The sequence below is a fragment of the Perna viridis genome, chromosome 14 (assembly GCF_037379345.1).
Source record: "Perna viridis isolate PV_CMFRI_1.1 ecotype Kerala chromosome 14, ASM3737934v1, whole genome shotgun sequence".
In the NCBI taxonomy this organism is placed as follows: Eukaryota; Metazoa; Mollusca; class Bivalvia; order Mytilida; family Mytilidae; genus Perna; species Perna viridis.
The window spans coordinates 22,954,958-23,069,030 of record NC_142458.1 but is presented as its reverse complement, the minus strand read 5'-3'; the positions used below and the strand labels follow the sequence as shown (position 1 = coordinate 23,069,030).

General features: G+C 32.8%; 1 protein-coding gene, 1 long non-coding RNA gene and 1 pseudogene across 6 annotated transcripts; 1 reads left to right on the top strand and 2 right to left on the bottom strand.

The window, feature by feature from the left end:
* Nucleotides 1–8,521: 8,521 nt before the first annotated feature.
* LOC148598675 (baculoviral IAP repeat-containing protein 7-A-like) lies at nt 8,522–26,601 on the top strand. Of its 5 annotated transcripts, XM_088562351.1 has the most exons (6): nt 8,522–9,821; nt 10,976–11,067; nt 14,889–16,343; nt 16,649–16,862; nt 17,303–17,587; nt 18,650–26,601. In XM_088562351.1, the coding sequence occupies exons 3-6, from the start codon at nt 14,940–14,942 to the stop codon at nt 18,844–18,846; spliced, it is 2,100 nt and encodes a 699-aa protein (XP_088418477.1). In that variant the 5' UTR covers nt 8,522–9,821; nt 10,976–11,067; nt 14,889–14,939; the 3' UTR covers nt 18,847–26,601. The 5 variants fall into 5 exon arrangements, with proteins under 5 accessions (XP_088418477.1, XP_088418481.1, XP_088418480.1 ...); XM_088562355.1 differs by lacking the exon at nt 10,976–11,067; XM_088562354.1 differs by lacking the exons at nt 8,522–9,821; nt 10,976–11,067 and adding an exon at nt 13,509–13,590.
* A 6,207-nt stretch (nt 26,602–32,808) lies between these two features.
* On the bottom strand, nt 32,809–37,083 carry LOC148598674 (uncharacterized). Its single transcript, XR_015918741.1, has 3 exons — nt 36,266–37,083; nt 34,516–35,339; nt 32,809–34,063 (listed from the first exon to the last, which is right to left on the bottom strand). It is a non-coding gene; the product is annotated as an uncharacterized LOC148598674 (long non-coding RNA).
* A 6,624-nt stretch (nt 37,084–43,707) lies between these two features.
* LOC148598673 (kinesin-like protein KIF2A) lies at nt 43,708–113,165 on the bottom strand (annotated as a pseudogene).
* Nucleotides 113,166–114,073: the final 908 nt, after the last annotated feature.

Genomic DNA, 114,073 nt, shown 5'->3' with positions numbered 1-114,073 from the left:
CAAGCATATCTTTTTTGTTCTTTCATGTATCTTTTTGTAATTTCTACAGCAAAGCTTATCCTTACAAGGGCATTTTCTCTTTCCAATTAAAGAACTTGTTTGTTCTTTTCTCTTGTCTTTTTTTGGTCAAATTATATTTGCACACTTATCATTCAAACAGTAATAATAATAAATTTTGCTTAAAAGTCTGGCTTTTTTTTTTATAAAACCTATGGTAATATCATTTGGTAAGTAACGCCATACCCGATTCAAGATTTTTTAACATATATGTCTTTAGTAAATTAAGTTGTTTTACAGAAAACCATTGCATCATAATTTTTTTTCAAATGCTTATATACATATATGTTCCAGACAAATATGAAAAAAGAAACATATGGTAGGACTAAAGAATTTATTCAGAACAATGAATTAACTCTGTTTATTTATTGAAAATCAGTCACGCTCCTGTTTTTTTTTTCGTGCAAAGACCCACAACTGATTCATATTTTTGTTAATGCATTTCCATCAGCCTATAGAGAAGAATAAGACAATCCCTAACAAGGTCAACATCGAGTAAAGCGCTGTAGAAGTCTGAAGAGTTAAAGCTTTAAAAATAGCCTCCGAATACGGAAAAAAGAAACATCAAACAGCAGTTTGCACAGAATCATAGAGGGAAATACGAATAAAAACAAATAAAACTACCCGTAGATCACCAAAATGAGGATTACCCAACAAGTCCAATTAATGAATTTTTAGCGGATACCACTCTGTGTTAAACGTAATTTTAAATTCTCCATTTAAATATGGTCCTTCTGGTCACGTCGTTACGAGAGATTTAAGAATCATCGAAAACGAATCTCTGCGTAATATCCTTTCTAAAGGTCCTAAGTACCGTGAACCACGCTCCATAAATTAGAATTATAACTTTAAAGTTCTTATTGAGGCCGTGGAGGACTATGCAAGAAAATGGATAAACGAGAACAAGAAACATTGATTCTCTGTCAGAGTGGTTTGAAAAGAATGAGTTTTAATGAGTACCAAGAGTACATATGTTTTCAAAGACCTCGATGTAGCGAAAACATTGTCTACTATACATGACAAATATGTTGCCGTACCAGCAGGCAAAGCCCAAAACAACATAGTTTTTGTCTGCAAACGTTTTACACCCAATGTTTATTATCAGAGGTAGACGTAGAAAATAATAGCAATGATAAGACCTATACTGCTACCACACTCTCCAAAGAAGAGATTATGGTAAACCATAAATCTGTGCTATCCCCAGAGCAACTGGGATGTGTGCCTAAGGTGGTGGAATGGGGTACCCCTGGCGTGTTACTTGCTGGGGTTGTCTGGCTATAACACGGAAACCCTGACCGCACACCATTGTAGTGTACCGTGTTGGGAAAGATGCCACGTTCCTCGCACGTTAAAAAAACCCTGCTGTGGTATTCGATAGGAGTAGAAACCTTTGCACTCCGCCACAGGAGGCTAAATTGCCCGACCCTACCCATCCCCCTTTTTCTAGTGGCAATCACAATTCGTCGACCCTATTATGTGTCCCATCCTCTTTTTTCATTTCATGTTCATTTAATCATCCATTTCATGTTCATCGTCTGAATATCGCTGAAATATTGCTGCTCGGACGTTAAACCCCAACAATCATCAATCATTTTCAACACTGTATACTTCTATTCTCCATACTCATATGAGGCTGATTTTATAGCTGAGCTGATCCGAAAGAAGGAATATCGTTTGGCTAGATCCTTTAATCTCAGTTTCCGCTTTATAGATGACGTATTATCTTTAAACAATCCTAATTTCGGAAATTTGATACATCGCATCTACCACAAAGAACTTGAGATAAAGGATACTACAGACACCGTGAAGTCAGCCTCATACCTAGACCTACACTTAGAGATCGATGGTAAAGGAAAACTATTGACCAAGCTTAACGACAAACGTGATGATTTTTCATTCCGAATTGTCAACTTTCCTTTCATCTGTTGCAACATCCCTTCAGCCCCTGCGTATGGAGTGTTCATATCACAACTCATACGATATGCCAGAGCTTTTCGAAACTACGCAGACCTTTTGTATCACGCTAAAACAAATAAGCTACTGGAACAGGGTTATGTTGCTACAAGATTGAAGTCATCACTACAGAAGTTTTATGGTCGTCATCATGAACTCGTGGATCAATATGGTGTATCCATCTCCATCATGAAAACTGATTTATTCAACAGGTCACAGTTTTCCTTTCATCATTTCTCTTCTCCGGACTTTTTATGAGCAACTCGGCAGGTGTTTCTAGAAAAGCAGAGGACGCTTTCCCTACCGCTCCTGGTCCATGCTCCGAGTTTTAGTGGAGTCCGAGTTGCTCATTTGCTTTTGTTACTTTGTATGTATTAATTAAGTTACTTTATGTTCTTTGTTGTATATGTCTGTTTTCCATGTCTGGTCTTTGTCCCTGGATTACATTCTTTTAATTACTTCTGTAACCTTGGTTCCCTTGATTACTCTTTTATATCAATGAACACATTAAAAACTAATTTCCCAACCATTTAAAATATCCATGCCCTCATACATTCTCCACCCCATTTCCATTCAATTACTGTAACAGAATCTCTTACCAAAATGATTTTTCGGAGGCATGATATTTTAGTCATCGAAAACAAAAACAAACAACAGTTACTGTAATAAAACTAAATAACAAACCAAACAATCGTTAGCATGTTAGTAAATTAGTAATCATTAATGCATATCAAAGGGTTATTTAAACGAAATAAAACAAATACAAATGTAAACTATATAAACGTTATGACATGAATTTGTAGTAAACTTACTTGACCGTCAGATTATGTCTATGCGTGTGTCATTCAAGTAATGAGTTCAAATTAGTTAATGTTTCAACCGTCAGTAAAATGATAAAAACAAGGAAATTGAAAACCAAATTCGTCAACAACAAAGAGTAATGACATCCCTATCTAGTTCCTAAAATCTTAATTCATTATCTCTGTTCCCTGTATTGGCAATGGTAAAACTTCTCGGTGCCAGATTTTGTTTACTATTTCGATAATATTGGTTTGAGAACTAATGTTTCCAGTGTTTTTTTTTAGATCTGCCTATGCATTTTGTTATAATGCCGCTACTAAGATGCTACTCTTTGAGACGCGTGTACAGCATACTTAAATTTGCAATTTTTATATAATAGGTATTTTTCTTTTACAAAAGAGGATAAAAAGAGCTCACTGGAAAACAATATACAGAAGTGAGCGTAGCGGGTCTATGAATATATACAAGTGAAAATACGTGTTAAATTTATGTAGACACTTTTATATAAAAGGCAATCCGTAGGAAAAATCTAAATAAATCTGCAATTCCTCTCTAGATCTCTACAAACTACTGAAACAATGTTAAACTGGTTGTAAAAAGTATACGACATGCCAGTAGTATTTATTGCTTTTGATAACAAGATAATGGAAAAACGCAGAAACTCAATGACTATTTGTCCATTAATCTAATTGTAATAAATAAATATCTTTAACTGATTTTCCCATCCTCCCCATTCAAAATTTTCATCCCCACAAACACTATCCCAACCCCATTCCTCGACCACCATCCCCCATTTACCATAAAATGGGAAGGTTAACGTTCTCCCGAACAAGTACTTTAACATTCCATCGACACGTACGCAACCAAAACACATATTCAACTTACATCTGTTCATTAAAATCCTCCCCTGGAGTTCTATCGTTAACGTTAAAAACTTTAAAAAAGTTGTCAGATGCGCACTTGAGACAACAGCAGTAGCAATGTCCTCCTCTGAGAGCAACGACATAGTGCACACAGCCCACTATTGTAACATCTTTACATACATGAGCCAATACAACTAGCATTGACCTGGTTTACTGAAGAAGAAAAAAAGAAAACTTAAGTTTCAAATGTTGGGGATTCAGTGGATAGAAACACAAAAAAAACCTCAGTTGATTGAATAACAAGTTATATAAAACATCCTGGAACAAAAATACACATAGAAATGAAAATCGCGGGTGTACTTGGGTACTACTAAGTTTGGGCAGTTTCCGTTTAACATCACTGCCGTACTCAAATGAATTATCTGTGACAAATGGAGACCTTTTGACATGTTGGAAATTGAATCTATACCGATCATTCAGAATATACTTTTCAAAAGATTATATCATTTTTCTGAAACAAGTTGTCCTTTTTTTCTCCTAATTAATTATGATATAATTCAATTTGTTATTGAAATGATGGTTCAAAACTATGATTTGAGTAATTGGTCCTTAACAATTTTGGGCAACTCCGTCATTTGGCGGCCCAAAATCACAAAGAAAAATCTTAAATGTCAGCTGAAAGAATGTTTAGCGTAATAGCAATAAAAAAAATACGGAGGAGTATATACAGCCGCAATATCTATCGGTCGATAACTTGCATCCATGAATGAAAAAGAAACGGATTGCAGAAAGTGCAACAACCTTCATCGCGCTTTGTAAAAATTTGAAATTCATTTGAGACATCAAGTAAGAAGTTAATATGGCACTCCAGATAAGAATCGTGCAAAATCTGATCCATGATTGAAAAGCCTAGATATTTTTATTTTTAATATTTTTGCTTAAAATGTTATATTAAACTAAAATTACAACTTAATATATAGCCTTTATGTAAAATTCATAATTAAGGGAGATAACTCTGTAAATGACACTATAATACAGTAGAAAGTGTTGGATTTTCAATGTGGATAAGAGCAGGAAGATTAGAATGAATAATTATACATTTCACCAAAAAGACATATAAAGCAAATAAATAACAAAAATAAAAAAAATGCATGGTTCTTACAAAGACTACTACTTAATAAAAAAATTCTAGCGTGAGGTAAAACGTATAAAAAACAGATAAGGCACCTCTATCCTTCATCGTAGAGCAATTCTGATACAGTAGCGGTAAGCTTAAATCCGTTAGCCTTACAAGATCAAATTAAATTATATAAATCAACCAGTTCTTTAAAAAAATGTCAAAATTAATAAAACCAAATATCAAGAAAACAAGTTCATGCAAGTGGCATGAAAGAGACATTTAAGCAAGAGATAACCTTGATGAAATCCAATTTAAGTAGTTCCTTTGAACATAATGTTTGAATACAATTATTCTCCATGCTACAGAACCAAAATGGGATTAACTCTCCATTAAATGGGGTGTAGTGCAAAGGAAAATTCGAAATGGAAATTAGACATGGGCATTGGACATAAGGAGCAGGGCTCCTGAATGAAGAATTGAAATTTATTGACGCACATAAAGACTTGCATGTATAAAATAAAATTTTAAAAAGTTAAGGAACAAGTATATATAAATAACATACAAATAAGATACAATACTTATTCATATGATCATAATTTGGTAAAAAAATAGAAAATTAATTAACTACCATAAATTACACTTTCTGCTTTAACTTTACACTGACATCAAATGATTTGTGTGACGGTTTAAGTTGTCTTCGATATTTTATACATATGCACGAATAGTAAAAAAGAGACAATGATTTTTTCTTAAAGAAAACATAATTATATAGATAAGTAAGATACATAGACAACTGGAAGAATTTTGATTTGTAAACTTTGATTTACTGAATTAATTTGAACAAAATAATGAAGATACTAGTAATTAAGGAGAGCTCTTATGTTTCTATGACAACATAAAATAAATGGTATCATTGTTACGGTTTTTTTTTGGATTGAATTTCACTAGCCAAACTTGAGACCATTTATAAATCGGGTGTCGTCTCGGTCGAATGTTACACGCATGCGCATGAACTCAAGTTCTCTAGATTCCCATTTATTTGTAAGGAATTTAACAGATTCACCGAACTGTCGCTGCGGTTCGCTTGAAACGTATAGTCATTTCTTACTAACTTGTCCCTTACACAGAAATCAACGAAGAGATTTGCTGGATCCTTTAACACAATTATCTGTTACTGTTGACGAAAAGCTCCTATTATACGGTTTAAATGAATTAATCGACAAACAAAATAGTGATACATTTCTGTTGGTACAAAATTTCATAATTAAGACAAAACGTTTCACATCCTAATAATCTGCAAGTGTATCATGCTATATCTTATAATTATTTACACTTTACTACTTATTGTTTAATCATAATAATTAAAAATTATGACATTTGATACTTTATATTTGTTCTACGAAACAATCTGAGCATGCTGTCCTACTTGTGTTTAATATGTATATGTTTATCTTAATAGGAAACAGATTTATAAAAGCTTTCAGTTTGTTTCTGAATCCTAATTGTTAATTTATGTAAATTAATAGTATATTTTGTATGTTTTCATGAATAAATATTGATTACATTAAATGGTATCAAATAAAAAACAAACATGATTACAAAAGAGTTAAACAAATAAAGTATAAATAACTACAAACACAATTGACGGAAGCCTATGAACATGTACGCAATGGATCCAGCAACATTTATAATGGAGAATAATACATGGACCTATTTTTTTTTGCAAATACTACACAGATTATTTTTGTCAAGTACAATGAGTAATAAAGGGAACAAAGATTCTAACGGAAATCAAAGGAATGTAATCCAGGGACAATGACCAGACATGGAAAAAATACTAAGTAACAAAAGTAAATGAGCAACTCGGACTCCACGAAAAACTGGGAGCATGGATCAGTTGCACGGGTAGGGTAAGCGTCCTCTGCTTTTCTAGAAACACCCACCGAGTTGCTAAAAAAAGTCAAGTCCGGGGTAGACGAAAGAGGAAAGGAAAACTATGGCACTTGAACACTGCAACGATCCACGAGTTCATGATGACGACCATAATACTTCTGTAGTGGTTACTTTAATCTTGTAGCAACATAACCCTGTTCAATGACCCCAATTGTAAGAAGTCTAGCGCGATACAAAAAGTCTGCATAGTTACGACAAGGACTGGCGTGATGTATGAGTTCTGATAAGAAAAACTCCATACGCAGATGCTGAAGGGATATTGCCACAGAAGAAAAGAATGTTTTGAATGAAAATTCATCACGTTTGTCGTATAGTTTGATTAATAGTTTTCCTTTACCATCGATCTCTTAGTGTGGGACTGACTTCGCAGGTAGATGTGATGTATCAACGACCAAAAATTTGCTTTATATATATAAACGTCTCAGAAAGTGACGACTCTATTCATTATACTGCTCCATCGGATCAAATTGACACAGGAAAGACATGTAAACGTATAGAAAGGTCTGAAAAATTCCCAACGATGTTAGAACTGTCAAATTTGTGATGGATGCAAATTTTTGGTCGTTCCCTCCGCGGGACACGAACTCGTACTGCTATGACATCTATGGCAACACTGCCTGCATAAAGTCCAGCTGTCACAGCGTGACAGTTTTATTTACTTATGCTACACTATTTCTAGTTAATATATATTTTTAAAGTAGTTCATATACAATTACGGCAGCTCAGTACATGTGATATCATGTTCAATAAAATATGATATTGTATGCACCATGCTGATATAATTGTTTTGTTAAATTTCTCTTCGGATATAATAGAATCTTCCACTGACCTTTTAACATTGGACCACTAATATTTAATTCAGTTTAGTCAAGTATTATCACTTTTTGTATATATTTGTTTACGTATTTGAAAAAAAATATATCAAAGGCTGTAGTTTGTCAATTAAATTTTATATAATGGGAAAAAATTGTCTGGCACTGTCTTTGTCTTCGTAACTTGAATACTAGTGGTTTGATTTTCAAAATTAGAAGGTTTCAAACCCCAAAGAAAGTTTGGTATTGATTTTGTTGGCTTATGCCTTAACAATTATGGAATTGAGAGTATGAAACTAGGTCCAATACCACAAAAAGAAAGTTTTATCTAATTTTAATTTTGTGTTGTGTCGTTCGCCATGTTTTGTTTTGAACATTTCCCCTTTTTTTCTTTATAGAAATAAATTACTTTAAAAAAAGAGGATTCAAATTTATGAATATATCACTTAAAAGTAGGTTTACATCGGAGATACAATACTATAAGGAAGGCGTTGGCATTCAGTGCGAGCAAAGTCCGAACCATAAAGTACTATAGGTTCTCTTTCTGTTTCAATAACTGTAATGGTAATGCCATTTATCATTTATGCCGAGTTTAATTACGATAATTTCATCGGTGGGAACTGGCATAAGACTTTCCAAGTATTTGTAAAATTACCGTTAGACCAATTCCAGGTTTGAGATAGAATGCAGGGTTTTGAAGTTATGATATTGACACATTTTTTTAGTTATGATATTGACACATTTCTTGAAAAAAAAAATAGATAAATTATTAAGACTTATTGTTTCTATTAAATATTTTTACTTTATTCTGTTTGATATAAAAAAAAAACAAAAGAAAATTACATGGTAGAAAAGTACAAGATCTTTTTCAAAGCTACATGTAACATTACATGTAATAAAAAGATTCTATACTTATTGTTTAGTGTACATAAAATATTAAGGTGTTGATATTTATCTTTAAATGTAAACATTCTTAATTTTTGTTAAAGTACATGTAAACTAAACATGATTTTTTTTATATCATCTATATACAAATACTCTGGAAATGGAGGTACATATGTAAATGTAAGTCCTTTATAAGACCCGTTTCTCTGTAGGTGAGACAAAGCTGGGCGCATAAATTTATATAATATACATGTATCTACAACTGGCAACAACAAAAATACGCTTAACGGTGAGAAAGCTTTTTTAAGCCACCGCATACACTTGATACAATTAATTATCATGGGTAATTCTGTTTATAACGGTAATATATTGCCATACACAACATGAAGGCTATTTGAAAAATATAAATAACAAAATATGAAGCATGAAATTAAAGTGTGATTGATTTGTATTATCGTCAAAACTACTAATTTTGAAGCTTATAGTTCAATTTTTATGGTTTTTATACAATCTAAATAATTGAGGTCGTATGGTTTGCGCTGTCGCCTTCCTTAGAAGCTTTGATCTTTAAAAAAGATTACAACAAGTATAAAAAATAAACGAACAAAAAAGTTGGTATTGATTTTTGGGTTATGGTCCCAACCGTTTTAGAATTAGGCACCAAAACAAACATCAAGGAACAAAGGCCAGAAAGGCAAGAAGTTTCCAGCTGATCGGACAATAACTTTCTACTATAAATGCATGGAGATTGTGCCAACAATGTGTGATGCAACCAAAAGAAAATTTATTTTTGAGGTTGTGACTTGGCCCAATAAATAATAATAGGCTTAAATCGACCAGAATATGCCTTTTCCTTGTATCTGTAATTTAGCGTGATTTAAATGTATAAAATATTTAAATCTATAAAATCGATCCACAATGTGCCATATCTCCAAAGGAAGTTGGGGGTTGATTATTGGGGTTTGCGTCTGGAGTCATTTACAAGGAATAGATGGTGAAAAAAATAAGATTAACAACAAATCAGAAACTTTTCAATACGGTTTCCGTATCAAAAGTCCCTTTCGTGGGTCATATATCAATAACATTGTCATACCAAATACTTGTAATGAGGAAGTAGTCTATATGTAGAGACATTCATATAAATTTTAGACTTGTCCAATTATTATTTTACGCGGATGCAAGTGAATTAAAAAAAGTATAATGTTTGAGTGGATGAAATTTAGAGGGTACTTCACCTATTAAAAATAGTTATAAAATCGTCCATAAACTTGACTTTTTTAAACTTTTATATCGAAGTACATTGTATTTTATTATTGTGAATCCATCGCTTGCGTTGGTTTAACTTTTGGAACTTGTATATTATAGGCTCTACAATAGGTGAGTTTATATTAAAATGCAGCAAAAACTTTTTGTGATTTTTTTCTTCTTAGTTGAATACATACAATGGCATTCTCATCCTGGTTGGGTTGTTCTCTCTTTGAAATATTCACCGATTATCTTTATATTGTTCTTCTGATGGTTTACACTTTCTCAAGGTTTTAGTAGTTTGTAAAATAACGAATGTCAGAACCATATATAAAAGGCACTAAAAAGGTAGGGTGTTTCGCTACGATTCACCATATAAAACAAATTTCAAGTTTTTGTTGATAAGAATAAAAGTATAGTATTTCGAATAGCTCTGCAAGTTTACGAATACGAGTACTTTGTTCTTTATTTAGATTTGGCACAAATAATACCAGACAACATATACTCTGCCATGGTAAAACATTTTGTGGATGTCTTATCAGCTGTTAATGGATAATTATGTACTAGATGAAAACATATTTTTATATCATTAATATGCTCATATATGACTCAATATATTTCCTTCCATAGTTCGTGGTGTTCCTTTATACAGGAGAAAACATATCAATTAGATATAATCACAACCGGTTAAATTATGTAAAAATAATTGGTTAATTCCTGATGTCTCTGTAAATGACTTGGCAATTTTCCAGAATTATATTGCAATTGATACAGTTTCATGATTTTTTCTAGTTACCGAACTGTATTTCATCTACACACGGAAGCGCATTAGGATCATTCCTTTTATTTTTTTCTTCAAATAGTCAACTTTTATCTTGAATTTCCAATTTAAATCTTGGCATTACCTGAATTAACTTTAATCTTGAAATTATTAACTTCAATCATGGAATTATCAACATTAATCTTGGAATTTCCATTGAGTGTCAGGCCAATGAGTGTCGGACTTATAAGTGTCGGACTATCGATGTTATCCATTACATCATCAAACCGGAAAAAAAAATCAAACTCGTCATGATAAAACTGTATATCACTTCAATATCTCTTTACAAAAACAAGCGCGGAAAAGTCAAGAACAACCCTTTTTTATCGTATGACAATTACAACGAATCACTTACATATTTAATACGCCATCTCTGAGAAATTCCCATATATTTTCTTAAAAAGCTTTTAAAATGCATCATGCATTATGAAAATGTATTGAATAATATGTAAATGCATTGAAGCAGATGTAGCAGAGCTCATGTATTAGGGATAGGGAGTCCACCTGGCAACTTCACACCCAAACAGGTCTTATACATGTACAATTCGCCTGATTAACGTAAGTACATAGCTTCAGTGTGTAACTATCTCGGTTTCATTTTTAAAATTTAACGCGAATGGATATGGTTGATATTTCAACCCAGCCAGGATGAAAACGTCAGCTCAATGCAACATGCCACCTTCCTGAAATGTTTTAGTTTGTTTCACAGATTACCCACTGGTTAATACACCACGACTTATTATTATATCAATAACAAATGAAATTGTATACTAATTTTGTGTAATTTTCTTAATCGAACCTCGCCTTTTACAAATATCTGGAATCTACAAGACTTATAAAAAATGTATCCTACATATCAATACCTGAACAATCTCATCCGGGCCATTCTGATGTATTTCTGCCTTGTTTTTTTTTCAATTGTACTTACTGCTGAATTGTTCTATTTGATCTCAGACTACTGTCGTGATAGTGAAAAATATCGGTAATTTCTATAGGTATCCTTACGTAAATTTAACTGTAATATCGACGATAAGAACACTCAGAACAACACACAACGCTCCAATCACCAAACGGCGGTACAGTCACGAAGTCAGTAAGTCTTTGGAAGGAAGACGGATCGCTGTACTGTAGTTTGATATCGCCTCGCTGTGGTATTTTCTGTTTTTATTTCAAAACTTCAGTTATTCGGTATATATATGTATCCATATATATGTGTCAGGTGCGCATCCAGGGACAGGCGTGACAGGCGTACAAGTCCCGAAAATTTAAAAAAACAATTGCATAAACACAAATTTTACATGTACTTCCAAACTCCTTTTACGCCCAATCTAACTTTCCAGCCTCGACCGCCCCAGCAACTCATATGGTTGACGCATATGTATACTATACCCATGTAGCCCACAGTGAGCCCTTAATTAGCAAAAAAATATGTTCTATGCTCTATACGAACATCGATATGCATAAAATTACTATTCGCCAATAGTTGAAATGAGTAGTCAAAAAAAACAAATGTCAGTATCAACGCCAAAAATGGGAATGCTAAAAACAACCACAATGGTCTTCTGATTAGGGAAATCCAACAGAATAATGAATTGTCTTTTCGTAAAGCTAAAAATTCAGGAAATAAAAGGATAAAGAGATGGGATGATAACAAGGAACAAACTTTTATTGAAGAAATAGATTTGAATATTTTGGCAACCTTAGAAAATGACCTAGATAGAGTAGACCCTAATACTATCTCTAAAGACGACATTAATAATATTGTCGAAAAAGTTAACAAAATTATTTTGGAATCGGCAGAAAATGTGATGGGCACTTATACACCAAATACAAGCAACAGAGGTAAAGTGACAAAAGAAAATAAACCATGGTTCGATAAATACTGTTGGGAAAAACGTAAGTGCTTCAGGATCGCTAAAAGAAGATATAAAACTTGTAAGACTGATGCTAAACTCCAAAACATGCGCAAAGCAGAAAAAAATTATAAGCATCAGATGAATATTTCATTTAAAGCTTACAGATAAGAATTTAGAAAAAAATGATGAAGAATATGAAGAATAGCGATCCTAAAACATTTTGGAATATCTTGAATGATAAAAACGGAAAATGTGAACAACTTTCTGGTATATCTGCAGAATCCCTTTTCGATTTTTTCTCAGATTTAAATTCTGCACCAGCAGACGTAGATAATATCCCTATGGCAACCAGAGGCAGAAGAATTAAATGAGCAGTTAAATTCTAGAATAAGCGAGAGCGAAATTTTAAAATGAATTATTGCGCAAAAGAGTCGCCTTTTTGGCGCAGAAAGATACACCCTAAATTTTACACCTCGTAACCGGTTGGTATAATCAAAATAAAATCTCTGTTCTCGGGATTTGATTGGCTAAGATATTTTTCATGGACGCCATCACGAATTACAATGATGATCTGGGATATTTTAAATCTTTAATACAAAATTCAGTCTTACATGTACCTTGAATACGCTTTTTAATTATACATACATGCGCCCTAAAGAAAAGTTTAAAATTGGCTTGATTTATACCGTCAAGCGGACTGTGTGCAAATCTGAGACTCAAAAGCCAATTTACTTCTTTTTGTTTTGAAAAAATAGGAGAAAAAGAAACAAAGTGATGAGATTTCTCACATCACGAGAAAGGGTCATAATATTTTGTTGTTGTTATTCATTACAATAACAAGAGAGACAACTCTGATCGACAACTTCGTTTTCTTTTGTTTCGTTTTTCTTCTTCAAAGAATACATACATGTACATGATGTACATCATTTTAATAATGCGAAAATTGATTTCTGAAAAATATAAACTTACAGATATAACTTAAAAGTAAACCGACGACCGGTCCTTCCTATTCCACCAATATATTGTGTAGGACTATGAAAATCCCCCATGGATGAATAATCACTTTCGAAACATATGAAATTTGCACACTACAATACTTTAATCTATAGTTTTTATCAGCGAGGATTTTCACAGTGTCTAATAAACATGTATAAAATACGAATATCGTGCACATTTTTACAACTGGAATTTCAGAATATGTAGTAATTAGCATTTACTGTTACAGGTACATTCATTAATTTTTTGTAGTTGGAAGAAAACATTGCAGACGCATGTACTTAGACCGGTTGCAAAGTTAAGATTGTCGCTTAGGTACAGCAAACTCTTGTCTATGACAGAATTCCTAGATAAATATAGAATAATTTAAAACAAAATATAGAATTGATATTCTTAAATCGATCACGTCGAAGGAAATCTAATTAATAATCAACCTGTTGATAATATAAATGAATAAAAAAAATGAATGTATTTTAGAAATTTGAGGAACATTAAACATTGCGACGGTTACCTAGTAGTGGGTGGGTATAAACATTTACGTGTACATTTCCATGACGTGTTGGTGACATTCAGTAATGTTATGGTGTGTAAACAAATGCCTCTTACGATAAATAAAATGTACGTCACTGTGTGGTATATAATTATGATGCACCTTTCATAATCAACATTTCGTCATTCATGTTCTTACGTATAATATATTAACTATTCGGACTTACCTGTGAGTATAAATTATACTTTTTAAACAATTACTTCGAATAAATTGGTAAATCATGACTTTTAATAATTAAAAGTACCATTCTGTATAAGAATCAGGCAATGGGTGGCACATATTTATTATCAAATTGGTCTTTTTCTCTCATATTGTTACGTGTAAACAAATACCTTTACCTCGAACTAGTATATTTAAAATTCACGTCACACTGTTTAGTATATAAATAAACTATGACGCACTTTAAATAACAAACATTTCATCATTCGTATTTTTACGTGTACATAATACTAAAATAACTTTGAATAAATTGAGAAATCCTGACTATAATAACTAAGTACCATTCTGTGGAAGAATCAGTCGAAGAATTGGCAATAATAAAAAATGTGTCTATTGAAAAATAACATAAATTTTCCATGTGCATATTGTTTATTGCGCGAAGTTGAATACACAAAATATACGCATGGAAAATTTATGTTATTTTTTAGAAGACATAAAGTTTAAAAAATTCAAGATAATAAGTTATAAGTTGAATATGCGCGACAATAAGTTGAAAATTCAATTAGTAAAGATAAAAAACTTGTCTATTCATGATATCTACTTGAAAATTCAAGATTATCATAACAACTTGAAAATTCAAGATAGTATGTTAAGGGCTACGTCGTGCGCAGCATAATACGACTAAAGTTATAAGAATTTCGGACAGAATTCTCCAATAGAGCCTTGAATGCTAAACTGTACAATGAAATGCGAACTTGATTCCGACAGCGTATGAAAATAATTAATGAACAATTGGTTCTTTTTTTATCTTTTAACAGTAAGAAGAGACCACATAGAACACATGAATACAACGACTTTATAAGTGAAAGATGTGTCCATTTGAAAAAAGCAAAAATGTCACAGATTGTCACCATTATAATCGGAAAAGACTCATGACCTGGCCTTCGAATACCGCTGATTGTAAAAAAATAGCTTTGTCACAGGAAATAGAAAGTTTAAGATATGCTGCTAAGAAACTGAAGCAAAAAGTTGCAAGTCTAACACCAACAGAAAAAAACAAAAACACTAGTATTCCACAAGACAATATTAAGGGAAATGCCAAAAGTACGATGAGCTGTAAAATGCATGTTTTTATTTCGGAACTACGAGAAATCAAGTCAATACTCGAAGAAAGTAATGAAATAGTAGATAAAAACATCAAACGAGGAAAAGTGATAACTTCGATTGTTAGGGATTACTTTGAAAAACCAAGTGCGTCTTTAAATGCAAACGAAAACGCTAAAACCAAGATTGGAACTATGACTAAAAGCAAGTTCGGTTCAATATTCCTTGATTATATGTTTGTATTGCAAACTTTACCAAACATTGCTTTTAATGTTATGCCTGTTTCCCTAACATCATACTTTGAAAGTCTTTCTTCCGGGAGCACCATTGGGATAAGTGAATCGATGTCAAATAACTTGTTACGTCTTTCGTCATTTAGCACGTTTCCGCGTCGTGTAAATATATTTTTTACTCGTTTTACATCAGCAGGTTTTTATTTTACTGGACAATCTGATACTGTTAAGTGTTATGCGTGTGGAGTTAGTCGTAGTAATTGGACCTCAGGCGATGATCCCCTCAAAATTCATAAGCAATTAAGCCCAAACTGTCCCTATTTACAAAAGGTTCCTCCTCAAAATATTACTCAAAATACAGCGTCAACTGTCGAAAGAAACGGGGCCTATTGGTGTTCTTCTGAACAAAATTCTATAGAAAATTGTACTCAACTTGAGAAAGCAAGGAATGAGACAAGTAATTCAACTGCATTAGCCAGAAATAATGGATACCACGAGTACAACAAAAGAAGTGAATTTCACCGTACTTCAAATATCAGTGGGAATGAACTACATGTAACGCAGACAAATCAATCTATGGCTGCTTCAAATATCTGCAAGCCCGAAGATCTAGAAGACGTACACAATTTAGGTGTCAATTTAGAGAAACCAAAATATCCAAACTATGCTCCAATTCAGGTGCGAATCAGTTCCTACCAAAACTGGCCTGGTTATTTAGACCAGACTCCGAAAATGATGGCTACAGCTGGTTTCCTTTACGCTGGATATAATGATTACACCAGATGTTTCTTTTGTGGTGGAGGTCTTCGGAACTGGGAGGCTGGAGATGATCCATGGGTAGAACACGCCCGATGGTTTCCGAAATGTGCATATCTACTTCAAAATAAGGGTTCAAAATTTATCAGAGTTGTGCAAGAAAAACACCAACAAGTAATGGTAGGTATTATCGATGAAAGTACATACATGTACATGTTTATCTTATACATGCATATACATGTACGAATATTATAATCCGTAAAACTTAATTTCCTGTAATTGTCGGTAGGAAACACGAAAATCCTTATACTATAGTTTTCATTTTGAACCACACTCCCATGAGGCTTTATAGTAAATACCATCATTTGCCATTTCCTTTTTTTTTGCCAAAATTTTATTTCAGTTCATTTTTAAACACTTAAAGGTATTTTCAGATCACAAGTATTGCTTTAATTCCTGACTTATTGGTTTCCTTTTTCTTTCAGGCTAAACATCAGAATACAGAAAACACAGAATACAATTTATCAACGCAAAACTCGATTAAAACCAACCAGAAGCAAAATATGACAAACGGTGCGAGCAGCCATCCTAGCGGTCAGAATCCATTGGAAACAGTTGCTGCTAGATCCGTACTTGAGATGGGATACACTAACGATCTAGTTCTACAGGCCATGGCAAAACTCAAAACTACCAAAAAAGGTAAGTTCCATTGCAGCAATATATCTGTTACATGTTAACTGATAAATGGAAAATATGCCATTCCTCTATTATCAACTTTCTTAAAATGAGTCTAGGTAAAATTTGTAGATACTATACAGATACAGTTAGATGGTGCTGGTAATATGAGTCAAAATCCAATCCCCACAAATCAAAAATACCAAACTTTATATGTGTTATAATATATAACATGTAGATATTGTATGTACATGTATACATGGATAAGTATCTGTTAGCCCGTTTGTTCCTTTAATATTGTACGAATGATTGTTTAAACTTATCACAATTTTCTTTTTTATCTTTTTTTTTCAAATACATTCAATCTAATTTCTAAATGCATCGTGCATGTACCTTAAAGTTTTATACGTCACTGTACTCTTACATGTGCATTTACATAAAACTGGACTTTTGGTATTTGATAGATACGACGATATCGGCAACCGATATTATGGCGGTTTTATTAGAAGAGAATCTTGAAGGGAGCAATTTATCAACTTACTCCAGCTTTACCACACTAGGACTAGCTTTAGAGAGAAACTCTGCTACCCAATCTACCTCAGACAAAAATACACTAGAATCAACAAATGCGATAAAAAGTGAAATTTCAGCTAGGGAAAACCAGAAAAGATCTTCATTACAACTGCCTTCAAGTCAGGGAGCTTTCGGTGAAACTTCACATAGTAATGAATTGTCGTCTGCTTTGGATGGTAAGCTACATATATGATTTTACTGTTTTTATTGTACCGATCATTCATATTCGCCTCATTCGATTGTTTGTATTGACTCTCAATGTAAGTCATGACACAAGTTAGCAAAATTAAGGGAATACATGTATCTTGCTTGCTTAATTGGTCACATAGAGTAAAGATTGTACATGTAAGCCTAAACATAGTCCCTTGACAAACGGTACATGTATTGAATTTAAAATGAAGACGTGTGCATACATATTTCGGTTCATTCCTCAACAATTACAGTTACTCTTTTCATTAACATGTAAACACTTGTTTTCTTAAATCATTTCATAAATATACGTTTTTGTACATGTGTGCTTGTTCATTATCGACCTTTGCTACAGCGCTAAAAAAAAATGAATCTTTTTCGAAATGATCATAATCAGACGACGCGGACCGAAGGGTGCAATCTCCTTCGCAGACCTGTAACCGTTTTTTGCCTAACTAAATGTATTTTTCACTCCGCTAGCTTATAGGCTTTGCTACACAGGATGTGGAAAAAACCTTTACAGGGCATGAGCACTACTCATTTCAAATCTGCAAAGCTGTTTCTGGTGTACAAATGTACTATACTAATTTGCATAAAGGCGTTGGTATTAACACTGAGTGTGACAGAGGTGTAAAGCTTTGAACTAATGAGCCCCGTGCAGGTCCGGGTGTCAAAAGAGCAGGCCTGCAGCAGCGCTTAGCTTGTCGTAAAAGGCGACTAAATAGTGCTGAGGAACTTAGCCGGGCGCTAGGCGCTCTGCCCACATAGCAACTGGGATGTGTGCTCCAGTTGGTGGAATGGGGTACCCCTGGCGTGTTACATGCTGGGGTTGTCAGGCTATAATACGGAAAACCTGACCGCAAACCATAGTGGTATACCGTGTTGAAATCGCGTTAAACCCCAACAATCAATCAATCAATCAATTGAACTAACGAATTTACAGCACCTATAAGCAGGGTATTATGAGATGTGATGAATTATTGGCTGTTTCTAATCAATGCTATTATAGGTACATGTATATTGACGCTCATTTTCTTTTTATCTTGCAGACACTGAACAGCTATTAGAAGAAAACCGACAGCTTCGTGATCAACGTTTATGTAAGGTATGTCTTGATTTAGAAGCAAGCATAGCCTTTCTTCCGTGCGGACATCTTGTATGTTGCACAGATTGTGCTCCGGCCATGCGCAAATGTCCGATTTGTCGTGCACGGGTGACAGGTACCGTAAAAACGTTTCTAATCTAAAGTATTTGCAGAACGACGGTTGATAGACCCGTGTATCGCCATCATGAACTCAGCCTCATTTTTGTTATCGACTCAGAGCTCAAGCAACATATTTTTCATGCACATGTGTTGGGAAATACCGAACTGCCCTTTTCCCCATTGCCTGTAAAGATGGATGTCCCACAGACAGGCGTACATAATCATCAATCAGCACAATAAAAAGGTTATATCCAAAGTGTAATGGAGCATACCAGTTAAAGTTACAACGGTTAATAATATGCGATCAAACTGATAGATGAACATCATGATTAGTGAAGGTTTAAACTACACGCTATTGACAAATGGACAAGTAGTGTTTAGTAGCGTTCTACTTCAACCGGAAATGTTGAAAGTATGCAGTTGAAAGATACGCGAAACTATATGTATATTGTGCATGAAGGAGCCTCAAATTTGTTGATCTTGAATATATACCCCTTTTTTAGATTCTTGATCCGCCCTGCTTTTACTTATTGGAGATAAACGGGTTTTCATATGTAAAACTACATCATTTCGTAATCTGTTTTATTTAGGAAAAAAACTTCTAATTTCGGTTAAACGGGTTTTCTTGCTGTTTATTAAGAAGTTTACATTTTACAGATACTATTTTGTATCTGTTTATTTAGAAGTTTATATTTTACTTGTTATTTACATGTATACATGTGTATATTGCAGATTTTAGGGCTTTTGAATATATAAAACACGTTGAGTTTTATATCGTACATGTACAGTACGGGGCCGGTGATTTGTGCTGCTGTGAGGGTTGATGAAATGGATATATAGTATCTATATAAGCCCTATGCAATGAACTTTACTTCAAACTTCTCTTTTGAACTGTCATAATTTGTCTCAAAGACAATCTTTGACAGCGGTTCAAATTGTTTCCAAACTTGAAATCAATGATCCACTTGAAGAAAATCAAACTTTAAAATCCCCCAATATAGTGTCAGTAAGAAAGATTGAAAGTCCGGGACCCAAGTATATGAAATGTCAAAGATCCACATTTTAAATCCCCGTTAGAAGTTTGATAACTGTTATAGCATCATACGATTCTATGTCAGAATGATTTAAGACAATTTCAGAATAATTCTGACCACTGACAATGACTGACAGAAGAGTAAAGAGGTTAGGACTGATCCACACGGTTCATCCTTGTTTAATTTTCACAAACACATTGATAAAACATGTTTACCTTAATTTACACAGAGATGTAAAGCTTTCACATGGTGAACATATGGTCATGCTCCATTATACATGTAATGAAACAATATTCTTTTTTTGGAGGGGAGTTTTCCGTTCCATTCACGTTCTACATGCATGCTTGAATTTTCTTTTATATATATACATGTACAATGTACATTTTTCGCCACAAGATGCGCATGTACGTATATGCCTTGACCATGTTGCCTGACTTCTGTTTATATTTTGACCATTTCTTGTCCTTTAATAATGTAAACAAATGTAGAAAATAAAAAAAAAGAATGTACTATAATACATGTAGCTAACAAAGATAGTACGATGATACATGTATCCACTCGTTTATGAAAATGATGTGAAATAAATCATTGTTATAGAAAGGTGGTAATTTTAAGGATTCGTTTTTAGTAACCAAATTTCAGAATTTCAAGGTTTATGAATTGTTACTTATGCAATTATAAATAATGGTTTGTTTGCATATTTTTGTTCTTGTTGGTATTCAGTTTTTATTGTTACATTTTCAGGACATATATTATATTCTATTATGTAAGGATCAGTCGTTTGTGTTTATATATATAAGTCTGGTTGTTACTTTGATTTTACACTTGTTAAAGTTATCTGTTGTTAATCCAAACGCAATACGTGAAACAGTGCCAATTGATATCAATTGTTGTTTTCAATTTCGTTTGATTATATTTCTTGAATATACATATTGCATAAATAAAAAAAAATATAGTAAAAAACTAAACTGATTTTGTTTTGTTATCATTAAATGAGCTTTTCAAATTACTGGCTTAAGCACTACTATAACTATGGTATTCATTTGCCCAGAGTGCAATACATGTACCACAGGATAATACCAGGGACATAACACACGTACCACATGATAATACCACAGTTGTTACACATGTACCACAGGTAAAACCAGGTACATTAAACACGTACCACATGGTAATACCAGGGACATTACGCACGTATCACATGGTAATACCAGGGACACTACGCACGTACCACATAATAATAACAGGGACATTACGCACGTACCGCATGATAATACCAGAGACATTACGCATGTACCACATACTAATAACACGGACATTACGCACGTACCACATGATAATACCAGGGACATTTCGCATGTACCACATGATAATACCAGAGACATTACATACGTAACACGTGATAATACCCGGCAGATGGCAAGATTGGTAAATTGGTTGACTTTGGGAAACGATACAGGTATAAGTATTGCCTTCACAGTTGGCAATGCCATGGCCTGTGGCTCGATGTATTACAAGCGTTTCATGCAATATAACTGAAGACAAAGCATATTGGTCCTGGGTGGATCCAGAGGTTTAAAAAAAGACTTCGAGAAAAAAGTGGGCGCGAAGTTTATTATTTGCAAATTTTGTTTAAATTACCCCAAATTAACACAAAGAGGTTTCAACGCCCGGACTTCCCGTTTCTCTGTGATCCGAAATTGGGTCCACCAGAACTGAAATCTTACAACACAATTAACTCATCTACAAAGGCAACTTAATCATCGTTACAAACAGATAAAGAAAGTTGAATTTCAAGATTACTAATATTTCAGAAATAAATCACGGAAACTCCATTTTATCATTGTCTTACTGGCTGGCCAATTATGTTACATTGTTTTACCCCCGAGCGATGGCGAGGGATTAAAACAAAAACGAAATAAATGGCCAGCTCGTTCGAAACAATGATAAAATGAAGTTTCCTTGATTTATTTGAATTATGATAAGACAAGTTTCTTTATATTGTTTATGCAGCCCATGTGTTGCAAGAAATGTTGGTAATGTGTTTATCACTTTTTTAACATGGCTGTGGTCTAAAGAGCTTTCAAGCACGTCTTATTAAAATTATTGAGTGTGTTACATGACTATAATTCATTAGTATGTAAATATAATATAGCTAAGAGAGTGTTAGAGCAGTTTGTTATCCCGAAAAAATCGTTGTCATCCCGAGGCTAGTCGAGGGGGTCAATGTATTTTCAAGGGGTAACAAACTCTCTATCTCCCTCTAAGTTATATATTATTCATTTTATTATCCTGAATGTTCCATTGTCATTCTTTTTCAAAGTAATGAAAACCAGTTTCGTATGCTTGTATATATATATATTCATTTTCGTCCAGTCCGGGTGTCAAAAGAATAGGCCTGTAGCAGCGCTAAACTTGTCGTAAAAGGCGACTAAATATTGCTCAGAAACCTAGCCGGGACAAGGCGCTCTGCCCACAGAGCAACTGGGTTGTGTCCCCAAGGTGGTGGAATGGGGTACCCCTGGCGTGTTACATGCTGGGTTGTCAGGCTATAATAAGGAAAACCTGACGGCAAACCATAGTGGTGCACCGTGTTAGGAAAGATGCCACGTGGCTCGCACGTTAAAAAACCCTGCGTTGGTATTCGAAATGAGTAGGAATCTTTGCGCTTCGCCACAGGAGGCTTAAATTGCTCGACCCTACCCATCCCTCCCTTTTATCTTGCGTTAATCAAAATTTTTCGACCCCATTATCCTTTTGTTCCATCCTTTTTTTCCATTTCATCATCATCATTTCATGTTCATTGCCTGAATATAGCTGAAATATTGTTGCTCGGGAGTTAAACCCCAATAATCAATCAATCATTCATTTTAATTGTTTTATTTCATTCAAGTTTGCATTCATTGGAAACAGTAAACGTCAACTGTGGATCACACCCCCTTCTGTGACCTTAATTCAATGTATCGGCAATGGATCGACCTTTTCCCTGCTCTCGAACAGAAGATGATTTTGTGTGGTGTTTTTTGTTTGTTTGTTTGTTTGTTTGTTTGTTTGTTTTGTTTGTTTGTTTGTTTGTTGTTTTTTGTGTTTTTGTTTTTTTTTTATCTGTAATACAGTTATTTAATCAAACTGTTACTGTAAGTCTTTGCGAGGCAGAATTAACAACAACAACAAAAACAAAAACAAAAAAGGTCAAGAATGCCATGTATATACATTTTTCAATACAATTAGAAATGTTTGGTTAAAAAATCGTAGTAAATTTGGCATTATAACTTTAAAAAAATCTTTGAACGTCTACTGAATTACGTTTATTAATCGACATTACATCAGGTAGCGATTGAACTTGTACCTAATTTTTACCGGAACCTGTTTAGTTTTTCGCAAGAGAGTAAATTAGACAAAAAAAACTATCGCCTTCTGAGACACGTGATAGAGCAGAATATTAACCTCGTATTGTACATGTATCAATCAGAATTCAGTAAATTGACATGAAGTATAATAAATGAATGCAATCATGTATCTTATACTTATTTCAGTTTCGATTTGTAGCTACGTATTTAGCTTCAATTACGTTTTTTTTAAGCGGATCGTTGTATACGTACGGGCTTAATATTGTATCGTTACAGGTACAATAAAGAATCATGTATACATGTATGTATTACTCGGTTTGATTCCTTACAACAAAAATTCTCCACCTTTCACATTGAGCATATGAACTTTATTCTCACTACCGTACATTTGAAGGACTTTTGGTATAGTTTTTCAATATAGTCCACGCATACGAAGTTTGTCCGATATGTAAGTTTTATCCTGTTTGTCCGTCCGAATTATTTTCTAAGCTATTCATCATTGTCATGAAACTTTGTGAGACGTAAATAAATATAACCACATCGTGATGTCTGTACTGTCAGTAGTTTATGTTTGGACATCAATTGTAGAAATTGCAGTTGTTGAATTTACTAATATGCATTTTTCAGTAGTCTTGTGTCTTGTCCGCAACTCCCCCTTAACGACTTGCGGGATTGTTATGGAACTTCATCGGGTATTTTTACCTTATTTGGATGTGCATATTGTAAGAATTTATGTTTGAACAAAAATTGTAGAAACGATTACCGTTGGAACTTACGTGTATAGGAATTTATCAGTAAAACTTGGACTGATGCGTTATCCAAAGCTCCTCCTGAACGAACTGCAGGATTATTAAGAAACTCAATGGAGTGTTAGATTACCATTTGGAGATATTATGCATATTCGGCAGGAATTAAAGTCAACAGGCTGCTGCAGAGATCCCGTTAGGGGCAGTTTCTAGTTTTTTTTATCAATCTTATTTTGCAAGTATCACCATTCTTTGAATAATGAACAACTCACGACCTCTTTCCAAACGTAGACTGTTCGCACATACGTAGATGAACCACAGATAGTTGCAGTTTTAAAGCACTATATTCCCTAGAACGTGAAACCATACAACTCATATGACGAAAGTATGCACATGCAGCATACTCTTCATTCGATATCAATACAGGAATACAAGTCGTTCAACTTTAAGAAATGCGCGGTTGCAAAGATATATGTCTTTCTCAGGAATATAAATTTAAGATTTAAAATTTAAACAAAATTAGTACGCATAGACATTTAATAAAGAAATCTTTATTTCAATACTAACTTTGTCGCAACATCTAATTGATCCCATGCATATATATTTTGTTTTTATGGCGATCATTTGCAGGTGTGTTTTTTAATTGTTCTGGCTAAACGATACGACCTTTAAAAATTGTCCTATTTGAACAGTATTTATACTGAATTACTAACGAAACGCATTGCCTTCTTCTCCTTTAGTTTCTCCCTCCTCCATGAATTAACACTACATATTTGTTCGAATTGTCGTAGTTTGAAATAATACAGTGTATTAGCCGATCGGCGAATGTTGCTAGAAAAGCAAAGGCACCATTCTATCCTCCCAAGTTTTTTGTTTGTATTCTTTTAGTTAGTTTTTGTTATGTATGACATTTTTTCTTTGTTTGTTTTTGTCCCTGGATTATGAATGCACGTTTCGTTTTAATGATCGTGTCCTTATATTTACTAAATTAAAAAAATATATGTTATTGAAAGAGATATATGGTACATGTATGGTTGTAAGGCAACTATTTTCCTCTTTTTTTTTGTTATTAAACAAAGGCAGATTTTACAGTTTTGTAAAGAACGTAGCATTGAAGTTCTTCCCTGTATTCATGGTATGATTGACTGAGGCCGTCATTTACTACCCTACCGAACGGACGGTCCAATTTTGGCAGGATTTACATTAATATTAATTTTATATTTATATTATTTAAGTAGATGTCTTTGTGAGAATCATGCAAAATCTGAAAAATGTGATACACCCCCAAAAAGGGTACATATTTTATTTTTGTAATTAAGTTGTTTTATGGGTCTGTATTGTGAATTGTGTAATAATTTATTCATATCTGCCTGCTTTTTATCAACATTAAAAATCCAATTGATTCTATTGTATTTGAGTGTCATTTACAGAGTTATTACCCTTAATTTTGAAATCTACAGTGCATTCTATATAATTTTTATCTCCTATGAAAAATCACATGTTACTTTCTGTTTACTATGAAATTTTAAACAAAATATCAAAAAAAAATATGTAGGCTTTCCAACCATGAATCATATTTTGCATGCTTCTTAGCTGGAGTGCCACTTAAAAACAATAAAAAAATAAATGAAGAAAATGAATAGAAAAAGAAAAGAATTAAATATGAGTAATGAGACAACGGTAATTGAAAACTGTAATTTAGAGAGAAATATGGAAAAGGAAAAAAAATATATAAAAACAGATAAGAGAAAAGATAATTAATAATGACATGCCTAATTGTGAATGTATATTTTGCATCAATATACATACATGCAGTGTAATGTTCTCAATTATAATTTTGATATTTTTCCCTTGTCCCAATAGGTATTGTTTAGTTATATTTTCATTGGTTATATCTAACATTTGATATATTTAGATGTTCTAATAATTAACCTATTCCTATGTCCTATTTCATGACCCTAGGGTACGCTTGATTTCTATTTTGGATATTGTACTTTTACTTTCATTTTTGAGTCATTTCCTGTTTCCGGGTTTGAGATTACATGTGAACCACATAAGTCAGAGCATTGAACCAATGCGTTTTCCATCGAGATTTTTTGAGTCAATCTTTTCATGACAGACCACTATGTAAGTCTTATTATTATCTTTAATGCTTACATTTTATAGTTGCATACATATTTTTGATGGGAAAAGAGAAATTAATGATATTTTTTACACAATTGGCACACATGTTGTTTTCTTACATTTTGCCTAGATAAGCCATGCCTTTATAGTTTATGATAGGTATTTTGAGTTGTTTTCATTCCACTTGCAGTATTAATGATATTGTGACGTATGATATATCATAATTATTTATGCATCCCACATTCCCTTCACCAGTTTTGAGATATTTTGAGATACTTTGAGGGGGAGACTTTCCTGTTTGAAAAATTGATCTTACCCCTGCATCATAAAGGGAGATAATTCAAGTTTATTTCATAACACTTTTCTTTAAAATATTGTGTGATGTATTATTTGTTATCTGTATTTTGATTCTGATAAATATCTTTGATATTTTGAATGTATGATAATTTTGATTGGACAATTATTTAGGAAAATCCTTTTTTGTATATTTTCAGCTTTTTACCACACACTATGTGCATTCATCAAATAAAAGTGAACTTCAAATGTTTTTTGTTGAGGCCCATAGATGGTTATCTATCTGTCTGTACCTGTCTGGCTACGAGGCGGAATACAGTATGAACATATGTACAAAAACAGTAACTGATGAGCGAACTTGTTCGCTGAGTGTTAAACTACAGCGTATACGCTAATGTATTATGTTGTTTGATTAAACTAATTACCTTTAACCTTCTGAATATGTCTTGAAATTTTTAATTAGTCATGTCATACAGGGTAAAAAACGTTAATTTATTCAAGCCATTCTAAGAAGTTTCCTACCATTATATTTTTATCAAAGTAAATGTGTTATCCCAGTTAGAATTACTTTTGCTGTACAAATTTAATTTTATTGGCCGAGTACTTGAAGACAGCTGTATTTTGGGCTGAGGACAATAGTATAAAAGGTTTAATTGAATTTCGAAGAGTGTTGTTTGTCCTGTAGAGATTTTATTATTTAAGAGGATTTTTGTATCATTTGAATCGTATTGTGTACATGTATGTCTAATCTAGTGAAAGTAACGTATACATGAAACCTTCCTCCGATATAACATGTACATGTGTTTGTAATGCCTTGCATTAGATGTGGGGAAGAAATACCTAAATCTGTTAAGCTCTACTATATACTCTTTTTTTCTTTTTGTTGGGTTTCGGGAATTTTAGGTGAATGTGCGGAAGTGAAAATGTGTTATTTGCCGAATAACTACATGTACATGTATATACACATGATACATGTACATGTAAAATTATTTTCGTCTTTTTCAGAATAAACACAGAATGCAACGTGACAACCAAAAGAAAATAATTGTATTTCGTTTATCAGTTGCTGCCGTCATATTTATGGTAGCCAGTTGTCTCCCTAATGAAGTAGTAGAGAAAGCAGCTAAAGGATCAATCAAACGAGACGGAGGCAAGATATGTTTGTAACAGAGGGTAAAGCACGATACGACCGTTATATTTTACAACGGGTTTAAGTTTATAATCAATAAACTATAAAAATCGGCATTATTAAACGATGAAATTGATGAATTAAACTAAGCTTTTAATTTACACAGATGTGAACTTGCATTTCTGATGTTCTAGTTACTTGTTCTTGATTTCTTATTTGTGTGGTTATTTTACAATTAAGTCATCCCCTTTTAACCTTATGATTATATTATAGTCTTTAATTCTGCAGGATGTGATTCCGATGAGTCTTTTATCTCAGATGTATCTTTATAGTACGATTTTCATTTGCGGTGATTTCAATGGACGAGTTTGAAATCTCCAAGATTTTAATGATTCATTAGACTATTTGCCAAAACCTATTCCTATTGACGAAACAAGAAACGCATTTGGTGACTATTTGCTAGACTTTTTGAAGGACTCTAACTGCTGTATGCTAAACGGACGTGGGGATTACTCGAAAGACAATTTTATGTTTGTTTCACCCATCGGGAAATCAGTAGTTGACTATATGATTGTCCCATATACAGTACTTCCGAATGTTTGTAACTTTGAAGTAAAACTGATTTCGTCTCTGATAATTGAAAATGGTGTTCAACTTTCGACGAATGCACGATTACCGGATCACTCTATACGTACCTGTTCATTTAGAATCTCAGAATATGACCAACTCAAAAAGAACATATTAGATACAACCGAAACCGTCACTGGTACTACGAATATAAAATATCAATCAACACGTAAATATAATGTTTCAAACATACCGCAAGACTAATTTACCAGAGAACGATGCATGCGATGTCTCGAAAATGTTATCGACTCTTTACTCGATATCCGCAATATTGACGATAGAATTAACACTATATGCGAATCATTCATTGAAGCTATTCATCATGAAATGGACAACAAGGTTGACTAGGAAGACTATACAACAAGTTCGGACAAACGTAAACGACGAAATGCTAAACCATACTGGAACAATGATTTACGAGATTTATTAATAGAAACAAACAAAGCTGAGAAAAAATACCTACAATTAAAAGAAGACAGACGGATTAAAAATGAACTGAAAAAAACGTTTAAAATAAAGAGAAGACAATTTGATAAACGTCTACGACAAGAATGTGGCTCAAATACTTGATAATATTAAAACGTTTAACCAGAAGAACCCGAAAGAATTTTGGCGGGAAGTAATAACCCAAACGATATTCTGTCTAGATGGAAACAGGAATACGCGAAACTTTTTTCTGGTGATATTCAGAATGTGGTCAATGATTTCATTGAACAATTAGAACAATTAAACACACAGTTAGAACAAGAATTTGAAAGTTTGAACCATACAAATGAAACGATTGATACTGAACAACAAAGTATAAACGATCCTATATCGATTGAAGAGGTTAAACGTGCGGTACATGGTCTAAAGAATAGTAAAGCAGTCGGAGTCGACAATGTTCCAAATGAAATTTTGAAAAGTGACAAACTAACCAACATTCTTCATGAACTATATAATGTTTGTTTTTCACATGGAATAGTACCTGATATGTGGTGCCAAAGTATCATCTGTCCGATTTTAAAGAATGAAAAGGACTACCGTGATCCATTAGGATACAGAGGAAATAGTCTTATGTCAAATAATGAATGAAAGACTTGTTAGATATCTTGAGAACAATAATCTATTGAGTGAAGATCAAAACGGATTTAGGTGTCTCAGATCATGTCTGGATCATATTTATTCCTTATGTACAATTTTGCGTAATAGAAAACTAATGAACTGTGATACTTTCTTGTGTTTCGTAGACTTTAGCAAAGCTTTCGACTCGGTCAACCATACTATTTTATGGAATAATCTTTTAAGTTCAGGTATACATGGAAATATGTTCAATACTATTAGATGTCTTTATTCGAAACTGAAAACTGCTGTCCGCTTGTCTGCCGGGATACTCACCGATTGGTGCTCAGTTGATACAACGCTCTTTGCGTTATTCATTGACTGTTTAGTACCACAAATTAACAATTTATCATGCGGCGTTCAAGTTGGAAAGGATATGATAAGCTGCTTACTTTATGCGGATGATATTGTGTTTATCTCTGATAGTCCATACGGTCTGCAACGCCAACTTGACGTCATACATGAGTGGACAAAATTAAACTGTTTACATGTGAATATTGATAAAACAAAGATTATGCATGTCCGTAAAACAACAACTGACAGATGTGATTTCTCGTTTATGCTTGGTAATACAGCAATTGACTTCGTTGATAGATATCGCTATCTTGGTTTAACAGTCTCTGAAAATATAGACTACAACATATCTGTAAAAGAACTCTCGGTTGCGGCTAGCAGGGCACTTGGATCGTTAACCTCCAAATATCTTCATATGGGTAACATGGACTATGCTACATTCGCAAAGATATACGAAAATACTGTCATCCCCGTAATGGACTATGCGTCAGGCGTTTGGGGTTTGAAACGATTTGATGTATTAGAGAGACTTCAATATCGGGCTATTCGTACTTTCTTAGGTGTTGGGAAAACCTCACCGATTCCAGCAATAACGGGTGATATTGGATAGACTCCAGTACATATAAACAATCAGTGTAACGCAATTAGATTGTGGTGTAGACTTATGAACTTACCGGAATCCAGAATTAGTCGAAAAGTGTTTAGTTGGGATGTTGAGATTTCGGCACGATACAAAAATACATGGTTTAATAGTGTTAAAACAATTTTGAACAATAGTGGTCTGGCAAATTTACTTGATCATACAGACAATCAAGACTTGATATCGACAAAGTACATTATTGACTCAATAAAGACTACACTTATAGACAATTTCAAAATCGAGTGGAATACAAAAGTTCAAGACATGCCAAAACTTAGAACATTTAATTATTTAAGACCGATTTTAGTACTGAAGCGTATGTGAAAAACTGTTTATCGAGGAAACAGCGATCAGTTATTGGCAGAATACGATGCGGGACACTACCATTAGAAGTGGAACAAGGCCGCTATCGCAATATTCCGTTAGACCGTAGATTCTGCAAAGTGTGTAACTCTAACCTCATTGAAGACGAAAACCACTTCCTACTTTTGTGCTCTGGTTACGCAGTTAGGCGAAATGAACTTATACAACATCCTTTAAATGCGCTAAAAGAACTGCTGACGAATAATTCCAAAATTGTTGCAAACTATATCATAGACTGTTTAGATATACGACGTGGTGTTATATAAAAACTTGCTTATTCAAACTTATTTCACCTATAACAAATGACGTTAAATTTATAGAACCCTCATTTTCTACTTAATGTGTACATATGACTGTGCTTCGTAAGCCTATCTGGCTGACTGAAATATATCTGTAATCTATGTATTTGAACATGAAAAATTCAGGTTGCACTTCAATAAATTATTTATTCATTCATTCATTCATATTGTAACGACGGAACCTGCTACAATGCAGAATACCGATGCGACGCTTGGCCGGATTTTTTGTCCTTGTCTGTAAAAATCATGTATGGATTTCATTCAATAAATGGCCTTTTAATTATATTATATGTGTTCGCGTCAAAAATTACCATTTGTCAGAGAAATTGGCAACAGTTAAATTTATCTAAACTAAACCTCCCTTCTTTGGACTTTAAAGATCCCATATTTTTGACGATCATAAACAATTTTATTAATTTGTCCTGTTATAAAAATCTCTCAAGCAGCCAAAAGGCAGCGAACCCATGGGTCCATGTGAAATCACAGTCCTCATCACCATGGATAATAATTCGATACAACCAAAAACACAATTTTTACATGCATACATGCATTACATTAAGATTCTAATATGATATAAAGAGGCTACTAAGTGTCTGATTTAGACAAGTGTTTGGATTTTTCAGAGCTTGATTTAGACAGGTTTCACTAACATCAAGTATACAGGCAAATATTTGTCACGTGAAATTCATGTCAATCGAGCTTCACATGAAATTAACGTGCATTTCACGTGAAATTCACATGACACAAATTCATACAAAAATATACGAAATAATATCAATAGCAGTTTCCATTATTGGGAAGCATTTGAAAAAAAAAACATTCTTATGATTATCAACCTAAAAGTCATCAATAGGTCAAAAGGGTATTTGTCTTTTCTTGTTATATACCACATGGAAGAAACGTCACTGTATCATTGTTTTTTTTTATTTGTTTTATACAGCCTGTAGTTCAAATCAATTTAAATGCATAAATGGAAATTGTGTGTACAAGGGATACATATGTAATGGTGACGACTACTGTGGAGATAATACTGACGAACGTTGTGGTGGAAATTATGATAGTTATAAGTAATAGTATTCTAAGTTAAAGCAAGATCATTATTAAAAATCGATGAACATGATACAGTGACAAAGACTAGGGACAAAACGAACAATTAAATGCAAAACCTGTAACATAAAAAAGTGCATCATTGTTTTCTTACAGTATGTTGAAAAATATTCAGATACATTATGAAATATAATAAAATATATTATGATATAATGGCAGATCCACGGGGATGGTTCCGAGACTTTGAAACCTTTTCTGTAGGAAAATGTTGTTAATTCTTTGCCAAATTTAGGCCGAATGATCAATTGATAGCCTGAAACCAAACCATTTTATCATCATCTGGATAAGATTCCAATTTAAAAATGTTTCATCCTGCGCTTAAACATTTATGAAGTTCATTATTCGTGATAGCGATGACGAATGCCGATGGCTAGACAATGAATGCGTTTCCAGTAGCTAGGCTTGTGACGCATGGCCAGATTGCAGTTTGGGGAAGAGGATCTTGGTTGTGGACGTGAGTTTTAAACAAATTGTTTTTGTCAATATAAGATACTCTGTTTGCCAACGCTTTGTTTTCCTTTCTCTCTTATTAGAAAGTCTGACGAAGCATTGCTCTTTAAGCTACTGGGTTTTAAAAAAATTGCTTAAAATTAATATTCACATCCAGCTGAAGCCATATGATTAGTTATATTTTTCTACCGGTTCCATAAGAAAATGATCATTTGTATTTAAATAAACAAGGGTTATACATGTACTGATATTTTGCTGGAATAATGATATTTGTCTTTCTTAATTGCCGAAAAAAGTGGGTTGTACCCTTTTCATGTTTATACATTGTATATCTACTATCAAATATTAAATTTAAGACTGTAATTGGAACTATTTCTGGTGCGGTAATGGAAACTGTGTTCACTATAGTTGGATATGTGATGGCGATAATGATTGTAGAGATGGTACAGATGAAAAAGGATGTTCAAGTAAGATGTTACTACTACATATACTTAATACAGATCATCTATCAATATTTTAAATGAACGGTGATTCCCTATCTTTTCAATATTGGATCATTATACGTTTCTCCTTTAACATATATAATCCAGATTTGAAGAAATCTCTGTATAAAAATACTGAATAATATATATTTTAGACACACAGGCCTTCTTAAGTGCTTATCCACGTGAATTACAGTAATCTGGCATGTCTGGTCTTAATCCCTGGAATCCGCTAGAATGTGGGTTCCCTTGATTACTCTTTGATGAATTTTTGCGTGAATACGTTTAAAAGATAAGTGACCTGCTAGGGGATCATTATGTAAGCACTCTAAAACTTGGTTCATATGAACATGTGGGAAAACATACTGCATACTTTCACTTCCTTCTTCCACTTACGATAAGGTGTACCAACAGCAAGAACTAGTCTGTCCCACTGATTCCAGTATGCTTTGTGGAAATTACCAGATGTGAAATATCATGCCATTTTGGTTTACATACAGTACTCTACCATTCAATTGCATTGCTTATAATAAAATCATTAATTATTACATTTAGAAGCCTCTCTCTCAAACTGGCATTTAGGGTTTTAAAGTTTTACAGCTAGGTAAGTAGTACGCCGTGATCTTTTCGATTGGTGAATGAGCACCATATATACAATAGTTAAAATGTTTGACTGCCTGTATAATGTCTAATAGTTCTCGGCGAGTTAATCCATTCTGTCTCTCTCGTTTATTTGATGATTTCCTATAGTTTTTTTGAACTGAATGTTCTTTGCCATCATCGCCAATTTGTGTCAGTACTTCACTAGTAACAGTACCACTGGCATCAGTTGCCAAGATAAATTCCTTTTCAAGAGAATGAGCACTAGACTTGAGGTAAGTGCTTATCTGGGAGAATTTATTACAATGATATAATCTTAGTCCCATTCGAAGACAACATTTTTCTCTTGGGGCCTCTGCAGTAACTTTACTAACTTAGCAAAGTCTTTTATGAAGCGCTTATAATATGAGCAAGTTTCTTGTTAGTTTTTTTTATATCATTCGAACTGGCTGGGGTAGGCCGTTTCTATCGCGGAAAACATTTTTTGTGGAACCTTTTCATTCGAGTATACCATTTCAATAACTGCTTGTGCAGCTGCTATCTGCAGAGCATTTTGGATATTTCTCAGACCTTTTTGATAATTTTCTTCCTTTAGAGTGACGTAGTCATTTTGCTCGACCTAAGGAAAATAACGACAGAAAATGTCATTTATACCAACAACACATGTTGAAACAAATAAATGTTGTTCAATCTTCCTCATAATTGATTAAGCTCAATGTCAACCCATATTACATAAGATGTTACGCTGATGCAAAGTCTGTACCAAAGTATGTTTAAAATGTCAAAATCTGTCTCTTGTTTTAGTTGTACCTACTCAAGGAATCCGAGTTGTTTTACCCCGAATCATGTGTGCCATCTCGGTTGTTTTACCCCCGTTTCCGTTAGTTTCGGGTCGTTTCGCCTCTACTTTCACCCTTTGGTTTTATTATATGAAAACAGAAGCTGATAAATTCTTCCACCTTTAATTTGTCAGTTATGTTACCTTGTTAAATGAAAAACAAATCAGTTTTATATGTTGTAAATTACTCGTTTTAAATCAATCTTGTGTAAACAAATATCATTATGCCTTACCGTGAATACCCGATGCCAGGTCAATACTGTTTGACGTATCACCAGGTGATCTTTGACTTGAACGTATTTCCATAGCAGGCACGAAACCACAATTAATTTTCCCACTGTCTTCTTTATAGCCTTTCTGTAATTTAAAAAAATTCCACCGGCGCAATTCAATTCAGATTTTCAGGGATGTTAATTTGAACCTTCCAACAACTTATATAAAAAATATAAAAAAATTTACCATTATTTTTTCAAATTTTATGCATAAACACAGAGATACCCTAAAAAATGACCCAAAATGGCTTCTGGATGTCACAAACTTGACCTTTTTTGACCTCACCAAATCACAACCTAAATGTCAAATTTCTCATTTCAACACATCTACTAAAATAATTTCATTATTCCTCTTCCATTTGAGCACAAAAAGTATGAGAAATTTTGAAAGGAAGTGTTTCTAAAAATTTTTTGAAAAATGCCCTATTATTATAGAAACTATAAAAGCTAACGGCAGATAATTGTGGTCTCGTACCAGCAGAACCTCTCTTGCTTCCCTTCGACGACTTTTCCAGTTAGTTTCTTTTGTTAAGACCAGTGTAACTCTACACGACGTATATTTGGAAGTTTCCCAATAAGCTGGTTCTTGTGTTGTATGTTTAGACTTACTAGTAGTTGATAAACCGCGTCTTTGAGACTATCTGCTAATAACACGGTCCTAATATCTGTAGCTGATATTGTTTTATCTGTGTATTACATAAAACGTGTAATTTCGAAGTTATTGCAACGACCAAGGCCGATAATTTTACATGGATAATCTCCAATGCACAGCATATGCGTTATTTCTATAATAAAAAAACCAAACAAATGACTTAATACATAACCTACAGTCATTTAATAAGTATCTACAAACAATACATATTTTTTTCTTTTATTTTGTTTTCAAATCGAGTCATTGAAAACGAAAAATACGTTGATGTATACTCATTTGCAAAGTTTCGTTTCTGGCACGTGAAAAAATTTACCGGTTTACAAAGTGACATTTTATCAAAGCTGATTTTTAGGAAGTAGTGGTATTGTAAAATGGTCGGAAAAACTGAATATAAGATATCTTTTAGGATATTTACGGCGTTATTCGAGGAATAAGAATGTGCATTTATGTAAATTTTACAAAAACCTTTAACTTTTAACATTTTTTTTTCAATTTCAAGATGGTTTTAAGATGTTTTTGTTTGAAACGGAAGTGGCCACACATCTCCTGACACCAGATATTTTTTTTACGCGAGGTGTATCTGACAATTATACACAAAATATTTGAAACACGAGAGTCAACACGCATGTGACCATTGTTTAAAGAGTGAAAAAACTGCACAAACTTTGGTGTTTTCAAGCCTTTTTAACATATTTCCCAATCTCAGCCGCCAAGTTTGAAGGGAATACATGACCAAATTATTACTATAAATCAATCAAATCAGCTATAAACACATTAAAAGAGCCGAAGAAACAACATAAAATTTTTTTCAAGTAGACTTTGTTTTTGAGGCTAAGTTATGCCCCTACCAAACAAACTTCTTTAAAGACAGAAAAGGCACTAAGAACATGCAAGTACATAACTGAAGATATGACTTGTACAAATGTATCCAGACAATATTTGTGAACTGGAAATTGTATGTGTAGTATTTAAACTACACAAATATGTGTGCCTTAAATGAAGATGGTATAAATACATCTCTTTTGAATACGAACGTTGTATTGCAAATGATATTCTTACCATTACATGTAGGTGTTTTTCTTGTACACATCTGATAAACTCAGAACCCTTTTTCTAAGTACATATGCACATGTTTCAGAAACCATCGGACATCTTCTACCTATGGATCATCACCTTCATCCCAGTATCTTAGACCTCCAGCTCAATCTAAGCATTTCTTGCAGCATAAAAAAAACAGTCTTGGACATCATTTTTGGGGTCTTGTCTAAATAAACAATCTATAATGATGGTAGGAACTGATATGCACCTGCACTAGGGCATAATGTGGATACTTTACGATTTTCTTAACTGATACCTAAATATTGTATGTCGTCAACTGTGTCCATATTTGAAGCACTTCTAAATTTTCAATTGTCAAATTATTTGCATTATTTGTTATTTTCGCGAAAATCTAGCGCTTAGGTGATTTTGACTAGAATGAGTATTTTAGGCAAATGCGTATACGTAAGGTGATAGAAACGGTCTCATTCCTTGCATCTTTTCACGTTTCATGTCAAAACAGTTATTCCATTAGATATACATTGACTAGTGTGCGAGTTATATGTATCTATGTCTTCAGAAACCGTTGCACTAGATATGTTCTTTGCAGTCTCTAGTAACTTTGTTTTTTTAGTCTTTTGACCTGTCATTTGTAAGTATATCGAGACGAACAATTTATCTCAACAAATGGCGCTGAAATCCGAACACTATTAATTTCTGAATGTAAACAATTTAAATTTGGGTTTATTCGTTCATGGATCGTCATTCGAAGTCAAATTAATATGGCTAGCCTTACGCCTCATATTATCTGAGTTTCCCATAAAATAAAAACCTGCGTTTGTGACACGATTTGCAAAAAGCTTACACCCAGTTTTTTTTTATTCACCAACGTTTTTTTCAACTTTCGGAATTTTCCAGATGCACTTTTGCAGACTTTAATTTTTATAAGCAAATCGGAGGTTGTTTTTAGAAAGTCAGAGGACGCTTACCCAACCACTGCATCTTGTCCATGCTCCAAGTTTATAGTGTTTACTTACTTTTGTGTCTTTATACGTATTATTTTCCTTATTTTACTTTCTTTGTTGTATGTGTCTGTGTTCCTTTTCTGGTCTTGGTGCCTGGATTGCATTCTACTGATTTCCACAACAATATTGATTCCCTTGATTACTCCTTCATAATTTTCTATATCTCAAAGGATATGTACAGTGCGTGACTGCCTTTGTTCACTCTTACAATTCTAATTGATTGAGATTTTATCTTATATATCAAGGATTCTTAAGTTAAAATTTCGTTCTTTTGAGGGATCCACTAACTATTCTTCCTGAACTAATAGTTATTTTCATTGTCTGCCCTTTATCATGTGAATTCCCCTGCTGTCGCTTGATTGGAAAATGTATAGACATGTCTTTCTGTGATTAAGAGCAAAGTTCAACTTAACAATTAAAACAGTCAAAAGATGATATTTTGAAAGCCTTAAGATAAACGAATTATACTATTAATATATAATTGTGCTTTATTTGTTACAAATATACTTCATTACAAAAATAAATTTATTTTAATCACACCGAAAAGTATTAAGTAAGTATGTATTGATACATCTACCCGTTTAGTATCAATTATATTGACGTGCTTGATCATAAACATAGATATATATTGGAATGTAAAAGAATGCTACATTTTTGTGTATAAATTCTTTAAAAGAAGAAATATCACAAGGCAAACTAGTTTTCATTTAAATCCAAGCAACCGATACCCGCAGTGACCGGTGCACCTGGTCCATGCTCCCAGTTTTTAGTGGAGTCCGAGTTGCTCATTTGCTTTTGTTACCTTGTATGTATGATTTTAGTTACTTTTTGTTCTTTGTTCTGTATGTCAGTTTTCCATGTCTGGTCTTTGTCCCGGGATTACATTTTTTTAATTACCCTATAACCTTCGTTCTCTTGATTACTCTTTTAAATATGTTATTTGAAATCGGGGTACGCCAATCAATGTTTTATACATACATGATGTCAGGATGTTATTTAATCAAGGGTAACTATCATGACATCTTAACAATAACAATCCATAGATATTGTTTATAACTAATTCAACTCAAAGAAGAAAATCAGCAGTGTAGCATTTTAAATACGCAGGAACATATTCAAAAATAAGCAAGGAAAACAAGATTGAAGCAAAAATATGAAGTACACATTCCAAGGACAAAGACTAGACAGGAAAACAGACACACACAAGAAAAAAAAAGAACAAACATTATAATGCCACATAGTTATGATAATCATATCATTGTAATATCTTTATTTTGGAATAGATACATATGAAAATCATAAAATAATCATTTGTAAACTAAGATATACGATTACCATATCATGCAATCCATACGTTACACATATGTGGCTCATTTGACTTAGAACGTAATTATTGCCATATGAAACAAAAGAATGTTGTTAATAATGTAGAATAATGTGAACACATTTTAATGCTTAAATACATATATCAACCTTGTAAATAAAATAATAACAAAAACAAAATAAAATAAATGCACACCGTCCCGGTAAATCGATATTACTACAAGACAGTCATAATTTCTACATTAAACTACATTGCAAGAAATGGTCGAGTATTTCACCTTGATGATTATTGTATCATATTCTTACTAATTACAATATCCTTGTAAATATAATGCTTGTTATTTAATATTTCAAATATCGTTTGGCCTATTCTGATATTTATACATACGTGGACATGAATAACAAACAAACATTGCATGCGTTACATTTCATCTTTTCTGAAACATGCCTTCAAGCATTCAAGAAACTTTAACTTGGTTTGTCTATTACTTCAAAGCCTAGTCATTGAAGATGATGGTCCAACATTCTTGAACTTAACAAAACTATTTGAATTGAGGTGTTTGATTTTTCTAACCTTCAATATAACTCGCATTGTTATATTTTTAACGATAATAGGTATGGTGAATATGAAAGAGAGACTACAACACCACTGGGATGAAAATATCAGCAAATGGCCATCCATCGATCTTAAATGAACAACGAAGAAACCTTCACACCACAGGGCAGCCTTATTTAACATATAAGAGAACTGCGTACAGAAAGATTTTAAAATTTTTAAACTGTCCTATCGAATGAAATACAACTCTGCCCTTGGTAATACGTTACTGACTTAACTTCACATTTTAATAGCATATGGAGTTCGAGAATGCGGAAGGGGGTCGAGTTCGATGTGTACAACTGGTTCTTTGATCTTAAATATCACAAGAATGCTTACGAACAATAGTTTTAATGTTAAAGTAAATTCATAGAATTTATGTTGATAAGGTAATATTGAACACGCACTTTTTGATTACCCATAGCCCCATTGCTCATCTTTATGTCTGAAGATATATATCAAAATTTAAAATGAACATTCCATGGAAACAGATTATTTATATTTACAAAGTTAAAGCGGTAATCAAAAGAATGTAATGCAGGGACAAAGGCCCGACATGAAAAACAGACATACACAACAAAGAACATAAAGTTACTAAAATCATACCTAAAAAGTAACAAAAGCAAATGAACAACTCGGACTCCACTAAAAGCTGGGAGCATTGACCACGTGCACTGGTAAGGCAAGCGTCCTCTGCTTTTCTAGAAACACCTGCCGAGTTTCTCATAAAAAGTCAAGTCCGGGGTAGACAAACGAGAAAAGGAAAACTATGACCCGTTGAATAAATCAGTTTTCATGGTGCAGATGGATACACCATAACGATCAACGAGTTCATGATAAAACTTCTGTAGTGATGACTTCAATCTTGTAGCACTAAAACCCTGTTCCAGAAGCCTATTTGTTAGAGTTCTAGTGCGATACAAAAAGTCTGCGTAGTTTCGGCAAGCTCTTGCATAACGTATGAGTTGTGATATGAACACTCCATACGCAGGCGCTGAAGGGATGTTGCCACAGATGAAAGGAAAGTTGACAATTTTGAATGAAAAATCATCACGTTTGTCGTAAAGCTTGGTCAATAGTTTCCTTTACCATCGATTTCTAAGTGTAAGACTTCACAATGTCTGTAGTATCCTTTATCTCAAATTCTTTGGGATAGATGCGATGTATCAAATCCCCGAAATTAGGATTGTTTAAAGATAATACGTCATCTATAAAGCGGAAACTGAGTTTAAAGGATCAAGCTAAACGATATTCTTTCTTTCGGATTAGATCAGGTACAAAGTCAGCCTCATAAGAGAGAAGGAAAGGTCAGCAAGTAAAGAAGCACAATTTGTTCCAATTGGAATGCCGACCGTCTGTTGAAAAACACGTCAACAACACTGGACAAATATGTTGTCAATTCCAACATTTTGTAAACATCTTCCTCTGTATATTTGGAAGATGATTTGGAATTATTTCTTAAAAAGAATGAGGGATCTCTACCAAGATATATATATATTTGTATCTAGGTGTACCATCTTTTTTTGGAAAAACAACGATGTATATTTTTTTAACTGAGTATGTGGAATAGAAGTATACAGTGTTGAAAAATCATAGGTTTTAATGGTATTAGATTCAGATAATAGTCTTGAACTGATAGTCTCCAAAAGATCTTTCGAATTTTTCAGAATCCACATTGAATTGATAATGAGTGACAAGTATTGTAGTAGGACTGTAGACCCTCTTTGACATTTGTGAGTATAGAGGTTAAAAGTACTAAAAAAGGAATTTCGAATGGCTAATTGTAAAATTGGAATTTTATATAATTCAATAAATGTATAAACAAATAAAGTAGGTTCAAACGTGTCATTAAAAACATTCTAAAAATCTTCTTCGATTGCAGCTTTAGGAAAAAAACATAAGCAATAAAATGATTTTTTTGTTCTGTATTTGCACTAAAAAATGTATTTGGCTCCTATATAAGATTGCAAGCTATAAAATAGAACAATACATTGAGATTTTAATTTTTTGAATGTATTCTTTAAAGGAAGAATTTGAGTACGCCATAAACAATTTGTAAAGATGTGCCTTAATTCAACAGTATCTCAGTAAATAAAACAACCAACTTGCATGTGAAATGTTAAAAGCTACAGTATGCTACGTAATATCCACAATGATAACATTCTTGTTAAGAAACGTTTCATGTGCATTTTCTTATTAGAGGAAATTGAAATTGAATTGAATAAGCAATTGCACTTAATAAAATACTTTATCGTTATGTTATACGGAAAAGACACACACAACAAAAAATATAAAATAACTAAAATAATACTTAAAGTCAACAAAAACTAATAAAACTAAAGTCACACAATTAAAAAGCAGCCACGATTCCACTAAAAACCAGAAGCATGAATCAAATGCACTAGTATGACAAATGCTGTCTGCTTTTCTAGAAACACCCCCGAGGTGCTCATAAAAAGTCAAGCCCTGAGTAGACGAAAGAGAAAATGAAAACGATGGCATGTTGAGCCAATCATGGTGCAGATAGATGCACCGTAACGATAAAAGAAATCATGATGACAAGCATAAAACTTCTGTAATGACGACATCAATATTGTAGCAACAAAGCCCTGCTCCTGAAGCCTAATTGTCATAAGTCTTGGGCGATACAAAAAGTATGGGTAGTTACAGCAAGTTTTGGCATAACATATGATTTGTAATATGAAACTCCATACGCAGGTAGTGAAGGGATGTTGCCACATATGAACCGAAAGTTTACAATACGCGATTGTCATATACTTATATGCTCCACCTTGTAATAACTGCTCACAGCACGACTAGACCATCTAAAGCATTATTGTTCTGATAAAGGATTACATTAAAAAAAATGATGAAGAAATACATCATTCAAATTCTTGGTGTCCATGAAAGCAAATGGGTAGAAAATGGAATAGTAACAACTAATTCTCACAATACCAACATATATTAAGGACGAAAGGATAACAAGCACAGAGAAGGTGTTACCATCATCATGACACAAACAACAAAGAAAAGCCTGATAGCATGGGAGCCAATCAATGATAGACAAATGGCAGCAAAATTCAGTTGAAGATATGCGAAGACATCAATAATAGTCTTTTAGGCACCAACAAATGATGCAGAGGAAGAACAGAACGAAACCCTCTACCAACAACTGCAGAAGGCAATAGATAAAGTACAAATGCATGATGTGCGCCTGATAATTCTAAGAACTGAATGCAAAATTTGGATGCTTAAATGAAGGATGAGAGGAGTCAATGGCGAAACATGGATGCGTGACTATTAACTACAACGGAGAAAGACTGGTTGACATCTGTGAAATGAACAACTATGTGATAGGTGGCACAATATTTCCACACAATGACATACACAAAAAACATGGATATCACCAAATGGTAGAGACAGCAATCAAATAGACCATATCATCATAAACGGGAAACGGAGACAATCCTGGATCCGCCCCTGGGAAGACCTTTGGTGGAATAGGCCAACTACGTTTAGGACCCATATACCTAGAGCAGAATACAAAAAAACAAAAAAACAAAAAACAAAAAACAAAAAAAAACAAAAAAAAAAAAAACAAAAAACAAAAAACAAAAAACAAAACAAAGCAAAACAAAAAACCGAAAAACTACATCTGGAACAGTTAAGTACGTTCATTGGGTACAAACTTAATTGACAACTTAAACTGAAGATCCACGTCTAGTATATATATTATAGTATATCAAATAGCTTAGTGAAAAAACTCCCATAGCAAAAACCGACGGTCTTACAATATCAAATAGGCTCTTACTAGAACCATTAACTCTCTCCTATAAGTAAATGTCATTGTTCGACGAGGTGATGACGTAGGTAGTGACCATGTCCTACTACAAGTAAAATTTAGAATCAACCTAAGAAAAGTTATGAAAAGATCAGAACCAACAAGAATGAAGTACTTAACAGCAAGACTGAAACATCCAGGTGCTCAGACAAAGTTCACCTTGATAATAAAAAAATAGGTTCCAGACACTAGAAGATATACTAGAAAGTTGGAAAATAACTGGAGAGCATATCGAGACCACAACATACAAACCAGTGCAGATGTGCTTGGTACAATGACAAAGTCAAACAAAAACTCAATACAACTGGATGCATGGAAGATAATTAACCAGAAAAGACTTTTAAAACAGAAAAACGCAAGATTAGAAAGAGTAATAGCCAAATACAGTAAAAAATACTCCGAACGCTGAAACATTCGAAACAATTTAAAAACATAAACCATAAATGAAATCTTGAAGCAATAAAAAGTTTAAAGAGCAACAAGGCTCCAGGTATAGTGTGAAATATCAGTGCAGAAATGTTAAAATCAGATCTCAAGATAATTGCAGATAAACTGTACGAAATTTTGCAATAAGATATGAGCCAATGAAGAACTGCCTTCCGACTGGTTAAATGGTCTTCCACAGAAAGGAGATAAAACAGAATGTACAAACCTATGTGGTATTACCCTGTTGTCTGTGTCAAGCAAAGTCTTCTGCAAATTCATATGTATGAGACCTCAGTAATGCTATAAATGACGTCATCAGTAATGAGCAGGCCGGATGTGTATCTGGTGTAGGCTGTATTGATCATATATTCACCTTAAGAAGCATTATAGAACAGTACATTTAGTGGATTAGCAGAGTCCATATAAATTATGTCGACTTTGAAAATGCTTTTGGAAGCACCCATAGAGAAAACCTACGGAAAATACTTAAAGTGTATGGATGTCCAAATAAATTTATATACATTATCAAAAGATTCTACAACCACTTTTCATGAAGTATCATGAATAATAACTCAATTACAAACTGGTTCAACATAACAAGTGGGGAGTACGACGGGGAAGCATTTTGTCACCCATGCTATTCTTAGTTGCAATTGACTGGGTTATGAGAAGAACTGTTAGAAAAAAATGCATAGGAACAAGATGGACTTTAAAATCGATGCTGGAAGACATAGATTTAAATTTATGAGTGCATTGACTTTTGATTTCCATAAGAGTATAAAATTATTGACTAAAATGCTTTTTTTCCCATGTAACTATCAAGCGGATGGCTTTCACACATATTTCAATCAAATTTCTTAAAATTGACATATCTCTGCAAAATGTATCAGTACAATCACTCACAATTTCCATAAGGGTATAAACATATTGACTAAAGTGTTCCAGCTGGGTAGTTATTTCTCTTTTGTGCTTCCGATATTGATAATTTGTATTCATTGGTAATGAAAAGAAAATATTTTACGTTAGTCTCTTTTCTAAATTTTGTAACAAGCTTGTTAAAAAGTAGGTTTCAGTGCCAAGGCTAAGAGTGAATTATTCGTGTGAATTCTTAAGTATTTATCAATGGTACGAATAGTCAATAATCAAACAAAACAATCTACATTTATAAGCGCATAAAATTATAAATCGATTTTTCAAAATAATTGTTTAGAAAATTTTATATTTTGCAGCAATTATACACTTCTTTTTTAAAATATATCAAACACGTTGACATCCATGTACCATCCTTTATCGCTTATCACGTACATGTTTTGTGTTATTGGTTGTAAATTGAAAACCCTATAATTGTGAAAAGTGTGGTAATATCTTTATTGTCTTTATCATAGAATGTGTGACAAATAACAATTTATTTTAACATTATTGGTAAAGTGATATGTATTTATCTCAGAACTGTCTAAATGTTTTATCCAAAGGTTTACACAAAAATTATAACCGATGAAGAAATATTCACTCTGCATATGTTCTTCTTCTACACCAGCATTACATATTGAAATATCAGTTATATTCCGTTTACCTTCGTCTAACACGTAATTACATATTGAAATGCATCCTGTATAGTTGAACCATTAATAGACGAAAATCTTGTAAAATTCAGATTTAAGTAGGTCTTGTATGAAATTACATACTACATTAAAACATGTTTTGTCACACACTTAAACAGAAAACTTGTCGAAAACAGATTCTTTCTCAAATCGCTTTACATTTCAACACAATTCTAACTTGCATTAAGGAGGTAGACTTAGGGTAAGGGACACAACTCATACAAATCAATGGAACGTTTCTATTCAGCATTCTATATAAATCTCATGCAAGCTTCAAAGAAACTTGGACTGATTTTATTCTGTTTCATAGAAAAGCTTGCTGGGCTTTGGTAAAATTGAATATGATGAAAACATATCATGATTTCAAGAGTTATGTCCCCTCCCCTAGGTTTACTTTCTTAATCGAGCACTTTACTATTTAGAAAACTCCTCAAATCCGTACATTACTTGTATTTGGAACACATTTTTTGGTATATAGGGGGGGGGGGGTGGGGATTTGTAATGGGTAAATCGGGAATGGTTTTTTTTTATACTGTATGGGAGTTGGAGATTTCGAATGGGGAAATCAGTTATGTGTTTAAAGTAGTTATGTATGTGAAAAATATATCACATTTCATTTAAAATAACATTATAAATGTTGAAGTATTTAAACATGTACAATTTTATCTGATTTTGTAACAAATTGATTCGGAAAAATGCATTGAGGATTTGACTTTTTCTATAAGGTAGGGAATCTCTAGGAGGAATAAGGATGGGAAGAATTGGGCATGGATGGACGGTATACAGTGTACAGTAGTAAGTTTACACCTTTAAAGAGCTATATTGTGTCAAGAATGTGGAGCAGCTTAGTTAAGTTGTAAATATTTTTACGGAGTCCATGCAAAATCCGGGCAGAAAGTGGCATATGAAACAATTTGTTTTCAAAAGTTTTTCACTTATTTCATATGATATATAAATTACATTGGAACAAAATTCAGCGGGATAAAATTTGCTCTGTGCTACCTTCATCGTATGACATGCCTGATGTTTACATGGAAAGCATCTTAAATCGGTAATATAAAATTCATATAAAATTCAGAGAATCCATACATGTTACTGGATAAAAAAGAATTAACTATCTTGTATAAGTGTTCGAACGTTGTGTATGTGTCATAATGCTAAGCTATAGAATTTAATGCACGATATACAACAAAACTTATCTTATCTTTCATTTTGATTTGTAAATTCTATTTAAAACGTATATATATAAATTTTGTTTACGACACAAAACTTGTACCGCAATCCCAGACAGCCCGTTAACTCATGACAATTTATGTTATTAGAGTTCAAGGAAGTATAAAATGTCATGTGCACGGAAGAATGTGTTGATATATATGTACATTGAATGAACGAATTGATAATAAATATGAAAATTGGTGGTCTACCTATGGATATTATTGTAAGACATATTAAATTTATATTATGCATTCAGTATAATAGATATATTACACAGATATATGAATAATTGCTATAACCACGTTAACACATTGATTCAGATAAGTAAACAAAGTGTAAAGCTAATCTTAACATGTTGAAATATTGATTGATTGATTGTTGGGGTTTAACGCCCGAGCAGCAATATTTCAGCTATATTCAGGCGATGAACATGAAATGGATGATAAAATGAACATGATATGATGATGATATGATAAAAGGGATGGGACACAAGGATAATAGCGTCGACAAATTTTGATTGCCACAAGATAAAAGGGAGGGATGGGTAGGGTAGGGCAATTTAGCCTCCTGTGGCGGGGCGCAAAGATTCCTACTCCTATCGAATACCACAGCAGGGTTCTTTAACGTGCGAGGAACGTGGTACACCACTATGGTTTGCGGTCAGGTTTTCCGTATTATAGCCTGACAACCCCAGCATGACACACGCCAGGGGTACCCCATTCTACCACCTGGGGCACGCCACCCAGTTGCTCTGTGGGCATAGCGCCTAGCCCCTGGCTAGGTATCTGAGCACTATTTAGTCGCCTTTTATGACAAGCTTAGCGCTGCTGCAGGCCTATTCTTTTCACACCCGGACCTGCACGGGACAACATGTTGAAAGAAGTTAAAATGCCAAAACCATAAGTTATACTGATGGAATTGCAGATTCTTTACACATTTTCTCATCGAACCTTGTTAATCTAGTGATCCCAAACAGAACAAATCACACTTTACACGCTAATTAAAATCTCAGTTCTAAAGTACAGCATTAACAATATAATAAATCGGTAGTATAAACCTTTTAAATAAAGGGAAAAGGTTTAAGCATTGTTGTTGTTGGCAAAGCTACCCTGAAAGTTAATGATATTTTACTTTAAAGGCTAATAATTTATCGTCGCAATAATGTACTCAAGAACAAAATATGATTATTACCTATTTACGGTTGTACTTATAAAGCCTCTATTTGTAATAATGAATGATAAAGTTGGCAAAGTAAATAAATTAGAAAATTTCAAACACAAGACCAGAGAGAAAAAATATTCGTTTTGGATTGTTCTTTATTTTAGTTTTATGTTTGTTACAAAAGAGATTTTGAAATTCAATTTAACTTTTAGTAGACACTTCATTATTAACTTTATTTATTTTAAATTATTTGTAATGTATATTAATGACCATTAAGTAATATATTTATATATATATATATATTAATGACCATTAAGTAATATATATATATATATATGAATGTCATATATAAACATGATACGACATTTGATTTTAAGCCAAACTTCTTGGATCATACTTTTTATTCATATTGTGAATTTAAAACGTTATTTTAATTGTAAGTAGTTTATAGTCTATAGACTTCAACATTTTCTTTTTCATACACTTGTCTTTTTATCTGTAATTGATAAATTATACTTTTTGTTAGAGTTAAAACTACTTAGACTATGGCTAACAACATAAACACACGTTATCATATTCAGAGTAGGAAATCATATCGTCTTTTATGAGTAGTTACACATCATTTATTTTGGGACTTATTACATGTGACATGTAGAAGTTTAATTAATCGTTGCTTGGTATTTGGTTGATGACTTTCTCATTTGCAATTATATCGTTTGTGATATTATATAAACGCGTTTTCACTGTAATATTGATATCGTTAACGTTATCACAAGCAAACTGGATCACTTATCATTTAACATACATTTAAAATGCAAGTTAATTATATTAACTTAATGCGAAATCGGAATGAGCTTTTAATATTGTGACTAAAGAAAAAAAGTGACCAACACTGGCTAATGATGACTAATTATCAAAGTCAAGTAACTTACTTGTTAGTCAATAACACGTTTATGTCAAGATCAGACACATTTGAGATAAAATACTGTTTCCATCATTGATATCTATTCATAATTTAATTTTCGAAGTAACACGCTTTTCGATTGGATACAAAAAATTGTCCATCATCACAAAAACCAAATTAATTTTGTTTTGTGACGGAGACTTCATCAACCTATTTTCGTGATGTAATCGTTGAATTTTGATACTGAATCAAATTAAATGGAATTTTGTTTCGATCTGTTCGAAATAATCCCAATGCACTTTGTGCATACTTAAAATTAACTTGTTATGCAGATTATTTAATGTGCACCACATGATTGAGGTTATTTCTTCATAGACTGAAAAAATATAACAGTCATTCCTTAAATGTCACATGCATGAATGTAATACTTTATCATTATCCTGTTTGTTGTTTGTTGTTTTGTACCAGTCCACTTACTCGCTTAGTAACCAGTCACGTCATTGTTGTAATTTAATCAAGGATATTCCGGGTATTATATCATTTATTACATATTTGAGGATATTGGGAAGTGATTTTACTCTCGACTCACGTACTAGGTTTCTTTTTTTTTTAAATTTTCCTGTTTAATGTAATTATCATATTAACACATGTTGATAATACACAAATTGAGGAGGATCTTACCATTGTAAAATAATTTCGCCATACAGAGTAATTTGTATCATATTGTCTGAAAGATAAAACGTTTTTCAGTGAATTAAGCGGAGCCAGATAAAACACAATTTCTTACAGTGTAATGGTTTTGTGCGAAATCTTGCCTCAATGCAAACTAAACACAAATATTGATAATCGTACCGAAACTAAAAGTACAGGATTATAAATGCTTAATATGTCTTTATGAAATGCAGACTATACAGGAAGAAAGACACAAATTACAAAGAACATGAAATAACCAAAAAGCATGTACAAAGTATGTACAAAGAAACAAAAGTAAACGAGTTCAATTCGGACTCCACTAAAAACTTTGAGTATGGACCAGTTGTTTAAAGTGGAAGTAAAAAGTAATCAGGGGAACCAAAGTTATAGCGGTAATCAAAACAATGTAATCCAGGGACAAAGACCAGGCATGGAAAACAGACATACACAACAAAGAACACAAAGTAACTAAAATCGTACATACAAAGTGACTAAAGCAAATGAGCAACTCGGACTCCACTTAAAACTGGGAGCATGGACCAGGTGTACCGGTAGGGTAATCATCCTCTGCTTTTCTAAAAACAACCGCCGAGTTGCTCATAAAAAGTCAAGTCGGGGTAGACAAACAAGGACAGCTATGAATCGTAAAATAAATCAGTTTTCATGGTGCAGATAGATACACCATAACGATCAAGAATGTGTAGTTCTCATTTGCATATATTTGTTTTTGGAAAGCCCCAAGTGCAAAAAAATTGTTTAACCAAATGTGCTAATTTCTTTTACCAAAATTTAAGAATACGAAATATAATTACGACCGGATGTTCATTGACGCCTGCCATGCTCTTTTTCCTATGAAACAAAACAAATAGTACAAAATAGACCCCCTAGATCCCAAGCCAACCTTTACTTATGGTCACATGTAACGCCAGTCATTCCAATTTCATCAAGTAAATTTTATTAACTAAGAATATTTTAAATTGATCAAAAGAAATCTTATATTTCTGGATTTTTTAAAAACAATGCAAACGACGCTTAAAAAACACGCTTATTATGCTATAACCTTGATGCAGTCTTTGCATCATCAACGGAATCTGAAATTTAAGTTGCAACGAACACAAATGCCACATGGGATGATTGTTTGATGAAGTTCATCGTGGTGACATTTGTTTAAATGATTTGCCATTGCTGTTTTTTCCATTAAGATAGTGATGACGCATAACCTATGTATTAGGCAGGTGACATCTGTAAGACAACGACGTTGATAACATGTATAAAGATATATTGAAAAAAATTCAGGACGATCTGTTTACTCTCTTGTGGCTTTTTCGAGACATCTAGTGTCTGAATTTAAATAATTATGGATGACCATATATTATACAGTTTTTAGTGTAGAAAATACGGAAATACAGAACTTTGTACGATAAAGTCCGAACCGTATGACTTCCTGTTAGGCTAAAATCAAGTTCGTATTGCCTCCTAGCTATGACTTTATCATAAATAAAATACACAGATTCTTTTTAAAAATGTTTTATGACTGCTTTTTGTAAATCATTCTTTGTAATGATATGACCATTGATTTATCGATTATTACACTGTTATGGACTTGACTCTTAACTATGGACCGGTTGTTTTTTTTTTGTTACCTTTGGTTATTTGACATTTACATGTAATACCGTTATGGTGACTTCATCCTATATATTTTTTCTTTTTATTGTACAGATGCACATGCTTTGTAAATTTGTCTTTATTAACTGTATGAAGGTTTCATATCAACTCGTGTGTTATGTCAGAGTTTGTGGAAGCTACGCGGACTATTCATACTGCTCTCAACTTCTAACAATTAGAGTTTTCTATGTTTCTATAAGATAAATATCATCAATACTTTAGTTTAATGGTCATCTTCATAAACCCGTGGATCGATAAGGTATATCCGTCTTCATCACGTGAATTTGCTCATTACGTCATCATTTATATTTTATCTTTCGTTAACACCAGACTTAATATTTTGTGAGCAAATGCAAATGCTTCTAGAAGGGTAGAGGACGCTTACATTTTCTGGTCCGTGGTACAGAGTTTTAGTGGAGTCCGGTTTGCTCATTTACATTGTTTTATGTGGTTTTTTTTTGTTATTTTTTTTCCTTATTTGTGTGTGTCTATTTTCCTTGTTTAGCCATTATCATTGAATTATGTTCTTTTAGATGATCACTCGAATCTTTGTTTCCATGATTTTTCCTTCTACAGAACGATTTGCTACAAGCATGGCATTTTTGTTTTCATGCCTACAGGGGTAATCCTCGTATGACAACAACTCATAAATAAAGTTTATTCGTTTAATATTTGTAATGTATGACAATACTATGAAAAGCTGAATTTAAATGTATTCTTAAAAATATGCTCTTGGGTTACTGTAGTGTATAAGACTTGTTGAGGATCCGCAAAATATACCGTATCCTATATAAATGTTTCTCCTTATGCATTTACCTTAGTATATAATGTTCCCTGAGATGTTAAAAAATATCATACAAAATATTAAGAGACAGGTGTGTATCTTATCTGCAGATCATTTGTTAAAATGTACTTCCTCGAACTCCTTATCTTATCAGTTATATAAAAATTAAGGTTAAGCTATTTTGTTTTTAAACGTTTATCAATTTAAAGTGTACGTGAACTTCCTGCATGAATTACGACACTGTTAGAACTATGTTGAACGTAGGTACACATAGCATCATTTCCTAAGAACCCTTTAAATCAAGTAAATGTGTAAACATGCAGACCATACAAACTCTTATTGATATGAGCAACTTGTAGGATTGTTTTTTCACGTTCTAATAAGTCCACTTTCGGGATAGATTTTTCAACATTCTGTAATATTTAATAAGATGTTTTAATGTACATTGTGTTTTACAACCAACAATACAGAACAGAGTGCATATGGACACTATTTTGCAAATAAATATTGTCATATACAGATACTTTTTTTCAACAGAAGCAAATATCTATTATATACCTATTCCAATACATCACATTTCTTTATACATTATTTTAACTTTTGTTTTGTCCACTAAATGAATCTTGATTTGTCTACAAGTTTCACTATAAAATGTTTAAAAGACGGATTCATTCTAATCAATCAATTGTATAATAACTAAGTCGGCATGACAATGCTTATTCAGTTTATTTGTATATCAGTTTTACACCTGTAAACAAGGTTACACATTTGTAAACTAAGGTTTGTATATCATAAATCTGAAATAATTGGCCCTCTATATTAATAGAGTCCCATTGATTAACACGGTTTATATTAATTTTTAAATTGTACAGTTTGCGATAAAATATGTTATTTAGTTCTTATAAGATATATCATATTCATTTAACTGTTGACACCGTCGGTTATTTTCAAAAACTCTTATTTTGAAAAAAAAGGTGAAATGCAAGTCAGATTTATTTAGTTTAATCATATTTATCATATTTATTCAAATATAAGCTCGCCCCGTGCAGGTCAGGGTGTCAAAAGAATAGGCCCGCAGCAGCGCTAAGTGTGTCAGAAAAGGCGACTAAATATGCGGTGGAATGGGATACCCCTGGCGTGTTTCATGCCAGGGTTGTCAGGCTATAATACGGAAAACCTGACGGCAAAACATAGTGGTGCACCGTGTTGGGAAAGATGTCACGTTCCTCGCACGTTAAAGAACCCTGCTGTGGTATTTAATAGGAGTAGGAACCTTTGCCCTCCCCCACAGGAGGCTAAATTGCCCGACCTTACCCATCCCCCCTTTCTCTAGTGGCAATCAAAAATTGTCGACCCTCTTGTCCTTATGTCCCATCCTTTTTTCATTTCATCATCATTTCATGCTCATTGTATCGTCCATTTCACGTTCATCGTCTGAATATAGCTGAACTATTGCTTTTTGGACCTTAAACCCCCAACAAACAATCAAATATAAGCACAAGCAAATACAGTATTCACATTTACATACAAACTCATGCTAGGATTCGGAAAGAAGCTAGATAGTTTTTACAAAGTTTCGTGTCCTTAAGAGTAAACTTGCAAGAATATTCTTATTAATAAGATGCATGTGGAATGATTTTCATAATTGACTAGTAAATAAGACAAACGAATAGAAAAACAAAAAAGGAATTAAAATGCCATTTTTCATATAACTATCATGTGGGTGAGTTCAACATCTATTTCAGTCAAAATTCTTCAGAAATGTCATGTTTTTGCAAAATATATTTGTGTGAACACGTTTAAGTTTCAAAAAAGTCTATTTTATTGTATATGAAATGTTAAAAATTGTCAATATTAAGTACTCTGTATTATACTGGTCACTGTGACAAATTAATTTCAGTCCAAATTCTTTCAAGTCAGGGGCGCGGCACCTGATACGGCTGGCGATTGTTTTTTGTTGCATGTCGTCAGTGACTATATAATTCTAACGTAATATTTAGTCCGTGATACCATACATTTAAGTCTTGTCAAAAATTAAAAAAAAACAGTTCACACGTAGCAAGGCTTCATTCTCTTCGTACGAATCGGAATTCGGGTGCTGCACCTTTTTTTCTGATCACAAGTACTGCATTTAATTAAATCAGAGAATATTTTCTAGCTATAGATTGTCAGAATCTGTCGGGAAAAGTATTCACTGCTAAATTTGTCACATTTAAAAATCATGTGGTTTGCAACATATGACAAACAATTGATTGGAGGTCAATATAAAAATAGTATTATTATATGGTTATCATATGATTTACAAAAAAATCTCTATACACGTATGTTGCACATTTGTCTATATAACAGACAGACACTTTCCACGGCTTAACTATTGTATGTTTTATTTCATTCATCCATCCACTAACGAAAACCAAAAAACAAAACATTGAAACAAAACAATGTAAATTTAAAACAATGATCATAAAATAACATACTTACAAAAACAGATATTTTTTTTATAAAAAAAATTATATTATCTATTGCGCACCAAATATTTTTATTGCCTACCCATGTTAAATTATTAAATAATCGTAAAGCTTGGAATTATTTTCTTGAGTATATATAGAATTATAAATATACAAAGAAACGTCATAACAAAACAAAAAAAAAGACATACAAGAGAATGATAAATAACCCGTATTATAAACCTGAAAGACTGGAACTAAATGTTGAGATCAACGGAACCATCGATATATTTACGACAAGCTGGGCACTTTTTGGTGCAATATAAGCACTCTTTACCACATGCCGCGTGGGAACATGGCAGTAACACTAAACCAACTCTTCTTCGACAACATATATTGCAGGTCAGTCTTAGCTTAAGTCTTTGATTTTCTTCCTGTAATTTGTTCAATTCTAAAAAAGGTTATAAACTGAATATTTGAATAACGAATTTCCTTTCCATAAGTCAGTAAATTTGTACCATTGTTTGTATTTTCACTTTTACAAATTCATTGGCTGTAAATGAACTGTATATTTGCAGGTGTCGATGTAAGCATTGCAGATTTTTCAGAAGGCAAAAATAAACACTACATATTCTGTACGTTTAATTGTACAAAAACGTTCGTAATGAAATTAGGTATCTCGTTGTTTTGAATTAACTTTTGAAAGAAAGCTTGATTTTTTTTGCCTCATGTGGGAAGCTTTTTATATGTTCCTGATAAAACATGAAATTTGTAGCCTATGAAGTAATATTTAGTACCGTACATGTAATAAACAATGATTGGATGTACACAAAATAATAACAGACTTAAAGTCGAAAGTGAACAGGCGTTATTATATCATTATATTATGTGAAAGGTTGTAGTGATAATTGTGTATGTCCGTTTGTCCGCGGCGTGTTCTTATCTTTACTCTTCTGAAAGTGCTGAATGGCATTGATGAAACTTTCACGGATATTTTTATTAAATAATGCATCACCTAATTCTGATTGGTCAATAAAAAAATAATTGTTCTGCCTTTTTCCGCAAACAACGTACCTATCATAATTCTATGTCAGCAATTTCAGTAGTTTTTTTGAAGTTCATTATTGATTAAAAATGTTCGTTCTTATACGATTTCTAAACATATGTCATTCTTTGAAAATTTTGATTGAAATAATTTTGTGCCGGAGGTACTCGCATGCTTTTAATATCGACAAATTAAATATATTGAGCAATAATATCAAGACCAATTTAAAAACAAAAAATAAAATGTTGATACCCTTTGAATTGGCAAAAATATGGTATTTTGTTGCAACCTGGAAAAGGATAATAATATTTCCATTTTTGATATTTTAAACAATAATTTTGGACCATTATTGAAAATTAAAATTGTTCGCATCCTTACAATCTGCAGAAATATATCATTGTTGAGAATTTGATTGATTGATTCGTTTAACGCCCGAGTAGCAATCTTTCAGTTATATTCAGGCGATTAACTTGAAATGGGATGATAAAATACATGATATGATGATGAAATGAAACAAGGGACGGGACTCAATGATAATAGAGTCAACAAATTTTGATTTCAACAAGAAAAAGGAAGGAATGGAGCATACAACCCAGTTGCTCTGTGGGTAGAGCATATTGCCCCGGCTAGGTTTCTGAGCTCTATTTAGCCGCCTTTTCGACAAGCTTAGCGGTGCTGCAGGCCCAATCTTTTTGACACTAGGACCTGCACGGGGCATTTGAGCAATTGGACTGAAATTAATGTGTCACACATATGATGATTTTTTTGACAGAATTTACTTTGAAATATATGTATTAAAACCATCAACATAATACTGATTGAAAATTTTAACATTTTTAACAATAATTTTAGACTAATAGGTATATTAAAAGTGTTCGCACACATACACTTTGCAAACAAAAATGTTTCCGAAATAAGAGTGTCGCAATCACCAACCGTATACTAATATTGCCATTTTTGATATTTTAAACAATAATTTTATACCATTATTAAAGATAAAATTGTTTGCATTCTTACAACCTGCCGAAATATTTCATTTTTGAGATATTGGACTGAAATTAATGTGTCACAGCCACACGTATGATACTTACATGTATTTTTACAATTTTAACATTTTAAACATTAATGTAAGACCATAACGGTAATTTCAACTGTTCGCACTGATTTAATTTGCAAAATATATCATTTTCAAGAAGTTAGTTGATATTGAATTTAAACATTTTTTTTACAATAAGTTTAGACTAATAGGTACATTAAAAGTGTTCGCACACATACACTTTGCATAAATATGACATTTTGAAGATTTTTACCCAAACTATGAATGTCGCAAACACCAACCGGATACTAATATTGCAATTTGCAATATTCTAAAATAATTTTGGACCATTATTGGAATTAAAAGTGTTCGCATCGTTACAATCTGTAGAAATATATTGGACTGAAATTAATGTGGTGACACCGCCACAATATGATGCTTATTTTGACAATTTTACATTTAAAACAATAATATCATTGAACATGAATTTGTTTGCACCCATACAATTTACAGGAAAATGTTATTTTGTGGCACTGGGACTGAATATGTATGCATTTGGAAAAGTGTTTACCTATATCAAATTTGAAATAAAACAAGAATGTCCATTTTAAAAATTATTTTAGAAAATTCATTCACAATATATATATATATATATATATATATATATATATATATATATATATATATTTTTATATATATATTTAGTTTTATCCTTATTGATATCTCAGTAAAATCTTAGATTTTAAATCTAGATTAAATAATGGGTGGTATAACAGCATCTGAACATTATCAAGAAGAAGATGAGATCGGGGGGGGGGGGGGTGCACGGTGGACTCTCACTGCCTTGGACTTAATAGGTAGTCATTGTGTCAACTATACTACAAACCTGTATCTTCCGAAATCAATTCAAATTGTAGTACATAAAAAGTAGATACATCTTTTTTCTGTTCGTCATCACAAGATTCACCTATGGTATACTTCCTAAAAGAACAAAATGTGAATGTATTCATGTGATTTTGTTTAAGTCTTTTATGATCATGTAGCAAAATGTTATACATATAGGGAAATCAAGATGAAAAATACGATAATTCGGACTTTATTTTGTCTTTGTTGCAGTTTTATTCTGAGGAAAAAATATCTTTGTTTTTTAGAAAAAAAATTATTATAAGAATAATCAATCCGTACCACCCAATATGTCTCCATGTATAGTCCCCTTCCGTTGCACTGGTGCAACAACATGAAACATGCTGAAATTGGTAATTTCGAAACAAACTACCGTCCTTGTAAATCTGTAAAAAGAAACATCGCAAGTTACTCAATAGTTAAAAAAAAATATGGAATGTACGAAAAACTAGAAAACATTTAAACATGTAATATGTATTTAAATTTATAACTTTCAAATCCTAACTAACAAAAACACCAAAACATATTTGTTTAAATTGAAAAGAATGTTACTTAACGATATAATTGAAGGCTATGGAATTATTCACATTGTTTACTGGGCATAACATATAGTTAAAAATAATTTATGTCATTTTCAAATATTATAAATTATCTCTATCCTCACACTCATTATATATAACATCATATCCGTATATACTTGAACATGTAAAAAGCACTGAATAAATACTTGCTGGTTCATGCACGGCAACATTTGCATTTTTTGCAGTAAATATTGCATAACTGACGTTCTTATCTACAAAATGGATATGAAATCATGTGTTAGCAACAAAACTGAAAAGTATCTAAAAGAAAACATGAAGACATACTAATAACAAAAAATGTAAATAAGTATAAAATATCCGCAGTTACGAAAGCAAATGTTCCAAAAAATTAACTGCTGTACGTTTTGGCTATGCACACGATGTCTTGTCAATTCATATTATTTTGTATTTTTTTATCTCTCCTTCTTCTGAGTATTGCTTAATTTAAACCCTTATTTCTTTTGATCTATAAATCCATTTTGAAATCTATCAGCTTTAAACAATGAACATGAACATGAATGTACGTATTTTATTGCAAACTCGCTTGAAATAAGGAAAACATGTTGACTTACTGTAGCATGCATGTTGTATTAAAACACATTTTATGATTGTTATAATATTTTTTTCATTCATTAATTTTCCTCTGGTGGCATTTGAGCTGTAGTTTCAATCCATGTTTTAATAAAAAAAAAATTACTTTTTTATCGATTACTTCCTGGAAGAGGACATTCTTAACTTCCATTTCAGAACATTCTGTATCAATCCTTTTACTAAAACATTCAACATTGTTGGTTATCAGCTTCCCACAGAATCTGCATCTAAAATTTGCTGATAAAAAAAAGTAAAATCTAGAACATTATTTTATGTTCATTTAAAAAATTTCCAAAATCATGGACTGAACGTGAAAATATGAAACAAGGCTATTCTACATACACAATAAAACAAACCGAATAAAAAAGACGACCTAAAAGCAAAAACAAAGTTAATAATAACACGCCATTCGTAAAACTAAAGTACTAGTTTTACAAACTCCCAGTTACAACCGGGAGTGACATCAGGTGCTCCAGAATGGTACTCATGCCACTTCACGCCAGTTGCTCTCGACATTTTGCAGGTGAGTGCAATCTGGTTATTGTGTAGCAACAATGCAGCTCCCCACATGAGTCAGAAAGGAATCCCGTCAAAAAAAGGTTATGCTTAGGCGATATTACAATATTCAAAAAGTAAATAGTGCAGAAGTGGAGGAAAACTATCCGGAAAAGTCAGGTCATTGACAAAAAAATCCAAATCTAAAATAAATAAGTTTTTAAAAAAGTGTTCATATTTTATATAATTCAGTATAGGAGAGTTCGCCAATCTCGTTAGTGATGTCATATTCACTAACTTGCATATCATTAAGTGTCAAATTGGTTGACATATAAACAACTAAATAAGTGTTCATATTTTATATAATTCAATATAGGAGAGTTCGCCAATCTCATTAGTGATGTCATATTCACTAACTTGCATATCATTAAGTGTCAAATTGGTTGACATATAAACAACTAAATAAACAATTGACAATTTCATGATTAGAATTCCAATTTTCAAAACTTTATAACTTTGTTATTTTATATCCAATATTGGTTCTGTAAAATGTTTCATTTAGATAAAATAATTCATATTATGTATGTGAATTTATAACTGTTTTACTTGAAAAAATAAATTTGTATGACATTTATAGGTAAACCTCTATTTTTGTATAAAATTATAATTAAAATTTCATGTACATATAGTCTAATTACTGAATATTTATTTAAAAATTCCATGGATAAAAATAATTTTATTTGCAATGTTGGTAACCAAAAGAATTTTTCAATTATCTTTAAAAATGAAAAAGGTATGATGATTTAAAGTTGCCATGGATTTTTTGCCAATCAAAACCAAATCACAGATAAGTAATGACATCACGAAGAACTCTCCTATAAAAATATTTTGTGGGTTATAAAATAGGACCAATGTGATACTCATTACAGTTCAGGAGATATCTGTAGCAAAATTATGTTGAATAAAAACTATTGTACTGATAATAAAACTACTCTCGCATTAAAACAAACTTAACGACACTTGTTTGATTGAATAATTTCTTACCAAATTATGTATCTTTATTTTCAATTAATACATTTTGGTAGAAAAAATGAGAATAATTATATATACCATAATCTTTGGGAAAAAATTCACATAATTAGAAAGCTACGCCTTTAAGTGTGGCATAATTTAGTTCGATTGTATTTAAGCTAACATGTTAAAACGTCTGAGTGATAAACAGTTTTGGTAATAATCAAAAGGGTATAAGTTGTAGCACAAACAACATCGAATACTAAAAGAAAAACAATATGCGATTTGATATTTCCAATTTTAAAATTTCACGTGTTGTAAAACCTTTTGGTCAATGGTTCCTTTGATATATGGATTTGCCATTTACATACGGCTTTGTCATGGTAGGAATTCCACCAATATCTGTCTGTTTGTTACATCGACATGAAAAGTCACAACATCGCTATGGACCAATCAAATTAAATAGACGATTCCACACTATCAGACAACAAGCAATCGCAACAGGGATTTTTTTTAAAGTTCCCGTGTTATCGCAAAACATTTAAATATTTACTAGTTATAGAGAAGAAACCAAATATTATAACGATATACCATACTTTCCACTATGCCAACTAACACATACATTGATGATACTGGGTTTTAATCAGGCATGAACTATCATTATTTTTATTCTTCTAATCCAACAATGAATACATGTAAGCGGTATTCTATTACCAACTATCAAAACCTAACACACTATACCTATTTGGTATAATTGTTCTTACTTGCAAACAATTGCTTGATTTTTTTCTTCTTCTGTATTTTCTTAATGCTAGTAGTACAGGATTTAAAACCTAGAAAAAAAAAATGTTACACATATACATCTCTATATGAATGGTATAGAAAGAGTAATCAAGGGAACCAAGGTTATAGAGGTAATCAAAATAATGTAATCCAGGGACAAAGACCAGACATGGAAAACAGACATACACAACAAAGAACATAAAGCAACTAAAATCATACATACAAAGTAACAAAAGCAAATGAGCAACTTGAACTCCACTAAAAACTGGGAGCATGGACCAGGTGCACCGGTAGATAGATATATTAGCTTTTACCTACATTTTCTCAGTGCCGAGGTTTTAAATAGAAAATACAAATACTGAAGATAATAACAAATTTGTGGCCCCTGATAGTGGCGCTACAGTGAACAGGTAGTTCATGCAAGGGTTATATCGCACATCACCAATACATCAATAAATAAACACTCAACACATATTGGTTGCTCAAAAAGAACGAATGCAGCATAAATATTGACCTAAGCATTTGTAGTAACCTATTGTCGATAAAACATGTGATTCTTTTTGGGAGTCAAAGGCTTAATCTTTACAACTCTCGTCTAAACAACAATTGGTGCAGGTCATGTCAAATATATGGAGGAAATTTTTCCAAATTATTCGAATCTGATGACTTCTATTTAATGCCGCTTACAGGCTGTTATTTGAAGGGGCAATGCAAAAATTGTATACTTATTTACTTGAAATCTAAATGTCCAATGAGTTGTTTAAGAGTATGGACATTTCGATGGTATATACTGTCATTTATAAAGAATACAAAATTGTTTGTTTCGCCCTATTTTGTCCGTATAGTTTTATTTGAAAAAATGCATTTATATTTTGCCTTTTTACTTACATAAACTTCTTCTTAGTGCATTTTTTTTTCATCAGAATAACTAGTTAATACATTGCTAAATTGGAAAAAGCTGCCGATGTAAACATATGGTTTGTGAATAGAAGAAATCGAACTAGTCTAGGCAAATGAACAAAAAATAAATAAAATAAATAAATAAATAAAATAAAAAAAAGTCTGTGTTCTTTTGATGTTTAACAAAATCAACATCTGAATTCTGAATGAAAAAAGCCTTCTGATATGTTAAGAAGCATATCAGTTTGGAGACCATTATCACAATGAATTTGAAGTAAAATAAAATCTGGTGCTGTTAAATAAGGAGATTCTTGTGTAATTCCTAACAATGTTGCTACACAATCAACCTTTGCATTCCTCTGGTTATCTGAAAATCCACGTATTGACTTGATCTTTCTCATGCTTTGTTCATTTTTATTGCATGTATAAAGAGCTTCCTTGAATACAGTTTAGCTCTTACACTGTTGCACTAATGAGTTGATTTATGATACAAATGATATCATAATTATCAATAGCAAGCACATGTTACTCAATAATCACCAAGAAGATTGCATCTAAATTATGGCGGGAGTACTCAAAATGCTTCTACTTGTATTTTTAATGTTGAGAAATTGTTATGTTTTTGTCAGCTAATGTGATTTTTTAAATATTATTTGAAAGTAAATATTCAAAAATCTGAATATCTGCCTGTAGACTGACCGCTTACTACAGCCCTGAAAACAGCAGATGTGCAGTAGGAAAGCAATATTTTGTCGTTCGTACTGTGCGATTAATGATATACATTACCTTCATTATTCGATTTTCAAAACATTTTCACAAATCTTGATTAATTATGTCAAAGAGTAATCAAATGAACCAAGGTTATAGAGGTAATCAAAAGAATGTAATCCAGGGACAAAGACCAGACATGGAAAACAGACATACACAACAAAGAACATAAAATCATATATACAAAGTAACAAAAGTAACTCGGACTCCACTAAAAACTGGGAGCATGGACCAGGTGCACCGGTAGGGTAAGCGTCTTCTGCTTTTCTAGAAACAACCGCCGAGTTGCTCATGAAAAGTCAAGTCCGGGGTAGACAAGCGAGGAAAGGAAAAGTATGACCCGTTGAATAAATCAGTTTTCATGGTGCAGATGGATACACCATAACGATCCACGATTACATGATGACGACCATAAAACTTCTGTAGTGATGACTTCAATCTTGTAGCAACATAACCCTGTTCCAAAAGCCTATTTGTTAGAGTTCTAGCGCGATAAAAAAAAGTCTGCGTAGTTTCGGCAAACTCTGGCATAACGTATGAGTTGTGATATGAACACTCCATACGCAGGTGCCGTAGGATGTTGCCACAGATGAAAGGAAAGTTGACAATTCTGAATGAAAAGTCATCACGTTTGTCGTAAAGTTTAGTCAATAGTTTTCCTTTACCTTTTTCCTTTTTTCAAAGTGACAAAAATCTATAATGGTTTTCAATGGCCCCGAAACAGGTACATCATCATTTGTCACGTTTTATCATTATAAGGGCTTAAACAACTTGAGAATACATTGCTTTTGCAAATTGCACTGTATTTATGTTCTTTTAATTACATCAGGCAGTACAACAATATATTGAATGACTGAAAAACATATTAATTTAGCATGCATACAGTTTATTTCTCAAACAAGTAATTCAGAGAAAAAAAGTTTCTCAAATTATTGGCATCATATATATATATATTCACGTTTATTAACAGACGCCAGCTAAAATATACAAAGCAGCCTAATAGAATAAGTATGACAGTCAATCCGATCAAACAATTTTGTTCATTGGTTTGGTAAACTCGTCTTGACCATCAAAAAAGGGACAAGAATTTCAATTTAAAGCATAATTTGCTGAGTTAAAGCTTGTAATACTGAGTAAAAATGATACTAATTTATATTTTAACAACACTTACATGCAAAGACAAACAATATGGAATAAGAAAGGATGCTAACTATCATCAATCTGGTAAATCGTTTGGATGCAGCTTGCTTGTTTTTTATTGCTGAAAAAAAAATTTTACTCAATTAATTCAACATGTGTAGAAATACATCAATACAAACCAATTCTTAAAGGAAATGTTGTGATGCGGGCTATTTATATTGTTGTTTTATATTTATTACTGGACGAATCATTTTCATTGTATAATCTATGAATGTTATTCTTTCATTATCTACGAGATAGCTGCGTTTCAATAACGTAGCGACCTTAAAACCTTCAGCAGATTATATATTTTGTGTTTTGATGATTTGATTGTTTTTACTCTAACAATAGTGTTGTCGATCTTAAGTCCCTTTTTATACTATAACGAACTAATAGAACAATCTACAAACAAATTGAAAAAATAGAAAATTAAAGCCACCTGGAAATCACATATCGGATGAAGAGTTGGTGTTATGGACGAACTAAAATTGACATGGAACGAGTAAAGCGCATTTTGAACGATTTTGTTGAACAAACTACGAACGAACAAGAAAACGAATACAGAACAAAACCTAACATTCTATAAACGTATGATTAACGGACCAAGACAACGATCACACAGTGAATGCATAACAAATCCAATTAAGTTCTTTGTATTTTGGATATAAAAAGCATAGAAACAAAGCGCTGTAAACGGGTACAACTTTCTGCTGACAAAAACAACGAATAGAAAATGTCTTGATTAAGCCCAAAACCATCACCATCACCAAACGATCTCAGAAAATTTTCAGACATTCCAAGTTTGGTGGCCGATTCATTAAATGTAAGAGCCCCTGTTCATAAAAATGTTCTTGAACACAAGCACAGTTTTATATCAAAGAGAGTATCAAGGAAATCAAAATCAATATATTCCAAAAGCAAAATCTAGACAGGGAAAACACACACACACACACACACACACACACACACACACACACACACACACACAAGAACATAAAATAACTCGCAGAAAGAAACAAAAGTAAATACGCAACTTGAACTTCACTAAAATTCGAAGGCATGGACTATGCAGGTGGATCATTGAGGAAAGCATCTTCTCCTGCCGAATTGCTCATAAATTGTCTTGTACGAGTTAACAAAAGAGAAAAGGAAAGGACACATTAAATAAACAGGTTCTCATAAAGCAGACGAATACACATTAAAGACGACCCTCAATCTTTTGTAGTCATCCCTTTAAATCTTGTAACAAAATAATCCTGATCAGGAATCCCAATTTCGAGAAGTCTAGCACGGTACAAAAAGTCCACGTGGTTTTGGCAAGCTTTGGCATAACGTACGAATTAGTTTAAAAATTCATATACGGGTGCTAAAGGGATGTTGCGGAAAATTAAAGGAAAGATGACAATACACAATGAGAGATCACCGTGCATGTTGCATAGTTTGATTATGAAGTTTCCTTTTCCATCGATCCCAATGGGTAGGTTAAGAAAATATTTCTTTTATCCAGCGAAAAATCGGATCAAAGGACCAGGCTTAACTTTGTTCTCTCTATTGTATTATATCGGCTATAAAGTATTGTATACGTATTGAAGGTCAATCTATGAACCCTTTTTGCATGAATTTTGAATGTGGAGTTTATGAATTAAAACATGGATGAAAAATCACAATCATCGTCTTTAGACCTGAAGAGAATAGATTTATGAATTTCATCTGTGGGGATGTGGTAGCAGTATAGGTCTTATTACTGCTATTATTTTATTATGTCTATTTCCATTGATACACAGTGGATCTTGCCGACAACATCGGTGTTGTTTTGTGATTTGTCAACTGGTTCGACTGTAAACTTATCATGTATAAATATCACCCGTGTATGGGGCTAGAGTGATGGAGTTTGAAATGATGTGATGAGTATGTCTAAGAGACAACAACCCTACCAGGATAAAAACAATGTAAGCTCAAAGCCACCCATGTCTCTTCAATGAACGATAAGGAAACCCTCAAACAACAGGGCAGGCTGAAACTTTTCCCACAAAAACATAATATACAGGTACTGTGAAATAGTACTTCGGCAAGATAATTCCTGCCCACTTTTTAAAATCTGACTACTGAGGAAAAATATTATCCAAAAGGATTTTTAGTTGTTAACTGGTATGATAGTTTTAAAGACCAGTTTAAACCTATAAAAGTAATGTCCTCATCGTATGTAATATCAATCAATAAGATAATCCTACATGGGATAGACAATATTTCGATTATATCGAGATCTATGGAAAAGGATGAAACATCAACACTCAATGACCTTCTTAGAACTCCTCTTAGATTGCAGACCTCTTGGCTCTAACCCACTCAGACAGCCAACCAATGTTTCTTGATTTACCCAGTTTCTAGTATACCCCATCAACGCAAATAGTTCTAAAGTTATAATTTTGATATCTGGAGCTTATAGATGTCTTTCAAAGACATATTATGTCGATTTTAGTACTTACTTCTACTGTTTTCCTCCATCTGTTTGTCATATGGTTCAATATAAAAGTTATTACCAACCATTGGACTGTGAAAAATAGGAAACAAAAACTTATTAACATGTTATCCATGGGTTGTATTTAATACAAAAAGAACAGAATAACTTACATTTTGTACAATTTCCATACAACCGGGTTATAGCGGAGGTAATTGATACTACTCACCAAGTTTTGCAGGCAGGTGGTTCTTTACATTTAAATACCGTTTTCCAGCTATTACGAAGGTTACAGTCGTAATCTAAAAATGAATATTAAAAACGATATCATTTAAATGCATTAACAGAATATTGCTGATATCACTTTGTATCATTAGTGTCAAGCACTTAAAGACTCAAAGACGTACAATTATATTGCATGGAGAATTTAAAGGATGAAGCAAGTTTAATTAGAATTATTGTTGTTTAAAGCTCTTTGTTTATGCATGGGCAAAGGAAATAAAAAAGATTTTTAAAAAATGTTTGGAAAATGCGCGCCTGAAATATGCAGAAAATTAAAAAATGTTTCAGTTTATTTTTTTGGCGACAAAAAGATTCGTAAATAGGACGTATAAGGAGAGCTGAAAATCATACTTTTGTTAATGAATGGAAAGAGGGTTACACGGAGATTATCTCAGCCAACGTACTGAAAACCAAACCGTGATACATGCTTTTTTCAAGAATCGGTATTAAATACGAAAAATCTTAAAAGACCAACGGATTTACAGGAAAACATTTAATTAACTATCGTTGACAAAAGCATAACAACATTCGATTGTGTAAATTCTCAATACCATGTTGTATACATAGCTCGTAATTCTGTTTTTTGTTATTTAACACTGTCATATTTAAAAGGACAAGAAGCGCAGGGAATTTGCAATTTGTTATGGGGAGAGAAAAATCCCATTGCAATTACACAGATGATGCAAGTTTGGTTGTAGTGAACCTTCAGGTTGATGAAATATGTGTTAGATAAATATAGCAATAGAAAAAAATTGTCGTTATTTGTGTACAAATCTTTACAACCTTCTTATTCATTTTACATGTAGAAGATGAAATAATTGCAAGAAACTTATATAACACTAAATACATAGTTAAAAGGCTGGAATTTAAAGTTAATTAGAGAAGCGCGTCGTCATAAATGTTTTGGTGTTACAAATAACTCAAACAAAGATACTTCCACAAAGAAACTGCCAGTCAAATTTTGAGCATACTTAATTACTACCTGGGCATAAACAGTAAAGGTATTTTCCTATAAATGAAGAGGAAGGCTTAGTGTGCTGTTAAACCTAGATTTAACCCACCATTTCGTTTCAAGTGCCTGTACCAAGTCAGGACCATTGCGTTACCAGCTCATCCGGTGGTGTAATATCTATTTTGCCAAATTTATTTTGGATTCGATTATAAATCGTATTGGTTTTCGGTAATCTTGTTGTTACCTTTATTTTTAACTTAAGAAATTTATTATATTAGGACTAGATAACTTTGACGTTCATTCAAAACAAGTAGATAGTTGTTAGAAAATTGAATGTAAATAAGAAAATAATTAAAGAACCCTAATGCATTTCACCTATATCGAGTACAAAAAAACCAGGACATGCCACTTGAATACTGGAACAGTCTTCTTTCGTTGGATCGCAGTAGCAGTAATTTTATGGTTATTTTACAAATTTATATCCTTTGGTATGGTCACAGCAACATGTTCTACCGTGGATTGTATTGCCATTATCATACACTATCTGACCAATCTCATTGCAAAAATGCTTCTTAAAAACACAAACAAAATTTCCTGCGGTTATGTATCGAAATGGTTGATACCTATCTGCAGAACATAGGAACCTGTCTGTTTTTCCAGAAATGATTCTTCTAAATCCTGCAAATTTTATTATTGAAATCTGTATATTAACAACTAAGTCATCGAAAAGATTAAATGGTTTGTATTAAATATAAAAGTTTTTCACAAGCCAGCATAACAACTATCCCTAGGATTCAATATGGCTCAGTTTGATACATACGTGAGAGCTTGCCGAAACTACATAGACTTTCTGTACCATGGTAGCATTTTGGTTATGTTGCTACTAGATTAAATCCATTACAAGAAAGATTTATGGTCGTCTTCATGAACTCGTAGATCGTTATAGTGTCTCGATCTTCACCTTGAGAACCACTTTGTGTACAGTGTCATAGAATACTTTTCCTTTTTCATATACTTCGAACGTGACAACTAATGAGAAACTCGACGGGTGTCACTATAAAAGCAGAGAAAGCTTATCCTAACGGTTCACCTGATTTAAACCCCAAATGTTGAGTGGAGTCGCTCACTAACATTTGTTTCTTTGTACATAATATTTTGCTTAATTCGTATTCTTTGTTATATTTGTCTGTTTACTCTATCTAGTATATGTCCTTGGAATGTGTATTAATTTGATAACTGTTGTTCGAATCTTGATTGCATTTGTTTTTCCGCCCTAAGAAAATTATTTTTTTATTAAATGGATTGGTGTCTTGCCATACCTTTCATTTGATGTTTCGTTCCCCCACATTGTTCTTCATGATATTTTTTAATTTATATTCCACATACACCGATAGTTATCTGAGTTGTTGCATTTAGCCTTTGCTCGGTACTTCCAATGTATTTTTGTAGGACATTGTAACTCATAACCTAATACCTAAAACGTAAGTATCATAATATATGTAAGTCATTTATGTTATTAGAGAAATCTATTGTTTACGGAAATGTTTACAACCTCTATTTAAATTAAATAGTTATAAAATTGCTAATTTTCATTATAAATTATTGAGAATTTGAAACGTTTCAATAGCATCTTTAGTTTATCTTAACTAATCGCATGAATGGAAAATAATTGATATTATTAAGATTATTTTTGGCATTTTTACTTTTTTATGTTGTCATATGAAATCGTCTTAAATGACCAGATAGAACAACGTAGTTTATTTTTGTTGTCAGACAAACTCCTTCCGTAAAATTCGATTATTTTGAGTATATCATTATGTTTTCAGAATAAATACACACCGTTGTAAACAAAAATACTGCAAGCAGCAACAGCATAGCGTATGCTTCCATTGCACCTATCTACTTCGCTTATATCTAAAAAATGTTGATTACATTAGACAAGTTTTTTTCTACAATGCACATCTTAGCATTTATTACAAACTAACCTATTTATCAAGAGAGCCAAGACAGTAATTTTTGAAAGTAACAAAGGGTTGTCGAATTTATGACCTAGAGTCCAGTGGATTATTACACTCACGTCATTAAAATGTTTATAAGAGTAATCAAGGGAACCAACTTATTTATGAAATAAATTAAAACAATCATCATATCAGACTTTGGGGTTAAGATATTTACAATGTCATGCATTTATGTAGCAACAAAATGGCTACTACGTTATACTTCAACCTTCTTACACATTAAAGTCAAATATAGGCGAAGGAAACTGTTACCACTGAACGTTATACAATAGACAAAAGCGAAAAAAAAACGATGATTTATATTAGTTTTTGCTTTATTAATTCAGAACCTATACATATAAAACAAAATATCTTATCTAGATTGGACGGATGTATGACAGTTGTTTACTTAATTTATTCTACAAAGTAAAAATTAAAACTAAAAATTCATTTTTAATTGACATTTTCATCGACATTAGTTTGAAATATGAACAGAAGAGTATATTAATTGCATAATTGAATCATAGACCGCGAACTAAGACCACATTTTAGAAAGATTGATCGTCAAATATTGCATACGGCTATATATCACACAAATCAATCCCAAAAAATTTCAAAATGAATTAAGTAGGAAAAATGAGTTGATTTGTTTTCTAATATTGAGTGCAAATAGGTCTTTACCTGACAATTTAAGTTCATTTTATTACAAGGAATTAAAAGATACCATTCAAAGTTATTTTCGAATGATTCTTTTTTTATTTCATGCATCTACATTCTTAAAAATTGTCTTTAATTAATATCATTACATCGTAAATTGGAGCTACATGTAGTCTCCTGTGATTTTGCTAACAAAATCATATTAAATCTTAAATCAAAAAATGTTGAGAGAGAGTAATCAAGGAAGCCAAAATTCCAGCAGAAATCACAAGAGTGTAATCCAGGACAAAAGACCAGACATGGAAAACAGACATTCACAACAATAAAACATCAAAATAACCAAAATAATACATACAGAAAAAAATAATGATAAAAAAAGACAAAAATGATTGAGCAACTCGGACTGCACTAAAACATGGACCAGTTGCATCGGTAGGGTCCTCTACTTTTCTTACGGATGTTGCTACAAATGAAAGGAAAGTTCACGATACGGAATGAAAAGTTATCGCTTTTGTCGTAAAGTTTTGTCAATAGTTTTCCTTTACCATCTATTTCTTAGTGTAGGTCAAGATATTAGGCTAATTCACAGTGACTATAGTATCCTTTATCTAAAATTATTTAGGTAGATACGATATATAGAATCTCCAAAACTAGGATTATTTAACGATAATACGTCAACTTTATAGCGGAAAGTGAGATCAAACAATTTAGCAAAACGATGTTCTTTCCTTTGGATCAGATCAGCTGTAAAGTCAGTCTCATATGAGTAAAGATGTAAGTCAGCGTGTACAGGAACATAATGTGTTACTATTGAAATGTCGACCGTTTGTTAAAAAACGCGTCCACCACAGAGTACAAATATGTTGTCGATAAATAAAAATTTGAAATATCTTCTTCGGTATATTTTGGAAGATGATTTGAAGTCAGTTTTGTAAAAAAAAGAACAACATATTTGTATTTAGGTATACCGTCTTTTTGGAGTATTAACGATTTTTAATGTTTTTTGAGTCGGGGTTTACAAATGACATATTTAAAAGCGATCTAATCGTATTTTAACATACATTCCAGAATTTTTAAAATCATATTAAATTATTAACTGGTTAACGGTTAGAATGTTTTTTATCGTTAAATCGGTAGATTTTGATAACCAGGCAATTACAACCATGATATTTCCGCGATCGTTTTTTATTAAGTTTGATATATTAAATACGCATGTTACATACATTGAAAAAAGGAACAAATATGGTGAAGCGCAACAAATGTATTATCGTGTGGTGAAATCATTCATTCCTAATCAATGCAAGTATCATGTTGCAAGCACAGCAGATAAAGAAATAGTGGAAAAACATTCGAAACAGACATAAGTAAATTAAGACAACGAAGAGCATTATAAAATGTGCGTAATTTGTCAGCAATTTGTTGAAATTGTTTTGAATTTGAACCTAAACTTGATATCACAAAGCAAGTAATCGTGCAATTAAAAAAACAACAACGCAGGACCAAATCTGTATTCACAGATTTCAAAAGAATAAAATGTGAACGTACTAACACGATAGCACGATGCTTCAACTAAATCGATAATACTAAACAATTATTATAGTCGGACCTGCGTAAAGATATTCGTTTGATTATAAGACACATTTTAAGAACATTCGGGTAAAGGATAAAATAAATATGACCTATCTAAACTTATCCAGAAACTTAAGTAATTTTAACGCATTTTTTGTATAGTGATTTGATTAAAAATTGTAATAGAGAATTGTAGTGAATTTTATGGCCTAGTCGATTTGACTAGTGTCAAAAGGATTACTTTATTGTAGCTGGAAGGTACAACATGTAATGTGAATGCAAGAATATACATATCGGAGTCTTCTCATCGGGTTTAGTATCCGAACTTTAACTTTTGTTCAATAAAATTACCGGATCGAATACAGATGATGACAGCGGATTTCTTTATTTAGTAACTACTAGTCCAGCACACGAAAATATACGTTTTTATGTTACGGACGTTCCTGGAATGCTCAAATACTGACGGGCCAAATATGAAAGGGTGGGGTATAATGCAGTGTTTTTATTCCACCATTCAATTGGGGATATGTGATGCACTGCTCCATTTTCGTATACAGTGAGTTCGTTCATTGACGACTTTGTTTTTCCAGGGTCTACTAAAATACTGAATATTGCTTGTCCCGCCTTTGTATACTAGTTCTGACTTAAGTCATATTTTACGCGTCTACACTGCCATTAAAATGAGCCCATAATCGATATTAAATAAGATGTTTAGATAAGTATCAAAATAAATTTTAACGTGTAATTAGTTGCCGTTAGTCAAATGACCTTTGTATGTCAAAAATAGACAAAGGCGTTTGATATTGTATGGTCTGTAAACAAAACTTTTAGAAATTCATGACATGAGTAGCGGTTTTGGTATTCGATATTCAGTACTTCTGATGGTTCATCGGCTAAACGGGTAACCGCTCCCATCCCTAATACATACCGATTTGGTCGTTATGAATACCAAGTAGAAGTATTTAAAATTTACCTTTATGTTTTCCAATGCTCGATTGTTAAACAAATTCGACGAAAATATAAGGCAAGCATTTTGATATAAGTTAAAATCTGAAAGGTATATGTAAGCATATTCTCGGGTTTCACTAAATAAAAATGTGTATTGATATGAATATTAATGAGCAATATGAGACCATAAATGTATCACTTTTGAATGTCCCGAATAACAAATGAATTCTACTGTTGTGACTTTCCATGGTTTAAAAGCGTTTTGGAATTTCTTTTCAAGTTTGGCTCACGTCATCGAAGTCAAATACACATTTCATTTCTGACGTTTACATCTGTAAAACATGAAAGGAAACGTCTATAATTCTTATTGAGACACTTATTAAATCAGCAAATCCAGCAGCTTTTTCCTGTAGAATGCATATATTCTTCAAAACATTCATTATTGGGATCCATGAAAATTGATAGATATTTGTTTCTATTTTGTCATGAAAATCTGTAGCCATGGTAACATAATAAAAATATCAGTTTTCATAACATATTTTGGGTGCCTTCCCAAAATCAATTGTCAAATAAAGGTTTTCTAAAACACCAGGCACTTTAAAACTGCCAAAAACAGTAAGGAGGCATGGTATTACTGTATAAAAACAAATAAAAGAGTAATCAAGGAAACCATGATTCTAGCGCAGTACCTTTTCCTGTTCATTTGTTCATGATTTTATTTTTTAAAGTTTGTGCCAAATTTTGCATTTTTGAAAAAAAAAAAAAACAAAAACAACAGCCTGTTGGTTCAGGGAAGAGAACCCAATCCGGCGAGGAACTGAATCTTTCCGGATAGCTTTTAACACCTTTTGTTTTTAACTTCAAAAGTAGACCGGGTCAGTTTTGTGTACGAAACAGTGCACCTCAATCCCATCTATATAGTGCAACCTTAATTTCACACATTGTTATGATTGCAATTTAATTTTAACTCCACTGATATATATATATATATATATATATATATATATATATATATATATATATATATATATATATATATATATATATATATATATATATATATAATTTATTCTGATTAAACCGATGTAGTACAAAGGTATGCAGAAAAAACATATTATTACAAATTGCATTGAGTTGTACAGCTGCGGAGGGAGATACAATCATAGTTTTTTAGAGGTCAAACGTGGCATGTGAGAATATCTCTTCGAAACTCGAGTTACATGTATAAGTACAATTTTTATTGCTTATTGGCCAAATGTTTGGCAGTACTACTGCACGAAGACGATATGTTTCGAAACATTTCCTGGTAATATATTGTTATGTTAAACATAATCAGCACTTTAGGCTTACACAACTACTCATTATGGATGGTTTTATGAACTTATTTTAGTCCAGATTAGAAAAAAACGGATATGGCAAAAATTATCAAATGCGTGTAACCTAAAAACAAAAAGTAAATACTTTCATAGATCACCAAAAGGTCTTCAATAAGCGTAAACACACATTTAAATAAACTTTGAAAGGCCCCGATAACAAAGTAATATAATTCACGGTAATTGATCGATGGTAATTCTTCGAAGTCAAAATAAAAATTAATATCGACACGAAAACACATAAATGACCATCATCTCTTGAATATGTACAGATGCATTCAATCTGCGGTGGAATCAAATTAATTTTTAAAGCATTATCTACACCTTTTGATGTAAGGTCAAAAATGAACAAAATCAACTACCAAACACGCCATAAAATTCATTCAATAATACATGTAAGAGTAACCAAGGGAACCAAGGTTATAGGGTAATCAAAAGAATGTAATCCAGGGACAAAGACCCGATATGGAAAACAGACATACACAACAAAGAACATAAAGTAACTAAAATCATAAATACAAAGTAACAAAAGCAAATGAGCAACTCGGACTCCACTAAAAACTGGGAGCATGGACCAGGTGCACCGGTAGGGTAAGCGTCCTCTGCTTTTCTAGAAACACCCGCCGAGTTGCTCATAAAAAGTCCGTCCAGGGTAGACAAACGAGGAAAGGAAAACTATGACCCGTTGAATAAATCAGTTTTCATGGTGCAGATGGATATTCTCTCCATGAAATATCACAACATTAAAATAATATATAGTCTACTTTCAAGTTAATTTGTGAAAATTAACATCGAAGCATGTGGAGGGCGTTCGGCATTAATGGTTACTGATTTTAAAACAGACTATAAACGTTTGTTGATTTTAGTGGGTATTTTTCGTTTGTTTGGTTTTTGTTTTTGTTTTGGGGTTTGGTTATTTTAGGGGTCTTCTTTTGATTTTTTGTTTGTTTTTGTTTGTTTGTTTTTCGTTTTTATTGTTGTTGTTGTGCTTTCCTCATTCTCCTTTCTTTGTGTTGTTTAACTTTGATGTTGTATTTTTTTACATTTTGTGTATAATGTTTGTGATATTTGTTGTGAAGGTCAATGATACGTCATTTTTCCGTCTAATATTATTTTTATTTCATTTACATGTATCTAATTATTAAATGGTAATGTTAATTCAATTACTAGATATAGAACCTGCTAGAAGGAGATATATATATATCTTTAAATATGAAATATACCTTTAATGCCAACAAACTCTTATTTATTTCAGCTCCCTCCATCCTTGTTTGCCTGTCTGCACTTGATGTATCAGCGCCTCTTTCATTCCCTGGAAATGTAAAAATGTAAACATTATTTAAAGGTTTATAAAAAAACCCAGTGTGAATCTTGGTGAAAGTGAAAGTGAAAGGTCTGAAAGTATCCACCAAGTACCCCTTACATCTACAGCCCAAAGGTCTCAAGTCTGGGTCATATATACAATAGTGTTGTAGGCCTGACAATTTTTTAAGTGAAGAGTGAGGAAGAAAATAAACAATTAAACAGATGCCCCTTTAGCATAGTCATATATATATGTATGTCTCAGAATGTGACGACTCTATTTGCTACACTGCTCCATCGCATCAAATTGATACAGGGAAGATATATAAACGTATAGAAAGGTCTGAAAAATTTCCAACGATGTTAGAACTGTCAAATTTTCACAAAGTCCAGCGCCCTAGACCACTCGGCCAGCTAGGCTATATAAAAATATAGCTTTCGCTGGCCGGGTCATTCCTCCTCGTAGGATTAATCTAGGGCTGTAACTTAGTACACGATGTATGGTGGTACGGGACAGTTCATTTAGATGTTAATATGTAGGATAGAGGATCAAATTAATGATGCATGTCACAACAAACCAATATTATACTAAACATGCTAGATTGTTTAATAATATATTTCGTACTTCAAAGTGGTTGGTACTAGGTGGTCAATACACAGTTTCTCTTGTATTTCTCTTTGGGCCTATCTTCAACACCTACTTACCCCACTGATTGATGTCTGAAAATTGGCAGCAATTTTCTATACATGATTGACTTAATTTCTCAGAATTATTAAGGGAATTCAATTGGTGTAATATTGACCTTGCAATGGACTCTGGAAGGAGGCTACATACAAATATTTCATATCTGCAACTCCCTCTCCACCACTTGATGGACCATAACAAAATAATAATTTTATGTCAATGTGGACAGATGATTCTGAGTTAAGATCAGGCCTACATCAACATTACATCACTGATAATAAGTAACTTACAATAGAAGAAATCATCTAAAGCTGCATAACAAATATAAAACCGTAGGAAATATTTCTTACTTATAACAGATAAAACATTACACAAATCAAGTACAATGCAATAAAGACAGACATTTGATAAACAGGAAGAGGATATATGACCGAGTTGAAATATGATAAATCTCATTGAACTAAAGCTTAAACCTAATTTGAAATAAGTACTCTGGACAATTGAGCTGACATAAAGATTCTTGGACAGAAGTAAGCATGTCCAAGAAGTAAGCATGCATGGAATAAAGTGAAACGAACCCACCCCCATTAATTTCTTTAAGGGGGCATAACAAAAACAATTGAAAACATGATTACAGCAGATCTAAAGCCCTCTATAGTAATGTTGGAATGAAATGGCAAGTTGGATGAGGTTAGAAATAATGTAACAAAGTACATCATCAGTCTTACCTGCTAAATCTATCAATGAAAATTTTCCATGTAGTCGACCATTACTCCTGAAAAGTTAAATTTGATAGTTAAATCCAATGAATTGATTATGTATCTGTAGATTCAATTATACTTGGGTACATTTCGAGCTTTGCAAACTTAATAAAACTACTGACTTTGTTTTTATTTATTGCATTTTTGCATATTTCCTTCAAGAATTCACATTTCTAAAAACACAATCAGAAAGCCTCATAAAGAGGTATTTTTCTATGATATAAACACAGAAAAATAACTTTGAACATTGTCTCTAGTCAACTTTAATTCTGCAGAAAACTTCACTGAAAAGTGGCAAAAAATGGAAAAAAAATCACTAATTTCCTTACAGAGCCCATGATCATGTTATTACAATTCTATGATCACAGACATTTCAATTCAAATTAATTTCAAATAGAATGATAACAATTTTTAGGATACTGCTTTTCAAAGTAAACATTATTCATAAAAGAAATTCTCTAATGTAGATGGATTTGCAGGTCCATTATTAGGATCTAGTGAATCTACCCCTTTCTGTATTAATACTGTTTGTTTGTATTACATTTGTAATAGTAAATTTATAATGCATATTAAGCGAAAGGTTAAAGATAGGTCCTCTAAATGCTTAACACCAAACATCATTTTCTAATTTAAAAATAGTAGAATGATAAAATACATGTATACAATGCTACCATATACTGATAATTATCATTATATATCAGAACTTTTCCTTGCTAACGGTAAAAGGATATAATCATAATGAAACTGTAATAATAACGCTATTCTTATACCTTTTCCGAACAATTATTTGGAATACAGCATGTGATCTAGAAGAATGTTGATTTGCCGATGTTTGTCCTGATGTCCGTACATTGTTGCCATGTTGAATAAGCCGTAACACATCATCAACTGAGTCTATCGATTCTTCTTTTAATCCAACTACTTGAACTTGAGCTTTGTGATCTTCCAATACTCTGAATTTTATTTTTTTATTTAACAAATCATAAACCTGAAATTTATATCCAAAAACATACATATATATTTGGTATTTAAAATATTCTTAGGGCAATTAGGGCACATAAAATAATTCAAATATTCTTTGAACCCACTTCCACTTGAAATACAGACTGAAAATGTTCTAAAGAAAACAGATAAATATGACCATAAACATCAACCTTATACAAGCAATTACAAATCTCATAATTTGATCATGATCAAAAATTACAATTTATCTCATGTCTAAAGTGTGGTTAAAATTTAGCCAAATAAAACTTTGTTTGACTTTGATCAACAAGTATTGAATAACCTCATGTTAGGATTCAAGTTCACAGACAAAACCAACTGTCTATGGAAACAGGTGATGACAGCACCGTAGCTATATATATTAAGTCAGACATGACCCTTAACTGGACTAATATCTTCTGTAGCCTGTTAAATCCTTTACATTTAGTGACTGATGTGGACATAAACTCATATTGGACACAATTTTAATGAGGGATAGACCTAGAACTTTTGACAACCAATTTGTGGCCATTTCTAAAACTCCCAACTTGAAACAATTATATACTTTTGTTGACAACACAATAACAAAATATGACTACAAAATTCATGACAATATGCACTTTCCAATATTGTAATTTAGCACCACATTAAGTTTCATTACAATCTTGCAAGTTGTTTCTGACAACATATGAGACAAAGACAAAGTCCAACAGCCATCATTTCTACAATTTTTACCCAAACAAGATTGGTCTTTAATCCATTATTAAAAAATATCTGTGGTTTCAGTCAGTTGAATTTTGAAAAATGGCCAATAGACTCTGGTGGCTATCTTGTTTAAGAAAGCAGAACCAGAATGTTATCCCATGTTAAAGTTGTCTTTCCCATTATTTTTGTGAAGTCTGGGCACCATTGGCTAAGTAGAAGCAGGGATACAGGCAAAAATAAGCTTCCACATAGGGACTCAATGGTAACTTTTGAGTGGCCGCAGCCATCTGAGCCAAACAAAGAGTAGATCATAAGTAGAGGGCATTGAGGTCATCAAACAAATCAAGTTTCAAAACATTGGCACATGTGGTTAAAGAAAGTTGATCTGAGATAATTGGCCAATCAGATGCTGAGATAGTATTTTGTGGCCATCTTGTTTTATCAAATGGAACCTAAAGTGGATCTGTTGAAGAAACTCATGCATACATCATTTCTGCCAAGTATGATTAAAATTGGTCATAATTTTGTATTTATTAAACTCCAAAACAAGTTAAGATACCCTACCCTAAAAAAAACTTTAAAAACAAAATCATAAAAATCAGATCAACAAAAAACTTTTCCCATCAATTCTAATTATAACAGCCATTTCACCTTTTTTAACCCCTTATTGTTAAAAGGTGTGGGGCAAAAAACATGTAAAAACTATTTGGCCCTCTGTCATGTCATTAGGAACAATATGTAGAAATTTCAAAAAGATTGAATAAGTTTCTTAAGTTCTAGTAAAAAAAAACAAAAGTTAACAGATGCCAACAACAATTGTATTTTCCTGTAGACACTTGTTTTTTTGTGATTACTTGAATATCAGGTTGCTGATCTTGACAAAGACCAGACATGGAAAACAGACATACACAACAAAGAACATAAAGTAACTAAAATCATACATACAAAGTAACAAAAGCAAATTAGCAATTCGGACTCAAATAAAAACAGGGAGCATGAACCAGGTGCACCGGCAGGGTAAGGGCCCTCTGCTTTTCTAGAAACACCTACTGAGTTGCTCATAAATAGTCAAGTCAAGGGTAGACAAACGAGGAAAGGAATACTATGACCCGTTGAATAAATCAGTTTTCACAGTGCAGATGGATACATCATAACGATCCACGAGTTCATGATGACGACCATAAAACTTCTATAGTGATGACTTCAATCTTGTAGCAACATAATGCTGTTCCAGAAGCCTATTTGTTAGAGTTCTAGCATGATACAAAAAGTCTGCGTAGTTTCGGCAAGCTCTGGCATAACGTATGAGTTGTGATATGAACACTCCATACGCAGGTGTTGAAGGGATGTTGCCACAGATGAAAGGAGAGTTGACAATTTTGAATAAAAAGTCATCACGTTTGTCGTAAATTTTGGTCAATAGTGTTCCTTTACCATCGATTTCTAAGTGTAGATCAAGATATGAGGCCGACATCACAGTGTCTGTAGTATCCTTTATCTCAAGTTTTTTGGGATAAGATGCGATGTATCAAATCTCCGAAATTAGAATTGTATAAAGATAATACATCATCTATATAGCGGAAACTGAGATCAAAAGTATCTAGCCAAATGATATTCTTTCTTTCGGATCAGATCAGCTATAAAGTCAGCCTCATAAGAGTGAAGGAATAGGTCAGCTAGTAAAGGAGCACAATTTGTTCCAACTGGAATGCCGACCATTTGTTGAAAAACTTGTCCACCACATTGGACAAATATGTTGTCAATTAAAAATTCCTCTCTGTGACAGTTGTGTGTATAGAAGTTAAAAAGTTTTGAAAGAGGTTTGGGGGTACGTTTTGCAGATCCAGCTATGAAACGTTGATTGTATGGATTCTTGTGGAGTTTAGGAATCCAGTACATAGACGGTAAATCACAATCATCGCCCTTGGTAGAGAGACAAAAAGAGGATAGCACAGATGTATGGTTTTCGACAATCTCTTCTTTGGAGAGTGTGGTAGCAGTATAGGTCTTATTACTGCTTTTATTTTCTACGTCTACCTATGACAATTAACATTGAATGTAAGACGTTTTGCAGACAAAAACAATGTTGTTTTGGGCTTTGTCTGCTGGTACGACAACATATTTGTCATGCATAGTAGACAATGTTTTTTGCTACATCTGGGTCTTTGAAAACGGATCTAGACTTTTCATTCATTGACCTACTTAAAACTTTGAAAGAATATGCTGAAATGCCACAATGTCAAAATTGCCCCCTAAGACTTTGATATTATCTTGAAAACCTGATTATAAAATTATAATAAACAAAGAGCTTTGCAGAACACAGCATGATTGGACCCAGCATGTTGAACTCTGATCACTTGGGACAGACACAATATTAGTTTTTGACTCACTTAAGCATAAGGACTTACACAATAACTGGTTTGGAAACAATATTGCACAAAATTCTGAATTGAGGGTGCTCATAAAAAACCTTAGCCTAATAACTCTAAAAATGTAAAGATATCTGGAATTTGATTTAAAAAAAGGCAGACAGGGATTTTCAGTTCAATAAACAAATGCCAACATTTTGAAAATATGGTAATATATTACATATGGTGTAACAGTATCCATTGTTCATTGGTTATTATGATCACATGATACCAAGGATATTCCACTTACATGAAGCCTTGTTTCTATTTTTAAAATTGATGCTATGTTTCTATTTATATGTATATTTTGATGGATGTATGTATGCTTCTAAATTTAGATCCGTCATAAACGTTCCATAATTACTCTCAACCAATTATGGCGGAAGCACCACAGACTAAGTAGACAAAAAGAAAAGTTGCAAGTTTAGCAGATGGAGATATAAACAAATCCAAGGGCCATAACTTTCGTAAAAATCATTCAACCACAACCAAAGTCGAACGTAATCTGTAACTGTTTATAACAAGGCCACATACCAAAAACAAACTTATTTGGTAAAAGCATAACAAAAGAAGAGGATCCCAGGAGCCTGAATCGCTCACCTTGTTGAATTTTGCCTTTGAAAGGCAATAAATTAAACAAAAAGTTGTCCAACAATTTTGACTCAGGAAGTCTTTGGTAGGACTTATCACAAGATCTTTTCAACAATTGAAAGTTTCTTTTAATGTTTCATAGTTTTCAAGATATTGACTGAAAACTATTTAAAAAAAAGTCATTTTTCCCCTTTCAAGGGCAATAACTCTTACAAGGAGTCTGAAGATTTTTGTACTCCTAATTATATAGATCAATTCAGCTATTGAAAGAATTTGGATAAACCTAACGGTTTTGGAGATATATGTGAAAAAATCCCAACAACAGTTCTATGCAGTATACCCCAAGAAACATTCATACGGAGGTTGGTTTCAATTGGTCAAGTAGTGTCAGAAGAGAAGATTTTTGAAAGAAATAACATTAGGAATAGCAAAAATCGTTGGAAAAGGGCAATAACTCCAACATGGCTTAACGGATTAAAACCAAAATTTGACCAGAGATAGATCTCATCATGCTGAAAACGGTTTAGGAGATATATGTGAAAAACTACTGTCTGACACATGTTATATTTTTAGTAATGGCAGCCATGTTTTTCGACGAATCAAAAATCCCCACATCAGTTCTATGCAGAATACCCCAAGGAACATTCATAGATAGTTTGGTTCTAATTAGTCAAGCAGTTTCAGGGGAGAGGAGTTTTGTATAATTGTTAATGATGACGGCGGAGACAACGGACACCAAGTGATGGCAATAGCGGACATGGCCTTGGGCCAGGTGAGCTAAAAAAAGTGCGGAAAACACAGGCGGACGCCCAGCATTTCCATGTCCTCTTGTGACACATCACGGGGGACAACAAAAGTCTTCAGGGGAACTGTGAAACAAACGAAAAGAAGGAAAAGGTGCCGTCGATCATTACCAGTTATATCAGATTCACTTTTATATAACAAACAACATAATAATTTTTGCGTAGTTTCTTTAAGTTTTGTTTTGGAAAATTTAAACTTAGTCCTTTGTAAGGAGATTACATGATCATGCAAAAATAAAAGCTTTCAAACTCATCTGCCTTTACTCATTTCTATCCACACAATTTTTTTTTTCTGTGGCATGTTTATTTGATTTACAGGAATTTTATTAATTATAGAATTATATAAATTTACATAACTATAACAATGCACAAGATGAGTCTTGATGTTTTGGAAATTTGTTATATTAAATAATGAATGAAATCATACCATGAATTTAACAAGAGACTCGCTCACCTTGTGGAATTTTGCCTTTCAAGGGCAATAAATTACACAAGAAGTTGTACAACAATTTTGACTCCAGAAGACTTTGATAGGACTTATCATAAGGATCATTTCAGCAATTGAAAGTTTCTATGTATCATAGTTTTTAAGATGTTGACTAAAAACTGTAAAAAAAACAAACAAAAACAAAAAGAAAAAAAAGGGTCATTTGTCCAAGGGCAATAACTTTACAAGGTATCGTCTGACAACATTTATCCCTGTAGTCTTTTGTAGTCTAAATAATAAGGATCCTTCCAGCTATTGAAAGAATTTGGCTAAACCTAACGGTTTTAGAGATATACGAAAAAAACTAGTCTGACCCCTATGTTCTATTTCTAAAAATCCCCACACCAGTTCTATGCAGGATACCCCTAGCAACATTCTTACCAAATTGGGTTTCAATTGGTCAAGTAATGTCAGAAGAGAAGATTTTTGAAAGAAATAAAATAAAAAATTTAAAAAAATTTAAAAAAAGGGCAATAACTCCAACATGGTTTAACGGATTAAAACCAAAATTTATCCGCAATTAGATCTCGTCTGATGAACACTTTTACCCCATGCCAGAATTTAGCTAAACCTAACCGTTTTAGAGATATATGCGAAAAACTACTGTCTGACCCCTATGTTCTATTTTTAGTAACAGCAGCCATGTTTTTCAATGAATTAAAAATCCCCACCATAGTTCTATGCAGGATACCCCAAGAAACATTCATATTAAGTTTGGTGCCAATTGGTCAAGTAATGTCAGAGGAGAAGATTTTTGAACAATTGTTAACGACGATGATGACAGACACCAAGTGATAGCAATAGCTCACATGGCTTTTAGCCAGGTGAGCTAAAAATTGGACCCATACTCAGAAACAAAAACATGAATTAAAGTCTTTTAAAAGGAAACTGGTTTCTTAAATGTGCTGTCTTACAAATACTGTAAGAGTGATTCAATATGCAACCAGTCTAATCAAAACGATGTCAATGTTTAAGGACAAATACAAATTTTACTGAAGCAAGTGCACTTAACTGAAGTTTGATGGAGCATTTCAGAAAATCAAGCATCTATGAAACACATGGTAACTTTGACAGCCCACCATTTTAAAAATAAATGTGATAACTCCGTGTCCCAGAATTATCCCTGCTTACCTCCAGATTTGCAGTTTACAAGTCCAAATGGTTCAAAAATAAAAAAACATAGGACTTAACTGAATACAAACCTTGCCACTTTATATCTCAAAGAAACTTGAATGCACTGATAAATCTGCTTTCTTGTACTTCGAATGAAACAATTTGAACACATCCCTGGCTGTAAAAGGTACACAATAATTAAATATAATGTACAAACTTTCATTCCAGTTTTTGAATAGAATCATTTCATCATTAATACTACATTACTATTAATGGATGTTGTCATACTGATCCTGTATTACAGGATTTATAGAATGAATATGGGAAATATGGTCATATTGTATATCGCGCGAGCTTGACAGAGCCATATGTATACTACCATATACTCATGCAATAACTTTTTTCATGTATAGCAATTTTTTTTAATACTCTTTTTGTCACCCATGAAATCATGAATTTGATGTTACATTTGCACAAATTAATGTACACTTTCTGTGGTATTATTAAGGTGCCATACAACAAATTCAATATATTTTTGAATTGGATTGAGGTAAGGATAATTGGCTAGATGCGAAGACAAGTATGGCTGATGATATCAAATAACAAGACTGATATGAAAACACCTTTTTCATGACCCCTTCAATGGCTTCATATGAGTCAGAACAAAATACTAAAATTGCAACTAATGTAAGTTGTACCATACAGTTTATCTGTGTTACTGTCTGATTTTATTTATGCCTTGAACTTACCTGCTAAACAGTATATACCATTGGAACAGTCCTGCTGTCCTTTGGAAGAAAAGTCGCCACCCATGGTCTGAAAATACTGTCGCTTTCAATCAATTTTTTGTCTTTTTTGTTTTTTCTGTGTTTGTTTTTGTTTTTTTTTCTTAGTTTCTAAATAAAATTACAGGAATCTACTAAACTGAAAGGCACATGAAGGACTTTAAAGTAATACAATCTATAATTCAAAGCAAAATCATATAGCCTAGACAATTTTTTCTCATGATGTAAGTACATGTTCATTCTGTAAATTAGTTGAACTGCTAAAACTTAATTTTGATCTTACTTAAAAACCAAATATCAACTCATTATCTAAAACCACTACTAATATACTTCTAAGGGCACAGTGTGATATGACTGCAAAAGTTGAAACCCTGAACAGCTGGGACAGCTGGAAAGTAGACACACCATTAAAGCTTGATACAGCTTCAAGGTTTGATTGCGATGTGACTTTTAAGAAGAATCAAAGTGTCTCCTTTCTGTTCCTTGTTTCATAAATGGTTTCAGTCATAACCTGAAAAATCAATGCCAACCAACCCTTGGGAATATGGAACCTCACAGCAGAATTTAAAAGAGATTTATTACTCTATTTCTGTGTAAAGAACAACAACATTGCCATACCATATTTCACCCAAATCTCATATTTACATGTACATATATAAATATGAACACACAAAGCACCTAAAGTTTCAAATACTGTATTTCGTCATTTAAAGCAAACTTATGTTTTTCAACAATGCTCTTTGTTTTGTAGTGAATAAATGACCTGTACCTTCAACATAATACCTGAGACTAAACCAAGCCCATAACTTTTTCTCATGTACATGTATGAACCTTTATATTCAATGAAATTCATGACACTATACTTATAGAATAACAAACCAGATTAAACTAAACTATTTATATACAAAATTAACATTTTGGCAAATGGGGACTTAAACAACTGCAGCTGAAAATACAATGTATATAATGTCTTTCTTGAAAGGGGGACAACTCAACTATGAAACTTGGAAATGAGAGAAAAATTGTATTTATAATTATTATTAAAAATTATTTTTAATAATTACCAAAATTTGAATTGACATAGCCAAACTAATATATTAAAGCATGTTAAAAATAACAAGGCAAGAATGGTAATAAAATAGTAAGGCATTAAAACACATGTAAGCATGGTATCAAAACAGGAAAAAACATTTAACCATACGTAAGCATGGTATCAAAACGGGGAAACATTTAACCATACGTAAGCATGGTATCAAAACGGGGAAACATTTAACCATACGTAAGCGTGGTATCAAAATGGGAATACATTTTACCAAACGTAAGCATGGTATCAAAAAGGGGAAAACATTTAACCATACGTAAGCATGGTATCAAAAAGGGGAAAACATTTAACCATACGTAAGCATGGTATCAAAAAGGGGAAAACATTCAACCATACGTAAGCATGGTATCAAAAAGAAAAGCATTAAACCATAAGTAAGCATGGTATCAAAATGGGAATGTAATTAGCCGTACATAAGCATGGTACAAAACGAGAAAATAAACCATACGTAATCATGATATCGAAATAGAAAGGCATAAATCCATACGTGAGCATGGCATCAAAAAGGGAAGCATTTAATCATACGTAAGCATGGTATCAAAATGGGAAAACATTTAACCATACGTAAGCATGGTATCAAAAAGGAAAATATTTAATCATACGTAAGCATGGTATCAAAAAGGAAAACATTTAACCATACGTAAGCATGGTATCAAAAAGGAAAACATTTAATCATACGTAAGCATGGTATCAAAAAGAAAAGCATTAAACCATGCGTAAACATGGTATCAAAATGGGAAGGTAATTAGCCGTACGTAAGCATAATATCAAAATAGAAAGGCATACATCCATACGTGAGCATAGCATCAAAAAGGGAAGCATTTTTAAAAATTATTAAGCAAGGTTTCAAAACGAGAAATATACAACATGAGTACACATGAAAAAAAAAAACATTAAAGTATAGATAAACATCAAAATAAAGATCATTGGTCAGTAACTAAACATGGAAATAATAAACAATATAAGTCCCCTAAGACACTGACAACATGGTGAGTGGTGGGGAGGATGGCGGAAATTTAAAAGAAAACACTAATTAGGATGACCTCAATAAATAACCTGTTAACTCAACAAGAAACTACAAAACTGATGACGTATCCCTGGCTTGACCCACTTGACCTATTACCTAATTACGAAACAGCGTCTAGGGTTATTGAATAAACAGCTTGTTGTAGATAATTGTTATTCCATTTACCAGTAGTAAAGTTAATATCCTGGTATCAAGAAAGTTATTATTTTGAAAACTTATTCTAAATAATATATTGATATACACTTTAAACCCAGGCAAAACTATTGGAAGCGATGGAAGCCTAGCATCCCCTGTCAAGAACTGCATTATTAATGGACGATTAAGATATCAAGGTTATAACGTGTACTAACAACTGTTTTACTTCTCGTCTTTAAACTGATTTGTGGGAAAACTATGGTACTACATTGGAAAATTGTCATTGCTCATTAGCAAAATTTGTTGTTCAATGACCAGCATTTTTTACCGTTTACAGAGCAATGGTTCTAGGGATAGATTCACGAGCCAAATAGAGCGAGGAATGATAGGCAGACTGGATAGAAGACATAACCTTAACCAAATCTTCTCAAACCAAACTTATCTAGTTTTTAACAAATATTTGTTAAATATCTTACATGTGTTATCCCACTTCCTGTCTGACCATAGGCAAAACATGTTGACATTCCTCCATCAAATATACTTTCTACTAAAGGCTTGGCAGTGAATCTGAAAGGAAGTATAACAGGCTCATTAGCTATGTACATGTTCAATGAAAGCTGTGTAAACTAAACACTTTCAGACTAAAGAATTTTTTCAATTTACATAGGTGTTTAGACAGGATCAAAATATATTGTTTGTGGCATGGAGGTTGTTCAGAACATATCTGCATTAGACTAGTGCTGATTTCAAGACAAGTTTCACTTAATACACAACAACATTCAAATGATATAAGTATTCTTACTAGATATCATTGAGATGGAATCCATCTCTGTGGGAACCCACTGTGGTAAAAATTTTGTACATCAGCCACATTCAATTTATCAGGAAAAACTCATTACAGCTGAGACACAAAACATTCATGCAAAAAATCATTGATCTGACCTTCAGGTCTAAGTTCAAGGTCAAAGATCATCGACCAAGGTACATGACAAATTGTCTTGAGCTGATCTACCCTAATGCCAAATATTAAAGACAAATAAGAGGCTCACAAGAGCCTGAATCACTCACCTGGTAAACCATGCCATTTTATATAATTATTTATTTATAATCATAATATTAGTGAAATATATACAAATTCAACAACTTTCCTTGGAGCACTGGAAAAATCACTAAAAGTGGATTTTCAGGGGTTTTTAATTCTTTTACAGATTTCTTCCTCTTCTCCCTTTCATAATCTGCAAGCGTTTAGAAAAAAAGTCAGAAAAACAGTGATTTCAGTGAACTTAGTTTAGTTCAAGGCCCGGTAAATCATCAGAGCAAAATGAAAATTAAACTTAACCTGTAACTTATCATGGTGAACTTATAGACCAAACAACATGTCATTATCGTTTAGATAAAAAGTCCGGAAAACTGAAGATGGATTGACGGATTCAGTGTGGGAAATCAACGCTCGCCAGCTCGCCAAATACGAGATGTGTATTTTGGCCAGTTCTCATTAGCTTACGCTCGTCAGTTTGGGACCATCATTTTTTAGGCAAGTTCCAAGGAAATTAACCAACCAACAAGGTTATTTAGTAAAACATCCCTTAACATCATACATTAAGAATATGTTCCCTACATTTTAAGAAGTTTAGCTTGAATATGTCAAGTGAATTTGGGCAAGTCCCGACAGTTTAAAAAATAGAGCTTCAAATCGAAAATGTGCTGTATGTGACTTCGAGTATAGTTGAATTTCTATTTGGCTAGCAAGATCAATATTCCACTAGCCAGAATGGCAAGCTGGGGAAAAAATGATTTCCCACACTGTGGACGGGTCAAAAACATAATACCCCTCGAAACTTCGTTGTGTTCCTCACGCTAATTCAATCTAGGCATTCTTCGGCACTAATGTTAGTACTTTACTGAAAAAGTGTTTCACCTCATAGTTAAATGAAATGTAAAAGGAATGTAATTATTTGTGATTTATTTTAATATAAGTTTCTGGGCAATAGTATTATTCTTCAAATAATATGCAATGATCTCCATTTATGAACTCATTTGGAAATGATTTTTGCATGTACATAGCTTTAAATGATAAAATGTAAATAAAAAATCCTTGAGTGAATCAGATGGTTGCACTGAAAGTACTGGGTTGAGAAGTGTTACATGTTGATAGTTAAGGCATTATCTAGCAATCATTAGAGTAACATTGGAAGTTATTCAGGACTTATTTTCACTAAAGACATGATGAAAATGTAGTGTTTGTGCTGCAGTTGATCTTTTTTTCTATTCCTATAAACAAACCTAGAAGGTATACGTGAAAAATTAAGTTAAAAAAAACACAATTTTTTCAAGAAATAAAGAAGAGGCTCCTAGGACCCTGAATCGCTCACTTGGTTGAATGTTTGCCTTTCAAGGGCAATGACTCTAACAGTTGTCCGACAATTTTGACTCCATGAAGACTTTGGTAGGACTTATCATAAGGACATATCAAAAATCGAAACAATCATTTTGTGCAGGATACACTTAAAAACAATCATATCAAGTTTCATCCAAATCCATTCAGTAGTTTCAGAGGAGAAGATGTTTGAAGAATTGTTAACGACGACGGATGCCAAGTGATGGCCTATGGTCAGGTGAGCTAAAAAAGACATTTAGAACATCATTACAATCAAAGGTACAACAACTTTGGATTTTTAAAGAAAAACAATTACACCATAATTAATTGGAGTATTCACCAAAATATGGCCACAAGTGCAAAGGAAACCAAATGTATTATATGTGTGTGTGTGTGTGTGTGTGTGTGTGTGTGTGTGTTTATTTTAATCTCAAATTGTTCACAGCAAGATTAATCATATATTTGTCGTCAATATTACTGATATGTCATCTTTACATTATATAGATTTTAGCATTTTTTTGTTGCTTCAAGTACTTGTGATAATATTATGTTTAATAAGTCTGTTAATTAATTATCCTTCAATCTTTTCTCTTAAAAAAACTCCTGAAATCACCATTTTCTATATAAAACAATATATACAGACTGTATCTGTGTTTCTTCATAATTAATGTTTCACAATATTACATAATATTGAGTAAAGTTGATAATGCAATTTTAATTTTCAATGAAACCTGGACTGAGATCCTACTTTCAAGGATTGCCTCTATCTATGGGATTAAAATTGTTATAGAATATTACATATGAACAAAACCAAAGAATAATGACTGTCATATTTTTAGTTTTACCTTTTTTGTTCAGTGGCATTTTTCTTACACATACACATATTTGAAGATTTATAATAGGATCTGAAGAGGTCAAAAGGTCGAAAGTCTAATCCTGCCCTGTATTCCCTGAAATCAAATAATAAAGAATAACTGACAAGAGGTCATGTGTGATGAATTATGGTGACAACTTTCAGAAATCTTTTTTTGCCCATTTTTTTTTTTGCCAAATGCATAAATGTCACATACAAGTAGAATTTACAGTTATTATAAATGCAGCATGCAATAAATCTTGTTACAATAAAATACACAGGAAATAATCTATTGCTAAAGGCTTAGTGGAAGTTGATATTTTTTTCCTTGTGTGGTACTCCAGTAAACACCAGTCCTAAAGGCAAATACTGGCAATGTCTGTTTCCCATGATTATACACATATTTCAAAATAAAACGCCTACCAAAATAAATAAATATCTAAGTGCACACTACATGTAAATGAACCAAATTATATTTTTGAGTTTAAGCAAAAAATACTAAATTAATAATAAACAATGAATTTGGACATTCAAAACAGGAAGATGAAATATTGTGGAGGGTGGAGTTAGGTAAGGTATTACACAACTCAAACACTAGTTCTTGCGTGAAGTATAATCTTCTTAAATGAGATGTCTTACAAATGCTCTGAAAACACTGTCATGGTTATTAAGTAGTACCTTAATGTGTACATATTCTATATTCACGCTAAACATAAGGACGTGAAAATAAAAACACACATATTTTTACCCCTCAAAAATTTATTGCTATTCCTAAATATGGTATACTCTGCGATTGGGAAATTTAAATTATATGCATAATACATTAACTATTTTACACCAAGACGTGAAATTTCTTTAACCTCCATACAACCCACTTATGATGTGTCATGATAAACATTATAGACATGGAACAACGTGATTAGAACTTCACAGACGGAATTTCACTTTTTTTCAACACCATTACAAGAGTTTAGCTTTGTAACAACAGGCAAAAGAAAAGTTGTAGTCTCATAAAAAATGAATTATCCATAGAGACTGTAGTTTATGAGACTGGCCAGTTTAGTCATTATGAGACAAAAATGACCAGCCTTGGTGCTCCGTGATACAACAGTTAATGAAATTTTAAACTCATGTACCATAAGAGCACGCCCAGTGGATCCAGAGACTTACAAAAGAAAACAGGTGCTCTAACCTGGCCACAGGGCCAAAAACTTCAAAAAATTTCAAAGACACTGATTGGAGTTACCATGGAAGTTAAGAATATTCGCAGACTTAAATATTTTTACCTTTGTGGCGCCGGGGCCTGGGACCTCAAAATTTTACTCCAGAAAAATGCATCAACTTACTTTTAGATATACTAAAATGCTAAATAACATTCTTGCTCGAATGTTGTTTTTTTAACTACATTGATTTCTGAGTATTTTTCAATGTTAAAAAATAATAATTTCCCACCTTCTCCCCCTTGATTGGCCAATGACTAATACAACAATGCTTACTTTATCATAGCTAAAAACTCCCAATTAGGATCTGACATATCATAGTCTCGTTCATTCTTCAAACGTAGTCCCTCTTGTTGTGCTCTTCTCTCGTCTCTTTTCTTTTGAATACTCTCAACAGCCTTTACACAGTTAGACTTTCTTCGAGCTGAAAAAAAACCATGCAAATGTATGCTACAAACAGAACTCTGAAGACTGAAGAAAAGAGGTATTTAATCAACTTTAAAAATTCTACTTACGTCAAGTAACATTTGATGTGCTTTTAGTATATTTGATCACCATTGCAGGACACTTAATTTTTTTATATTTATTACTAGTTTATTTATATTTATTGTGACAGCTTTGTGTTCATCATAACCTTACCTGCAGCGCCAAGAGGTTTCGGAGGATCAGGTTCATGTTTGATAGCAGAATGTCCTTTAGATACAGGTGATGGCTTTTGCTGTGCTTGGTAACTGAGTCTTGACTTAGCAGATGATGGTGCAGCAACTGTAAAAAAAATGTTAGTACAAGTCATACTTTGTACTGGGAACTGGAGTGGCTAGATGATGTTCTCATTTAGATTTATTGTATGACTGCTTCCATAGTTCATTCCTTCATTGCTGAGTTTTAGGTTAGACCTCTCAGCAAGGGTAAATAAGATAAGTATAACTAGACATTGCCCCTAACGTGACTAATACCCCATCATCATGCTGAACCTGGTACACTTGGGGACCAATGTGGACACCCAATTCATATCGGACACAATTTTTAAAACAACCAACTCCAAACAACAATCAGTACTATTTTGTTTGTTGTTGACAACACAATAGCAGAATATGACTGCAAATTTACTTTAAACATACATTTCTAACAATATGCACATCCAAATATGGTAATTTAACATCCCATTGTGTTCATAACAATCCAGTTTTGTAGAAAAAAATGCTTAATCAAAACAGCCGTCATTTCTACAATTTTTTGTCCAAACATAAGTCTTTGACAATATACACATCCTAATATGATAATCTAACACACAATTGAGTTTCATTACAATCCTGCAAGTTGTTAAGGAGGAGTTGGGGACAAGGTATCCGACAAAGTTTTGCTGCAAAATGCCTAAGTTCAAACAGCCGTCACTTCTGCAATTTTTGCCCAAACACAAATCCAGACAATGTGCACATCCCATTATGGTAATCTAATATCCCATTTAGTTTCATAACAATCCTGCAGGTCACTGAGGAGGAGTTGGGGACAACACAAGTTTTGCTGAAAAAATCTTAAGGTCAACATCTGTCATTTCTACAAGTTTTGTCCAGACATATTTTACTGACAGTATGCAAACAACATGGTTATATTACATCCTACAAAGTTTCATAACAATGCTGCAAGCTACTAACAAAAACATTGGGACAGACAGGCAGTGTGAAACCTAAATACCCCCCACCCCACACTTTGCAGTTAGCAGGGGGTATCATTAAATGCAGTGACTATTCAAAGTTTTTGAAAGATGCCTGTGCGTTTCAATTTAGGAAAACAAATTATTAAAATTTATAACAAACTGTGAAATTTTAAGTCAATTGTATTTCATCATACAGCTGGTTGCATCAATAGTCCTTAATTTACATCTTTATTGACAGAAGATGAGAAGTGAGGGAAAAATTAATTTTTGAGTTTTAAGAAGTTTTCACCTGATCAGGTCAGCAGAGCCTGCACGTGTCAAATTAAAAAAAAATTAATGAATAGCAGGATTCTGGTAATTTTTGGAGACATTAAGAAAAATGATCAGGTACCAGTATCGTATTGCATATCCCTGAGCGGGTGTACGTCAAAACATGGATGCCATAGAAATATAGTGCATTTTCTTTTTGCCTCTCTACAAACTAATGTTTTGTCAAAAGACATGAACAATGACTTAAAAAATAGAGCAAACATCACACTGTAAGATGAAGAACTTTTTTAAAAGAAAATCTAACATAATATCATAAAAATGTTCCACTGAAAAGGTCGGTTTGGTGAGTGCAAAACGAAAGTGAAAGTAGGGAAAATGGCTATTTATAGTTCAAGACAACTTTTCTGTCCAATCTTCGTGGACTCACCCTATTTTCTTTGCGGGAAATTATTTTTTCACATGTCCTTAGAAATGCTACATAAGTGAAAGTTTTATTGAATCAATTTACATATTTTTTAAAAAATCCTAAAAATATGCACTTCACTATAGAAGTCTATGGGAAAATTAATACGATACTGAGACCTAGTAAGCCAGTTTTTCAAGTAAAGTTGGATATTCAGCAAGTGGTCTTTACCAGCTGAAAAAGTAGTACCCCAATACAGGTAACACTTTTAAGATGAATTAGCCAACTTTTGAACCTGATTTTTTATGGTAGCTCAGGTTTTTTGCATTTATGGTTAATCTTTACCAAATTTGGAAATGCATTTTGTTTTCATGAATTTGTAGGATATCAATTCAATAAAATTATTATCTTGACTATTTATGATGAGCATATCTATATTCAGGTAACCTAAAGCAAGTAATACTCCTGCATAAAGGATAGTTTTCAAGTTACAACACATTTTAAGTATGTGGTTAGGACTTGAAAATAGTCATTTTCCATACATTGCCTCTTATATATGAAAAAATGAATATTTTTTTTATTTTTTGTTTTTCTTTCAAATAAATAGCTAAAATGAGTTGCCATATAACTGTGTGGTTGATTTAAACACAGAAATGTCACAAAAGTCATCAGCCAATTTTTTAGTGGACTTTTTTTAGTGGTTCAAATGGACAGATTCTAATGCGGCAAGAAAAATAATGGTGTTTTTTCATATAAAAACTGAATTTTTTCAAAAAGTATCTAAAGCAGACAATTGTTATTATAATATTTATACCAGTAAACTATATTTCTTGCATCATAGCTATCTGTTTTAAAGAAAAAGTCTTTCCCCTGTCACATTGAGGTCCATTTGTATCTGCCTGGGGTACCAAGATGGCTTAAAATCTGTATTTTCTGCATATGAAAAGCTATATTTTTTTAAAACTATGATATTGGTATAATTTTTTCTGGATTTATTATAATTGAAATGACCATATCTATAGTTTAAAACAGTTGGTTGTACCGGTCATCATACTTTACTTTAAACAAGAGGCTCCCTTGAGTTAAAGACAAAAAAGGAGGTTCGGATATTAATATTTCCATATATGGAACTCACAAGTGGGGATTAAATAATGATTTGGAACTCATAGTACAGCTCATGTATCTACCATGTCAGAATAAACCACAAAGTTGCTTAGTTTGATTAATGCAGCAGCTTTTTATCAAAAGTAATATTTCTTGGCTAACATTGAGATATTAGTCTTATGCCTGGAATAGGGTACCTATATAAGAATTTTAATAGAAAACTCATGTTTGTAGCAGGGCAATGATATTCTGAATTTTCAGTATGGAAATGAATACTCTAGCAGAAAAACAACAACTTTTAGGATTATATTGAAATGTTTATTAGTAATAGGTACCAGTATCGTATTGCATATCCCTGAGCGGGTGTACGTCAAAACATGGATGCCATAGAAATATAGTGCATTTTCTTTTTGCCTCTCTACAAACTAATGTTTTGTCAAAAGACATGAACAATGACTTAAAAAATAGAGCAAACATCACACTGTAAGATGAAGAACTTTTTTAAAAGAAAATCTAACATAATATCATAAAAATGTTCCACTGAAAAGGTCGGTTTGGTGAGTGCAAAACGAAAGTGAAAGTAGGGAAAATGGCTATTTATAATTCAAGACAACTTTTCTGTCCAATCTTCGTGGACTCACCCTATTTTCTTTGCGGGAAATTATTTTTTCACATGTCCTTAGAAATGCTACATAAGTGAAAGTTTTATTGAATCAATTTACATATTTTTTAAAAAAATCCTAAAAATATGCACTTCACTATAGAAGTCTATGGGAAAATTAATACGTTACTGAGACCATCATGCTCAAGGCATTGGGAAAAAGTCTTATATTGGCTCTAAATCATATATAGAAAAATCGCTGAAAGGTTTGCAGTCTTTTTGAATTATGTTTTCAGTAATACAAAATGAAACAACCTGCTGACTTCTGAACTTATTAATCTCAAATTTCATTAGAGTACTTCTTGTATTTTGCAGTCATTGTAAGTTTAATTAAAATAAATCATGTAGACTTAAGTTATATAAAGCCCAAACCATTTTTTTTCATATAATACATTTGTAATTCATTTTCGGCTTGACATTTATACTCATATCATAAAGATGCTTCCTTCTAAGTAAAGCTTTTAATTGCTCACAAAATTAATGCCCTGCTCCCCCATTTGATAAAAAGTACCTTTTGACCTTGCAATTGATTTGGGTCAAAATGTAACATACAAAGTAGGAGGTACACAATTGTAATAAGTGTAATTAAAGTTTAAAAAAACGTATGTCTCACCCATTCCTAAGCTCACAACATTTAGAGGATCATAAATTCCTGGTAATATGCACAACTACAAATCATGTCCTAACCTAACTACCTAAAAAGTTTCAAGATATTTTGAGCTGCAGTTTCTGGAGAGTTACAATTACAAACAGACAGATGAACAGGGGAGACATAATGTATGGTGCAGAAAAGTAGCAGACTTTTTGGATTTTTATTTTAAATTCATGGACTAATTGTGATCAAATAGCACATTAAATGGGAATGTAGAGACGAAAACTTAAAATCTTTGCTGTAAAGGTTTTGAATAGAGTTAGCATGCAAATGCATTCATAAATACCTTTGAGGCAATTCAGCAGTTTTGTTATTAATAACTAAATTTATTATCATCAAAGGCCATAAATTCTATTGGGAAATAAGTTTTAATGTAAACTCTTAATGAAGCATCTTTTGCACATGATTTTACTCTTATAAAGAAAGCAGCAAATTTCTTTTATAAATTCAATTTTCACTCAAGATCAGCCTATTAGATGTTGATAAATTATACTGAGATGCTTACGTAAAGCGTAAAGTGATGTCTACCTTTCGGAAGATGCATGCATTTTTTATTCCATAGAATATGCAATAAGTTTTTGTGTAACATGTATAATTCACATTATATTGTAACAGATATGGCGAATGGTTCGTTTTGGTAAGATAGTTCTCAGTTTTAAATCTTACGTTTCTGTGTATTATATTGGCATATGCATATAGAATAAAGCATTTAAAAATGAACGATAAATTTATTACAATGAATGCATGTTCTATTCACCAGGATATATTACGATATTGACCCCTGGTGATAGCAGTTTCTGTGTCGTTAATAAAATGTACGCCTGTGTGCCTTGTTATGTTGCCTCATCCTAGTCCAACTGTAATTTACTAATAGCTCTTGAACAGCACTCACACTAGTATTCACCAACTAAAGTTAATAGTTCCTAGTTCCTTTTCCACATCAAACGATCCTTAAAAATATTAACCATGTACATTACAATACCATAAAACACCCTCCTCTGTCATAGAATAAATCCCAAAAAGTCTTTAAGTAACCAGGGTTGGTCTGTAAATGTTTAAATAACCACTTTTAGTCTGTTACCATTTCTCACCCCGTAATAAAGATTCTGGGAAAGTTTCATTTAATTTCTACCAATGGTGTAAGAGGTGTAGCAAATAAAAAATGGGTACCCCCATCCCCATATTCATAAAATCAGTACCGGTAATTGTTTCTGCGATATACGCCATTTGGTATTAAAAACAATACCATATCATACTTCGACAAAAAGTCACATACAAAATGTGGAAATCATCAATGTGACAGAAAAAGGGCTATTACTTTTATAAGGTTGGTTGTGACAAATAAAGCAATCCTTTATACGTGGATTTAAAAGGATGATGACAGGCAAAAAGTGATAGCATAAACTCCCATTGTTCCATAAGTTGTCTAGCTGAAGGACCATCACCATCTGGCTTATTCCCCTGTAAAATAAAACTTTCTTATGTTCATTCAAGTATCTCATAACTACATTCTCTCAATAAAGAGCTTTGCCATGAGTGCATGATACACCCATCGGCTAACATACCAAACCACATTTTGTCATGAAAAAATGCCGAAAGTCGCAAAACGTGAATTTTTTTTTATAGAAAACAAAATTGACCAGCTTATAAAAAATAATACTACAACACATCTATCATAATAAAACAAGCATTCTGAGTGCATTGCATGGCAATACAACCTCCTCTACTAAAAGAAATCACTGTTGAAGAGAACTAAATGCAAATTCCATGCAAAATTTGTTATAAAAAAGTGTGGAAAACTTCAAGTCTGCATTAATTTTCTTAGTCCACGGGCCATAACTCAGCATAAAATTGCGGACCAAAACTAAATTTCAAGTTGATCTGTAACTTACCATGGTAAAGCAATGTTCCAAAGAAAAACAGAGAGTTATTCACAATTAATCAAGTTATTGTCTGAACATAATGAAAATGTTTGTTTTTGACCTCTTTTCCTCTAATTCCTAAATGGTTTGAATCACTAAACCCAAAAAGCATTTCTTTTGTGGATTGACACTTTGTAGTACAGTTTCACAAGAGATCCATTCTTTTATAGTCAAGTTATTGTCCGGACATCATGAAAATGCTTGTCTCCGGCCCTTAATTCCTGAAAGGATGAAGTCACAACCTCCAAAATTGAGCCAGGGCTTCGTTTGGCAGTGTTCATTCCAGGCCACATCCTTGGGCCATTGGCATGGATATTTCAATATGACACACGAAAAGTGTGGCATGTGGGTCCTGCAGGGCACAGTATTACGTAGGTTGATCTCTGAATTTCCAGATTTTTTTCAGTTCCATGTCAAGATGCATTTTCGTTATTTAAAGCACCAGTAGCCTTGACCACAACAGGAGAAGCAAAGTAAAAAAAGTAAAACTTTTTATGGACAAAATGACTTAATGACAAACTCTGCAGCAACAGAGAATCAACACCAACCTCATGCTGATGTTATGCAACTTGGTGAGTATCCCTGAAGCACAAAACCTACACCCAACAAGCCTGAACACCAGAGGAAACACAATTCGATTTATTGTACCATTCTACAGGACTGAAATATACATATGTTCATTCTTCTCATCTGGTGTCAGACTATTGATTCACCTGTCTGAATTCCCTGCCACGGTACAAGCCCTTGAATCCTTCAAAGATGAAGTAGATGTTGCACTTGTTTATATCAATTTTAAATAGCACGACACATACAGATTGCAGTCACCACCACATGTAAATAGAGCACAACCTTCATCACTGTACATACACCCTGCACCAAAGTGCCATGATGCTGCACTGTCCTGAGAGCAGAGAAGAACCTGAGGATAACTTATCTATAGGTTGAAACTCTCCTTTCATCCAAAAATTATCACCTATCAAACTGGCGTATATTGGCTCCCTTCTATTTGAAAATGACCCCGTTTTACTGTCAAGGGGGCTATTGTGCAATTTTCTTGTTTGAACAATGCTTTGGTGGTATAGCACCATGTGGTACAATTTCATAAAGATCTATACACTTGTACTTAAGTTATTGTCCTGTCATGAAATAACAAAGACAACAACAGGATGATACCATTATACCACTACAATTTGTAGCAGCCGTATAAAAACTTACCTTTGATGATTTCGTCTCTCTTCCTGAAGGAGCGGTGGGTGCTGTTGCAGGTCAGTGTTCAACATAAACATTGCTTTTACTTCAATCTTTAAAAAAGATAAATATTTTTAATGGCTTATTTCAAAAGAAATGAAGACGTACTTCAAAATGTTGACCTAAAGTTTACATCGATTTATGTGATTGAAAAGGCTATACATGTATATGTAATTTTTAGGCAGGCACATGGGTAAGAGCTAAGCCAGATGCAAAATGGAACTTGCAATTGAAGTTGCATACCAAATATAAAGTGGCATTAAAAAATGTGTCAGCAGTGTTCTCCCCATTATTTTTAAGTAGCACAGTGCATCCTGGCATAGCACAGCTCTTATGGCCTTCCTCCAAAAGTATAACACAGTGCTAAAAATGCATTCTAACTAAAATGAATTACTGATAGCACAGTAATAAAAAATCATAGCGCTGCAAAGTACAGCGCTATAATGGTCTGGGAAGAACACTGGTATGATTAGAAACAGTCATCACCAAATTTTTAGATACATGCATATATGTATAAATGTATATAATTGCTAATTTGAATTTACTATTATGTGAGTATACTATGGCAAATAATATTATTATAACACCATACTTGTCTTGAAATGCAAAGATATATATTAAGACTACTTTTGTATAATTTGAATGCGTTCGTCAGTATACTTTATCACAATATTTGGTCACACTATGATTAAATAAAACCCAGGAAATTAGTTAGCCCCCTTTGACCTTGACACTATACAAAATTGAAATGCTATACTGATGCAACAAATATGGTTAAGATTCTTACACAACTTAGTCATCACAATCAGATTCTGATGTTTAAGACTAAAGTTCTGATTATGATTTACTGTCCTGAGCACTAGTGGAACAGTCGGAACTCAGACTGTAAAATTTATTACCTCTTTGCCTTTTGTTTCTCCTTTTTCGAACCATTCAACCGTAACACTCTTTGATTCAGCATTTACACCACTGATTACAGCTGAATGAATCCTCCCTAAAGTTTGAAGCAAAACATTAATGCAAGATGTAATCTAAATATGCATGTACATGTTAAATGTATAATGAAGAATGTGTAAACAATTACGGAGTACATATGTACATTGTATGTGTGCCAAAATAGATAGTGTACTTGTATGGGGAAAGCTTCCCATTCTATGGTATATGGGGGGATGGGGTATGGGGATGGGAATGTTGTATGGGGGGAATGGGGTAATCAGGTTTAAATCTATTATTGATATAAAGAAATATATTACATGTATAGTTAATTAAAAATTACAGCTAAACTCTTTAAGAATTTAAAAATATAAAATTTGATTCGATAATATTTGATAAGAAATACGCAATGGAGATTGTATGGGGGGATGGGGATATTTGCCAGGGGAATTATCAAATAACAAAGACAATAAGGACAAATCTTATTTGAAGATCCGACAAGACCAGCATCTTTCAAATTTCTATTGCACAATTAATATGGTCATTATTTTTCGATTTAAGAGAGTCCAAATTCAAAAAAACTAGATAAAGTGATGCCCCCGCATTTAACCTTCATATAGCTATATCATAACTCATAGTTGTAAAAAAGCACTTTGTCATATGTGTTATTGTGTCTGTGAAACACATGCCCCCGCATGTGGTTTTGAGTAAAACTCAGCATAGCTGAACGAAACTCAATCTGTAACTAATCATGACAGACTCACATACTAAAAACCAGTCAAATATCTTCAAGCATTTACAGAAAAACTATTATTTCAATACAATTTTTAAAGTGCAGAGCCCATTATTTTGGTAAAACTCAGCGTAGAAGAATAAAACTTATAATCGATTTGTAACTAATCATGACAGACTCACATACAAAAAATCAGTTCAATATCTTCAAGGGTTTACAAAAAAAGTGCAGAAAACTGTTATTTCCATGGAATTTTTTAAGTCCAGGGCCCATAATTTTGGCAAAACTCAGCGTAGCGGAACGAAACTTTAACTTGATCTGTAACTAATAATGAAAGACTCACATACAAAAAGTCAGTTCAATATCTTCAAGGACTTTAAAAAAGTGCTGAAAACTTATGGGACGGACAGAATTACGGACGGATAGACAGGGGTAAAACAATATGCCCCAACTTATCATTGCGGGGGCATAAAAAAACTAGATATCAATGAGATGGGAATCATCTCTGTGAGCCCCACTTTCAATAACAGGTGGTAAACAAGCTGATATGAAGAATTATTTGAAGTTATTACATGGTCTCGTTTATTCTAAGATTTTAAGTGATTTTTTTTACCTTGACCTTTGACTAGGAAGTTGTACATACATTGTGACCAGTGTTCTAGCTAGGATTTGAAAATTGAGGGGCGGAGGGGGGAGGGCACTTTAGCGCGTAGCATGTTTTTTTTTTTCAACAAAGAAGGGATGTTGATTTTGTATGTTTGTGTTAAGTCAGTAATTAGTATTCTTATTGCTTACCTGCCAACTTTTGAAAATGAAGGTTGCATCATAATTTGCAAACTGAGTAAATTTGACTGCATGATTAATATATGCATGACACCCTTATTGTATTGAAAGACCTTTCTCAGATGACCAAGTGCTTTTAAAATCAGATACATCTTATACAACACACACATATATATATAGAGGTGAATAAGCTGACAATGTATTACTGAAGCCTTAAGTTCCTCTATAAAAGACTTATGAATTCAGTTTCAATGTGAAAAGATTGTAGTGATATTTAAATTCGTTAACTTTCTTGCAGTGAGTCAGCTTATTAACCTTAACTTACAAAGGGGTTTTTAACGTCCATAACTACCCTGTCGGGTCTTACATATAACTACCCTGTCTGGTCTTACATATAACTATCCTGTCGGGTCTTACATATAACTACCCTGTCGGGTCTTACATGTAACTACCCTGTCGGGTCTTGCATGGACGGTTATCAACTTTTAATGATAAGGGCAACTTATTCTTTACATTTATGACATACTCTGATGTGAAATGTTGCATGAAATGTTATAAATATTCGATATTGCTCAACTGAAATATCAAAATCTTATGTAAGTAGAAGGAATTTTATTTCCTATAACTATTGCAATTACAAATTATGGAAAAAAGTCCTTTACTGTTGAAGATATAGACAATTTTTAAAATATTGAAATTATAAAGGAGGTAACTGACATTTCGAATAAACAAACATGTGCAACATGCAATTGTTTACACCGGTAGTCCTACATAATTTAGACCCGTCACTGACACACCCTCTGGTGTTGGTTAATATACTTGAAATGAATTTTTTGTATATATGTAAACAGTTTATTATTTGAAGTTAAAATTATAATGCGTGGAAAATCTTTTACCAACTTAGTAATGCCTTTCAAAATTTACTCAGTTTCAGCAATAAAAGTAAATGCATATAAAATGCCAACAAAAAGGAAACGATGTCTTTTACAAAGTTTGGTATACACGCATCATAGATCTGTTAGTTCTACTTTGAAAATGGCAAGGTGGCGACCTTGGTTTTCGTTTAGTTACGAAAGCTGTTTGTCGAGACTTGTCTTTTAGTCATTTACATATAAGTTTTCACCTAATTTGAAATTAGAAAATAGTATTGATTTTTTAAAATTTTTACATTATTATCAATTTAATTTGATATTAAATAAAGTTAAAAATAGACGTATGATTATTTAATTTGGTATTCCGCATACTACGTGAAGAAAATGCATATATACGTTCCAAAATGTAAGTGAAGTATAAGTTTTATGTGTCCTTAAAATGTGAGAGTAGGGAGAAAAAATCTTTACGTCGTTTTTTTTTTATAATATGTTAATGTTAATTTTTGTTGAATAAGATTTTTTTTTCATATAAGTTTAAATTTTTTAGTAGCTTTATGCAATTTCAAATTTTATAATTAATTCTGTTTCATTCTAATATCCATAATTAATGTTATCAGGAACATCTAAAACGGACAAGATTTTTTTCCGATATTTTCCTTTTTATATTTTCCATTAAATGGTACGCATGAATCTTAGTTCTGGATTCGTAAATTGTTCGTACTGTAAGATGTTTAATTTCATCTGTTCCCAGTTCGTCCAATGATCAATTCCATCACCTGTACGATCTGCACTACATGACATTGTAAGAGTCCCTGTTGGAACAGAAAACTATGAACTATTTGGTTCTTTTAAGACATATGCTGGTACGTATCAGAGCTTGTTTTCAAAATCTTTCGAGGAGAAAGAAATTCTGTATCAGAGATTTTTATTAGATAAAACATAATTCTTCTAATGCTGTTCGTTCAATATGTGGAAAACATGTAGTGCCAACATACCAGAGACATAAAAAACCCAATCAATGTTAAAGACCTCGTGCAAATAGAACACAGAAAAGATTTGCAACTATTTAAAACTGTATGACTTATTCTTAATACTGTTTATTTATTCATTTCTTTAAAAGCTTTTTCAAAATCAGCATTACGATTTTTCATAAAAACAAGAACAAAAATTGCAACAATAAATATCCACCAAAAAAAATTATTTCAGCTCAATTAAAGAAACATTGATTAATCTATCTAATATAATTACTTTCATTTAAGCCCCTTCCATTTATTCAATTAACATTATATATTTCCAACAGTCTAATCACACATAATTCCACTATTGAAATATAATTCTGAACTGTTTGTTAAACACAACAATGTTTATTCAGTCGGTATCTATTCAGTCATGGTCTGTTACACATAGGAGTGTCGGCACATGCCAGAAATTTTAGCACAAAAGACTACAGGTCTAACGATTCAATGACTGTTTTTACACTAAATTTAGTGTAATTTTTTTAATTATAAATTACTATTCCAATGGTAGTACTTTTACTTCAGAAATATGTCACCTCATTGGTGTTAGTGCACCTTTTATGGTCTTTGCAGTGTTTAGATGGGCAGAGAACGAAATTCTCTATCAGAGACTTTTTACTAGATAAAAAGAATTCTTCAAATGCTGTTCAGTCAAAATGTAGGAAAACGTGTGGTGCCAACATACCACAGACATAAAAAAAACCCAATCACTGTAAAAAAAAAAAAAAACGTGCAAATACAACACAGAAAAGATTTTCAAGTTGCCTTAACAATCATTGCCATAAATGTTATTAATGTAATAATTATTGTTTAACTATTCAAAACTATATGACTTAATACTAAAATTGCAATTAAAACAAAACAAAAAAAAACAAAAAAACAAAAAAAAAACAAAAAAAAAAAAAAAACATTATTTAAGCTCAATTAAATAAACATTGTTTAATTAATCTATCTAATATAATTACTTTCATTTAAGCCCCTTCCACTTATTCAATTAACATTATATTTTAAACACTCTAATCACTCATAAATTCCACCATTAAAATAATTCTAAACTGTTAACACTGACAATGTTTATTCAGTCATGGTCTGTTACACAAAGGATTGTCGCCACATGCCGGAAATATTAGCACGAAAGACTACAAATCTAACGACTAAATGCCTGTTTATACACTAAATTTAGTGTATTTTATGTATTACCATTCCAATGGTAATACTTCAGAACTAGAGACTCGAGAGAGTCTGAATCGCTCACCTGGTTAACCATTTGCTTATTTGAAAAAACTTGAGGAATGGAGGAATGAGACAGGCTAAAATCACCAAAATTGTCAAATGCAGGTAATGCTTTTCATAGCATTTTCATGACCTGAACCAGAATTTTGCTAAAGGCAACAATTTTTGATTTTTTTTTTCAAAAACCTGTTTTATGACCCCTAAGTTCCATTTTTAGTATAGGCATGCATATCTATTCATGGATTAAAAATCACAACAGTCATTTTGAGCACAATACACTAAAGAACTATTATATTTATTTTCATTCAATGATCTGAAATGGTTTTAGAGAAGAAGATTTTCAAAGTTGTACATGTGAAAAAAAAAACAACAACAAAAACTGTTTCAGGGTTCGCAACTCCTACATTAGTCAATGAATGGTTTACAAAATTTCGGCATAGGTCCTTCTCATGACGCTTAACAATTTAACCCATGCCAGAAATTTGCTAATGCAACGGGTTTTGAGTTATTTGCAAAAAAAAACTGCCATCTGACCCCTATGTTCTATTTTTAGTAAAGGTGGCCATGTTTTTTTATGAATCAACAATTCCAACAGTCATTTTGTGTGGGATACCATAAGGAACATATATGTCAACTTTCATCGAATTCTGTGCAATGGATTTTGAAAAGAAGACTTTCAAAGTTGCACATGCTAAAATACAAAAAAAAATGTTTCAGGGGCCGTAACTCCTACATCTGTTGACCAATCATTTCGCAAATATTAACATAGGTCTGTCTAATGATGCTGAACAATATTACCTTATGCCAGAAATTTGCTAAAGGTAACAGTTTTTGAGTTATTTTCAAAAAACTGTCATCTGACCCCTATGTTCTATTTTCAGTAACGGAGGTCATGTTTTTTCATCAATCAACAATCCCAACAGTCATTTTGAGAAGAAGATTTTCAAAGTTGCACGTGCGAAAAATGCAAAAAAAAACTGTTTCAGGGGCCATAACTCCTACATCAGTTGACAAATTGTTTTTAAATTTTGGCATAGGTATGTCTCATGATGCTGAACAATATTACCCCAGCCAGAATTTTGCTAAAGGCAACGGTTTTGAGTTATTTGCAAAAAACTGCAATCTGACCCGTACGTTCTATTTTTAGTAACAGCGGCCATGCTTTTTCATGGATCAAAAATTCCAACGGACATTTTGTGCAGAACATCCTAAGGAACAATCATGCCAAGTTTAAAACCCATCAGTCCAGTAGCTTCAGAGGAGAAGATTTTTTAAAAGTTTTCCACGACGACGGATGCCAAGTGATGGCATAAGCTCACTTGGCCTACAGCCAGGTTAGCCAAAAATGTTATCTCATGGGTGTTAGTGTTACTTTTATGGTCTTTGTGCACCAAGGCTGGTCTTTGCAGTGTTTAGACAGACCGTTTATTGACAAATATTTTACCTGTTCTCTGTAACTATGAACAACATATAACTTTTTTTTAATTAGTTACCACCATGTCATACTAAGTAGAATGTCTCATGAAAATCCACATATTTTTGCAATTAGTGAATTAGAAATAAATTATTATCTGTAGTTCTAAGATGAATTACTGTATCTCATGAAATGCTGTTAATATCCATTGCTGCACTTAAAGGAGACATGACACAATTTTTTTTTTTCAATTTTTGGTTTATTTGATTTATTACACCTGATATATATCATGAAAATGTCCATTGTAGTCACTTGCATGGTTCAAATGAAGATAAATTGATTCAAAATGGCAATGACCCCAGCCATACAAATTTTAATTAGTCATGTGGTCACGTGACCGTGCTACGTCATTGGTTCTCAATTCATAGGTCGAGTGGTTGAAATGCATGGACTTCTACACTTTTTACATGATTTCTACAATGGAGAGTAAAAATATTGAAAGTTTTGGTTTGCCAGCGAATATATTGATACAGCTGTATCAATTTAAACAACTTCGAGAAGAAAATGATAAACAATGACAGAAATATTTAACTATTACATGTGTGAAGACTAGATCCACAGACGACACCACATCTTTTCAAAGATTACATAGAAATATTTCATTACGTTCTGTCATGTTCGATTGGACTTTTTAAATAAAATAAATTAAATTCACATTCTAAGATTGAAACTGTTCTGATCTCGATCCTTTTTTACGTAACATTACTCCTGTCAAGTGTACCAGTACCTTGCAAGCTAGTACAGCTATAGGATAATACGAACATGTTTATTTTTTTATTGGTTTTTGATAATAAATTTGAGAACCCATAAAGGTTTCGTGCTGAAGATTCCTCTTGTTCTAAATCTTTTTCGCTAAAATTAAATATTTTACCTGACCTATAAAACCAGAGGCTCTCAGAAGCCTGAATCGCTCACCTGGTTGAATTTTGCCTTTCAATGGCAATAAATTTAACAAGAAGTTGTCTAACAATTATGACTCATAAGTCTTTGGTAGGACTTACCATTAGGATCATTTCAACAATTGAAAGGTTCTGTTAATCTATCATAGTTTTCAAGATCTTGACTGAAAACTGTAAAAAGAAATTCTCCTTTCAAGGGCAATAACTCTTACAAGGAGTCGTCTGACAACTTTTATAGTCCTAATAAAAAAGGTCATTTCAGCTATTAAAAGAATTTGGCTAAACCCAATGGTTTTGGAGATATATGCGAAACACTACTGTCTGTCCCTATGTTCTGTTTTTAGTAACAGTGGCCATGTTTTTAAACGGATCAAAAATCCCTACATCAGTTATATGCAGGATACACCAACAAACATCCGTAACAAGTTTGCTTCCAATTGATGAAATAATGTCAGAGGAGGAGACTTTTGAAAGAAATAATATGAAAAATAGCAAAAATAGTTGAAAAAGGGCAATGACTCCAACATGGCTGAACAGATTAAAACCAAAATTTGACCACAGATAGATCTCATCATGATGAACACTTTAAACCCATGACAAAATTTAGCTTAATCTAACGGTTTTGGAGATACAAATGTATGTGCAAAAAACTACTGTCTGACCCCTATGTTCTATTTTTAGTAACAGCGGCCATTTTTTTAACAGATTGAAAATCCCCTTATCAGTTCTATGCAGGATACCCCTAGCAACATTCATACCAAGTTTGGTTCTAATTGGTCAAGAAGTTTCAGAGGAGAAGACTTTAGTATTATTGTTAATAACGATGACAAAGGACGCCAAGTGATGGCAATAGCTCACATGGCCTTTGGCAATGTGAGGTAAAAAGTATTGTTCGTACCAGAAAAACTCCCTTCAACTCACCTAGGGTTGTCCATTATAAATTGGGTATTGTGTCCAATATTCATGTAAATTGGGTCATTTCCAAAATCGTAAGACAAAAGAAATGCAATTATATTTCAATTATCGAAGTCATACACCTGCGTCGACACCTGTGTCACCAGGCACCGAACCATGTAAAGATAAAAGAAGCCATCCATGTATACATTTACAATGCACCCAAATGGAGATTGAGAACCAATGACATAGCACATGCACATATGGTAAGTGGGTGTTACTTCCGGTTTTCATTTATGCATATTAATTAGGTCGTCTTGATAAATTTTATGAAGTTTATCCCTTTATTTATAAATCAAAATTATGAAATACTTTCTTCATTGACAAAAGGCAGTTTATTTCTCTAAATCTCACAATGCTTTTATCTACATGTATTGTTATGTCCCTTGTTAAATGACAATTTCTTCTGAATTCACCATTGCTAACCTGCAGTGTCCTTCCTAACTAGATGGAACAGCTTCTACCATATATGCCTTTAAGTAAGATTTTGGGGACACATTTTTAACTGCTGAGAAGGGTTCTGACTTACAGACAAGACCTATCTTATGAACTAAAATGTTCATCTTCTACGTTTTACAGCTAAAATATAATGCATTAAAATTATATTTACTGTTTACCGTCTTTATTTTGCTAAATACAGGCCTTCTATGACTTTATTTGTATTTCCCACTCATCCATTTTATATGTGTCCGCTTATGTAGCAAAAAAAGGTGTAATGGAAACATAACCCAATAATGTACCATAATTTGACAAAAGTAATCAATATTTGAGTTGGTTATGACAATTATATGTTTTTAATTTCTTTTTCCTTCAGATAAAACCTCTTAACTTCTTCAATCTTCAATAATGAGTTGTTAGAATATCATTAACTTCCTGTTTTATTCATTGTTGTTCCCTATATAAATGATTTTAATTTGGGTTATTAGTTGTACCAAAATTAGAATGAATGAAAAAATGGCTGTAGTAAAACAATTTACATGGCTTGTCAAGAATTTAATTACTTACTATTGTAAAAACAAATCTGGCTTGTAATTATTAAGGTCTTTCCCATTTCAAAAGTCAAGGTCATTTGTTTTAATGGTCATAAACTGGGTCCAAAGTGGGCCATTTTTGCCAATATGGTTCAAGATAGACAACTCAAACTACTTCCAATCAATTTAGAAGCATGGTTCCACATCCAATGATATGCCACAATGCATACTTCCGGTCAAATTTGACGATTTTCAGAAATCGGTGAAATACACCGATTCGAGACATTTTCAAAAATTGCACTTTTTTTGTCGTATTGACTCCTGGATACCATATTTTCCTTCGAATAACCAATATAAGCCCTTTTCGACAAATTTTGTTAAGGTATTTCCCATTTCAATGGGAAGACCTTCTTGTATTTCTTCTGATTATTTTTTTTTCGCCAGGCATTTTGCCAAAGTTTTGGCTGAACGTATCACGACAAGAATTTGACAATCTTTTGCAATCTGACAGGGGACTTTGGAATTCGCCCTGTGAGACGTGATTATTTGTCGGTCCAGAGTTATCTGCCCCGTAGCGGAAAAACTAATTTTGCTAAAATTTCTTAAACCATTTTAGATACACACAAACCGAAAGCTCCATATTTTTTAGAAACCCGGGGCAGTACTATTTGACAAAGTTTCGAAAAGATTTGAGGTTTTCCTGGTTACGCGATTTCGCGACCTAAAATGAACTTGTTCGGTTGGTCACTAAACTTAACCGTAAGTCGTATAGACTGGGGACCTTCACTCTTGATCTTAAATGATTTGCAGTATGTTTTTGTATTTCTTGGTTCTTAGTCAAACTTTGACAAGATATTGTACCTCATTTGTATGGTCATTTCTGAATCTCTATTAGGCACTTTTTTGCTGTAGTTTTTTTTGTTTAAGTCTTTATAGTATGAGTTATAACTACTGGTAACGCGGTATTTACTATCTAAATATGTATCTATATAGGAAAACTCTCCACCGACATATAGAACTATATTCGAATACAACGAATTCCATTAGTGGTGTCTTTGCCGATTTTCGTTATTGAAAATCACCTCTCTCTTTGAAAATTGGTGCACACTTTGAAAACAGCAGTACTTACCGTAATTAATGCATTTTTTTAAATTATTCTAAAAAAATGCATATGGATAAAGACAATAAGTAAATAATGTTAATACATGCGTAATGTTCGTTTCTGAAAACTGTCTTTAAAAGTATACTTCCAATACATTTTTTTTAAAGTGGCCTTAGACCTATCATGGGCACCTAAATCGGGGGTGTCCAGCTTTTTATCAGTAAAAACCACTATTTACGATCATTAAATGCAAAACAATCCCATGTATGGCCTAACATTTAAACAACAGCATAGCGAGAATATCACGATAAATAAACATGTATTAATAATTTTCAATTGTCATTAAAATAGGAAATCAAAGTACTCATGTACTGAATCAATTTACATTTACTGTTTTAGTTGCCTTAAAATAGCAAGAACAGAGACCGACTTCTTGGTTATCAAAATATTTAAACAGTAATTTTGTAAAATCACTTTCTTCCGACATTGTTGTTCCAACTTACACAATGGAGGCACATTATTCACACTTATACACAATACTCATACTTTTGTACAGACTTAAAAGTACGAAATAAGAGTTAACAATCTGAGTTTAATTTTGACCACATTTGTTCAATACACACTCAAATAATACCTTTACAATGCATAATTCTAGGTTAAGTGTGTTTTAGTACTTCATAGAAGGGTGGCCATTTGACCTGGAAGTGACGATTGAGACCTTTTGCTTTGCAATACTTTATAATTATCCCCCTTTGAATTTATCTATTTTCATGAAAATCACAAGTTCATTTTGTTCTCAACTGATTGTATTGATGAAATTGACACTGTTACTGCAGAAGTCATCTTTCTTATAAGAATCAGAACTATTTTGCAAATTTAATAATTGTCAAAAACCTCGCCTTTTAAAACATATACAAGAAATAAATACTGTCGATCGAGCCGTCTCTATAGGCTAGAACACAATAAGCCATTAGCCGTGAAACAAAGATCCTTTCTCATGAACATGATATTTGTCAGGATAGAGTTGGTGGAAAAGACCTTTCAATTGTTCTGGAACAATTGACCTTTTAATTCATTTCAACATTTATTGAAGTTACCAAAACAAACAGGTATACTCATTGTAAATCAGGAATATTAGCAATGCAACTGCCAAATATCAGCCTGACTTATAAGCGGGACAAGACTAAGTTCCAGAAATTTGAGACTGAAATGGGGTCCAATTATTGGAGGGATCAACTTATACTTGAGTATATGAGGGTAAATTTGTATTACAAATATTCTGGAATGTGTTAATTTTCTCTCAATACCAAGCCACATGCTGGCATGTTGGATGATTGAAATTTATGTCCTTTCTGCTAGTACACATGTATGAAACTATGATTTGATTCAACGCCGGTTTTTTCATAATACCCATATGAAGAAGGCTTTATCTCTGCACAAGGATTTTTTCAGATGTGGACTAGCATCTGCACTTTGAATGGATTTATCATCATATAAGTTTGTCGGATTTCCAAAGGTGACTGCCTGGCTTATCAACATCAACCTCACCACCTTTTCTGTTGTCCTAAGTCAAAAACCATCAGTCATCAGTCAGACATTGTCAAGTTTAAATTCTGAAAGTGTCAGTACTTTGTATATCTTTGGAAGTCAGCGTTCATGACGTAATTAATGAAATTATGTAATCATGTTTATGTACTTGACTTTTTATGAGCAACTCGGCGAGTGTTTCTAGAAAAAGTAGAGGACGCTTACCCTACCGGTGCACCTGGTCCATGCTTCTAGTTTATATTGGAGTCCTAGTTGCTCATTTGCTTTTGTTACTTTGTATGTATGATTTTAGTTACTTTATGTTCTTTGTTGTGCATGTCTGTTTTCCATGTCGGGTCTTTGTCCCTGGATTACATTCTTTTGATTACCGCTATAACCTTGGTTCCCTTGATTACTCTATTATATATTAGAATAGTCATACGTGCATTTCACTACACCTTAATGCACTGATAGCCAGGAAAGAATGAGATTTAAAGATACAAGTTCCTTTTCATTTAAAAAGGATATATGTATCTACTTGGCAACGAGCTGGTGATGGACACACGTCTGCTTGTCAGTAAGAGGGTTATTAAGTTAGAAGGCGACCAATTTCATTAATTTTCCCAGGGTAATTACTGAAAACTAATAAGTAAGTATTGATTTTTACAGGAAAATTTTGAAATTTTTATTATATTTTAGTGTTTTGTGAACATACCCTACCTCAGAATTTCCATCATAACTTTGACATAATCAGTTTGTTAATTCTATAAACCAGCACATATATGTATAGAAATTTGTCTAAAATTCATTATACTGACACCTGAGAAACTTTTGTCTAAGCAAAACACTTTATCGGGATACATACTGTATGATTAAAGCGTCAGAAATAGTAAAAATGTAGGCTAGATAATAGTTTAAAAGACATCTAAAAAAGCTACTTCAAGTTGGATCTTGATAAAACCCTGCAATTTACACTGAACCTGGAACAGTTCTGTGGGATATCAGTAGTATTTTAAGTAGCATGAATAATATAATAAGTAGGAAGTAAACTGATGAAACTTTTGTAAGAGTTCACCCATTTTTAAAAAAAGAGTAGCAGTCAAAAGATGAATAAGTAACCTTCCATTTTTTCTGGTTGATGGCTTCTATTGACATTCCTGGTTCGTCTAATTATTTTACAAATATTTGGAATTCCCTTTGCCGTCTCCCACTTATTACTGATGAAAAATTCCTAACAAAAGGTGGCAAAATGATAAAAGGCACAAATTAAAAATTTGTTGAAAAGGGAACCAGATACTTTTGCTTCAGACTTCGCTTGCACTTAAGCCAAGGTCATTGCCTTCCTAATATAATTAACTTATGTAACTAAAATACTGAATAATTTCTATCTCCCTAGTATGCTTAAGTCAAATATCAATCTCATAAGTTTTAAGTTGACCCAGTATTTAGACCGGGAGCCATATTTACTTTTGTACATTATATAGACTTTGTTAAGAGTGACCAGTCTCAGTATCTAATATTAGCTTTAGCATTAAATCCCTGAAGGCCTACCAGGCTGATGCATCATAAATTGCAAGTTACACCAACCTGTTTAATTTAAACCAACAAAACAAATAGACACGTTCGTCACATTCCCTTCTATAACAAGTCTACTGTACAGTGCACATAAATCAACATGCTTAGCTTAAATGGTAAATGACGCAAAACCCAGTCATGCTGGGGAGTTATTTATTAGCAACCGATTTAGGTCATATGGTTAAGTGCAGTTTACCGTCCGTTCTTTGAATGTCGACATTGACACCGACTTTCAGCTTTCCCATTTCATCCATGACTGTTACCAGTTGAACAAATATCTGATAAATTTATCAGTTTTTCATTTATATGTTTGTTTGTTTGTTGGGGTTTAACGTCCGAGCAGCAATATTTCAGCTATATTCAGACGATGAACATGAAATTGATGATAAAATGAACATGAAATGATGATGAAATGAAAAATGGATGGGACACAAGGACAATGGGGTCGACAAATTTTGATTACCACTGGAAATAGGGAGAGGTGGGTAGGGTCGGGCAGTTTAGCCTCCTGTGGCGGAGCCCTATGGTTCCTACTCCGGGGTAATACCACAGTAGGGTTCTTTAACGTGCGAGAAACGTGGCATCTTTCCCAACATGGTGCACCACTATGGTTTGCGGTCAGGTTTTCCGTGTTATAGCCTGACAACCCCAGCATGTAACACGTCAGAGGTACCCCATTCCACGACCTAGGGCACACATCCCAGTTGCTCTGTGGGCAGAGCGCCCTAGCCCCTGGTTAGGGTTCTGAACACTATTTAGTCGCCTTTTACGACAAGCTTAGTGCTGCTGCAGGCCTATTCTTTTAACACCCGGATCTGCACGGGATTTTTCATTTAAATAAGGTAGTTTTAAAGCCTCCCGTTAAAAAATTTGAAAGGCATGAACGCATGCGTACAATACTCACTAAGTTTACTTCCTGAAATCGCTTGGCTTTTCGGACCAAAAGTAACTCGTATCATTTTAACACGGTTATTTTATGAGGGTATCACCCCCTTTTTGACTTGGGATTTTGCTCATTTTTAGAGTGTACTTTAGACTTAGGCACACAAGTCCATTGACTTAACATTTCAAAACGGTCCTACTAAACAAAGATTGGTAGAGAGCACGTAATTTTGAATTATTTGAGTAAATAAATGTTTCTTAGTATCTATATAGTGTTTATTTTTCTATGTGACCATTGAAAATAATATATCAACTACTATTCTGGATATTTATTCATAGATCGGCATCTAGACATTGTCGCGCGATCAGTTCGCAAAGTCTGGTGATGTGAAGGAGTTAAATAGCTATTTATTTG

Coding starts and splice junctions, on each gene's coding strand:
- LOC148598675 (XM_088562355.1), top strand. CDS start 14,940: ATGTGTCCATTTGAAAAAAGCAAAAATGTCACAGATTGTCACCATTAT. Junction 16,344..16,648: donor AAAAACACCAACAAGTAATG/GTAGGTATTATC, acceptor TTTTTCTTTCAG/GCTAAACATCAGAATACAGA. Junction 17,588..18,649: donor ATTGTCGTCTGCTTTGGATG/GTAAGCTACATA, acceptor TTTATCTTGCAG/ACACTGAACAGCTATTAGAA.